The 144,179-nt window shown below is 39.8% G+C and overlaps 2 protein-coding genes and 1 pseudogene across 3 annotated transcripts; 1 reads left to right on the top strand and 2 right to left on the bottom strand.

Moving 5' to 3' along the window:
- Positions 1-26,795: 26,795 nt before the first annotated feature.
- On the bottom strand, positions 26,796-49,192 carry LOC122015150 (RNA-binding KH domain-containing protein RCF3-like). 2 transcript variants are annotated; one of them, XM_042571889.1, is made up of 9 exons: positions 48,212-49,192; positions 47,055-47,519; positions 43,262-43,510; positions 42,873-43,130; positions 28,528-28,607; positions 28,310-28,418; positions 28,094-28,220; positions 27,087-27,174; positions 26,796-27,013 (listed from the first exon to the last, which is right to left on the bottom strand). In XM_042571889.1, exons 1-9 carry the CDS (start codon positions 48,980-48,982, stop codon positions 26,884-26,886), a joined length of 2,277 nt encoding a protein of 758 aa, XP_042427823.1. In that variant the 5' UTR covers positions 48,983-49,192; the 3' UTR covers positions 26,796-26,883. The 2 variants fall into 2 exon arrangements, with proteins under 2 accessions (XP_042427823.1, XP_042427824.1); XM_042571890.1 differs by lacking the exons at positions 26,796-27,013; positions 27,087-27,174 and adding an exon at positions 27,702-28,006 and having other exon boundaries at positions 48,212-49,188.
- Positions 49,193-64,327: 15,135 nt separating this feature from the next.
- Positions 64,328-83,332, bottom strand: LOC122014752 (acyl-coenzyme A oxidase 3, peroxisomal-like). The gene is made up of 13 exons (XM_042571153.1): positions 82,762-83,332; positions 67,059-67,176; positions 66,857-66,964; positions 66,570-66,742; positions 66,398-66,497; positions 66,198-66,272; positions 65,971-66,101; positions 65,717-65,852; positions 65,522-65,641; positions 65,299-65,445; positions 65,120-65,224; positions 64,894-64,995; positions 64,328-64,759 (listed from the first exon to the last, which is right to left on the bottom strand). The coding sequence occupies exons 1-13, from the start codon at positions 83,229-83,231 to the stop codon at positions 64,508-64,510; spliced, it is 2,037 nt and encodes a 678-aa protein (XP_042427087.1). The 5' UTR covers positions 83,232-83,332; the 3' UTR covers positions 64,328-64,507.
- Positions 83,333-94,969: 11,637 nt separating this feature from the next.
- On the top strand, positions 94,970-95,147 carry LOC122018175 (annotated as a pseudogene).
- The last annotated feature ends 49,032 nt before the right edge of the window (positions 95,148-144,179 follow it).

Raw genomic sequence — 144,179 nt, 5'->3', positions numbered from 1 at the left:
TTCTTAGACATGGCTATAAGAGCTAGTTGAAACTAATGGGAAAAACAATGTATGTAAAATACGCATGGGTTCTCCTTTAAAATAAATACTTTTAGACCATTAAATTTACCTTGTATATCAACTTAGACATGCTAGAATTATATTTAGAGAATATCTTATCAATGACAACTTTAAGTGAGAGTGATGTAGTGGTAACATGCTCAATTATGCTAAAACGCTCATTTACATGCCAACTACTATCCACATAACATAAAACAACTTACATTTGCTCCTTTGCTAACACATCATGAGATTAATTAACTAAAATAGAGAACAATCAATCACCAATATCGTTCACAATAATATTAATTGTTTCAGTTACACAAACACTCACTATATCATTTTGAATATCAAGTGATGTTAACTTATAATTTTTAGAAGCATTTTTCAATATCACATCATTAATCTCTTTATTATGAGCACCTAAAAAATCCAATTGAATAAGAAAGTTTCCTAGAGTAAGAGAACCTTCAGTTTCATCATTGTAAATACCCCGATTGAGTTTTGATATGATCAACTGAGTTAAGTTAGGCTCTGCGATTTGATCCCTTCTGTCTAAGTGTGAAAGCACTTAGAAACATAAGAAATCGAACAGAAGACGCAGCTAGTAAGAAGGATGACATAGGAAGTGAGTCGACTTGTTCGATGCATTCAATGGATGAGGAGTTACAGAAGAGTATACCAGCTGACAAGAAGGACGTGTGTGACACTTCTGAGAGACGAGAAGGCAGAAGTTGGTTTCGGGTGAGCTCAACTCTGGACAGTCGGAGTATCTGTTGCTTGCTACTCGGAAAACCTAATGGTTCCACTGTACAAAAATTTTGTACAAAGGTCTGAACCTTTTCCTAGCTACCATGTGTTCTTTTAAAGTAAACTTGGATCGCCTGCGGAACTTAACACGTTTGATCCAAAGTTTAATCTATTTGTTCTTTTAGGTTTAGACTCGGATCTCCTGCGGAACTTAACACGTTCGATCCAAATCACCTTAGGTTATTAATTTCATTAAATATTAGTTTCCAAAATTGACTCCCAGTACTGACGTGGCGAGGCACATGGCCTTCTTGGATATGGGAACAACCACCACCGACTAGACAAAGCCTTTTAAGGAAAGTTAATATTTAATTTCCTTAAATAACTTTAGGTCAACCGAAAAGAACAATCAAATCACAAGGAAAAGAAAAAATAAAAAAAAAGCACAACATCGAAAATAAATTCGAAATACTAGAATCGTATGCCTCTTGTATTTAGTATTATTTCCTAAAATAACTAGTATGATGCGGAAAGGAAAAATACTAGTTATACCTTTTAGAAAGACCTCTTGATCTTCTACCGTATTCCTCTTCTAACCTCGGACGTTGTGTGGGCAACGATCTTCCGAGATGAGAAACCACCAAAGCACCTTCTTCTCCTTTCTTCAAGTTTCGGCCGAGCACAATGCTTCCAAAAGATGAAGATCCTTTTCCACCAACCAAGCTCCAAGGGATGTAAGCTTTCTCTCCTTCTTCTCCAAGCTAAAATCCGGCCACCACTTGATCTCCAAGGAGGAAGGGAGGTTCGGCCACAAGGATGGAGAGAAGAGAAGGGGAAGGGCCGGCCACACCAAGGAAGAAAAGAGGGAGAAAAATAATAGAGTCGTTCACCCATGAAGGCACCTCTACCCTCTCTTTTATAATCCTTGGTCTTGGCAAATAAGGAAATTTAAATAAAAACTTCCTTAATTCTTTTGCCATGAAAAGGAAAAATTTATTTAATTAAAAATAATTTTTCTCTTCTCAATCTACAATGGCCGACCATATACAAATCTCCAAGCAAATAAAATTTTAAACACAAATTAAAACTTCCTTATTTGCTTCCGGAAATTTATAAATTTTTCAATAATTTTTGATAACAAGCACATATATTTGATATTTATTTCTTTAATTTATCAATGGGTGAGATTTAGTTCGATGAATCAATAAGCCCGATAAGTTGGGAAATGATATCACTTATAGTGTGTATTGTTGATTATAGAAAGAAACTGTGTCCTAGTGATCTAGGTTGAGAATGTCCTCAAGAGGAGCTCATAAGGATTGTCATGTTAAACCCTGCAGGTGGACTTAGTCCGACATGACGATAAGGTTGAGTGGTACTACTCTTGGACTAAAATATTAATTAAATGAGTTGTCAGTAACTCGCTTAATTAGTGGACATTTGACATCTTAAACACAGGGAGACTAACACACTCATAATAAGAAGGAGCCCAAAATGTAATTTGGGATTGGTGCGGTAGTTCAATAATAGTTCTTTAGTGGAATGAATTATTATTGATGGAATTAAGTTGTGTGTTCGGGGCGAACACGGGAAGCTTAATTTCATCGGGAGACCAAAACCAATTCTCCTCTCGGTCCCTATCGTAGCCTCTTGTATATAGAGATTTATACCCACCACATACCCACCTTCTTACCCAACCAATAGGGGCCGGCCAAGCTAAGCTTGAAGCTCAAGCTTAGGGCCGGCCAAGCCTAAAGGTTGGCCTTAAGGTGGCCGGCCAATAGCTTGGAGCCCAAGTTTAGGTGGCCGGCCACATCATATTAAAAAGGATTTTTTATTAAAATTATTTCTTATGTGGATATCATAGTTTTAAAAGAGAGTTTAAAAATTAAATCTTTCCTTTTAAAGCTTTCTACAAAAGATTAAGAAAAGATTTGAAATCTTTCCTTATTTGTAGATTGAAAGGAGATTTTATTTTTAAGAAAAACTTTCCTTTTTGACCATGATAATAATTTAAAAGAGAAGTTTAAAAATTAAATATTCTCTTTTATTAGTTTCTACAAAAGATTAAGAAAAGATTTGATATCTTTCCTTATTTGTAGATTGAAAAGAGATTTTAATTTTTAGAGATAACTTTCCTTTTGGAAATTATCCACATGTTTAGAAGAAGAATTTTAATTTATAAAATTTCCTTTTTATTAACCAATCATGAAGGGATAAAAATTATTGGAGAAATTTTTATAAATTTCTAGAAACAAATTAGGAAGTTTTAATTCTTGTGTGAATTAAATTTTCCTTGTTTTGGGGAATTAGAAGTGGCCGGCCATTATTATTAAAAGAAGAAAAAAATTTTTTAATTAAAATAATTTTTCTTTTTTATGACAAAAGAATTAAGGAATTTTTTATTAAAATTTCCTTATTTGTCAAGACCAAGGATTATAAAAGAGGGGGTAGAGGTGCCTTCACGGGTGATCAACTCTATTATTCTTCTCCTCTCTTTTCCTCCTTGGTGGCCGGCCCTAGCTTCTTCCTCTTCTCTTCTTCTTATGGCCGGCGGCAACCTCTCTTGGAGCTCTTGATGGTGGTCGATTCTAGCTAGGAGAAGAAGGAGAGAAAGGTGGTTTTGTTTCTTGCATCCCTTGGAGCTTGGTGGTGGTGGCCGGACCTCTACTTCTCTTGGAGAATTGTGGTGGCCGAAACTTGCAAGGAAGAAGAAGGTGCTTGGTGGTTCTCATCTCGGAAGATCGTTGCCCACACAACGTCCGAGGTTAGAAGAGGAATACGGTAGAAGATCAAGAGGTCTTTTTAGAAAGTATAACTAGTAATTTTTCCTTTCCGCATCATGCTAGTTATTTATGGAAATAATACCAAATACAAGAGGCTTATGATTCTAGTATTTCGAATATGTTTTTCGAAGTTGTGTTCTTTTATTTTTCTTTTCCTTGTGATTTGATTGTTCTTTTTGGTTGACCTAAAGTTATTTTAGGAAATTAAATATTAGCTTTCCATAAAAGGTTTTGTCTAGTCGGTGGTGGTTGTTCCCATATCCAAGAAGGCCATGTGCCTCGCCACGTCAGTACTGGGAACCAATTATAGAAATTAATATTTAATGGAATTAATAACTTAGGTGATTTGGATCAAACGTGTTAAGTTCCGCAGGAGATCCAAGTCTAAACCTTAAACAAAAAATAGATTAAGTTTTGGATCAAACGTGTTAAGTTCCGCAGGCGATCCAAAATTTAATTTAAAAGAACACATGGTAGCTAGGAAAAGGTTCAGACATTTGTACAAAATTTTTGTACAGTGGAACCTCTAGGTTTTCCGAGTAGCAACCAACACTTTGCACAAACCAGAAATCATATCTAAGTCTATCTTGAGGTTATTGAGTCATTCAATTTTTATGACTGCCTCAGAGGCTTGCCATATACTAAACTTCTATGGTAGAGTCCAGAAAAACAGCTATGTTTATCACTCTTCCATAGTTATGACTTTACCTCCTAAAGTAAACACAAAACCCTGAGGTTGACTTAATATTATCCCTATCCGATTGGAAGTCAAAATCCGTGCAACCCACAGGGACCAAATTAACTGCCTTGTAAGCTAGCATATAATCTCTAGTGCCTCTAAGGTACTTCAGTATATGCTTTACTGCAGTCCAATGTACTTGTCCAGGGTTACTTTGATATCTGCTAACTATGCCCTTGGCAAAACAGATTTATGATCTCGTGCATAGCATACATTAGGCTTCCGACAGCCGAAGCATAAAGAACTGCCTTCATTTCCTCTATCTCCTTTGATGTCTTTAGAGACATCTCTTTAGATAAAACTACTCCAAGCCCAAAAGGTAAGAAACATTTCTTGGAGTTCTGCATGCTTAAAACGAGCAAGAATTTTTTTCGATATATGAAGTTTGGGATAAGTAAAATATTCTTTTCTTGCGATCCCTTATTACTTTGATCCAAAGAATATATACATTCTCCCAAGTCCTTCATATCGAATTGTTTGGACAACCATACCCTTACTTCTGACAACACTTTGATATTGTTTCCAACTACCAAAAATGTTATCTACGTATAGTACAAGAAATACCACCACATCTCCATCACACTTTTTGTATACACAAGACTTATCCGGTTACTAAATAAATCCAAAGGTCTGGATTACTTTGATAAACCGGATGTTCCAAGACCTTGAAGCTTTGCTTCAGTCCATAGACTGATTGTGCTTGCACACAAGATGCTCTTTGCCCTTTGCAATGAACCCTTCTGGTTGCTTTATATGGATGCTTTCTTCAAGACTTCCATAAAGGAATGCTGTCTTGATATCTACTTGCCAAATAGATAAAAGAATCCGGATAGACTTAAGCATAGCTACCAGTGAAAAAGTTTCCTTTTTCATCAAGCCTTGCTTTGAAAGTTTCCACCTTCCTGTCTATCCATCTTTTCCTATTGTAGACATATTTTCACCCAATGGCTTTTACACCATCTGGTGGTTCTACAAACTTCCAGATTTGATTAGAATACTTATATTCTAATTCTGTATTCATTGCTCTTTGCCAAGATGCTGCATCTTTATTTTGGAGTGCTTCATCATATTTCCGGGATCAGACTCATGTTCATTTGGGATCAAGTCCAAAAACTTTCCCAAAACATGAATCCTTTGGGTTGTTTGACAACCCTCCCACTACGATGATGTACTATCTATAATTGTGTATCAATTTGTGATATGTGTTGCAGTTTCTTGTGATATTTCATCTTGTACAGTTGGTACTAGATTAGACATGTCCTTTATAATTTCTTTAAGAACAAATTTACTTATGGGCTTGTGGTTTATTACATAGTCCTTTTCTAAAAATCGATCATTGATGCTAACAATGACATTCTGATTTTTAAGACTATAAACCTACTTTCATTTCTCTAGGATAACTTACAAACAAGTGAATTCCTGTCCAACTTATCATTGTCTCTCTTCAGCATATGTGCTGGACTACCCGAATCCGAATATGCTTCAAAATAGGCTTATGCCTATTTAGCAATTCTATATGAGTAGAGAGTTCTGACTTTGGAAGGTACTATGTTCACTTCTGTTTCTAGAGTATATCCTTAAAATGAATTTGGTAATTTTCCAAATAACTCATCATCAATCTACTTATTTCCATAAGAGTCCTATACCTTCCTTTTTCTATACCATTCTGTTGGGGTGTACCAGGTGCAGTTAGTTGGGATTGAATCCCTACTTCTGATAAGTGACTCCTAAATCTTCCCAAGAGGTACTTGCCACTACGATCTCACCGTAGTATCTTGATACTTTTACTTTGACATTTCTCCGCATCAGCCTTGTACTCTTTGAACTAATCAAAGCACTTAGTCTTGCGGCACATTAAGTAAATGTATTTGTATCTTGAATAGTTGTCTATAAAATAGATGAAATATTCGATACTTCCTCTTGTCTGAATAGTCATAGGATCACACAAATCAGAATGAACCAATTCCAACATATCTTTGGCTCCATACCCCTTAGACTTAAAAGCTTCTTGGTTATTTTTCCTTCCAAGTAAGACTCGCAGGTTGGAAAGATTTCCACTACTAATGAACCCAAAAGTTCATCAGCTACCAATGAATCCTACTTAAGTTAATATAACCTAGCTTTAGATGCCAAAGATATAATTGGTTCATTTCCGAAAGTTGCTTTCTCTTAAAGTTAGAAGATGTGTTACTAATTTTCATTTGTTGCATTGTGGGAGTTATTGGATTTATAAATTGCCAACCAACATTCCAGAACAGATAACTTCCCTCTTTTTCTTAATAACAACTTTGTTATTAAAAGAGGTAGAATATCAAGTTCTTTGAATAATTTAGAAACTGAAAACTAGTTCTTTCTAAACTTGGTACGTAAAGACAATTACTCAAAATCCATGTTTTATTCTTATCAAAGGATAAACATCTCCCACTGCAACAGCTGCCACTTTTATAGCAGTGCCCATGTGGACGGTGTTTTTATTTTCATTTAGTTGTCGGGTTTCCTGGAACCCTACAATGAATTGCGGGCATGATTAATGGCATCTGTTTCTACACTCCAGGTTCTGGTAGATAACACCACTAAACATGTTTCAACTAATGAATTAAATACACCTATATTGTTCTTAGTTCTAAGAAGACAGTCAACCTTAATGTCCAAGTCCTATTTCCAATCATTACAATTGGGACTACTAAGTCTTCTCTATAGTATAACAACTAGGGGATTGACAAACATTTTCAATCCTAAGAATCACAAAAATATTTGGTCAAGATCAATTCTTTAAAATCCCCATGAATTTTGTATGCCACGATAGTGTGGACGTATACAAAATCAAAGAGGAGATTTTATCCATTAATTTTATTATCTCGTCAACTTTACTTTATGACGAATAAAATTAATAGTTGATCTGTCTTTGATCAAATATTTGGTCAAAACTTTTTGAATTTAAAATAACATTGATTCCTCAAACAATATTATTTAAATTCACCAACACCTCAAACACCGTGATTTTTGCATGGCACGATAGTGTGGACGTATACAAAATTTAAACATTTATAAGAGGAGGGTTTTACCCATTAATTATCTTGTCAATAAATCTTTATGACAAAATAAAATTACCTCAAACACCGTTGAATTTTGTATGCCACGATAGTATGGACGTATACAAAATCAAACATTTGTAAGAGGAGTTTTTTATTTTATTATCTTGTCAACCTATTTATTTGACAAATTAATAGTTGGTTTTCTTCGGTCACACAAATAATAGCAGTGACTCCGATGGGGAGGATACTATTAGACGTGCCTAAGTGTATACCATTACTTGACACTAAGTCCATTAATAAGATTATGCCCCTTCCGATGGGGTAGATCACACGCTCTTAATTAATTTCCTATAGTCATCCAAAATGGAAGTTTAATCTAGTGATCTGCAAACAAGCTCATCCGATATGGAGGAAGGCACTCAGAGCCAACGGGCAAGCTTGTTGCATCACTTATAAACCAGTAATGGAGACCGTGGAATTTATTTAAAAATAAATCTCTCTCCCACTTAGTTATTTAAAGTGAGGAATTTTGACTATGCTAGTCTACTTAACATGCATACTAACAAGCACACACAGTCTCAGCATAAAAAGCAATAAATAGAAAAACTAATTTTCAACTATTATGGCTTTTATCTATTGTTGTCCTCCGTGTGTCGTCAACCCTAGATGCTGCCATCTTTGGCCACCGCCATCGGGTCTAGTTGTTGCATCTATCTTGCTCCTTGTTCCGCTGCGCCTCTGGTCCTCAAAAGGTTCCACGCCTTGCAAGATTCGATCCGCGACATAAATAGAATTTTACATTTTTCGATCCTATATTCCTCGAAGGAATGTACATGTAAACTAGATCGAACATAAAATAAAATTTACATCCATCGATCTTATATTCCATAAAAGGAATGTACATGTAACTAGATCAAAAATAAAATCCTAATAAAACTAAATACAACTCCTGCTGTATTTTATAATACAATCATGCACACAGAATAAAATGCCCTTGACATGTTCAAGGGTCCAATCACACACATAATAACTATAAGCCATAATAGTTGGATCCTGCATCCACAAAGTTAGCACATCCTACTATTAACCTGCCTAAATTATGTATCACATGTGCATAATTAAACTAATACCAAATACACAGAGGCAAAACTCTAGCTCTAATACCAATTGTTGGTTGCTACTCGGAAAACCTAATGGTTCCACTGTACAAAAATTTTGTACAAAGGTCTGAACCTTTTCCTAGCTACCATGTGTTCTTTTAAATTAAACTTGGATCGCCTGCGGAACTTAACACGTTTGATCCAAAGTTTAATCTATTTGTTCTTTTAGGTTTAGACTCGGATCTCCTGCGGAACTTAACACGTTCGATCCAAATCACCTTAGGTTATTAATTTCATTAAATATTAGTTTCCAAAATTGGCTCCCAGTACTGACGTGGCGAGGCACATGGCCTTCTTGGATATGGGAACAACCACCACCGACTAGACAAAGCTTTTTAAGGAAAGTTAATATTTAATTTCCTTAAATAACTTTAGGTTAACCGAAAAGAACAATCAAATCATAAGGAAAAGAAAAAACAAAAAAAATACAACATCGAAAACAAATTCGAAATACTAGAATCGTATGCCTCTTGTATTTAGTATTATTTCCTAAAATAACTAGTATGATGCGGAAAGGAAAAATACTAGTTATACCTTTTAGAAAGACCTCTTGATCTTCTACCGTATTCCTCTTCTAACCTCGGACGTTGTGTGGGCAACGATCTTTCGAGATGAGAAACCACCAAAGTACCTTCTTCTCCTTTCTTCAAGTTTCGGCCAAGCACAATGCTTCCAAAAGATGAAGATCCTTTTCCACCAACCAAGCTCCAAGGGATGTAAGCTTTCTCTCCTTCTTCTCCAAGCTAAAATCCGGCCACCACTTGATCTCCAAGGAGGAAGGGAGGTTCGGCCACAAGGATGGAGAGAAGAGAAGGGGAAGGGTCGGCCACACCAAGGAAGAAAAGAGGGAGAAAAATAATAGAGTCGTTCACCCATGAAGGCACCTCTACCCTCTCTTTTATAATCCTTGGTCTTGACAAATAAGGAAATTTAAATAAAAACTTCCTTAATTCTTTTGCCATGAAAAGGAAAAATTTATTTAATTAAAAATAATTTTTCTCTTCTCAATTTACAATGGCCGGCCATATACAAATCTCCAAGCAAATAAAATTTTAAACACAAATTAAAACTTCCTTATTTGCTTCCGGAAATTTATAAAAAATTTCAATAATTTTTATCCCTTCATGATTGGTTAATAAAAAGGAAATTTTATAAATTAAAATCTTTCTTTTAAACATGTGGATAATTTCCAAAAAAGAAAGTTATCTCTAAAAATTAAAATTTCTTTTCAATCTACAAAAAAGGAAAGATATCAAATCTTTTCTTAATCTTTTGTAGAAACTAATAAAAGAGAATTTTTAATTTTTAAACTTTCTTTCAAATCATGAACATGATTAAAAAGGAAAGTTTTTACCAAAATTAAAATCAACCTTTTAATCTACAAATAAGGAAAGAAATTTAGCTCTTTTCTTAATCTTTTGTAGAATCTTATAAAAGGAAAGATTTAAATTTTTAAACTCTCTTTTAAATCATGTAATCCACATAAGAAAAAATTTTAAAAATAAAAATCCTTTTATTTTAATTTGGGCCAGCCACACCAAGCTTGAACCCAAGCTAGGGCCGGCCACCTTGAAGCACCCATGAACCAAACTTTGGCCGACCCTAGCTTGGTCGGCCCTATGGGATGGGTAAGAAGGTGGGTATAGGTGGGTATAGTACTCTATAATTAAGAGGCTACGATAGGGACCGAGAGGAGGAATTGATTTTGGTCCCCTGATAAAATTAAGCATCCCGTGTTCGCCCCGAACACACAACTTAATTTTATCAATAATAATTCATTCCACTAGAGAACTATTATTGAACTACCGCACCAATCCCAAATTACATTTTTGGGCTCCTTCTTATTATGAGTGTGTTAGTCTCCCTGTGTTTAAGATGTCGAATGTCCACTAATTAAGTAAGTTACTGACAACTCACTTAATTAATATCTAGCTCCAAGAGTAGTACCACTCAACTTCATCGTCATGTCGGACTAAGTCCACCTGCAGGGTTTAACATGACAATCCTTTGAGCTCCTCTTGGGGACATTCTCAACCTAGATCACTAGGACACAGTTTCCTTCTATAATCAACAACACACACTATAAGTGATATCATTTCCCAACTTATCAGGGTTATTGACTTATCGAACTAAATCTCACCCATTTATAAATTAAAAAAATAAATATCAAATATATGTGCTTGTTATTATATTAGGATTAAGAGTACACACTTCCATAATAACTGAGGTCTTTGTTCCTTTATAAAGTCAGTATAAAAGAAACGATCTCAAATGGTCCTACTCAATACACTCTAAGTGTACTAGTGTAATTATATAGTTAAGATAAACTAATACCTAATTATACTACGACCTTCCAATGGTTTGTTTCTTTCCATCTTGGTCGTGAGCTACTGTTTATAATTTATAAGAAACCGATAACATGATCTTCTGTGTGTGACACCACACACCATGTTATCTACAATATAAATTAATTGAGCAATTACATTTATCATAAATGTAGACATTTGACCAATGTGATTCTTATTTCTAGATAAATTTCTATACCAAAAGCTAGGCTTTTAGTATACATCCTAACAGTATCACCAAGTGACCAAATGAAAAATTAGTCAACCTAGAATTTGACCAAGTCTAAGAGCCCGGACTAGGTCCAAGCACCCAAACCAGGTCCAGGTGCTCGAATTAGTCTTGGCCATATCAGCGAGCCATTGTAGTGAGGATTTGCACTAGAGTCCATGGTAGCAAACTCCAAGCACCAGGATTGGGTCCAGGCGCTGGGAAGTGATAGCCTCTGGAAAATAAGTCATTGTGGAGTGGATTGGATCGACCCAATCTAGGCACTTGGACCTAGTCCAGGAGCCTGGGAAGTACCACGTCAACAAATGACTAACTTTGACCGGTGGACTATAAATAGAGCCCTAGTTCTCAAAGTTTTAAGACACACTATGTACTCGAATTATTTTCTATTTTTAAGTCTACAACGATTGTAAGATACTTCTCCACCTTCATCAGAGGAGATCTTTTAGTGGAGCTTTTCAACTACCTTGGATCAACAACCACCCCAGTTGTAACCAAGTAAACTTCTTATCGCTTACTTTATTTTATGCATTTCTTTTATTTTAATTAACGTGTATTTTATCCTTGCTAAGTTCAAATAGCAAAAGAATTATTCTAATTTTAATTATAGGCTATTCACTCTCCCTCTAGCTGACCTTACTGAGACCTACAATTGGTATCAGAGCCAAGTTCGCTTTAGAAGGACTAACCGCCAACTTAAGCAACAAGATGACCAGAGCGAGCATTCATCCATCGAAGTTTGAGGGAGATTTCACAATATGGAAAAAGAAAATAGAGGTATTTTTTAAAACTGATTTTGAAATTCTGTTAACTATTAAATATGATTTTGTAGCACCCAAAGATTAGCATGGAGAAGAAAAAGAATAACTAACACCTCTATAACAAGAAAGAGCAGAGTGACTCGTGGTCAACAAAAAATAGTACAATTTCACCTGCTAACCATATTACCACCTCAAGAAGTTAATCACATCGAAAACTATAACTCGACCAAAGAATTCTGGGATACATTCCTGGAACTTCACGAAGTAACATCGAAAGTGAAGCTAGCAAGACGGGGCATCCTTTGAAGTCAGTTAACAAACCTCCAAATGGAAAAAGGAGAGACAATGGCTCAACAACCATGAAGATCAAGGAGTTGATGACCAGACTCATCAACCTCGGAGAATCAGTAACTAATTGAGACTCAATCCAATATGAACTCTATTAGGGATCGTTGGTGGTCGACTATCGGAGGGTTGAATGCCCCTGCACAATATAAAAACAAAATACCCTTCTCGGACTTATAACTTAAACAAACACTTGCATAAAGTAAATAAAAAAAGAAACTAAAAAGACGAGGCTCACGGATTTGACTTTGTTACAACTGGGGAGGTTATTAATCCAAGGAAGTTGAAGTGCAATAAAGATCTCCTTCAGGCGGAGAAGCCTCTCACAACATTTAAGCACAGAAAATGAGAAGCTAAACTAAAAAAAGAAGCGTACAAGTGTTGAATATCAAATTGCTTGTTTATTGAAAAGCTTCTGGACCAAGGTTGTATTTATAACCTTGGTCGGGGCGCTTGGAAGGGGATAAAACTTTATTCCCTTCGCAACGGATCACGATCAAACGTGATCTAGTCAAAGAATCGCTCTGGGCGCCCGAACCACTAAAGTCAACATGGTTGACTTTTTCCGGTCCGGGCCCTCTGCTCCAGTGCTGCTCGCCTTGATCCGGGTCTTCCGCTCTGGCTCCGGTCGCTTGGTTGATTTTAGCCAACCGAAATAAGGCTCACCCGAACCCAATTTCGGCCTTCTCGAGCAGGCTTCCACTCCAGCTTCTCGTCCCTCGGAATCGTCGCATGCTTCCTTCTCGTCCACTAGCGTATTCATCCGCAGCTCTTCGTCCCTCGAACGTACTAAGCCTATCAGCTCTCTCCCGTGGTGACCTTCTCACTTGCTGCGTCTCTTGCTCCTCGAGCAATCTTCCACTCTGGCTTCTTACCCCTCGGAAACACTGCACGCTCCCTTCTCATCCGCTGGTGTACTCTTCAGCGACGCCTCATCACTCAGACACACCGAGCCCGTCGGTTCTCTCCTGTGGCATCATTCTCGCTAGCCGCGTCTTCTGCTTGACTTCCTGTGCTCCTAAGCTCTTGCACACTTAGACACAGGGTTAAAACACCACAGGACCTAACTTAACTTTTTTAATCACATCAAAACAACCTGGGGTTCCAACAATCTCTCCCTTTTTGATATGAGAAACCCAAGTTAAGTTAGGGTAAACCAACATAAATTAAAAGTAATAAATTTTGCATGAAAGTGCAAACATTTGATCTACCTCCCACTAGACTTAATATTTTCCTTCTCTCCTTTGATCATATAAAAAATGGGGTATCACAACAAGTCTAAGGGTAATAACTTTGAAAACTTTGAAAAATTTGAAGATTATTTTTTATATCACCAAAAAGAATTTGCAATAATTTTAGAAACTTTAAACTTTGAAAAATTTCTAAGTAAAATTCAAGCAGAAAACAAATTTCTAAGTTAAAAACTTTGCAAAAGAGATTTCTAAGTTTAGAGAACTTTGCAAACAAATTTGAGTAATTTCCAAAAACAATGTTTGAAAAGACTTTTTAAAGCATTATCTAATTTCAATTTAATATTTTATTAGTTAGTCAATTAAATATTTTATTTCAATATTTGGCTTCCAAGCTGTGGTGAGGCACTAGACCTTCTTGGTTATTGGATCATCAACTACTTCTAGACAAAGCACATAAGGAAATTAAACGTTTAATTTTCTCGCTGAAAGTGCTTAGTCTAAATTAACATTCAAGTAAGATAAGACTTAGGAACCTAATATAGTGTTAGAACCCCAAGATTATTTTGATATGATCAACTAAGTTAGGTTAGGTCCTGTGGTGTTTTAACCTTGTGTCTAAGTGTGCAGGAGTTTAGGAACACAAGAAGTCAAGCAAAAGATATAGCTAGCGAGAAAGACGACACGGTAGAGAGCCGACGGGCTCGGTGTGTCTGAGAGACGAGGGGCTGCGGAAGAGTACGCGGGCGAACGAGAAGGAAGCGCGCGGAGTTTTCGAGGGACGAGAAACCGGAGCGGAAGGTTGCTTGAGAAGGCCGATATTGGGTTCGGGTGAGTCTTATTTCCGTTGACCGAAATCACCTAAGCAAGCGGAGCTGGAGTGGAAGACCCAGACCGAGGCGAGCTGAACCGTAGCAGAGGGCCCGAACCGAAAAATTCAACATTGTTGACTTTCTTGGTCCGGGCGCCCAGACCTGGATTTTATCCAAAACACGATCAAACGCATTCTATGTGAAAGGGATAAAGTTTTATCCCCTTCTAGGTGTCTAGAATACTTCCAAGCGCCCCGACTAAGGCTATAAATACAGCCTTGGTTCAGAAGCTTTTGAATTAACAAGCAATTGCATATTCTACACTTGTGCGCTTCTCTTGTCTAGTTTAACTTCTCATTTTTTTGTACGTCATTATTGTAAGAGGCTTCTCCGCCTGAAGGAGATCTCTAGTGTGTGATTCATTCTTTGGATTAACAACCTCCCCAGTTGTAACTAAGTCAAATCCGTGAGTCTCTTCTTTTATTTTCTTTCTTTATTTAATTATATGCAAATGTTCTTTTAAAAGTTTGAGAAGGGTATTTTGTTTTAATCGTTGCAGTTCTAGTCAACCCTCTGATAGCCGACCACCAACGTTCCCCAACAAGTAGTATCAGAGCCAGGACGCTTCAAGAGGACTAACCGCCGATCAAAGCAAAGACGATGATCGGACCAAGCATATACCCACCAAAGTTCGAGAGGAAGTTCACTAGCTGAAAGAAGCGAATGCAGGTATTTTTTAAAACTGATTTTGATTTACTTCTAATAATGAAATTTAGTTTTATAGTACCAGAAGGAAAATAAAAATACCAGTGGACGAAAAAGGAGCAGGCCAATTACGTGACAAACGACAAAGCAGAGTTTCATCTTCTGAGCGTTCTTCCACCACAAGAAGTCAACCAGATCAGCAACTACGACTCAGCAAAGGAGGTTTGGGAGAAGTTCCTTGAGCTATACGAAGGGACGTCTGAAGCCAAGCTCGCGAGACGGTACTTACTTCACAACCAGCTGACTAACCTACGACTTGAAGAAGATGAAACAATTGCACATCTCCACCCAAGGATTAAGGAGCTCATCGCCGGACAATCGAATCTCGGAGAAAAGGTAAGTAATCGAGATTCGTTAAGGTATGCGTTAAATGCATTCACTAGGAATACGAAATGGACTTCACTAGTAGATGTTTTTTATATCTCTAAGGACTTAGAAAATATTACCTTAGAAGAATTATTTTCTATGTTTGAAGTGCATGCCTCTAGATATACAGGTATGAAGGAGTCGAAGCACAACATCACCCTCAAGGCAGCGAGAGACGAACATGAGTCAGAATCTTCTCTCGACGATGAGGAAATGGTGATGATGGTAAAGCACTTTAAAAAGTTATTTAATTCAAGTAAAACTAACCATCCGCAAGGTAGAAAGAAAAGGACGATCAGATGCTACCACTGCAACGAAGAAGGGCACGTCAAAGACAACTGCCCCAAGCTAAGGAACAAGGATAAGGACGAAGGAAAGAAGCCTGCCCAAACAAAGAAGTTCAAGACACTAAAAGCGACGTGGGATGATACGTCGACCGAATCGGAAGTCGAGGCCTTCTCCGGACTTGCATTAATGGCAAGTCATCAAGACGAGGACTATGATTCAAGCTCGTCTGAAATGAGCATTGAGAGCATCGATGAAGGAGGAGCAACGTCGAAAGAAAGCAGCAGTTCAGGGGGAGCCACGGATAACGAGATCGACAAGGTAAGTCAGGTACGATCTCTTCCTCTCGATAAATTATTTAAGTTTATTAAAATATTAACTAAAGATTGCTGTAAATTAGAAAAAGAGATTAAAAATTTTAAATTAATTCTAGCTAAATCTGGCTCGTTAGAAGAGTTTGACAAAGTAAAATTAGAAAATGATAATTTGCAAAAAGAAATATAACTTAAAAAATCTTGCATTCTCATCTAATGCAAGCTTTAGAAAATTCAATAATCTAAATTGATACTTTAGATATCACAAGGGACAAATTAGAAATATTTCAAAGAAATATGTCCCTAAGAAATACCTAATTAATCTAGTTGACTGGAACCTATATTGGGTTTCGAAGTCGTGTTTAACTTGAACCTTAATTTAGATTTAGCACTTTCAGTAAGAAAATTAAACGTTTAATTTCTATACGAGGCTTTGTCTAGAAGTGGTTGATGATCCAATAACCAAGAAGGTCTAGTGCCTCACCACAGCCTAGAAGCCAAAATATTGAAATAAAATGTTTAATTGACTAACTGATGAAGCATTAGATTGGGATTAGTAAATGCTTTAATTTTTTTTATTTTTCTTACTTGGAAATGTCTCAAAAAGATTTTGCAAAAATGTCTAACTTAGATTTTTTTTTTAAAAAAAAAATCGGCTTGATTTTTTTTTAAAATTCTTAGAAATATTTTTTTACTTGCAAAAACTTAGCAAAATTTCTCAAAAAAAAATATTTTTTTTTAAATAGTTAGTCAAAAATATTTTTCTACTTGAAATTTTTTACTTAGAAATTTTTTCAGTATTATCAAAATTTGATAAAGGTATTTCAAAATTTTCTACCCTTAGATTTTTCTTGGTACCCCATTTTTATGTGATCAAATAGGGAAAAGGAAAAGATTAAGTATAGGAGGAGGTTTATTCAATTTTTAAATTTTTTGCATTTTATTATAGAATTTATTATGTTAACTTTATATCTCTTTACCCTATCTTAACTTGGGTTGGTTACATCAAAAAGGGAGAGATTGTTGGAACCCCAAGGTTGTTTTGATGTGATCAACCAAGTTAGGTTAGGTCCTGTGGTGTTTTAACCTTGTGTTTAAGTGTGCAGAGCTTAGGAACACAAGAAGTCGAGCAAAAGACGCAGCTAGTGAGAAGGACGGCACAGGAGAGAGCCGACGGGCTCGGTGCTTCCGAGGGACGAGGTGCTGCTGAAGAGTACGAGGGCAGACGAAAAGAAAGCGCGCAGCGTTTCCGAGAGACGAGAAGCTGGAGTAGAAGGTTGGTTGAGAAGGCCGATATTGGGTTTGGGTGAGCCTTATTTCGGTTGGCCGAAATCACCCAAGCAAGCAGAGCCGGAGTGAAAGACCGAATTTAAACTCAACATTGTTGACTTTCTAGGTCCGGGCGCCCGAACCTGGATTTTATCCAGAACGCGGTCGAACGCGTTCAATTCGAAAGAGATAAAGTTTTATCCCCTTCTAGGTGTCTGGAACGCTTCTAGGCACCCCCCAACCAAGGCTATAAATACAACCTCGGTCCAGAAGTTTTCAAATCAACAAGCAATTGCATATTCTACACTTGTGCGTTTCTCTTGTCTAGTTTAGCTTCTCATTTTTTTGTACGTCATTGCTGTAAGAGGCTTCTTCGCTTGAAGGAGATCTTTAGTGTGTGATTCATTCCTTGGATTAACAACCTACCCGGTTGTAAACCAAGTTAAATTCGTGAGCCTCTTCTTTTAGTTTCTTTCTTTGTTTAATTATATGCAAGTGTTCTTTTAAAAGTTCGAAAAAGGTATTTTGGTTTAATCATTGTAGTGCTAGTCAACCCTCCGATAGTCGACCACCAACGTTCCCCAACATATAGGTTCCAGCCAACTGGATTAATTAGATATTTCTTAGGGGTATATTTCTTTGAAATATTTCTAATTTCCCCTCCGAGCCCGTCGACTCTCTCTCGTGTCGTCCTTCTCGCTAGCCGCGTCTTCTGCTTGACTTCCTGTGCTCCTAAGCTCCTGCACACTTAGACACAGGGTTAAAATACCACAGAAACTAATTTAACTTGTTTGATCACATCAAAACAACCTGGGCTCCAACACACTCACCGTCTTTCCGAGAAACTAGGAGTGGACATCAATATAGATGGCTACTATATTTCAAAATTCCTATAGGTAAGTACTTTAGAAGATTTATTTTTAATATTAGAATTATAAGAGTCTCGATGTACAAGACCAAGAAATGAAAAGGAACTAAGTCAGAATCTAGCATTGAAAGCCAACAAGAAGAATGAACCAGAACCAAATTCAAATTCATCGGCTGACGAAGATGAAAGAGCTTATGTGTAAGAAAATTGAATAAATTTTTTAAAGCTAACAAATTTAATAAGATATAGGCTAAAAAATTAATTCCGAAAAAGAAAAGAAAAGTATGATGTTACAACTGCAATGAAGAAGGGCACATTGAAGATAACTGCCCCATATTGAAAGACAAAGAAGCAAGAAATCCTAAACATAAGAACCTCAAAGCAACATGGGACGAGTCATTCTCAGAAGAGTCCGAGTGTAAGAAGTATCTCAGAATAACACTGATGGTAAGTCATCAAGAAGAGAGCATCAATGAAGGGGGACCCACTTCTGAAGAAAGCAACCATGAAGGAGGATAATCAAACTACGAATCTGACACCACGGTATAAGTGAGGTACGTTTTCTACCTCTTGAACAATTATATGATGTTATTAAACTTATGTTTAGATCATTGTTCAAATTAAGGTTCAAGTATGTTAAATTAAAAAGAATAACATTGATCTAAAAATTAAATTAGCAACAACTTGTCCGTTAGAACATATTGATAAAATTCAAACAAAAAATGGAAAACTGAAAGAAAAAAAATACAATTATTGAAAAAGAATTCTACATATGCAAATTTAAATTTTGCTTATGGGTCAAATTGTAGAAATTATCAAGAACTAAATTGGTATTTGAAAAATCATAAAAGTCAAATTATAAAATTTTAGAAAATTACTGTTTGAATATGTACAAAAATCAGTCATATTTTTAAGACTTCAAAACTATTTTTAATTATTTAGTTTCAAAAATAACTTTATATGTTCAAACTATTTATCATAGTTAAAATAAAAATATTTGTGTATGAAAATTTTTATCATGTTTCAAATGCTTATGATTGTTATTGACAAAAATTTTCATGATTTTTCAAGATATTAAAATAATTTTTAAATTATTTTTTTCCAAAACTATGAATTAATTGATAAATATTATTTCTTTTGAAAATTAATTTCAGTAAAAAGACATATAATTGAAAATTCTGTTTAAAATCCCTAGTAAAAAAATTTAATATTTTTCTAACTTTTTTTTATATTTTTCCTAACATGTTTATGATGTAATCAAAAAGGGGAGAAATTAAGGATTAACTTAAGGAGGTATAAAATTTAAATATTCTTTTCTTGAATTGATTGTAATTTTTTTTTTATAAATACTTGCAAATTTAGTTTGATTAAATTGTTTTATTGTTTTATTTTAACTCTAGTTTAACTTGGGTTGATGTACATTAAAAAAAGGGAGATTATAAGTAATCCAGATGAGTTTTGATGTGATCAATCGAGTTATGTTAGACTTTGTGGTTTGATCCCTTATGTCTAAGTGTGAATGGACTTAGGAACACAAGAAGTCGAGCAAAAGACACAGTTAATGAGAAGGATGGTATGAGAAGCGAGTCGATGGGCTGGTGCATCCGAGAGATAAGGAGCTATACGGAAGAGTACATTAACGAACGAAAAGGATGTGGGCGACACTTCTAAGGGATGAGAAGTCGGGGATGAAATTTGCTCAAGAAGAAGGCCGGAGTTGGATTCGAGGGAGCCCATCTATGGACAACCGAAGTATCACCTAAGCGACCATACTGAAAATCGATCAACCTAGAAGTTGATCGAGTCTAGGTGCCCAGACCAGGTCCAGATGCCCAGATCAATCTTCACCGGATTAGCGAGCTGTTGCTGCAAGAATCAACACTGGAGTCCATGTCAGTAGACTCCAAGCGCCCGTAAAGTGATACCTCTGGAAAAGAAGTCGTCGTGGAGTGGATCAGATCGACCCAGTCCAAGCACCCGGATCGGGTCCAAAGTCCGAGAAGTGTCACGTCAGCTAATGACTAATTTTGACCAGTGGACTATAAATAGAACCCTGATCCTCGAAGTTTAAAACACACTTTGTACTCGAATTCTTTTTCATTTGTATGTCTACAACGATTATAAAAGGCTACTCCGCCTTCGTTAAAGAAGATATTTTAGTGGACTTTTTTAACTGCCTTAGATTAACAACTACCCTGCTTCTAACCAAGTAAACTCTTTGTCTCTTATTTTATTTTATGCATTTCTTTTATTTTAATTAATGTGTGTTTTGTCCTTGATAAATTCAAATAACAAGAAAATTGTTCTAATTTTAATTACAGGTTATTCATCCCTCCTCTAGCAGGCCTTACCGGGACCTACAATTAGTATCAGAGTAAGGTTTGTTTTAGAAGGACTAATCGTCAACTGAAACAACAAGATAGCCGGAGCAAGCATTCATCCACCAAAGTTCGAGGGAGATTTCGTAATATAGAAAAAAAATGGAAGTATTTTTTAAAACTGATTTTGAAATTATGTTAACTATTAAATATGACTTTGTAGCACCCAGAGATCAACACAGAGAGGAAAAAGAAGAACACCTCTATAACAAGAAAAAGTAGAGTAACTTCGTGGCCAATGGAAAAGCAGAATTCCATTTGCTAACTATATTACCACCTCAAGAAGTCAATCAGAAGCTACAACTAGACCAAAGAACTAAAGGAGAAGTTTCTGGAGCTTCACGAAAGAATATCGGAGGTGAAGCTAGAAAGGTAGGGTATCCTTTGAAGTCAGTTAACAAACCTCCGAATGGAAAAAGGAGAGACGGTGGCTCAACTACACACACAGATCAAGGAGTTGATCATCGGATTCATCAACCTCGAAGAATCGGTAACTAATCGGAATTCAATACAATATGCACTCAACGCCTTCCCGAGAACCCAAGAGTGGACATCAATATAGATGTCTACTACATTTCAAAGCATCTGGAGGTAAGTACTTTAGAAGATTTATTTTTCAATATTAGAATTACATGAGTCTCGATGTACAAGACCAAGAAAGAAAAAGGTGCTAAGTCAGAATCTAACACTGAAAGCCAACAAGTAGAATGAACCGGAACTAGATTCAAACTCATCAACTGACGAAGATGAAATAGCTTATGTGGTAATAAAATTGAATAAATTTTTTAAAAATAACAAATTTAATAAGACTTAGGTTAAGAAGTTAATTCTAGGAAAAAGAAAAGTATGATGCTACAACTGTAATAAAGAAGGGCATATCAAAGATAACTATCCCAGATTGAGGGACAAAGGAGTAAGAAATTCTAAACACAAGAACCTCAAAACAACATGAGACAACTCATCCTCAGAAGAGTTCGAGTGTGAGGAGTATGTCAGAAGAACACTGATGACAAGTCATCAAGAAGAGAGCATTGATGAAGGGGGACCCACTCCTGAAGAAAGCAACCATGAAAGAGGAGAATCAAACTACGAATCTGACACCACAGTATAAGTGAGGTACGTTTTCTATCTCCTAAAACATCATATGATGGTATTAAACTTATGTCTAGATCATTGTTCAAATTAAGGTCCAAGTATGTTAAATTAAAAAAGGATATCTTGATCTAAAAATTAAATTAGTAACAGCTTGTTCGTTAGGACATGTTAATAAAATTTAAACGAAAAATCGAAAACTAAAAGAAGAAATAGAATTATTAAAAAAGAATTCTACATGTGAAATAAATTTTTCTTATGGGTCAAATTGTAGAGATTATTAAGGACTAAATTGGTATTTAAAAAATTATAAAGGTCAAATTACAAAAGTAGCTAAAAATTATATTCCTAGAAAATACTTGAGAAATTTATTTAAGGTTTCTAAGTCATATTTAGCCTATTAAATTAATTCCATATGCTTAGATTTAATTTGCTTTATTATTAACATGTTTAGTAAAATTAATTATTTTGTATACCTTCTATTCATGTTTTGTAGTAATTTTTTTTTCTATGAGAAGTGAAGATATTATCTGCTAATAGATTTTTTTTGACTATTATATTATTTTTTAAGTTTTTTTTTAAAAAATAAATTTTAACAATTAAAAATATTTTAAAAAATTATTTTAGAAAATTTTAATTTTTCTGTGATAATGAATTATGTTTTTTGTTAGATTAAAAATTTTTTAGATTTTTTGACAATTATATAATTTTTATGAATTTTTAATAAAAAAGAGAATTTAAAATTTTAAAAAAATTTATAGATTAATTTTGAAGAACTTGATTTTTAAAAAATTACCAATATTTTGAATGTGTAGAAAAATAAGCCAGATTTTTAGGACTTAAAAAATATTTTTAAATATTTAGTTAAAAAATAACTTTATCGGTTAAAAATATTTATTACAGTTAAAATAAAAATATTCTATTCATGATTTTTTTTTTTTCATATTTTGAATTCTTATGATTGCTTTTGATAAAAATTTTGAGGATTTTTTGAAACATTAAAATAATTTTTAAATTATTTTTTCCAATATTGTGAATTAATTGATAAATATTTTGAAAATTAATTTTTGTAAAAATACATATAACTGAAAAGTTTGTTTAAAATCCCTAGTAAAAAATTTAATATTTTCATAACTTTTTTTGTATTTTTCCTAACATGTTTTTGATGTGATAAAAGGGAGAGAAATTAGGGGTTAACTTAAGAAGGAGGTATAAAATTTAAATATTCTTTTCTTGAATTGATTGTAATTTTTTTTTTGTAAATACTTGCTAATGTATTTTGATTAAAGTTATTTTATTTTAACTTTAACTTAACTTGGATTGATGCACATTAAAAAGAGATAGATTGTAAGTACTCCATGTGAGTTTTGATATGATCAACCGAGTTAAATTAGACTCTATGGTTTGATCCCTTGTGTCTAAGTATGAATGAACTTAGGAACATAAGAAGTCAAGCGGAAAACATAGTTAGCAAGAAGGATGACACGAGAAGCAAGTTGATGTGCTCGATGCATCCGAGGGACAAAGAGCTACGGAAGAGTACACAGACGAATGAGAAGGATGTGCGCGACACTTCAGAGGGGCAAGAAGTCGTGAAAGAAGATTGCTCATGGAGAAGGCCGAAGTTGGATTCCGGTGAACTTAACTCTAGACAACCGGAGTATCATCCAAGCGACCAGATGGAAAATCGATCAACCTGGAAGTTAACCGAGTCCAAGCGACTAGACCAGGTCTTGGGGCCCGAATCAGTCTTGGCCAGATCAGCGAGCTATTGTAGTGAGAATCAACAATGGAGTCCACGTCACCAGACTCCAAGCTCCCATATCGAGTCTAGGTGCTCGGAAAGTGATACCTCTGGAAAAGAAGTTGTCACAGAATCGACCGGATTGACCCAGTCCAGGCACCCCGACTAGGTCCAAGCGCCCAGGAAATGGCACGTCAGCCAATGACTAACTTCAACCAGTGGACTATAAATAGAGTCCCGGTCCTCGAAGTTTAAAAACACACTTTGTACTCGAATTCTTTTCCGTTTTTAAGTCTATAATGATTATAAAATGCTACTCTACCTTCATCAAAAGAGATCTTTTAGTGGAGCTTTTCAACTGTCTTAGATTAACAACCACCCTGCTTGTAACCAAGTAAACTCTTTGTCTCTTACACTATTTTATGTATTTATTTTATTTTAGTTAATGTGTATTTTGTCCTTGCTAATTTCAAATATCAAGAGAATTGTTCTAATTTTAATTGCAAGTTATTCACCCTCCTCTAGCCGGCCTTACCGGGAGCTATAGTCATAACCCCGAAGTGAATTCCCTCATAACAATAAAACTTTGATACAATCAATTGAAGCATTGAGACAGATACGATAATCATTCCATATTTGCATTGACTGTTTGTGCAAAATTGATTGATTGGGCTCATCTTGATTTACCAAAACTTCACAATTTCATTCTAACTTTATGATATTCACTATCATGCTGGTCAACATGATTATTTAAATTATCTTTACTCTAACAATTTGTAAAGCCTTTGCTAACAAAAGTTTCTTCTCCTATTTATTTTTCTTTTATTGTCTTGAAGAGATAGCAATACAAATAATACGCAACATCTTTTTCTATATTATATTCCAACCAATCACTAAATTCCTTAAACAAGGAAGGAATAAAACTCTCTAAATTGATTTAATCCAAATTTTTATTTTGAGAATTCATATCTTGAAAGTTGACATGGACTCTTTTGCAAATATGTCTTTCAAACTTAACTCCTAATGTTAGCATTATAATCATAAATTGGAGTTCTTAGTTCAGGATTTGCCACTAGTAGTAAATTAAAAAAAAATGAAATTCTTCAACTCTAACCTCTTTAATATTTTGTTCTTCTAGTTTTGAATATTTTCTTTTAAAAAATCTATGCATTATGGATTAAATGATTTCCTAATGAAAATAAATAAAAAAAAATCATGAAACATAAACTAGATTAATTAAGAACACGATGAGTCAAACATAAGAACTAATGATAATAATATATGTAAATTGTAATTGCAAAAACAAAGAGCAATGGAAGATTGGAAACCTAGAAGCTACGTTGTCGTTGGCAGTCAGCAGTCGCTTCCCCAACAACAATACGGTCGCACAAGGCAACAATTGCTACCCCAACAACAACACATTCGCACAAGGCAATAGTTGCTGCCCCACCAATGACACGGTTGTGCAACTGTGCCGCCTCACTAGCACCAGCGTCATTGCCTAACGAGGTAGCGATCGCTTCGCTAGCATTGAGTGGCGTCACCATTTGAACAAGAAAAAAAAATAAGTTTATGGACTTAGGGTTAACTTTGGCTTTGAGTTTTTGGATTGCTGTAGAGTGCGGAGCGTTTAGCGGAGGGCTTGCTTGCTCTTGTTGTAGTCCTGCAAAGTGTTGTGCGAAGAGTCCTGCGGAGTGACAGTGAGTGCGGAGAGGCCGAGAGGGAGGCAAAAGGTGCATTTTTTTTTCTTTTGACCGTACCATAAACTTAAAAACTATATTAATGAAAATTTTTATTTGGGTCTTGCCCACACTGGGCCCACCCCTATCAGGACTTAGTCAATTGGTTAATATTGTTGAGTGGACTTGGGATCAAATAGAAATATCAAAATATTTTAGTTTGGCCAACAATCAATTGGTTGATTTAATGTTGGAGACTAATTGTCCCTGGAGTTATAGTGCCACGGTAGGATATCTAGGTTGTCACCCAAGTAACAACAGATGCATTGTTTTCTTTTGACCGTACCATAAGCTTAAAAACTATATTAATGAAAATTTTTATTTGGGCCCTGCCCACACTGGGCCTAGACATGCTCCACCCCTATGAGGACTTAGTCAATTGGTTAATATTGTTGAGTGGACTTGGGATCAAATAGAAATATCAAAATATTTTAGTTTGGCCAACAATCAATTGGTTGATTTAATGTTGGAGACTAATTGTCCCTGGGTTATGGTGTCGCGATAGGATATCTAAGTTGTCACCTAAATAACAACGGTTCGATCTCCAGATATGACGTATTTGTAGGAATATTTTCTCCAAATATGACACGTAACTAAAGGATGCTGGACTTCTAGACTGACCGCCGTGCGCGCTTCTCCATTTATCTTGATGCCCGATGGAAAATTTTCATAGGACCGGACCGGTGACAATCGATTAATGATCCCGATGGTAACATTAAGTTTACCATTGATAACTTAATGTTATTACCATAAAATGAAGTCAATAGTCGGCTAATATTGACCATTAGTGTGTTAAGTGAACTTTGGATGACTCAGCAAGTCACTAGTTAAATGCTCCGTGGAAAAGATTAATTTGAATGCACAAGACTATCCTGAACATTTTTGTAATATGTTAAAACCTCGTGTCGTGGTTTGTTTCCTTATCTTCTTTTCTTGTATTTTATTTATGTTTAGTTGTGATTAAATTGTCTTGTAGAGAAAAACACAAAAATGACAGATTATTCACCTTCTAGTTGGACCATCACATTCCTACATTTTTTTATATATATATTTCATATATAAACTCTAGTTATGGGTAAAGTTTCTACCATGTGTCCTGTCCGGACAACCTTTTGTATATACACAAAACTCTAGTTCAACGAGTCTTGTAATAGCTTGGAAACAATGAATGTTAGAAAGGAAGAACAGTGGCAAAGGACCTTCAATTCATGGTCAGTGACAAGCGCAGCACTCGGTTTTGGGAGAATTATTGATGGAAATGGGGCAGAAATCTCGATGAAGTTGACATAGTAAACAGACTAGGTAGATGAAAGAGCTTCTGGAACAAGTCTAATGCACCACATGGAACATGGAGATAAAGATACTTTTGGAAGATAGTTACCAGCTTCGATCCCAATAGATATAGCAAGGCATAATTTAGTGGGTGCAAACCAAGGTAGCATGGTGCCCATCACCTAATGGGGTATACTCAGGTAATGGGACCCCAGAAGCCACATGGTTGCATCAGCTAGAAAATGGATGGTAGTAAGGCACTTTGTCTACTGTGACAACTGAATAAGTAGGGATAGCACTTGGGCTTTTGGCTATCTGGGCCCATTTTAACAAACAAGAAAACTATAAAGAAAAGAAAGAGGGAAAACAAGCAAGTATTTCTGTTAAATATGAGAAAGAATGAAAAGCTATTAGTATTACTGTTAATTATGAGAATGAAAGTAACAAATGAATCATTCAATACTTAAAAACTAGACTTGAGGGTGGCTTTTAATATAATCACCATCAGAATCAATATTCAAACTCACATTCATCCTCACTTTCACTATCTCAGATCTTTTTTTTTAATAAAAAGAGCATATCTTATCATTGAATCCACAATTAGTAAAATACCAGAAAAACACCAATGTAAAGCAGCAGCACGCCATCTATCACCTTAAACACCTCCCAAATCTGGGATGCTTCCGTGCATGTGTGCGCCATCTCCAAGTGCCTTGGGTTCCCCTTGTACCTGTCACCCATGAAAAGCGCATGGGAATTTTGTTGCAGAACAGAACAGTTCAACCAATTCAATGCTGACTTGCCGTGAGCATCTGCACATTTGCGGTGAGCATCCACAAGAAGGCAAAGCAAAGCTGCATAGCCAACGTTGAAGGTACCAGAGAGGCAGTGCTATACAAGGGGATCTCAACAGAGACAATGAAAACAAAAAGGATGACAGCAAGATGAGAATATTTTTTGATACATGAACCAAGGGCAATGTCAAATGCAAAAACTACCATCCTAAAGTGGAGTGAGACAGTTCCTCAAATCATGACCCAAGCTCATATCATGAGAAGGCAAGCCTGGAGATAAGTTGCTGAGAAAGAACACCGAGAAGGTTTTTTTGGACGGGCATCACTTCTTGACTCTGTCACTTCCTGATAGACTTGAGAGTGTGACAGTATAAATTTATCAAAACATTTGATGACCTCTGCTTGTCAAACTTTGCAACTAAAACCTAATCTGAACTTCCAAAAAGTGCTAGGTGTCCATATCAAATTTTTTGTAAAACTTTACAAATATAAGGCTCAAAATTATTCATTGCCCTTGTACTATAAAAAATAAAGAGGTAAAATAGAAATTTCAAGTGGGTACAGGCACCTTTGTATAATTAAAGAGTGAAGTGCACAAAATCAGAATAATCAAAAGATAGAGAATTTTACCAAACCACTATCTTCAATGTAAGTAATAAAGAGCTACAGATATGATACAATCAAATTTGGAAGTTATCTAAACTAGACAACTACCATTTTCCCCCCCCTGAAGTAGGCAACAGATCATCCATACTATACGTATCATAATATTGCTAACAAAGCTTAATCACTTTTATTTGGACACTTAAAATCTTTCTTAATAGATGGTCCTAAGATGGTTAGATATAAATTGGGAGGCAAAATCCAAAATTAAACTGGTGCCTTGCTTCATCATTGCTTAGACTGGTTTGAAGGAATATCATCTTGAGCTGCATTTTAAGTATGGACTTGAAGTCACCATTATTGATCATAACATTGAAAAGGTGTGCCTCAAAAATGAATTCAAGGATACTTACTGCTCAATATAAAGCCCATAAGAAGGCTCTGGGCTTTCTCAGCCTGCTCTGGGCTTCCAGATATTTGAACAATTTTTCCAGACTGCTCTGGTCTGTCTTCAATGACGGTAATAGATGCTCCAGACATCTGTACAATTGAAACATCAAAAAATAACAAAGTTGATCCTTTTTCTAATCTATGACAGCAATGCCAGCTATTTCGTTAATTAAGATCACCTCACTGATTTGAGCAAGCTTGTTTCCAGATCTCATAATTAAACTCGGGACTGCCTGGTCTGGAATGGTAACTTCCAATGTGCTCTTAGTAACCAAGGGAACATTAAATCTGATAAAGGATAGTATAAGTTATCCACAAAAAGTGTGCATAGGCATCCATCACCTATGGATACAGTATATATTTTCAAAGGTCAATAAAAAAAGATAAATCATTCTACCTTCGTACACCACTTTGCCTTCCCTCATCACTGGCATTGCTCTCTTTCAGGTCTGACACACTAGGAAATCCGGTGTCATACTGTCCGCAACATGTTAATATAGATGTCAAAGACCATTAAAAAGATCAAGAAGAGTTATCATATCAGGAAAAAAATACAGAACGAGAATCATGGAGGAAAACCATGTGGATAGATCATCTATATAGATTGACAAGCAACATACAATCGAGAACCAAGAAGCGCAATCAGTGGCAAAAATGGAGGAAAATGTGAAAATGCAAGTGATCCGGCGATAAGAATGGGGGACCCACAGATGGGGTCCCGTCCGAGCGGAACCAGAGATTACCCAACCAAAGGTTTGGGTTTCCGACGCCAAAGCAGGAAAACCAGAGCCGAGTGGCCGAGCGGAGGTGTCCGCTCGGCCGAGGACAGAATGGCCGAGCGGAGGTGTCCGCTCGGCCGGAATCGTGGCGAGGGAACAGTGGTTAGCCGAGCGGCCTATTCGCTCGGCTCGGGATATGGTATGTCAGCAAAGGCATGATGATTAGACTGTAAGCAAGATGGCACTATTAAAGGCCCCACCATCACGTCACGGAAAGGTTGATACAGTAGCAGTATGGTCTTATGGATGCCCTTCTGACATGCCCACACCTAGGCATGGTCGAAAGCAGGTGATCGCTTCGATTGGTGTGCCCAGGTTCCTTCGAGAGGTCTATATAAGGCCTCCACTTCTTCAAGCAGAGGTACGCAAGTCTACATTTTCTAAGCCACTTCCTTATTCCTTCGCCTAACTTGAGCGTCGGAGGGCCGTCGCCGGGACACCCGTTGCAGGTTCGCCGGAGCACTCGAGGATCCAGCAGGGAGCGCCACATCCCCAACGTCCGTTGACTCCTGGTTCGGACAGGATCAATTTGGCGCCGTCTGTGGGAACGCTCCTGCATCCGAACGGGAACAATGGACAAGGCTGGACGACAACACACGGTGACGCTTTCCACGGAGGAACTCGACGCTCTGGTCGAAATTAGGGCCGCCAAGCTTGTGGAGCAAAAACAGAAAGCAACAGCCGAGCGGCCGGAGCAGCAAGCAACGTCTGCGTCCAGTGGCATCGGGCTCTATTCCGCACCCTTGAAGTCGTACCAGCTCATAGAGATAGGGGATCTTCTTCTGATGAAATGCCTAGATGAGATGATAGAAAGGGGAAAGCCCCCCGCGCGGACGCATCACTCGAGAGGATTAATCGCCAGTTTTCAGAGGCTATTCTGCGAGATCCTCTGCCAAAGCACTACGTGCCCTCGACGATCGGCGAGTATAATGGGACAACCGACCCGGATGATCATCTGGGTAAGTTTGATAACACAGCTACACTCCATCAATACACAGATGGAGTAAAATGCCGAGTTTTTCTTACAACTCTCTCAGGATCGGCTCAACGGTGGTTTCGAGGTCGCCACGGATCTATCACCAGCTTCAAAGACTTCCGAACGGCCTTCCACCACTTCGCAAGCAACAGCCGATATCAAAAGACCTGTTCGCCATCACAAGAAGCCCGTGAATCGCTCCAGCTTACATCCGCCGATTCAACAAAGTGGCGGATATTCCAACGCACATCGGAGACCACGACGAATGCCTTCACACAAGGCCTACGGACGGGACTTCTTCGGCCGCCATCCGAAAGCCGCCCGAGATTACGATCACACGCTACACCGCCAACGAATACATCAACGTGAAGAAGCGCAAGCCGGAAAAGGAAACTCCAACCGAGCGGCACCTACTCATGCCGAGAGGAAACAAGACGCCTCATCACCGCCCAGAGGACCGAGGGTCAAGCATCCGATCACCGCACTGCATGATGAGGCAAGCTCCGCCCAAGCCAAAGAAGAGACGGACCTCGATGTTTTGCTCCTTCCACCGGACGGATACGCACAACACAAGGGATTGTCAAGTCTTCCCTTCGTCATCCCGTTCCTCGAATGCCTGGACGACGGTCGCCTCCTCCGACAGCGATGAGAACATACGGCCGACGGACGCGAAACGATAGGGCTACAGAAGAACAGACTCGATCGCGCTGCTCTCCAAGTGTGAGAATCGCCGAAGGCCCAGAGAACGGTCCCGACTGTCCGCCGGAAGAGGAAAATATCGCATGCAGTCCGACTGGCAGAGATTCTAACCAAGCAAGGAAGTCGCATGCTCGGCGGCTCGAGGTCCACGCTGTTGGCTACAGTAAGGAGAAAGCTGAAGGACCCGAAATCAGTTTCGGGCCTAAAGACTTGGAGGAATAGAGATACCTCACGACGATGCATTTATCATTCGAGCAGTAATTTGTAATTATACAATCCATCGAACTTTTGTTGATACAGGGAGCTTGGTGAACATCATATACAAAAGGCATTCGATCAGTTGCAAATTGATAGGAGCGAGTTGCTGTCGACGACGGCCCCACTCTACGATTTGACAGGCAATGAAGTGTTGTCAATCGGTCAGACCAAGCTGACCACTTAACTTAGCGAGGAGCCCCTAAAGAGGACAAGAACCACGAACTTCATTGTGGTAGACGCCCCGTCAGCATACAACGTTATATTAGGTCGATCGACCCTAAACGAGTTCCGAGCGGTGGTGTCCACCTACTGTCAGAAGATTAAGTTCCCGGTGGACGACAATATGGGAGAAGTCAAAGGCAACCAATTGGCTGCTCGACGATGCTACATCGAGATGGTCAGATCAGAAGCAAGGACCGCTCGGAAAAACCCGCGCTTGGAGGTTAACGCCATCATTGAGAAACCCCCAGCGATGGTTTATGAAGCAAAGGAAGAAATCCATATTCACCCGAACTGATCGGATGCGACCACCTTCATTGCTGCCGAGCTGGAGAGAGAGAAAAAGGCGGAGCTGTCCGCCTGCCTCAGGCGAAATCATGACGTGTTAGCTTGGTCGACCCACGACCTCCCCGGAATCTCTCCGAGCGTCGTTAAGCACGAGCTTCATATCCGACCAGACGTCCGACCCATGAAGCAACAGAAAAGGGATTTCAGCGTAATACAAAACTTGATCATCTGGACAGAGATAGAGAAATTACTAGAGGCCGGTCACACATTTAGGTTTTTCCAACACCAAAGCATCCAAAACCCATGAACATTTATCATACTTAATTATATTTACACACACATGCCACTGACCACCACCAAGAGATAATTATTCATCTAGAAGATCAAGAAAAGTAAGCTTACCGACATATCGCTATAATGCGATGCCGCTCGATCAAGAACGCAGGGCCACCTATCAACGCCATGAACAAAGTGTTCGTGAGCAGATCGCGGAATCGAAGTCTACGTGACTACATTCTTATCAAATCCGTCCGAGCGATCTCTTCAAAGACACGAAGAAACCTTCCGAACGCTACGCAAATACGGAGTCAAGCTAAATCCCTGGAAGTCTGCTCGAGCAAAGGAGGGCGTTGGGTACATAGTGACCGAGCGGAATCAAGCAAATCCCAGAAGGTGAAAGCTCTACAAGACATACAACCTCCAAGAAATACAAGGGAGGTACAGCGTTTGACCTGCTTTGTTCAGATTCATCTCCAAAACCGCCGATCAAGCCTACCATTCTTCAAGATCCTGCAAGGCTACTAAGTTCCAATGGGATGAAGAATGCGATCGAGCGCTCGGAGAATCAAGACATATCTTAATTCTTGCCAAGCCGATCGGGGTGAGTCACTTTATATTTATCTGCTTCAACCGAGCACGAGGCTCAAGACTTGTGAGGGCAGCGGCGAGGAACAACCGGTGTATTTTCGAGCCACATTTTAAAAGATGTCAATCTCGCTACACCGGCTCGAGAAGTTGACCTCGCTCGATTCTAGCCGCCGGCGCCCGACCATATTTCTTGGCTCATACCATCATTGGAACTAAGCTAGTTTGATATTCAATACCAACCCTGCTCGCAATCAAGGCACAATCCTTGGATCATTTTATCAGAAGGCGGGCGCACCAAGCCAGAAGCCACGTGGAAGATATTTGCGACGGATCGTCCACCAAAGCGGATTGATTAGCTCTCCCCAAGAAGAGAGACGACTTATCCGTCCTACTGGATTATGTGGCTACAAACAACGAAGGCCCTCATAGCCGGTTTCAGACAGCACGGCATGTGGGAGCCGGCCGGGTGACACTTTATTCGGATTCACACGCCAAAGAACTTTCTCGCACCTTCAAATCAACAATACCGCTCAAACTCTACGCGAGGCCTTTAAAAACTCAGCTAATTTCCGAGAGGTTCTTATTCAAGATTCCCGAATGGAGAACCAGCACCATGAGTCACAAACTAGAAGTTCTATAACGCCGGTCATTATCCCAAGCCAATGAACAAGTATCTTTGATGGCACACGCTAACCGGATGGAAGGCCTCATGTTTCCGACGATCGAGGACACCCATCACGGAGTTTTGCGCCAGCGCCACACCTACCGATCGGACGAAGCTCACCAGAGGAGGGCCGGTTCACACTCATCGGCGATCAGCTCTACAAGAAGGCTTTCTCGCGCCCAGCGTGAGCTCGGAAGACTCGGATTACATCCTCCAAGAGGTACATCAAGGATCGCGCGGACATCCGTGACGATCATTAGCTAAGAAGATCCCGCTCCGGATACTTTTCGCCGACCTTACAAACAGACGCCGCTCTGACAATATCCCTTTCATGCCGAAGTATCACAACTTCTCCCACCGACCTGCAGAGGAGATGAAGGCATCAACCGCTTCACGTCCGCTCGATCAACGGGAATGGATATCAGGGTCCATTTCCGGCGACGGCAGAGAAAATTTCACGGTGGCGGTCGATTATTTTCCAAGTGGGTGGAGGCCGAGCCGCCCGGATCACCGAACAGATGGTCAAAAATTCATCCGCAACACATCTGTCAGTTCGGTATCCTCGCCGATCGTTTCCGACAACGGACGGCAATTCATGTGGAAGGTGCTAGAATGGTGCAAAGCTACGATCGAGCAACACTTCACGTCCGTGGCTTACCCCAAAGCAACGGCCGTCAAGTAGCCAATCGAAATTCTCCAGATTCGCGACGGCTCGACCACTGGGAGGAGTTGGCGGGCGCCAGCGCTTTACGGGCCATCCGAACGACTTAAGGAAGGAACGGCCACACCTTTCATCCGTGTACGGCGGCGGTCATTCCGGTCAAGTCGGCCCGAGTCCGTCCGGTCCAATGTTACGATGAAGGCAACGCCGAGCGGAGGAACACGGAGTCGATTTGGCCGACGAGGAGCGAGCCAAGGCATCCGTCCGGCCCGCAACGGATGAAGCAAAACTACAACCGCACACATTCCCAGATCATTCCGTGTCGGCGATCTTGTCGGAAGAAAGTCGCCGGACGGCGGCAAGCTTCAAGTCTGCAAGGTGTCCTTCAAAATCATCGAAAGCTCACGCCAGATTATTCGAGGACGAGGACGGCCTAGATAGCTGAGCGCAAACCACCTCCACCGCAAGGGTGAAAGGTGTGCCGATATAAATCATCCTGTGTACTTTTTTCGACTGAATACTTGAAATGCAGAAATGAAAAATCAAGAGAACAAATATAAGGCATCGTCAACGAGGAACGAAGGCCCAGAGCCGTTCGGCCGGAGGTAAATTGGTCGAGCCAAGCGCTCGAGGAACGAAGGCCCCGATCCGTTCGGCCGGTGGTAAATTAGTCGAGCCGAACGCTCGAGGGCCGAAGGCCACGTGCAGGAAGCAAAGTGGTGTAATATGGCGCTAATTCTTTGTATATTTTCTGTTAGCCTATATCCTCATAATGCAGGAATCAAAAGTGATAAAAAGGATGGCAAAAAGATTCGCCGAACGGAAGCGTCAAAATTAGCCTTGAAGACCGTCTAGCCCAGACGTTAAACCGTAGAGACGAGCCGGCGTCTATAAACCCTCCGAGCGGAAGACCGTCTAGCCCAGACGTTAAACCGTAGAGACGAGCCGGCGTCTATAAACCCTCCGAGCGGAAGACCGTCTAGCCCAGACGTTAAACCGTAGAGACGAGCCGCCTATAAACCCTCCGAGCGAAGACCGCTCCAGCCCAGACGTTAAACCGCAGAGACGAGCCGGCCTATAAACCCTCCGAGCGAAGACCGTCCCCAGACGTTAAACCGTAGAGACGAGCCGACGCCTATAAACCCTCCGAGCGAAGACCGTCAGCTCCGAGAGACGAGCCGGCGTCTATAAACCCTCCGAGCGGAAGACCGTCTAGCCCAGACGTTAAACCGTAGAGACGAGCCGGCGTCTATAAACCCTCCGAGCGGAAGACCGTCTAGCCCAGACGTTAAACCGTAGAGACGAGCCGGCATCTATAAACCCTCCGAGCGGAAAACCGACGAGCACCATCGTTAAAAATCGAGAGTAGGTCCGGCGACTATAAATACCCCGGGCGGACAAACGAATATCAGAGAATAAGAAACCGCGGAAACCACAAGTATTAAAACATTTAGGCCCGCTCGGGCGTTGGTCCTTCGATACTTGGCGTTTGTTGACTTCACACAGGCTAGATACGTGCAGGGCGAGTAGGTCCTCCCGCTCGGACTTTGTTTAATGGGTTAAGCTGATCGGCCGCGTGACGGAGAACACTTAGAGCATGACTGACTCTAAGCATAAACGTTAAGCAAACAGAAGAATATTATGGATAATGATCAGGAAGACGCAAGCAGAGACATAATTGCATTAAAGGGAGAGCATGCCGAACGGCAAGTACAAAAAGTTGCGCTGGGCGTAAGAAACGCAAAAACAAGATAGAGACGAAGAACACTCTTCACTCGGGGTCTTCGAAGTTGAAGAAACCGTCCGGAATGTCGTCTGTCATGGCCGCCAGATCGGAGGCGGGAATGTGCATTCCCGCAGGAAGGTGGCTGCCCTTCTTCAAGTAGGCCATAGTGACCTTAACAGCCTCGGAGAGAAGGATGAATAGTTCATCCGGCCAAGATATGAAAGATCCGATCCAATATCATCACTAGCTCGGCCATTGACTGAGCTGAGATGCTCAAGACAGGAATAAGCGCCAAGTCTCTGCGAAAGCATGCCGAGCGCCCATCCCGCTCGGCTCTACATCAATCACTAGATCATCAGAGTCATGGCCGAACGAGCCACACGAGGACAACGCTATTACAGCCGAGCGGCTATTCCGTTTGTTCTAGACTTGCAGCAACCATGCAATGGAAGTATCGGCCAAGTGGTTATCCCGCTCGGCAAAGTAGTAGATTCATCAGCCAGACTCCAGCCGAGCGTCCACCTCGCTCGGCCTAGCAACGAACGACACGGGAACAGGGAACTCCCAGCCGAGTGATTATCCCAGTCGACTGAGCAACAGAGGGCAGAGAGCGCCTTCAACAGCCTTTTGGGAGCGGACCCGTCAAGGTGATTTCGTGAACGGGGCTCGATGGCCGATCGGCAGATAATAAATATTCCTCCGAAGGAAATCAGAGGGTTGTCTTGATGGTCGGGTGGTCGGCCGGCACTGTCTCGGCCGCAGTCGCCTGGCCCGAGGACTCCCCTATGGTCGAAGTCTCGCCCAACCGTCGTAAACGACGACGAGTCCATGGAGGAGAGCCAGAGGGTCAGGCAGGGCGAGGCCACGGGGTCCCGATCCGCGACGGCAGGATCCGGAGAAGCGATCTCGACGGCGTCATGGGTTCGCCCTCCGGGTCCGGAAGGTCGGAGTCTCTTCGACATTTCCGCCGAACTTCCCGTGGTGAATCCTCCCAACTCGGCTGGAGCAGAGGAATAGGATCCGCCTCAACCTCCGCTGCTGGTCGGTAACTGCTTGTGGCGGACCGGCCCCCTCTCCTGATCCGCCGGGCGGTCAGATAAGACCCGCCATGAAGTTCTTTCGTAGTCACCACCTACCTTCAATTTCACGATCGAGAGCTCGAGCGCCATACGACTTCACCATGCGAAGAAATTAAAATCGCTAGACAAAAAGGCAAAGGAGTAAAGAGTCCTTACCCACGCGGGAGAGGCCCGAACGGGAGATAATCCAAAATGTATAACACCCCTCGAGAAGCAATCGGTCGATTTCATCACTGACCGACAAGCACTGCACGGGTAGGCCGGATTGCTCGAATTCGCCGAGCTCCTACTGGCTCAAGACAAATGGTCCGCCATTCGTTCTGAACGCCGAAGTCAGATATAAGAAGAACTCCTCCGGTCATTGGAGGTCGGCATGTTCTCAAAAAATTAAGCCTATTCTACTGAAAATAAAAGTACCCAACTGATTGTTCGGGGTAAGAAGTAGTGGAATATTTTGGGGTCAAGGGACACGCAATTTAAAGAGGACGACCACCCCGCCAAGAGTTTAAAGGAATTTAAGACAAGTCACGAGCGGGACGCGGAAATAATTACAAACTTCCAAAATAAATCTAAGGCCGCCTCGAATCGTCCAGAAAAAAACAAATAGTACCGATCGGTGGGTCATTCGGGTCGGCTACAACTATTTCATGGTCGTCGATCCCGAGGTCCTAACAACGCCACGGCCCTCATCAAACCTACTCCATACTCATATACCACTTGACCGCGAACCCTAGAAGTGCGTATGCTCGCCATGACTAAAGAAGGAAGGAAGCCTAGCAATACTCTAAACAAGGGACGAGAGAAGAGAAGAAGCTTTCGACGGAAGATCAAAGGAAAGAATCCTCAGAACTCGAAACCGCTTGAAAGCAAGCACGAGTCGCCGGAGTAAGCTAAGCAGCACAGAGGACGCCACGAAACAGTAGAACGCGCGAAGGCCGTAACGAGGATTTATACAACGAGACCGCCACCGTCCGCGCACGGGCACAAGAGACGAGGTCGCCATCTAGCCGCTCATTTCAAACAAAGGGTGTCCCATCGCACGGAGCGCCATCGCCACTAGAACGAGCCACGCGCGCCTCGTCACCGAGCGCAATTAACGCGCCCATACTGCACATGCTTCGCTTAAAGAAAAGACTCACGATTTTCAAGAGGATTTAGACAAGCAAACATCCACGCTGGGCGCCAAGGCATACAGCGAAGAGCCGAGCGGATAAATTTATGAGGGCCGAACGGCTCAAGGGATATCAAGGCGATGTAAGGCGACGACACACAGCCTGGGCCGGACTCACCGCCTCCTTCGACTAGACTCAAGGGGAGGCAAGTGATCCGGCGATAAGAATGGGGACCCACAGATGGGGTCCCGTCCGAGCGGAACCGTAGATTACCCACCAAAGGTTTGGGTTTCCGCCAAAGAACCGGAGCCGAGTGGCCGAGCGGAGGTGTCCGCCTACGAGATGAACGGCCGAGCGAGGTGTCCGCCTACCGAATCGTGGCGAGGAACATGGTTAGCCGAGCGCCTATTCGCCACCTGGATATGGTATGTCAGCAAAGGCATGATGATTAGACTGTACGCAAGATGACACTATTAAAGGCCCCACCATCACGTAACGGAAAGGTTGATACAGTAGTAGTATGGTCTTATGGATGCCCTTCTGACAGGCCCACACCTAGGCATGGTCGAAAGCAGGTGATCGCTTCGATTGGTGTGCCCAGGCTCCTTCGAGAGGTCTATATAAGGTCTCCACTTCTTCAAGCGGAGGTACGCAAGTCTACATTTTCTAAGCCACTTCCTTATTCCTTCGCCTAACTTGAGCGTCGGAGGGCCGTCGCCGGGACACCCCCCCCGGCTCCGTTTTGTTGCAGGTTCGCTGGAGCACTCGAGGATCCAGCAGGGAGCGCCACATCCCCAGCGTCCGTTGACTCCTGGTTCGGACAGGATCAGCAAGGTTAGATGCTTCTGCAAAATTATACTGCACACTGGGTAGAGGAAGAAAAGTGGGTGCATGAATGCATAATGAAATTCTAAAAGATGCCCATAATTCATAATGTACAAATGCAACTTTTAGCTACCACCGTATTTCACTTTCACTGAATATAATATTTTTATGTAGTTGCATATATTATTTATGTCATACTTATGTAGCTCTTGTTATCTGTGTAAAAAAACAGTAATTACTTGAAATTGGAACTAAATTAGGTTTAATTGGGTTTAACAAGTTGAATTGGGTTCCAACAAAAAGAGGTAAAGCTTCATGGGAGGAATTAGAGATAGCTGTCCAAACTCATTCCACATGCTCTGATGGAGATTGGTGCAACCACAATGTCCACCTCCATCACTTCATTCAGTGCAAGTAATACTAGTTTCAATAGCACTATTAGTAAGGTCATTGATAGAGGGGTCATAGTGGATAAAAAGGTGAAAAAAAGGATATCAATGTTTGAAGATTTAGATGTGCATCGGTAGCCCTATAAAGAGAAGAAAATGAACAAGAAATTTGTTTGATTTCCTTTTTCAAACTAGAAGTTTACATAATTAATTGTAGGATGTTATGGAGAGGAATTACGTGAATTGCTGGATGTTTATGCAACAACTAATCTTGCACCAAAGATGCTGGACTTTGCAAGTTGGGGAGGCATGATGAAAAAAATAGGGAGTCCAGAACAGGGGAGAAAGGAAGGGCAACTAGACAAGGACTTTCTAGAAAGTTAGGGCTGCTGGCTACTGGAAAGCATGGAGGAGGGAAGGAAGGCCTGCTTGAAAAAGGAACTGGAAGGCCATTGGAATAATGGAGAGGTTGGGGGTTTTCTCAATATACATACCATCCAATGGATGCATTCCATACAACAATAAGATCCACATAATTCCTTTAACTTCTACTCTATATGCAATAGGGTTTGCATTATTTCACTAGGAGAGGTTAGAACCAAAAGTTTATATTTGCACATAACTAATTGATGTAAAAATTATTAGGTACTAGGTGTTGTAGCATTAAGTCCGAGATTGGTATTTTAAATTCAGAGTTTTTAAACATACCATGAAATGGATATACTTCCACAACAATAAGATCAGCATAATTTCCCTAACTTCTACTTGATATCAAAGCCTCCTGATTAGGTTTTAGGTTTCTTCTCTTCAGACTGGTTCAAGGGGGTTGTAGCAAAGTTTAAAATTTCGACCCGTGCCAAGGTTTCGGTCTCAGACCGGAACGATACGGTTTCAGTATCGTATCGTGCCGATACAGTTTCGGTATTTTTTATTTATCTATAGTAATTATAAGATAAATATGTTTATTGTGTATATAAAAATAGGTTGTATATTGATTTATTATAAATTCTCAATTATTGAATAATTTAATATTGTTATAAAAAATAATTAAAAATAATTTTATTTAAATAGAATTGATATATCAATAATTCAAATTAAAATGGAAGTATCTATAATAATAATAATAATAATAATAATAATAATAATAAGTATATAAATTAATACAAGATATTACTTTATATTAATAATAATTATATAAATTAACTATTTATTCATTTAATTATTTATTAATTACATAATATATATTTTAAATAGTAAAAAATATCAAGTAAAAAAATAAAAAAAATATCAGAATATAAATATAATTTATTAGAATTTTTTTAAAATTTAAATGAAATTTAAAATAATAAAAAATATATTAGAATATAAATAAGAATTATTATATATTTTTTAAAATTTTTAAATGAAATTTAAAACATTATTTTTTTCAGAATATTAATTAATAAAATTTATTTTAATTTTAAATATATTTTTTATATATTTTATTAGGATAATTTAATTAGGGTTTATAAAAATCTCTTCGAAATATCACACATCCTCTTTAAGAATTGTTTAAATTAATTAAATAAAATAAATAATTATTAAAAAGAAAAAAAATCGCGTACCTGCGTACGCGAGATCACCCGCGATGATAGCGGGCGATCCAGCGGGGGGCGTCCAGCGGCGCTAGAAGCGTCACCGGACGCCTCCGGCGGCACCGGAGGGGTCGCCGGAAGCGTCCGGTGACCCTGCCGGACACTTTCGCCGTCGCAGATGGCGTCGCGCACGACGCCTTCGGTGCTGAAGGCATCACGGGACGCCACCGGAGGCGTCCCGCGTCTCCTCCGGCGCCGACGGAGGCGTCCTGCGTCTCCTCTGGCGCCGCCGAGACGGGGACGCCTCCCGTGCCGATTTCGACCATCCGACGGAATGGTAAAAACTGTCCGTGTCGTGCGGCACAGAACGCCATTTCAAACCCTGGGTTGTAGTCTAGATGGTTGTCTCCCTTTCCTATTTGAAGTCTCGTACTTGCATCATCTCCTTAATCTCTCGGCAATTAACAATCTTCTCTTTGCATGTCCTTGCTCATGAGCGAATTCTGTCCCTTCTACCTTCTCTACCTTCAGTGCAACTCTTGACAACCCAGAGGTACATCCTGTCAACAAGATTGGCACTTGATCAAAACAAGAGTTATCCTGATTGAGTAGGCATTTGGCTCTTCCCCTTATCATCACCTGTGTTCCAAATCCCATCTGCATCTTCTTCTTCCCAATCTTCATATTGTCTCCCTGGTTGTGCTTTAGTCTCCAATTGGACCTCCTCAATGCCATCTTCCAGCAGTCCTGCCCGAGTCTTCAACTATCGCACTGCTCCAAATCCTACAACACCTAGAGTTCCAACAATGTGTCACTGTCATCCTCCAGCACCTCTTCGTCAGCATATTTCGCTCTGCAGATTGCTTCACTTCGTAGGTTCTTCGGCAATTGGCGATTGAGTCTAACCACTCTCCCATAACGGTCTCTGGCTCTATGTAATCCGACCAAGCAGCTCAAATCCAGCCTCATCTCTTTCAATTTGTCAATGCTTTCCTCTTTTATACATGCAAGCACATCTGGTGGACTATCTTTTCCTCCATAGACTCAGTTGGCCTTCTCTAGCAATGTAATTCATCCTTTGTTAGTGTCTTCTTCCCTTGGTATCTAGCACCAATTGACATTTCTTCTCAGATCAATTGTCTACCTCTTCACTCAGATCTGGTATCTAGATAGCAAATCTGCACTCTCTTGCATCTCTCCTCTCCACGAGCTGCCCTCCACAGCAACTTCTTTTCCCATGCAGCAACTTAACATCTTTCCTTTTCAAAAATAAACTTTACTTTTTGCATTTGCGCTTCTTAAACTAGTAAGGCCTAAATGGTGTGTTATCTTCCTGTTCTCTTTAGGAGAAAATGTTATGTCCTCAGTTTGGTACTTCCAACAGAAGGTCAAAGTATGCAATCTATGTTTCCTTCAAGACCCTAGAGTGCTTTCCTTTTCCTTTTTTCTTTAGTCTATTACATGCTGTTGTATGTGTAGCTTCATGAAGAAGACTGATCAAGAGATTTGTTCTTTCTCACTTAATCTTCTCTCCCTTTATCCTATCTCTTTATCTATGTGCTAATCCAAGACCAAAAGAAGTGATGTGTGTGTACTCCCTTTATACTTCTTGTTCCATTATTTTCATGCCTATTTTGTGTTTTGATTACAGGAGATTTTCTATTTGATGTAAATCTGGACCTTGGACCTAGATAGTATCTACTGTTTAGCTTAAAAATAGTGTTAAAAGTATTAGAGTTATTAGATACTAGATGGTGAGAGTTTAGTCCAACATTGGTAGTAATGCAAGCAGGCAATACCATGTTGCACTTCCAAAATCCATTAGCATGACAAGTCATAAGTTGATTCATCAATAAAGGATAAACTATATAGTCAACTAGCATGGGTTCAATTCGGCTATCGATTAACAGGCTAGATCTAAACTGTTAAAAGTAAATTATGAACAAATATCATAGAATTAAAATTATATTGTGGAATAAACTAAAAGATGTGACAGTTAATCCTCATTGAATAGCATTCAACTTTCAAGCTTATTAAAAATAAGAGCAAAAGAGTAGAGAAAATGAAATGAAATACTTTTACTTTTTTCCAAGTGTTTTTGTCTCAAACTTCCCAAAGGTTATACATTATCTTCCCCATATATGTAATATTTTACCCTAACTTTCCTATTTAGATTGTATTGTAATGATTGCCTACTTATTTTCTTCCTACAATATGGGCACATTATGGAGAGCTCCGGAAATCTACAACCTAGCATTGGAACACAAGCCTTTGCAGTTTTAAGACATTGCCAAAAACTCATGAGAATGAAGATCTCCTGAAACAAGTAAAAAATTGCAAGCCCATTGTTCAAACCGTGTAGCCCAAAAGTACTTTCTTGTATAAAACTAATTTGAGGATATAGACAGGTTGATCTTTCTAATGGCATCACATTTTATTGTTCTTCAGGTATTGTCCTTGAATGGTTCCTAAATCACTAGAAATTTTAGCAACAAGTGCACGTGCACAAGCTTTTTAAAGATGCTTAAAAATGCCACTTAAATCATCAGAGATGGTAAATGTTTTAAAACTATACAAGAGAGGAGAATGTACACGCTAAACCATAGAGATCTAAATGAACTGCTACCTTTGAATGTCGTGTGCCAATTACTACATGCATATTTTGAATTTCTGTCTGTGGATCACTTCCTTGATAAGATTCATGTGGTGATGCTTTAGCAGGAGAGTTACATTCCTTTCCAGCAATAATACCAGCATGGCTCGGGGCAGCAAAGGACAGTGGAAGTGTACTTTTCGGAGCAGAATTATCCTGGTAAAGGTAATCACGTAGCTTTGCAGTCACCTGAATAAGAGCATTTCTAGCTTCTCTAATCTCCCCTACAATCTGAGATCAATTGGAAATTTTCAGGTAGCACATGATCATCATAACATAAAAGGTAACAAACCTTAAGCAAAATCTGCATGATGAGATTAATCATATAAGTAGCAATATCTTAAGTGCTTAAGGGAACCCACCTGAACAAGCTCATCAGCCTCCATTGCACAAGTAGGAAGGTCTTCTTTAGGTAATATCTGTATGTTTGCACTGGTCAATCTTTGAATATCTGACAATAATCCATCGAATCCCTCCAGCGAAATAATTTCACAGGTTGGAACAAGAAGCCTTGTTGTAATGACATTATCCTTATCAGGACCAAGGTCTACTATTTTAGTCTGTATATGCAACAAAGCCTCCTGAGCTGGAAAAAGATCCGCATCTGATCCCTGATGCAAAATCATATACATGTTCCTTAATATTCAATAAATTAATTGGGTTGGCAAAGAATCTAAAAAAGAAATTACCTAATTTTGATCAAATCACTATAACAACCAAGTCTTCCCACTAAGTAGGTCGGATATTTTGATCAAATCAATATGCAACAAAAAAGAAACCAATTTAGATTATTAATAAAGAAAAGTTCATGGCCTTATTTTTGTTGAATCAATCACTATTTTACATGTAAGATTTTGTCATTGATCCATGGACTTCTAGTTTTAGTGTTAATTTGTGGACAATTACTAGGGTTACTTTTCCTTGGCAGTCCCCTCTACCTGTGTGTATATTATGTTATTATAACTTTTCATCTACTACCTTTTGTATTTGCATTATATAAAAGGAAGTCCCTGACTATTTACAAGTACTTGAAACTCACAAAAAATGGTTCAAAAATATTATAAAACCTTAGTTTGTGTGACAATGAATATATTAAATTTTGAGACCTTTTAAAGATTTAATCAGCAAATATGTTAATTGAACACTAGAACCAATAAATGAAATGGTGACAAGGGAGCAATTAAGCTCTACATGTTGTATCCTCTCATAAATACTACACTGGAGGCAAATCCTTCATGTTGAAAATTGAGCTAACATTTAATTTTGCTGGCAGATTAAATTATAAAACCTTAGTGCTTTGCTCAATAAGAAAGGACTTGTGGCGTGGTCATGAAGTTTCTTAACAGAGATTTTCGGAAAATGTTTTGGGCATATGAATACAAGAACATAATCTCCCTATATTATGCATCCAGTGCAGTTTTCCTCCTAACATAAAGATGAATCTCAGGTGCGCTCAGTACAAACTTAGATTCATTGGAGAAATGAGAAGCTAAATTAGGTCAATAGGCTAAAACTAACAATATCTTGAAAGAATAATTTGACTATTTGTGATGCATCATTAGTAGGGTTGTAAACAGGCTGAGCCGAGCCGAGGCGAGCTTTGGGGTGTTCAAGCTTATTTGATAAGGTAATTGAGCCAAACCAAGCCAAGCTTAAAATGAACCAAGTCTTTGAAATGATTGTTCAAGTTTGGCTTAGTTTATTTTTTTATGAACTTGAGCTTGTTTGAAGCTTGGCTTAAGCTTGGTTCGCTTAGATGATATCGAGCTCTCATTTCAAGCTTGGCTTGAGCTTGATTCGAACTTGGTTTGTTTAGATATTATCGAGCTATCAATTCAAGCTCGTTTGATTGTTCGAAACTTTTACTTTGTTTAATTAGTTATTGAACTTGATAATTCAAACTTATTTATTTATTTTATTCTATTTTTATTTATTTAGCATATTGATAAGAGTTTTATTAATGAACATGGTTTGTAAATATTGTTCACAAACGTTGTTCACGGACATTAACGAGTTGAACACATATGCGTTCAAGTTTGTTTGTTTAGTTTAATAAATTGTTCAAACTTGTTTATTTAATTGATCTTATGTATATTGAACGAACATAAATAAGCATCATTTACAACCCTAATCATTGGATTTTTTTCCAAATGGAATAAAGTGTGACATGTTAAAAATTTATCCACAATTATCTTAATAGAATTGGAAAGGTTTGAGCATCCTGAAACAAATTCCTTATGAAGGTCATTCGAAGGCCTGCGGATCGCAGAAAATGTAACTGTTTGTAAACAACATTGTTTTGTTTGATTGTTTTAGTTATCTAACATAATATTGACAATTTTTGCAAAATTACTCCAGAAGGATAGATAAAATGAACTACCAACTAATAGAGTTATTGTCTTGTCATTCCAAAAGTAGCCTACAAGGTCACCTACGTAAAGTTCCACATCAAGAAATCTCCTAAGCATGCCCAGAGAATATACAAACATCCTAACAAAAATAACTATCATTGTTGATGTAATATTCGTGGCAGGTCCTTGTGTCTCACTGAAGATCATACCAATGTAAAGACAAGGTAGTCATTATTCAGATGTTCAACTCTTGTGATTGTGTGTTCCCTATGTAGCAACAATCCTAGAACTAACATCAGTGGATTTATTGTCCTATCGATGGTGATACTTCAACAAAAAAAGTTCATTCTTGGATTGACTTTACCCACCTAGCATGTTTTGAAGAAAAACTTTTACCTTTTTTGTCATTCAATAAATCTTAACACATCGTAATCAGAGTGTGAGATGAACTCATTTAGTAGTAAGCAAAGTTCAAAATCTCAAACTATGCCAAAGTTTCGAATTTTAATTGAAATGATATTGTTTTTTGATGTTAGTATAGCTATAGGTAGAGAATTGGCTGGGAAAGGAAGAAGGAGATGAAAAAGAAGAAGAAGACACGACTATATAAATAATTTTGGATTTTGTCCCATCCAAAATGGTACAATTTTGACAATATATTATCCAAGAAAAAGCTACAAAAATGAATAATGAACATTTTTTAAATTCATCTTGACACAATTTATAACATGTCATTGTCGAGGGGTGTCAAATCTTAATATGACACAATACTCATTGACATGATTAACAGAATAATACATTTTCCTTTGCCAAGTAGTATCGAATTTTGGTAATGTGTCAGAACCATACATTTCAACAGTACCACCTAATATGGTGTGAGATTTTAAATCATGGTAGTAAGTAAAATAGTTTAAATGGTAGCGGAAAACTCATTATCATAAGTTGATAGCATTTATTAGTCTCATTGAGTAAGTCGCTAAGGAATGCAACGACCCTAATTTAAGGTGCCCTATATCCCCATTCCCAATGCATCACAATTAAGCTCAAATGGTATGGAGAGATTAGAATGCATAAGGTCATGTGTTTAGACCTGCTTTTCTTGGTCTTCTAGAAGGTTGCAAAGCATTTGATCATTTAATTAATTGGACAAAACATTTTCTAAGAGATATTCTCTTGTGAGATCATCAATTGAATGAAATCCATGAAATCTTCAATTGAGGTAGACAAACTTATCCAAATAACAAGTTGAGTCCCTTTAGATTGTTGGTGAAAACATGCTAATACTTGTTCATGCTATCTCTTGATCATATATGAGAAATTAAGAATCATTGATCTAGGAAGGAAACACAAATTGTATACTTCTATATCCTGATATAATTAGTTTGCATATGCATGAATAAATCAATGATCCAATGATGATAAACTCCTTAGTAAAACATCATACTAAAAAGTTTCATACAATAAAATATTTTACCTTGGTGCTGATAAATTCACATGTAAGCAAAAGGTATTAAGCATAAGACATGCAACATGACTGCAAAACATGGCTAATTTGGCATACTTCAGCGTGGCTATCTCTAGCGATTATGTATAATCATTGAACACATGAACTTCTTAAAATGGCATGTCACATGTGAATTAAAAAGATACAACTCTCAAGCAGCATAATTTGTGCATGAATATCATAAACAGTTCTTTTACTCTAAAATCAATTTACACTCATAAATGAGGCTAGTTTCCACTAAGAAAAAAAAAAGGAGATATTGGAATTTGTGCATGAATAGCATAAACAGTTCATTTCTACCTCATCAGAAGTAATAGTTATAATGCATTCATCTGAACCTGGCACAGGATCAGAAACTTGCACATTCACACCCACATCAGCTTGCAACATTTCAATAATTCCACTTGAAAGTCCAATGATCCTTTCAACTTTATCATTGGGACAAAGAATACGGAATACAAGCTCCTCAAAGGATAATGTTTGTGATTGGTCATTCACATGATTAGCATCTGAATCAAATGAGTATCCATGATGGTCCAAAGCATATGAGTTATTTCTTGATCGATCTAATCCAGCTGAGGATCGTGAAGCCAAAAGAGATTCTTCAGCGCCTGATAGATGTGGTGTATTACTTACAAATTCATCATAGCGCTCTGGTGAATATGTTCGTCCACGGGAAGGACCACGATCACGATGTAAGCTCTCCTTTAAACGAGATAATACGATGGCTACAGCTTTTTTCACACAATTTCCCTCTCCAACAATCTGCAAAAGAAAAGGAGATGATAAAAATTAAAAATACTGTTAAACTATGAATTTCAACTAAAGAAGAAATAAGAATTGGTTTGCCGCAAATAGAAAAGCAGGATAAGACATCTTGGATCATCCATATAATGGAGGCTTGCCACTGTTTTCTTACAATGAAATATTGAAAAATAGTACAGAACAAAAATAAAAAATGAATGCAAATGGCAATGCAACATCATAAAATAAGTAAAAAATCAGTCGCTCAAACTAAATCACAATATAAATTATTTAGTTGAGTATTACATCTCACGCAAAAGGGATATAGAAACATTTATTAGTTTTCAAAATCTCCAATAAGAACACCAACTAGAAATAGTGCGAACTGTCTTGTATATTACGTACAAAGGCATTAAACAGGAAAGCTTTTTAAAAAACAGTTCAGAACCTCATTTCAACTTCAACCATTTCATCCCAAGCATGTCACTACATATACTCAACTCAGGAACTTAAACCATTATTGTTCAATGAAAGCTCATGAGAGTAGCGCAGTCAAGGTATCTGGCTATGTTTTCCAAGTACATTTTGGAGAAAAGTTATATTATATGGACATATCACATTTAGGAACATTGTTGACTCAAGAATAGGTATCAAAACTCTGCAGCCACAGATCAGCATGATAAAAACATGAGTATCAACGTTGGTAATGTTACCTGAACTACCTCCTCTGCAACTGTGACACATCGAGGAGTGTACTGATCCCTTGGCAAAATTCGGATGTGGGTATTGGTTTCCATCCTCATCTGCTCAATTATCTTCCCTCCCCTCCCCAACAAGCAACCCACATGAGTTCTCGGCACAACCAGCCTCGTTGTAATCCTTCCTCGATCCCTATCCCCACCTCCCCACCCTGCCCCACCGCTGCCATATGCTTCATCCTCATTGCCATCTCCGAATTCAAACTCGGCGTCCACGATCCGCTCATGGATCATCCGCAGAGCGTCCTCCGCTGGTGAGTACTGGGGTGGGCGACCATCCAGCTCCTTCCTCCGATCGTCCAATGTCTCAATTATCCTCTCGTCGTCACCAGGGACCAGCTGGTGGACGTTGATCCACGCGCCGGTCTCCTGCCGGAAGGCCTTGATAATGCTGCCGTACTTGCCGATGACGCCGCCGGCCTTGGTATCAGGGCACAGGATGCGGAAGAAGGTGGTGACAGTGGCCGCGCTGTGGGGGCCGTCCTGGAGCTTGGGGGAGGGGGAGAGGGTGGAAGAGGAGGGGAGTGCTGGCGGGGGCGGCGGCGGCGGTGGTAGAGGCGGAGGTGGGGGCGGGCCGCGGCGATCACCGCTCCGCCGGTAGTGGTTTCCGCGCCGGTGGTGTCCTCCGCTGCCGCCGTCGTAGCGGGACTTGGATCGAGGGGGAGGGCTCGGGGAGTGGGCGTCGAGGTCGTGGTGGTAGCTCCGCTTGGAGCGCGATCGCTCCATCGCTTCCCCAAGTAGAATCTGTGGAGATTTGAGCTTCTCGATTCGATCGATATGGAAATCGTTGGTTAGGGTTTTCCTTTGGCTGGTCTTCCACTACCACTCGAGCTTCCAGAAATCGACGAGCAGCGCAGTCGCATAATAAAACTGGTTACGCTGATGGAGAACAGCCATTACAAAATTTTGTAACGCCGTTACAATAATTCACTAATTCTTATGCTAAATTATCAATAAACATCATCTCTTGCTTCCTCTGTTATTAGACTAAGTAATTATTCCTAACGAAGGAGGAAATTATGATTGCTGGGCTGTCAACCGTTTTTTTACATAAAATTATTATAGGCAACAATTAAAACCGTATTTTTTTATAAGAAAATATTATCAAAGAAATATTCTTTTTTTTTATTGGCAATAAACGGAAGTTACATGGGATATTTTTATAATATTTACCTTTTAAATTCATATAACTTTTAATTTAAAACGATTATAAATAAATAAATATATATAGAGAGAGAGAGAGAATTTTTGTGCTGCGGTGCTTATGCTGCGGCGTCGTGCGGTGCCGTCCACATCAGCTGCGGTGAAATGAAAATGAACGAAAGAAAGCAGCGTGTGAGAAAAAAAAAAACAGCGCAGGATGAAAAAAACAAAAAAATGCGAGTCACCTCCTCAACCCTAGCGCATCTCTCTCTCGTCCCTGAGATCTGCTCTCTCCCTCGCCGATCGCTGCTCTCGCCGCTCTCTCCCTTGCCGACATCTGAGATCTGCTGCTCTCTCCCTCACCCTCGCCGAGATATGAGATCTGCTGGTCTCTCCCTCGCCAGCTTAGCTCTCGCCCTCGCCGAGATCTGAGATATGATGCTCTCTCCCTCGTCAAGATCTGAGATCTGCTGCTCTCTCCCTCACGAAGCTCAGCTCTCTCCATCGCCGAGCTTTGCTCTCTCCATCGCCGAGCGCTGCTCTCTCCCCTCTCATGCCTAAGCGAGTAGTGGTTCTTCTTCTTTTTATTATTTTCAGTTGTACTTCGTATCATTTATCCTTGGTTAAAGTTAGATTGCTTTTGAATACAACCATGCTTTTGAAGATGGAACTGTCGGTGTGACGTGGCTAGAATGTTGACCGCATCCCCATGACTTGGATGTTGAACTGTCTTCAGTGTTGATCAAGTCATCAGAGGCCTTCCGGTTAACAATACCTGCAACCAACGATCGGGTTGCCCCGGTCCCCGGTACCTCGATGCTCGAGGCGGATCCCATGAATATGGGAGCAGCCGAATAATAGTAGAACAACGAAATAAACACAGGATGAGTACAGTGGCGTACCCTAGTCCCGGGGCGCCCTCGATGGATCGATGAGCTGGTCGCGATGTTGATCGAGTCGTCGCGACCCTGAAGAGTAGATGAATGTGAGTGCGCTGAGGAGCCGGATCTGGGGGCGACGACATGGAATCCGGTGCAGCATGGATCCAAGAGGCAGCATGTCGGCCAAAATATGACGACGACTCCTGAGCCGGAATACTATAGCGGCTCGCAGGCCAGGACACGACACGTAGGTCGGATAATATCAATAACTCACAATCATAATAGAGATACAAAACACAACGGCAATGTGGTCGGAACACAGCACACAGGGCAAAACACAGATCACACAGGTAGAGTGCAATAGCAGTAACCCGAAGGTTGGATCAACGGTGGCTCGAGAGCCAGATCATCTCTGAAATCGTACGCTGGCATAGATCAAATATCGAATCGGCGTCCAAAGTGTATGAAAGCGCAGCTCGAGAGCTGGACAAGCGCCGCGAACGTGGCAGCGGCGCTGGATGGTCGGATTTGGCGATAAGAGTGCCAACAACGACGATGGCACTGTGCCACTGACGATGTCCATGGGTCGGCCAGTGGTTGTCGCTGGAGGTGGCGTCGGAGGGCGGCAGCAACCACTAGAGGTGCCTGCGGTGACTGCTGGACTCTGCGGCAACTGCTGGAGGCGGCGCCGACGGTCGCGGGAGGAGGCGGCAGCAACGATCCTCTTCAGTGGTGTCAGCGTCGGTGAGGGGAGGAGCGGCGACGACTGTGACGTGAAGAGGAGGTAGTGTCATTGGCGTAAGATAATGGCAGCGGCGGTGTCGTCCAAGAGCGACCTGGAGGGATATGAACTGCTAGTGTATCGGTGATCTCTGGTGGAGGCGGCGAGGTGACCCCAGCCTTCGTTGTTGCGAGGGTGGCGGCAGAAAACCCCACCTCCTCTTCCTGTGACAGCGCGGGCGTGAAGAGGCCGGAGGAAAGGAGGTAGACGAGAGGAGGAGGGGAGCGGCCGGCGGCTGGTGTCGGCGTCGTCGGCGACGAGGCGCGTGAGAGGAAGAAAGCTCCTCCTTGGCAGCGGAACCCTGCACGAACCAAATCCTCTCCCTTTTCCTCATGAACAATGCCCTCTTTCATACAAAAACCCTCAAAAGGTGCAATGACTAAAATGTCCCCACTCCTTATTTCTCCTATGCCCTTATGCTATATCTGTATCACAAGTCTCCCCCCAAATCTAGTCGGAGGAGGTGCGAGTCCGACTGACTGGACCGTCTATCGCAAAGACTGAATCACTCTCAATAACTGAGTCAAATCGCTGAACCCGTCGTATAATATCACGCGAGCGGCCGCTATCGTAATGGTGTTGCATGAGAGATGGTAGCGATGCCAAGCGATCGACGAAGCAATGAGCGAGGCAAGTGTTGACAGAACGACGCGTGCTTGGCAGAGTGGCGAGAAAAACATGTCGACTGAGCGGCAAAAAATAGTGTCGAGCGGATGCCATGCAAGCTATCGGGCGAATGCCAAGTGAGCGCCCGGGCTAATACCAAACGAGCAATGAGGCAGTGTCGAGCAGAAGTGGAGCCCGAAAACTGAACGGGAGTATAACCCATGAATCGAAAGCGCACGAAAACAAAGTCGTTAGTTGAGCGAGTGCATCGCCCATGAGCTGAACGGAAGTGTACCCCGGGAATCGAAGACGCATGGAAGCGAAAGTCGTGAGCTGAGCGAGCGCAGAACCTATGAGATATTCTAGCCCGCAACTAGTGGAGATATTCTTGTTCGCGACCATTGGAGATAGCTCGACCTTGAACGGGGGAGATAAGCTACTCTAATATACTCCGTAACTAATGAAGACCGCTCGACCCCGAATGGGGGAGATACGGGATCCGATAAGCTGGCCCGCAACCAGTGATTTATAGTCGTCGCTCCACTTCTAGGGTAGTTGGTGCAACCTTAGGTCAAGGTTGACTTGGTTGACCTGACTCGAGTTGACCTGACTCGAGTTGTGTTTTGATGTTTGACGATGTTTGACGAGAAGAGAGTTGTATTCTTGATGTTTGACAAGAATAGGTGTTTGGGAGATTGTAGGTGCAACCTTAGGTCAAGGTTGACCTGGTTGACCTGATTCGGGAAAAGTCCAAGCAGGTAGCTTGGCACGCGGAAAGTCCAAGTATGGAGACTTGGCACGGGGAAAGACCAAACAGGGAGTTTGGCACGGGGAAAAGTCCTGGTGAGTGAAGCCAGGCAGTCGGAGAAGTCCTGGTGAGTGAAGCCAGGCAGTCGGGAAATCCTGGTGTGTGAAGCCAGGTGAAAATCCTAGTGAGTGAAGTTAGGTGAAGGTGAAAGCCCTGGTGAGTGAAGCCAGGCATTCGAGAAAGTCCTGGTGAGTGAAGCCAGACAAGGGAAAGTCCTGGTGAGTGAAGACAGGCAGTTTGGAAGTCCTGGTGAGTGAAGCCAGGCAGTGGAAAAGTCCTGGTGAGTGAAGTCAGGCAGTTGTGAAAGTCCTGGTGAGTGAAGCCGGACAAGGGAAAATCCAGATGGATCAAGGGTGATCGGACATCTGGTGTTGAGAAGGTCAAGTAGGTCAAGGGAGTGACCAGATACGTGACACGAAAAGGAAGTCCAAGTGAGTCAAAGGGATTGACCGGACACTTAGTGAAGAGTCTTAGCAGGTCAAGGGAGTGACCGGATGCTAAGCATGATGTACCAACTGGTCAAGGTTGACTGGAGGTTGGTGTGGGAGACTTGGGACTTGGTTTGGGCAAAAACCAAGCTCTGGATCGATCAGTGGATCGATCCAGCGATACGCTGGGTATCTGATCGGTCCGGTGACCGATCGATAACGATCGATGGCTTATCAGGCTCTTCCGATCGGTCCGGAGACCGATCGAGACGCAGCCAACTCTCACAGAGTTATTGATCGTCCGGGACCGATCAGCCCGATCGGTCCACACCGATCGTAGCACGATCGATGGCTCGTGAAGATATGGCTGATCGGTCCGGGACCGATCAGACTAGAGCCCGATCGGTCCCATGACCGATCGGACTCTGACCGATCAGGGTGGAGCCTGATCGGTCCAGGTCCTAGCCGTTGCGACACAACGGCTAGTTTCTGTGTCTTCTTCTTCGCAGGTTATAAAAGGAGATCGAGCCTCTGCTTCTACTTCTTCTTCTTCTTCCTCTTCTTCCGACTGAGCTGCTGCTGTGCTCTTGAGCTTTGTTGAGTTCCGAAGCTTCGTGTGAGCTTCTTCGACTGGGTTCCTGCTGTTGTAGGCGTCTCGTGAAGTTGCTGCTTCAACCAGTCGACAAGAAGGCAAGCTTGTATTGTTACATTCATTGTATTTACTTCTTGTATTCTCTTGTACTCTTAGCTTGCTGTTGCAAGTGATTGTGGCGAGGTTTCTCCACCCACAAGGAGTTGATATTAGCCGGTTCTCCGGGGACTCATCCACCGACGGATTGATAGGGCTCGTCCACCTTACGGACACGCCGAGGAGTAGGAGTATCATCTCCGAACCTCGTACATCGCTGTGTTAAGGTTTGATATTCTTCCTTTCGTTTCTAGTTTAGTTTTCCGCTGCGCTAACGAATTGTAGGAAGAAACGAGCGATTTGGGGCGGCTATTCACACCCCCCCTCTCTAGCCGAGTACGTAGGATCCTAACAAGTGGTATCAGAGCAAGGCCGCTCTTCATTGGATCAACACCCGGGGGAGCACAAGCGCTAGAGAATGGATCGGTTCGGAGAAGATGTCACAATTCCACCTTTCTACGATCGCGACGACTTCGCGTTTTGGAAGGTAAGAATGAAATATTTTCTTATGACTAATCTTGAAAATTGGAGTTGTGTTCAATTAGGGTTCAAGCCTCCGATGGACAAGAAAGGAGAAACCCTAGAGAAGAAGAAGTGGACCAAGGAACATGTCTACCAATCCCTAGTCAACGATGAGGTATTGAAAATTTTTGAATTTTCATTACCTACTGATATATTGTGTAAGATAGGTGGTTACAACAATGCCAAGGAATTGTGGAACAATTTGGCCAAGCTCCATGAAGAAAGCTCCATTTCAAGTCATGAAGAGGAGTCAAGTGAGCTAAGTAGCTCACACCATGGGGATGTGGATTTAGAAGTTGAGGGCCACTCAACATCTAAAGAAGAAGAGGAGGAGATTTCTTCTTCAAGTTCGGAGCAAGAAGAAGAAGTTTCTACCTCCGGAAGGGATGAAGGAGAGATCGTTCATCCATCCTCAAACCTAGGTAACTCAAGCCATTTAATTTCTAGCAAATTACACATAATGTGCTTTGAGTGTAGGGAGTATGGACATTACAAGAGTAAGTGTCCAAGGAGGATTAGGAAGACTCCACCGGCACCAAAAGTCAAGGAAGTCGGAATCCCGATACGCAAATGCAAGGAGCACGTGGTGTGCTTTCAATGCAAGCGAAGGGGACATTATCGGAGCCAATGTCCAAGGGGGAGGCAACCTCACAAGGATAAGAGATCGAGCACATGTATAGGGGGAGCTAGGGCAAACCCTAAGGTAATCTCTAAGGCACATTCTTGCAATTCTAGTAGGATGCATGCTAGTAGCCTTATTGCTATTGTCAAGAATGATAAGCATGTTAATTCTAGGAACCAATATATGTGCTTAGGTGCCAAAGATGTTAGTCTAGATAAGGATAACACTAGGAAAGCCAACCCTAGGATTAACTCATCTAAGATTAAGGGAAACCTAGATAGAAATCCCAAATCATCTAGACATATGCCTAGGAATACCTCAAAGAAAAATGAAAAATTAAAAATTGAGGTATTAGAGAAGGAGAATCAAGTCTTGAGGTCAAGACTTGATACTTTGGAAAAGACTCTTAAGAACTTGGAGAAGTCATCTCTAGGGTTTAAGGGTCAAAAACCAATGTCCAAGGACAAGAAAGGTTTGGGTCACAAACCTAAGTCCCAAGTGGTCAAGCCCACTTATCACAATGTTCCATTCGATTATGGAACAAAATCTAGGGCTAGGAAGACCATCACCAAGGTCACAAGGGGAGTCACCCCTAGAGTTGATCTTGATGAGTCCCAAATGACCAAGGCTTTAAAGCCTAAGAGGGTCATTAGGAGGATTGCTAGGGAAGTCATCCCTAGTGAATATTTAGTGAACCCAATGAGCTCCAATAGGTATTGGGTTCCTAGGAGCGTGATTTCATCACACTAGATGAGTTAGGGTGTGCCAACCTTACTTGAATAGGTAGTTAACCTAATCATGGCAAAAGGTGGCACTTTAGGATTTTTCAAGGTATAATTAAGCCTTGAAAATGAAATTAAGAATTATTCCTAAGGTGATTAGGACGTGCCAATCTCATTTGAGGAGTTTTCTAGGATCAATCTAATTGGCACATGGTGATCTTTAGTATATGATTTTAGGTCTATTACACTTAGGAATATAGAACCTATGGCAAAATGATCAAAATTATCAAAAATGGCAACTAAGGCTAGAATTAGGTATTTTCTATACCTTTATGTGCTATTTGTCATATATTGTTTGCCATATGCCATGTCATGACATCATATTTAGTTTATGATCATTTAAAATGTCATGATAATGCTTAGGTTATCTATATGTCATGCTTTATTTAAGTTTCATACTTTATGCCATGACATCATGATATTGGCACATGTTTTCATTTATGATATCTTTTTATGTCATGTCATCATTTCTTGCATTTATAATCAATGAAATTGATCTAAGGATAAACAACACAATTTGATATGGAGATCAAGTTGTTGTTTTAGAAAATGCATGAAAACTTAGCCTAAGATAACCTAAACTCATATCTCACATCAAAATTGACTTGGATGTGTTTTATACACCTTAGATGTGTGTGAGATATTAGGATCATGAGTTAGGATCAAGGTGCATAGTCCTTGTACTTAGATGAGCCTAATTCGAAATTGGGGATCATAGGGAAAGCTTATGTACAAGTCATGTACATATAGCCCTAAGATTGTGGTCCTAAATTAAAAGGTTTAAAATCATTTTGAAATTGGTTTGAAAAACCTTGATGAAGCTTTTCTAGTGATAGTACTCATCATTGAGCAAATTGATACAAAGATGAGTTAACTTTGAACTATTTCAAAAACTTTTGAACTTTGTATCAAGATTTGAAAATGGAAGTTATTTTCATAGAAAACTATTTTTCCTTGATAGTATATGGTATGAGGAATGTATCCTCAAAATTTCACAATTTTTCGAATTTTCTGGAATTTGTTGTGAGTTTCTGAATTTCGGGAGAGAAGAAATCGAAACCGCCGATCGAACTTGATCGATCATCGACCGATCCAGGAAGGCCGGATCGGTCCGGGACTGATCCAGGGGTCTGATCGGTCCGGTGACCGATCAGGTGCGCTGAATTTGCTGAATTTCGACTGTGGTCTGAAATTTCAGCTGTGGGAGTTGAGTTTCGGGTTTCTAAAGGTTTGAAACTCTCCAAGACATTGTTGGTGCAATGGTCAAGGGGGGAGTTGACCTTTAGGGGGAGTCTTAACTAATTGTCAAGGGGGAGTTGACTTTTAGGGGGAGTTTTTACTCCTTAAGACTTTTGAGGATTAGTGATATGGGATTGTCACTAAGTGTTGAGTTTAGTATCAAGGCGGAAATTAAGGGTTTCAATGAAAGGTATGGGACTTTCATTAGGAAGAAACTCTTGACCTTGATTCCCTCTTTTTGATGTGTGTCAAAAAGGGGGAGAGATGTCCAAAGGGGGAAAGTGTAGGTTTTGGAAGAATGTTCAAGGAAGAACATTGGAAAACCTAAGTTAGGTTATCGGGTTAACCTAACTTGTTCATGGACATCAAAAAGGGGGAGATTGTTGGTGCAACCTTAGGTCAAGGTTGACTTGGTTGACCTGACTCGAGTTGACCTGACTCGAGTTGTGTTTTGATGTTTGACGATGTTTGACGAGAAGAGAGTTGTATTCTTGATGTTTGACAAGAATAGGTGTTTGGAAGATTGTAGGTGCAACCTTAGGTCAAGGTTGACCTGGTTGACCTGATTCGGGAAAAGTCCAAGGTGGAGCATGCGGAAAGTCCAAGTATGGAGACTTGGCACGGGAAAGACCAAGCGGAGTTTGGCACGGGAAAGTCCCGTGAGTGAAGCCAGGCGGTCAGGAAAGTCCCGTGAGTGAAGCCAGGCAGTCGTGAATGAAGTGTAGGCTGTGAAAATCCTAGTGAGTGAAGCTAGGTGAAGGTGAAAGCCACAGTGAGTGAAGCCGCATTCGAGAAAGTCCTGGTGTGAGTGAAGCCAGGCAGGTGAAAGTCCCGTGAGTGAAGCCGAGCAGTTGATGAAGTGAGGCAGCTGTGAAACCCTAGTGAGTGAAGCTAGGTGAAAGTCCCGGTGAGTTAGGCAAGGGAAAATCTAGATGGATCAAGGGTGATTGGACATCCGGTGTTGAGAAGGTCAAGTAGGTCAAGGGAGGACCGGATACGTGACACGAAAAGGAAGTCCAAGTGAGTCAAAGGGATTGACCGGACACTTAGTGAAGAGTCTTAGCAGTCAAGGGAGTGACCGGATGCTAAGCATGATGTACCAACCGTCAAGGTTGACCGGAGGTTGGTGTGGAGACTTGGGACTTGGTTTGGGCAAAACCAAGCTCGATCGATCGCTGGATCGATCCAGATGGGGTATCGATCGGTCCGGTGACCGATCGGGCATCGCTGAATTTGCTGATTTCGACGGCCGGAGACCGATCGGGCGAAGCCAACTCTCACAGAGTTGGCTGATCGGCCTGGGGACCGATCAGCCTAGAGCCCGATCGGTCCCATGGCACGATCAGTGGCTCTGTGAAGATATGGCTGATCGGTCTGGGGACCGATCAGACTAGAGCCTGATCGGTCCCATGACCGATCAGAGAGGCTCTGGACCGATCAGGGTGGAGCCTGATCGGTCCAGGTCCTAGCCGTTGCGACACAACGGCTAGTTTCTGTGTCTTCTTCTTCGCAGGTTATAAAAGGAGATCGAGCCTCTGCTTCTACTTCTTCTTCCTCTTCTTCCGACTGAGCTGCTGCTGTGCTCTTGAGCTTTGTTGAGTTCCGAAGCTTCGTGTGAGCTTCTTCGACTGGGTTCCTGCTGTTGTAGGCGTCTCGTGAAGTTGCTGCTTCAACCAGTCGACAAGAAGGCAAGCTTGTATTGTTACATTCATTGTATTTACTTCTTGTATTCTCTTGTACTCTTAGCTTGCTGTTGCAAGTGATTGTGGCGAGGTTTCTCCACCCACAAGGAGTTGATATTAGCCGGTTCTCCGGGAACTCATCCACCGACGGATTGATAGGGCTCGTCCACCTTACGGACACGCCGAGGAGTAGGAGTATCATCTCCGAACCTCGTACATCGCTGTGTTAAGGTTTGATATTCTTCCTTTCGTTTCTAGTTTAGTTTTCCGCTGCGCTAACGAATTGTAGGAAGAAACGAGTGATTTGGGGCGGCTATTCACACCCCCCCTCTCTAGCCGAGTACGTAGGATCCTAACATAATATACTCCGTAACTAATGAAGACCGCTCGACCCCGAATGGGGGAGATACGGGATCCGATAAGCTGGCCCGCAACCAGTGATTTATAGTCGTCGCTCCACTTCTAGGGTTTATAGTCGTCGCTCGACTTCTAGAGTTTATAGTCGCCGCTCAACTTCTAGGGTGTATAGTCATCGCTCGACTTCTAGAGGTCGTAGCTCTAATATAACTCAAACCCGAACGATCAGCTCGGGAGTCTCTGACTCAAGGGTTTATAGTCGCCGCTCGACTTTTAGAGTTTATAGTCGTCGCTCGACTTCTAAAGCTCATGGCTCTAATATAACTCAAACTCGGCCGATCGACTCAGGAGTCTTCGAAATTGAGCTTGTGACTCTAATATAATATAAACCGGTCGATCGGCACAGGAGTCTTCGACATAAAGCCTGTGGCTCAAATATAAACACCTGACCGATTGGCACGGGAGTCTTCGACGTTGAGCCTGTGGCTCAAATATAATATAAACCCTGCCGATCGGTACAGGAGTCTTCGACGTTGAGCCTGTGACTCAAATATAATATACACCCAGCCGATCGGCACGGGGAGCCTTTGGCATTGAGCCTGTGACTCTAATATAATATAGACTCGGCCGATCGGCCTGGGAGTCTTCGACGTTGAGCCTGTGGCTCAAGTATAGCATAGACCCCGCCGATCGGCATGAGAGTCTTCGACATAAAGCCTGTGGCTCAAATATAATATACATCCGGGCGATTGACACGGGAGTCTTTGACGTTGAGCCTGTGGCTCAAATATAATATACACCCGGTCGATCGACACGGGAGTCTTCAACGTTGAGCCTATAGCTCAAATATAATATACACCCGCACGGTAGTCTTCGACGTTGAGTCTGTGGCTTAAATATAATATACACCTGGCTGATCAACACAGGAGTTTTCGACGTTGAGCCTGTGGCTTAAATATAATATACACCTGGCTGATCAACACAGGAGTTTTCGACGTTGAGCCTGTGGCTCAAATATAATATCACCCCGTCGATCGACACGGGAGTTTTCGACGTTGAGCCTGTGGCTCAAATATAATATACACCCGGCCGCTTGGCACGGGGAGCCTTCGACATTAAGCATGTGGCTCAAATATAATATACATCCGGTCGATATGCTCGGAAGTCTTCGACGTTGAGTCTGTGGCTCAAGTATAGCATAGACCCGACCGATCGGCACGGGAGTCTTCGACATAGAGCCTGTGGCTTAAATATAATATACACCCGACCGATCGGCACGGGAGTCTTCTACGTTGAGTCTATGGCTCAAATATAATATACACCCAGCTGATCGGCACGGGAGTTTTCTACATTGAGCCTGCGACTCAAATATAATATACACCTGACCGATCAGGCCAGGAGTCTTCGATGTTGAGCCTGTGGCTCAAGTATAGCATAGACCCGGTCAATCGACACAGGAGTCTTTGATATAGAGTCAGTGACTCGAATATAATATAAACCCGGCTGATTGGTACGGGAGTCTTCGACATAGAGTCTGTGGCTCGAATGTAATATACACCCGGTTGATCGACACGGAAGTCTTCGACATAGAGCCTGTAGCTCGAATATAATATAAACTCGGTCAATCGGCACGGGAGTCTTCGACATAGAGCCTGTGGCTTGAATATAATATACACCCGGCTGATCGACACGGGAGTCTTCGACGTTGAGTATGTGGCTCAAATATAATATACACCCAGTCGCTCGACACGGGGATGCTTTGACATTAAGCATGTGACTCAAATATAATATACACCCGGCCGATCGGCCCGGGAGTCTTCGACTTGAGCCTATGGCTCAAGTATAGCATAGACTCGACCGATCGGAACAGGAGTCTTCGGCATAGAGCATGCGGCTCAAATATAATATACACTTGGGCGATCGACACGAGAGTTTTCGACGTTGAGCTTGTGGCTCAAATAAAATATACACCCGCCCGATCAGCACGGGAGTCTTCGACATTGAGACTGCGGCTCAAATATAATATACACCCGACCAATCGACACATGAGTCTTCGACGTTGAGCCTGTGGCTCAAATATAGCATAGACCCGGTCGATCGGCACGGGAGTCTTCAATCGAGAAACTATGGCAGATCATATGACTGAAAGAGAAAATATAACGAAAAAACTGACCTACCGACCAGCAGAGGATCTGACTCAATTCCTCGACTCCCGAATACCCATGGAATGAGGAGAATATGATATGCTCGTCGAAACCCACCAAGGTCATGAGTATGACAGAATTTTTCAACGTCGTCCATGTTCACGTTCCAGATCAGGCGAAGTTCCCACAGACGACGTCAAAATGATCCTGTCTGGAATCTAAGAAGACGAAACTGCCGGTGTGATGTGGCTGGAATGTTGACCGCATCCCCATGACCTGGATGGTGAGCTGTCTTCTGTGTTGACCAAGTCGTCAGAGACCCTCTGGTCAACAGTACCTGCAACCAGCGACCAGGTTGCCCCGGTCCCTGGTACCTTGATGCTCGAGGCGGGTCCCATGAATATGTAAACATCCAAATAATAGTAGAACAATAAAATAAATACAAGATAAGTACAGTGGCGTACACTGACCCGGGGGGCATCCTTGGATGGATCGGTGAGCTGGTGGCGATACTGATCGAGTCGTCGTGCCCCTGAAGAGTAGACGAATGTGAGGCAGCTGTGGAGTCGGATTTGGGGGCAACGACATGGAATCCAATGCAGCATGGATCCAAGAGGCGGCATGTCGGCCGAAATATGACGACGGCTCCAGAGCCGGAATACTACAGTGGCTCGTAGGCCGGGACACGACACACAAGCCGGATAATACCAGTAACTCACAATCGTAATAGAGATACGAAACACAGCGGCTCGATGGCTTGAACACAGCACACAAGGCAGAACACAGATCACACAGGTAGAGTGCAATAGCAATAACCCGAAGGCCGGATCAGCGGTGGCTCGAGAGCCGAATTATTGCCGAAATCGTACGCCGACATAGATCGAATATCAAATCGCCGTCCAATGTGTATGAAAGCGTAGCTCGAGGGCTGGACAAGTGCCGCGAACGTGACAACGACGCTAGATGGTCGGATTTGGCGATAGGAGTGCCAACAGCGACGATGGCGCTGTGCTACCGACAATGGCCATGGGTCGGGCGGTGGCTGTCACTGGAGGTGGCATTGGAGGGCGACAGCGGCCACTAGAGGTGCCCGCGGTGACTGCTGGACTCAGCGGCAGCTGCTGGAGGCGGTGGCAACAGTCGCGGGAGGAGGCGACGGCGCCCGCTGGAGGCAGCAACGATCCTCCTCACTGGCGTCAACGTTGGCGAGGGGAGGAGCGGTGACGACTGTGACGTGAAGAGGAGGTAGTGTCGCTGGTGTAAGATGATGGCAGCGGTAGTGTCGTCCAGGAGCGACTTGGAGGGATATGAACTGCCGGTGTGTTGGCGATCTCTGGCGGAGGCGGCGAGGTGGCCCCAACCTTCGTTGTTGCGAGGGCGGCGGTAGAAAACCCCACCTCCTCTTCCTGGTGACGGTGCTGGCGTGAAGAGGCCGGAGGAAAGGAGGTAGAGGAGAGGAGGGGAGCGGTCGATGGTTGGCGTTGACATCGGCATCGGCGCATGAGAGGAAGAAAGCCCCTCCTTGACGGCGGAACCCTGCACGAACCAAATCCTCTCGCTTTTCCTCATGAACAGTGCCCCCCTTTCATACAAAAACCCTCAAAAGGTGCAATGACTAAAATGCCCCCACTCCTCCTCCTTATTTCTCCTATGCCCTTATGCTATATATATATATATATATATATTAGTCAGAAAAATAAGTGATATAAATTTCAATCATAAAATTTTAAAAATTATTATATAAAGTTTTAATTTTTAAATTTTACAACTAGCTAAAAGTTATTATTATTATATCGGGACTTTACACGGTTAACATTCGGTAACTCTTAACCTACCAAGACTTCTCCTATTCTACACATTCGGTCTTGCTTGATCTTTTTATCCTTCATAATTTATTAGGACTTTCTATACTAGCCTAATATCCAATTCTCCCCGATCGATTAGAGCTTTCATCCACATGTCAAGGGTATTATCATTTATGATCTATTTGGACCATCCATCCTATGTCAGATGTCCGATCAACTTTGACCGACTTAAACTTCGTTTCTCATGTCAAGTGCCTGATCATTTATAACTCACTTGACTTCACTTCTCATGTCAAGTGTCTAATCCTTCATGATCTATTAGGACTTTCCTTCACATGTTAAGTGTTTGATCAATCATGATCTACTAGGAATTCTCATTCCATGTTAGTGTTCAATCAACCATAAACCACTTGGACTTTTCATCTCAAGTCAATTCCTTGGCATGCCAAGTATCTGGTCAATCATAACTTATTTGGACTTATCATTACATGTCAAGTATCTGATCAACTATACCACACTTGGACATCTCATCTAATGTCAACTCCTTATTATATTTAGGACCTCCAAATATCTAACCAACAGACGAAGTATCTAGTTGAATTTATCCACCATTAAGTATCTAGTCACTATTGACCTACTTGACATCTTACTTAATCCCATATTGCTCACCATATCGCTCAAACATCGAAACTCATACTAAGTTAGCTTGAGGTTGGTCAATCAAGTTTAATCCACTTAGTCAGCTTTAACCAGAGATCAATTGCACAGAGTTTTGACCAGAGATCAATTGTACCAATAATCTTTTTTTTTTTATATATATTAGACTATATTTAAATTTAAGACTAACTCATTAATCCACCATCCTACTTCATCCTTATTCTCGTAACAAAGGCCTTTCATTCTTCCCACCTACATCAAAAAGATCTCTTTTCAAATCACTTTTCCATTCTGAACTTCCAAAATCACAAGAAGGTTCTCTACTTCACAAAACCATATCTCCTTTTTGAATTCCTTCACTCTCTTCCTTTTATATCGGAATTATGCGATGGACCTCCCATTCACTTCAATCAATTGCACCAATAGATTTTCACACAATTTCAGGTAAACATACAAAAGTCCAATTTTATCATTTCACTTTGAGAAATTGCACGCTTTAGTAAATACCAAAATATGATGCACATTTTGAGTAATACCAACTTTGAGTATGCAAAATGGTAAAATGTCATATTTTTTTTCACAAGATAATTGTAAAGTAGATATTAGAATTCGTTGTTCTGGCTTTTATTTTTCAAATATCTTCGTCTTTCTTATTTCCTTGCTCATATTCTGCATTTACCGAGTAGACTTTCAATGATTGTATACTAATCAAGTCAATTTGTTTTAAAAAAATAATTTATTAACAATCGTTTTAATTAGTTAATCTAACTTGGGTATTTGCTCCATTTATGCATAATTATTTGATGCTACTTAGAATCTATAATGTTTAGTTACCCTAAGATATTCTATAATGTCCGATTCAGTAGGACCCAGGGTCACTTGTTCACTTTAAAATTAAATCATTCCCTTCACTTCAGAAAATAATGTTTAAAAAATATACTAAATAAAAATTACGAAAATCTTTATTACATTAGATTTCGGGCATGCCCTAAAATAGTCCATAATTTAATTATTATAAAACATCATAAGACACTTGCCGCATTATTCTTTATTTTTTTGGAGGGTCCATTGACCGTCTTATGATTGGTTTCAGCCCCCTTGTGAATCTATTCGTTGCTAAGGGTAGACCATGAATTGGCTTTAACCCAATCAAAAGCAATTGGACCGAGGAAAGCATCGGGGATACCAAAGGAACTCACCACGTAAAGGGCGTGAGGCCTTAATTCACTGCACAGTTTGACAGCTTCTTTCCGTGCAGCAGCAGCATTGTCAAGTGATAGGTAGCCATGGCGGAGGAAGGCTGCATCTTCTTCCACACTGATCAAGGCATACATGGACCTGAGTAGCCCCACTACATCCTGCAAAAGAAATTTTTTATAGAATACCAGCCAGCCACTGACTAAAGAGTTTATGAAACATAATTACTGTCGTTTTTATTGCTTTGATCATGATTAAATCAGAAATTTTGCTAATAAATCTATGACAAATATACCTTTAGCGGGCCGTCAGATTGAGCCATCTCGTCATCCACAAATATTTGCAATATAGTGCGTTCAACAAAGGCCTTTGCCAATTCGCCAGCAAGTTGATAGCTCTGGTGCATTCAGGAAAAGCTCAGTATGGTTAGAATGACGCATGAACATGAGAGAGCCAACTAGCCCATTTTTTTTTTTAAAAAAAAAAAAGATTAGAGAAAAAAACTAGTGCTGAAAACGCACCAGGAGCATTGCATTCTCTGTACTTTCACCCTGAGCTTGATGTTGTGAAATTTCACTAGCATAACGACTCAACAAGTCTCTCTCTCTCAGGCGGAACAGGTCCAGCTGAAAATTTGAAATGGGCATTGAGATCATCTTGATTTAACAGAGAAGGATAGAAAAAGTGGCTAACTTGTTACCTGGAACTTGATGGATCTAAGCGTGCAACTAGTTAGATTAGCTGGAATGACTGGGTGAGGGTCATTCATGTGTTCCAACCCCAAACCTTTAAATGGACTCTTCCTCTTGTGAGCTGCAATGTATTCTGAAAGAAGTGCTTTGCTAACCTGGTTCAATATCCCAATCTTACTAGAATGCACTTGCCCAAAATTAGATGGTGTCAATAATATAAATGCATGGTACCTGTTGCATCAGTACATAGTTATCTCCCTCAAAGGTAGATTGCACATCAAATTCACCTTTTAAAATACCAATACGATTCTCTGTTTTCAGTCCTTGCCCACCACAGGCTTCGCGGCACTCCTGACACGAGCAATAACATCTAAATTAGCAAAGTGCATGACAGAAGAAATGGAACTGCAGATCAGGATCATTAACCTGAAGCACTCTCATATTGTGCCATGTAAGTGTAGCTTTGAGGGCACTGGAGTATATATGGATACTTTTGTTTTTCTCTGGCGTTCTTTTAATGTATAATAATTTCAAATAATTGGCTGCAGAGCTCATGGCACAACTGAAAGTAGAGGAAAACACACGACCAAGTATTCAATCTGTTTAACTCAATTTCCACAATAATTATATATGGCTGATCTTTTCAAAATTTTGACAACCAAAATAGTTAAAGCAATTACGTCTTTGCAATTAAAGGTAGGAGACGCCATTGATGAGTAGGATAGTCCAGCAACAGAACTTCAGGGCCAGTCGCAGTGATAGAAAAAGCTCTCCTTGTCAAAGCATATCTTATGGCAATTGCTAAACCAACCTAGTAACATTGAAAGGCAAAAATTGCTCAGCCTTTTATCGAGGAAAAATAATAATACTTAGAAGATGATAAACGTCAATAGCATCTCAAAGACACCTTTGATATGTAAACTGAATTAACTGCAATATTCACACGTCCAAAAGTCAACGGAGATAGAAAAGCTGCAAATCTCTGCAATATCAATGTCAACTATTTTATACCAATATCATCATCTATTCAAGAAATAAACTAAAGAAAGGTACTTCACAACGTTCAAAATATGAAGAAAATATGATTGTCAAAGCTGTTTTTCTAACCTGATCCGGGTCCTCTATAGAGCTTACATATTGCCCATCAGGCAATACATCACCCACAGAGTTTAACAAGTTTTCCCGAGGTACTCTAAGATTATCAAACCTTCAAGAAAAAGACATTAACTAGCAATTCTAAAGCTGATCAACACACTATCAATTAAATTTCTGTCCTCACCAGATCCTGCCATTATCAACACCATTCAAGCCTATCTTGTGTCCACAATCAGCTATACGAACATTGGGGCAAACATTCCCATCTGCATCTCGAATTTCTGCTACAAAAGCATGAACCCCTTGGTTGATTCCATTTATAAGGAGCTGAGAGAATATTATTGTGTGTGTTGCATGCTGTGCATGAATGGTTAAAATGTCAACACGGTGATGAAACTATGTATAATTTTTTTCAAGCAAAAAAAAGAGTTATTATCCACCATAAAAAAATGTCACTTATTCTTTTCTTACATTAGCAGCTCCTCCAATCCAATATTTCTGAGCTGACTCGCATGGAGTGTTGATTATAAATTCACAAGTATTTGTGTCATAAGTAGCAATTGTCTCAATCCCTCTAACCTTGAAAGTTAAATAACTCAGGTTTAACAGACAACAAACTATTATGAGCATATACTATTTTTAACAAACTGACTGAATTTTAGATATCTCATACATTACTTCCATGCCCCAACTCAGTCATTGCAAAACAACCCTTAACTTCATATTTCTCAGTAGCCTTGAGCCATTTGTCATGATGGCGCTTAGTGCCCAAAAATTTGATTGCCCCTCCCCTGCAATATATGGAAAATGGGTAACAAGGAAAATAAACTACTTCAAAAGTGCAGATGAGGTGAGAGCAACAAAATTAGCCATACGTCCCATCAAAAAAACAACTGTCCCAAATACCATATCTAAAGGTAGCAGGATGACAACTAATACAACATGCACAGAAGCCAAAAGAGAGTAAGTGTGATAAACATCCATTTAATTGGTAATTAAAGAAAGTGACTTGTTTTGAGTGAGAGTAAATGGTCATCAGGTGGCGCAGCATCTTTTTGTATCTCTTCTTCAAAGTTAGAATAAATGTAACTTTCATCTAGGGTGTAATCAAGCCAAGTCGAGCCGAACTCTTAAATGTTTGAGTTTGGCTCGTTTATAATCGAGCCGCGCTCGAGCTTTACTTAATGAATATATTCATGACTCACGAGCTTATTCGAGCTTTGATCGAGCCTAAACAAGCTTAATAAATATAAAGTATAAATTTAAATATTCATTAAAAATGAATATATTCGTTCGTTTTCCCGAGCGGCCAGACTTCCCGACCGACTGACAGATGAAAGTGATGAAGCAACCGTCGCTCGGCAAATACCGAAGCCGATCGGATTATCTCCAAGTAGCCTCAGGCTTGGCCGGTCAGAATTATCACATTCACTGGCTGCTATTGGAGGGTGTCCTTTACGTGTTCGGCTTAAGCCCGATCCGAACGCGGCTTCCGTTCAACCTAGGTATGCTCTTTCTTCTCTTCATCTTTGAATCTAACTAATTTTGCTTTCTTTTTTACAGCCCGCATCATGTTGAGGGCGCGTTTTGCTGGCAAGAGCAGACTTGCGGATGCCAAGATCAACGCCGCAGGGGTGGCCGAACTAGAGAGTCGTGACCTGCAACCTGTCAGCGATAGCGGAGCAAGTGAGACTCCTGCGTCGGTTAGCGAGGGTGGAGCGAGTCAGACGGCGACTAGTGGGGCAGCAGCCACTACAACTGACCTTCCTCCAGAAAGGCCTTCAATGCTACCAATCGCGGTGGCTTCGGAGTCGGCCACTTCCAGTAAACCCCTGCAACAACACAAGAGGCGTTGTGGGGAAGCTTCCTCTCGCTCCGCCATATCTGCCCAGCAAACACTCGCCCGAGCCGGCTCACGCCCTGCTTCCGAGCGGGGTGAGACATCAACATCCGCTCTTCTCGAGCAAGGAGCCGCAGTGCTTCATACTTCCCTGTCATTCGACCGGACGTCGTCGCTATTCGAGCTGCCTTCGGGGAACATCTGTGCGCCACCGATCGCCTACATGCCACCTCCATCCTCGCCGGCCGCACAGGCGTCCACCATCTGACCATCCCCAATGCCCAAGTCCACGGGCAAGGCGACTTCGGAGCCCTCTGGCCCGAACAGTCAGAGACAAATAACAGCCATCATCCACCTCTGCCTACCGATGATTGACGCAGTTCGGGCGACATCGCGCCCCCACACCCCGGCACCAAATTCAAATTCAAGTGCCACTAGCACAAGTATGGGACGATGCCCGAGCTCGCGCAGCGGTCATCTCACCGGAGGAGCTCACGAACAGCCATACCCAGATGGCCACTAAGGTGCGTATGTTACCTTTATATTTACTTGCTTTCATCCGTTCGATACTTGCAATATTATTGTTGCTGTAGTATTGGGTCGAGAGCCTGGTCATGTGCCAAAAGCTAGTCTTTCTGGAGCATGAAATCCAACAGTTACGCACTTCGAGCGACCGATCAGAGGTCGCTCAGGCATTCATTGAGAAGCTGACTACTGAGACGACCCAATTGAAGGCCGAACTGAATAAAAGCTCCGAGCTGATGCAAGCGGAGAGGAGCAAGAGCGTCGAGCAGGCTTCGCAACTAGCAAGGCTCAATAAGAAGGCCAGCTCCTTTAAGGCGAAGGTCAATTCGGCCAACGCCCGAAAGCTCTGAGCCATTGAGGACTTGGAGATCAAAAACAAAAAGACTCGGATCCTTGCTCAGAACCTGAAGGAGGTGGAGGCAACTCTGAATGTCGAGTGGGATACCCGATCGGCTGAGCAAGCAGCGGTGTAAGAGCAGTTGGCCGCTAAGGATGCCGAGCTGGCTTCTATGAAGGCCGAGCTAGAGGCCTCCCAAACGGCCTTGAAAGTTTATCAAGGTACAGAGTCTAGCCGGTTCGAGATTCTAAAGCGGGATTACCTCCGATCGACCCCCTTCAATGACCGGCTCACCGACCGGGCGCTCCGCCTCTTTAACCTCGCTATTAATGGGACACTCGACCAGCAGAAGGGCGGCGGCTATATCCCAAAGTCAGTGACCAATAAGGTCATCAATCGAGACAAGCTAACGGAGTCGTTGCCCGATGACGTGCTGGATTACCTTGAGTGATCCCCGCCCACTGCAAAGCTTGCCTCTTTTTGTACCGTCTCTTTGTACCGTATAGAACATTTTCAAAGTGTTAATGCATGATCGTCCGTTCGGCGAATCTTTGTTTAGTTGCTTTCTACAGTGTTCACTCATGCATCGTCGTTCGATGTTTCTTCCATTTGTTGTGTTTTGCACTTTTTAATGAATGCATTGCCGCTTGGCTCGAGTAGGACATGAATCATTTATCGTTTTTCGAAAAGTTTCAAAGTATGGTTCCCTGCCCTCCCGATCGTTGATGTACTGGCCGCTATATTGTCGGAGTAATCACTCCAGTCTTGCCGAACGACCTCATTTTCGAGGAGAATTGTTGCTTCTAGGAGCAACATGTTTCCTTGTCAGGCTTATTCTCAGCTTATATACTCGTCGATTGGATTTATTTGTCGTAGACTTAGTTTTAGAGCTACCGTTTAGCCGATATTCATCATAGACGCGGGTTTATAGTCGCCGCTCGGCTGTTAACGTAGACTAGGGTTTAAAGTCGCCACTCAACTATTGACGTAGACTAGGATTTATAGTCGTAGCTCGACTGTTGACGTAGACTAGGGTTTATAGTCGTCACTCAACTGTTGACGAAAATAAGAGTTTATAGTCGCCGCTCGACTGTTGACGTAGACTGGGATTTATAGTCGTCGCTCGACTGTTGACGAAGACAAGAGTTAACAGTCGCCGCTCGACTGTTGGTGAGGACTAAGGTTTATAGTCGCCGCTCGACTGTCGGTGAAGATTAGGGTTTATAGTCACTGCTCGACTTTTAACTTGGCCGAACGGCACAAGAATCTTGGATACTTGTGAATTTTATTCATCGTTCACCTGTGTTTACAAGACATACTTTGATATAATATTATTTAGATTTAACCACAAACCTTTCACGTGGTCCTATATTGCTGGAGATGGTTCGCACTCCAAGGCCGCTCGAGCTTTCTCCCATCCTCATCTTGCAGGTAGTAGACTCTCGAGCGGAACTTCTGAATCACTTTAAAAGGTCCTCCCATGGAGCCTCCAATTTGGTGGCGTCGTCGACCGACTTCACTCTTTTCCAAACCACATCGCTGACCTGAAATGACCTTGGGAATTGGGATCACCCTCCGATTGTAGTTCTGCTTCATGTGTTGTCTGTATGCCATCAGCCGGACGGCGACCTTGTCCCACGCTTCATCCATCGAGTCGAGCTCCATGAGTCTCTGCTCGGCGTTTCCATCGTCGTAGAGCTGTATCCGATCGGATTCTACTCTACCTTCCACTGGAACCACCGCCTCACCGCTGCACACCAGGTGGAATGGTGTGACGCCGGTCGCTTCTCTTGGTGTAGTACGATGAGCCCACAAGATGCTCGGGAGCTCATCGACCCAGCTTCCTCCAGTGTGGTCGAGCCGACCCCGTAACCCTCTAAGGATCTTCCGATTGGTGAATTCCGCCATGCCGTTGCTCTGAGGGTAGGCCACTGAGGTGAAAGCCTGCACAATGTCATAGCCCTCGCACCACTCCCTGAGTCTCCGTCCGGCGAACTACCTCCCGTTATCCGAGATGAGCTGGCGAGGGATGCCGAACCAACATAGGATATTCTGTCATATGAATTTGATGACAATGTGTTCGGTTATCATGGTTATCGGCTCGACCTCCAACTACTTTAAACAGTACTCTACTACGACGAGCAGAAATCTTCGCTGACCGGTCGTCATTGGAAATGGTCCAATGATATCCATGCACATTGGTCGAACGGACGAGACACAGTGGATGCCTTCATCTCCTCGGTTGGTCGGTGTTGGATGTTGTGATATTTTTGACACGACAGACAGGTGGCCACCGTTCGAGCGGCATCCTCTTGCAGTGTGGGCCAAAATTATCCTACCAATAGGATCTTTGGGGCAACGATCTGTCGTCCGAGTGACTTTCGCAGGAGCCTTGATGTACTTCTTGAAGGATGTACTTGACGTCCTTCGATACGACACAGTTGAGCAACGGCCTTGAGAAAACTCTTTTATACAATCGGTCTTCGATCAGAGTGAACCATCCGACCCTCTTTTTCAACATGCGAGCTTCTTCCTGATCGGCTGGAAAGATACCCGATCGGAGAAACTCTATCAACAAGCTTCTCCAGTCGCTCAAGAAGTTTATTCCATCCATCCTATCGATGTGCGCCACCAGTGAGACTTGCTCGATCAGCTGCTCTATCACGATCAGTGACCATGAACTAGCTAACTTAGCCAACTCATCGATCTGGTTGTCCCAGCGGGCGATCTTCTGTATAACAACTTCTTAGAAGTTTGCCTTTAACTTCTTAAAAACTTCTACATATAGTTTGAGTTGGGAGCTGCATCTTTCAAATGTCCCCAATAGTTGTTGAGCAGCTAGCTAAGAATTCGAGTGGATGATGACTTTTGTAGCTCCGACGTGCTGAGCTGCTTGCAAGCTGGCTATTAAGGCCTCGTAGTCGGCTTCATTGTTTGTAGCTCGATAGTCTAGCCGCACGGACAGTTGCATCCTGTCCTCTCGAGGCGAAATCAAGAAAATGTCAATCCCACTACCTTGCCAAGTGGATGATCCGTCTACGTATATTTTCCAAGTCGCGTCTGGCTCGACGTTCTGGATCTCAGTGACAAAATCTACTAAGGCCTGGGCCTTAATCGCCGTCCTGGGCTAATATTGTATGTCGAACTCACTCAGCTCAGTTATCCATTTGATCAGCTATCCGGATGCCTCTGGGTTAAGAAGAACTTTTCCCAAGGCAGTGTTGGTCATCACGACGATCGGATGTGATAGGAAGTACGGACGAAGTCCCCGAGCGGCGAGTATTAACGCGTAGGCCAATTTTTCGAGACAAGTGTAGCGGGACTTTGCATCTTTTGATAGATGACTTAGAAAATATAGAGGTTGTTGCTCAAAATCATTCTGGCGCACCAACGCCAAGCCAACCGCATACTTGGTGGATGACAAGTAAATCATTAGTGGCTCGCTAGCAATGGGCTTGGCTATACAGGCAAGGAGGTAAGGTACTTCTTGAGCTCTTCTAGCGCCTTGTCGCATTTCGCGTCCCACTGGAACTTAGTTGCTCGGCGCAAGATCTTGAAGAACGGATGACTCCTGTCGGACGATTTGGAGATGAACCTTGATAGCGCAGTGATCCGTCCGGTCAGTCGTTGGGCCTCCTTCAAGTTGCGGGGCGGGGGCATGTTCTACAACGCCTTCACTTTGCTTGGATTCACCTCAATTCACCGTTCGGTGATGATGTATCTGAGGAAGCGGCCACTCTTGCTCCAAACAGGCACATATTCAGGTTCAGCTTTATTCCATACGCCCTCAAAGTATGACAAGTTTCTTCGATATTTGCACAAAGGTCAGCAGCTCGGAGAGATTTTATTAATATGTCATCGACATATACCTTCATGTTGTGGCCGATCTAGCGTCGAAACACCTTGTTCATCAGTCTCCGGTAGGTGGCGCCGACATTCTTTAGTCCGAACGGTATGACATTGTAACAATAAGTTCCGTCAACAGTGATGAAGCTGACATTTTCTTGATCCTCCCGGGCGAGCGACACTTGGTGGTAATCTTGATATGCGTCGAGCATGCAAATCAGCTCGTAACCCTCCGTGGAGTCGACCATCTGGTCAGGTAGGGGATAGAAGTCCTTCAGCCAAGCCTTGTTCAGATCACAAAAGTCGATGCAAACTTGTCATTTGTTGTCTGGCTTGGAGACTGGCACGACATTGGAGAGCCAACTGGGAAACTGAACCTCGCGGATGTGACCGACTTCAAGCAGTTTTTCTATCTCCGCCCAGATGATCTGGTTCTGCTCTGCACTGAAGTCCCTCTTCTTCTATTTCACAGGTCGAGCGTCCGGTCGGACATTAAGCTCGTGCTGAGCTACACTTGGCGAAATGCCCGGGAGCTCGTGGGTCGACCAGACGAACACATTGTGATTTCGCCTAAGGCAGGTGACCAACTCTCTCTTCTTCTCTTCTGTCAGGTCGGCAGCGATAAAGGTGGTGTCCTCCGATCGGCTGAGATGAATCTGGACTTCCTCCTTTTCCTCGTAGACCAATGTGGAAAGTTCTTCCCTGATGGTGTTCACTTCCAAGCGAAGGGCCTTCCGTGCGGCTCTTGCTTCGGACTTGATAATCTCAACGTAGCATCGCCGAGCGACCAGCTGATCGCCTTTTACTTCGCCCACCTTGTTGCCCACAGGAAACTTGATCTTCTGGCAGAAGCAGACACCACCACTCGGACCTCATTAAGGGCAGGTTGGCCCACTACATTGTAGGTGGATGACGCATCCACCACAATGAAGTTTGTGATCCTTGTCTTCTTGAGCGACTCCTCTCCAAGCGAAATGGCTAACCAAATTTGGTCGATCAGCAATACTTCATTGCCTGTGAACCCATAGAGTGGGGTCGTCATTAGCTGCAATTTACTTCGGTCCATCTGTAACTGGTCGAACGCTTTCTTGAATATATATAATATTCACCGAGCTTCCTGTATCAACAAATGTTTAATGAATAGTATAATTAACTATTACCACTCGGATGATTAGGGCATCGTCGTGAGAGATCTCCACTCCCTCTAGGTCTCGAGGGCTAAAATTTATCTCAGGCCCGTCGACTTTTTCTTTGCTACCGACAATATGTATTTCTAGGCGCCGAGAGTGCAACTTTCTTACTCGATTTGAGTCACGCTAGTCGGTCCACCAGTGATCATTCCAATCTCTTCCCAAGCGGCGTTGTTTCGGTTCTCCTCCTCCCAAGCCAAGATCCTAGTCCACTCAACAGAAGCTTGAGAGGGACTAGGGTCTCCTCCTTTTACCCACACTTAGTGGGCCTCCTTTATCACCGCATCAATGTTGATATTAGACATTGAGGAAACATGTTGTATGCTTTGGCAACATGGGCTAATGCTTAATCCTAGTAAGTGTTTATTCGGGATCACGAGTGGAAATTTTCTTGGTACATCGTGATCGAGCGAGGAATGAGGTAAACCCTGAGATAGTACAAGCCCTTCAGAATATGTCGCCTCCACATAATCTCAAAGAAACACATCGATTAGTTAGACGTATTACAACACTCTCTCAGTTTATCTCTCGTTCAGCAGATCGAAGTTTACCTTTCTTAAGATATTAAGGAAAGCCTCCAAGTTCAAATGGAACTCCAAGTGTGATGAAACTTTTGCTGAATTAAAAAAAAAATTATCTCGACTACCTTTACTCTCCAAACCAGTGATAGGAGAAAGTTGTGGATATATTTAGCGGCATCAAAAAGAGTCGTAGCAGTGGTCTTATTTCGTGAAGAAGATGGGATACAACACCCTATCTATTTCTTAGGACATTTATTGAAGGATGCCGAGAGCAGGTATACTAACCTTGAAAAATTAGCTTTTGGACTAGCTCTCGCAGCCCGACGATTAAGACCTTAATTCTACTAATAGTAACTTGGGTCGGGTATTAACTAACCCTGAGACTTCAGGCAGATTAATCAAGTGGCCTGCTGAATTAAGTGAATACGATATTCACTATCAGCCACGAACAACTATTAAAATGCAAGCCTTGGCAGATTTTTTGACAGAAATTGCCGACTAGGGAACAGAAGTTTGGAAAACTTTTGTGGATGGTTCCTCTACCAAGCAGGGTAGTGGAGTCGATATCTTATTAATCTCTCCTAGAGAAGAGGTGCTCCAGCTTTCCGTCTGATTAGATATCCAGGCATCTAATAATGAAGCTAAGTATAAAACTTTACTCACAGGATTTCAGGCAGCTAAAGAGGTCGGGCTTCCTAAGTGGTTATATATTCAGACTCTCAATTAATAGCTTAGCAACTAGAGGGAAGTTTTGAAATTAAAAATGTTCAATTACAAAAATACGCGGGTATTTTTTAGAAATTAAAAGTGACATCCACGAAGTTACCTTGCAAAAGATCCCTCGAGAAGATAATCAAAAGGCATATGAGTTAGCAAAATTGGCAAGTACCTTGATAGGATGGAAAACAAATAAATGTATGTCTCAAACTCTACTAGTTTCCCATATTGAACAAGACTTAAGCCAAAATGAACCTGGTGACGGGAGAACACTTATTATCAACTACCTCAAGCAAGGAGTCCTTCCTGGTGACCCTGAACAAGCTCGATTGTTCAAAAGAAGAATTCCTCGTTTTACTCTAGTAGAGGACATGTTGTATCAGAGATTTTTCTTAAGTCGTCTCCTTAAGTGCCTTGGTCTTGAAGACGTAGAATATGTGATGAAGGAAGTTCATGAGGACATCTACGGAAATCATGTAGGAGAAAGGACACTCACTTGAAAGATATTATTAGTTGGATATTTTTAGCCATTAATACAAAGCCAACACTGCTTGATTTGAAACAGCCTGTATTCCTTGTCAAAATCATCATAACCTTTCTCACCACGCAATGAGAGAGCATAAAAAACATAACGAATTGCCATTTTGTGGGCTTATTGGACCACGCAATGAGAGAGCACGGGAATGACCCCTTTTCATCTTGTTTATAGAGGAGAAGCAATTGTCCTATAGAAATTGAAGAAGAATCCATCTGAAGAAGCACTTATGAGTCAGATAATTGTGAACAACGACTTCTTGATCTTGATTTAATCACCAAGGCTCGAGAACGAGTAGCCACTCATCTTAAAGCGCATCGATAACGTATGTGCACCAGATATAACAGAAGGGTTATCCCTCGTACATTCCAAGTAGGTGATCTAATCTGGAGAAAAATCAAGCTGGTAGAAGATGTGAGTAAACTGGAGCCATAATGGGGAGAACCTTTTTAAGTAATTAGCAAGTTAAACTTAGGATCCCATTATCTAGAAGAAACGAATGGTAAAAATCTCGATCGACTATGGAGCACTAATTTTCTTAATCCTTATTATACCTAAGCTTTTTTATGACTTTAAAAATGTCTCAAAGGTATATCAATGTCAAGTATTTATTATTGTTAATAAAATAGCCTATTCCTTCTTTTAAAATAGGTTTACCGTGGTAGCGGACTGCCCTTCGTGCGAGGGTCGAACGAGAACTGTATCATCGTGTCCTTTTCGGGCCCAAAATCTCGTGACTTGGACGTAGTCGGGGTCGAGATTCTCCCACCTACGGTAGCGGACTCCCCTTTGTACAGTGGTCGAGCGAGTACCGTACTGTTGTGTCCTTTTCAGGCCAAAATTCCCCTAAACTTAGACGTAGTCGGGGTCGAGATTCTCCCTGCTGCAGTAGCGAACTCCCCTTTGTACAAGAGTCAAGCAAGTACCCCCCATCTTGGACGTAGCTAGGGTCAAGATCCTCTCGGCTTCGATAGCGGACTCCTCTTCATACAAGGGTCGAGCGAGTTTTGTACCATCATGTCCTTTTCAAGCCCAAATTCCCCAGACTTGAATGTAATCAGGGTTGAGATCCTCCTGGCTGTGGTAGTAGACTCCCCTTGGTACAAGGGTCGAGCGAGTACCATATCGTCGTGTCCTTTTCAGGCCCAAACTCTCCTAAACTTGGACGTGGTCGGGGTCGAGATCTTCCCAACTGCGGTAGCAGACTCCCCTTCGTACAAGGGTTAAGTGAGTACCGTATCGATGTATCATAATCAGGGCCCAAACTCCCCCAGAATTGGGCGTAGTCATGGTTGGGATCCTCCCGGCTATGGTAGTGGACTCCCCTTCGTACAAGGGTCGAGCGAGTACCGTATCGTCGTGTCCTTTTCAAGACCCAAATTCTCTCGAACTGGGATGTAGTCGGGGTCAAGATCTTCCCGGTTGCAGTAGCGGACTCCTCTTCGTACAAGGGTCGAGCGAATATCATATCATCATGTCCTTTTCAGGGCCTAAATTCTCCCGGACTTGGACGTAGTCGAGATCGAGATCTTCTCGATTGCGGCAGTGGACTCCACTTTGTGCAAGGGGCCCAAATTTTCCTGAACTTGAGCGTATTCATAGTCGAGATCCTCCCAGCTAGATCGAGATCATTGGTGCCATTATAACAAAACAAGGATCAACATAGTAAACTAAGAATTTTCATTGATATCATCAGAAGATTTACAAAATATATATTTAGAGGTTAGTGGTGTATCTTTTTCGGGATACTCTCATTAATTTTCAGGAGGTCAATGATTGAAAGGAGGGAGTTTGTTATAAGTTTTCCACTCTTTACCAATTGTTTTAAGGTGTCGTCGATCCCATGACGCACCAATCGGACAAAATGAGTGTTGACCATATCATAAAATTCCTCTGATGGAAGGAATTCCTTCTTTTTTTTTATGGCCCAACACTCATCCTCTCTTGCTTAGTGCTCTTGCAAGTGGGATACTTAGCTCTACAATTGGTTCTTCTGCATGTCTAGCCCCTACACAATGCAGTTCCATTAAAGAGACCTCCTGATTTCGCACCTCAGCTCCGGCATCCTCAACAGCAATATAGGTGGCCTCTAAATTGCCATGAAGAATTTCCACAAATGCCTTATTTGATGTCGCTTCCTCTTGAGTGGCTCTCAGCTCCACCCTTAAGCTTCCTAGCTCTTGCCAACTAGCGTCCAACTCGGCATTAATAACAACTTTGTTAGCTGCCATAGCCTCTAATTTAGCTCTCAACTACACCTGCAACTAACTGACGCTATGTGCCAAGCCAATCCTCTCGGCAATTAACTTATATATCCCTCTCCTCAATCAAGAAATGGTCACCTGGTCAGCAGTAGGGTTCGACTGTAAGCACTTCAAGCAATCAATCTCTGATTAGGCATTGACTACCTCTTAGTGAGTTGCAGCCAAGACATCTGGGGAGGGAGCCGCAACCTGCCTTCCAATTCAGCAATATGAGCCCTTAAATCTCGATGATCCTGGTTGATCTCAGGATACACATCAGTCGGATGAGTGAGTCTGCCAAATCCCGCATGGACATGCTCAGAGTTTCTACTTCCTCATCCCTCTAGGCCAGGGTTGTTGGGCCATAAAGGGTGACATTAACACCAAGCTCACCTGAGGCTAAATCTTGAGCAAGCTCCAATGGAAGATCAACATCTGGCAAATTTTCGAAAGCCTGAGATGGGCTAGCTCTCATGGAAGGAGTTCTTGCTTCGAGAGGGGAATGGGAGGTTAGAGTTCCGGGTGAGCGGGAAGGGAGCGCCAAGGGGAGGATGGAGGCCATTGGAAGGCCCCTTGAACTAACGGTTCAAAGGATCAGCTGTAATAGATGTTGGAGTGGAAGTACCTACCTGATCAATAGAAGGCCAGACGGGCAATGCTTTTTTTTTAGAAATTGGAGGGGAACCTCCGACCACAAAGTCAATAGGGGAACAATAGGACACGTAGAAGGGCCCGATTCCCCAATCGGGCTAAGAGCCTTTTCTACTGGTTGAGCGCTATCTATTGAGGTTATGGCTGGGGTTGATACTGCTTCCCTTGCGAAGTCACCTCCGTGATATCCACAATCTCCACTTGGCGCGCTTCCAACTCGGCGGCTATGAGCTTTCATCACCTTGTTCAAGGATGCCTTCATCATCGTGTCAACTGAAAAGAATAACAAACATTCAGTTAGACATAAAAATTTAAAAAAAATAAGAAATCTTACCGAATGGAGCTATGAGGGGAACTGGTCAAAGAGATGAGACCAAACATGTACAAGAGTCCCTCTTCAAGCAAAACACTACTGTTAAATTGCAAACTAAGCCACTTTTGAGAGACGCTAAAGTAATCTTGCTCCAGATGATAATCTTTAGAGTTGGAGAAGCCAATTCCCATTGCCAACGAGTGGGCCAAGAGATAGGATTTGGGTGTTTGACAAAGAAGAATTGGGGCTTCCACCCCTTATGGGAAGAGGGGAGTTCCTTAACCAAACTAAGCTCGGAGCGAGAACAGAAAAAGAAAACTCCATCCTCTATCTTTTTGGGATAAAAAAAGGAATGGAAAAAGCAGGGAGAAAGTGGAATGCGATACCAACGTAAGAATGCGGAAGGAGTTGGGACCAAGCTAGGATAAGGGGATGCGAAAATATTGGGACACTTCTATGAAGAAGCCAGAGGAAAATGCAAACTACTTAATATATGACTGCAAAAAAAAAAGGTTGCAAAGCCTTGAGGAGGGCGGCCAGAGCTGTCGTTGTCATTCGGAAGTTTTAACAGGTGATCGATTGAGATTTCGTAAGACATCCTCAGATGATCCAGAGAGGTCTCAGTAAAATTAGAGGTGGCGGACCTATACTAGGAAGCGGGGGAAGATTCGCTAGTCATCGAGAATACTACTAACAGAGCGAAGGAAAAGGGATTGTAAGAAGAGGCTGAAGTCACTTACTGGATGTAGGAAACTCAAAGGAGGAAGATGAAGAAACTGAAGAGGCAACGGTGAAGAAAAGCGATAAGAATACAAAATATTCTTATTCACCCTAATATAACCTGGTTTGTTAAAAAGGAGCGTTGGATCTTTGCTATCAAAAAGGCGGGTCAAATTTGTGACCATGTGATCTCGCAAGCAAGAGGAAAAATTCCAAGATAGTCATTACTTACTAAAAAAGGCATGCGGACTTCTTTGATATCAGTCTCATCACATTAATGTGATGTAACCTCGGAGGATTACTGACGCATTATAGTCTCTTGAATCAAGGTAGATGAAGCAGGCGGCGTGCTTAAAAGAAGTGATGGCATTTAAGAGAATGATGACATAGTCACGTTGCCGTTTAATCCACAATCCCCTTGGAAACATGCAAGGGATCTACTACGTGGCTAAAGTAAAGTTGGTGGGAATTATTCTGATTACTAAAATTGTCCAATCAGTCGGACTATCACCTCCTTCGACTAAACTTGAAGAGGAAACTTGTAATCCGAATAAGGATCAATAGGATGCTATATAGATTTCATGGAAGGATAAGGTGTTTGAGCAATCTAGGTGCCCTAGGTTTTGATGTTTAGGCAAAGGTTTAAGTTAGGTTTATTGTTGTATTTGATATGCATTGTGAGTGTGCAGGATACAAGTACAACAAAGAAAGTCTAAGTGTAATCTTGGCAAAGGAGGAAAGTCCAAGGATGAATCTTGACGCATGTAGTCTTTGCAACGTAAGTCCAAGTGTGACTTGGCAATGGATGAAGTCACGGAGGTGAGGAGCCTCTTGCCAAAGGAAGATCCGACAACAAGGATAAGGCCGAAGGAAGCTCTAGAAGGCAAGACGTGAAGGATGAAGAGACATCCGAGGGACGTGAGGCTGATGGAAGAGGTTATAAGGCTAGGTTTAGGTTGGTTGGATAAGGACGAGTGCTGAGTGAATGTACTCAGAGGTCAAATCCTAGGGTTAGGATTTGACCAGTTGATTGGGGTAAAGCTCAAAGTGTTTCTGTGCCCGACGACTGAGAAAATAGTCGTTCGGCGCTGTAGCAGCCAAAAGGTACTATAGCAATCAAACGATACTGTAGCAGTCTACCGGCATTGTAGCAGTTACTGTAGCAGTCAACTGGTGCACTGTAGCAGTTGACTAGTAGTCGACCGTTGACTTGTAACGGTTGAATTTCACTTAGGACCAGTCGACTGGTGGTTGTACCAGTCGATTGGTGGCGGGAAAACACTTGTGTTTTCCTCCCGAGCTCTATTTAATAGAGCTCGGGGTGTTTGGGCAAAGTTGACAAAATAGGCTTGGTTAAAGCCTATTAGAGTCTCCCAAGCCCTTGTGTGATTGGTATACTTGTATTCAAGTGTTTGTGGCGAAGTTTCTCCACCGACAAGGAGTTTGAGCTAGCCGGAGGTTTTCCGGGGAGTCATCCACCGACGGATAGGGATCGTCCACCTTTCGGACAACCGTGAAGTAGGAGATTTATCTCCAGACCATGTTAAATCTACGTGTTAAGCTTGCTTTCTCTTGTTAGTATTTATTTTTGTATTCCGCTGTGTGTACTAACCATTGTAGGAAGCGATGTTTTAGGTGAGACGCTATTCACCCCCCTCTAGCGGACGTCAAGGTCCCAACATAAGGAAGCTGTCAAAGTGGTTCCAAAGGCATTCCCAGGGCCTAACTCCTGGCTCTTGGGCACTTGGGACTACTGGCTCTTGACTGCCTCAAGATCTCTGGCTCCTGATCCACTCAGGACTCCTAGCTCTTGACCTTCTTGGGATCCTTGGCTCCCAATCCACTCGAGACTCATAGCTCCTGACCCTCTCAGGAACCCTGGCTCCCGACCCACTCGGGACCCCAGCTCCTTACCCTATCAGGATTCCTGGGTCCCGGCCCACTTGGGATTTCTGGCTACCAACCCACTCGAGGCTCCTAGCTCCCGACCCTCTCGGGACTCCTGGCTCCTAACTCTCTCGGGACCCTGATTCCCGACACACTCGGGACTCCCAACTCCTTATCTTCTTGGAATCTCTAGCTCCTGACCCACTCGAGACCCTTGGTTCCTGACCCTCTTGGGACCCCTTGCTCCCGACCCACTCGAGACTCCCGACTCCTTACCTTCTTTAGATCCCTGGCTCCCGACTTACTCGGGACTCCTGTCTCCTGACCCTCTCAGGATCCCTAGCTCCCGACCCACTCGGAACTGCTGGCTCCTGACCCTCTCGGGACCCTTGGCTCCCAACCCTCTCGGGACCCTTGGCTCCCGACCCACTAGGAACTCCCAGCTCATGAACTTCTCGAACTCTTGGCTCTCAACTCTCTCGAGACTCTTTGCTCACTAGCCTCTCGAACTTCTTGTTTTCTTAGTAATATGGGATGAAAAATCAAAACGGGAAGAAAGTCTACTGATCTTGTTATTTTAGGAAAAAGACGATGGCGTGACTAATTCTTTACTGTTTAAGGAATAACTAGCATAAAAATCAAAACAAAGGAAAGAACATGTTAATCTAATTGACGGCTGGACTAAATCTTATATTATTTAGGGAATTAAATAAGAAACACGCGAAAAGAAAAAGAGAAAAAGGTACGTGATTTCTCTATAAAAGAGTATCCTTCACAACTTTCCAGGTATGAATATGCATACATGGCTCTACATATCAAACTCTAATCTTCATCTTCCTCCTCTAACTTGAGAGAACTCCCTAGCCATCACCCTAACTTTTTTTTTGGTTGTCTTTTTTCTCCTGTGTAGGTTTTAGATCATATCGATGTCCTCCTTGTCACTCAGCTATTGGCAATTAAGTTGGCCATCTAACCAGCTCACCAGTGATTCATCGGTCGGACATGATGAATAATAATAGGAAAGAAAGAAGAGAAAAAGTAAGAAGCTAACCAGAGGAAGAAATGGACCCCTAATTTGATGACGAGTGAGTGATCGTAGATTCCAATGCACTCGAGGAAGGCAAACTTCCTCATCTCCGTCTCCGGGTCGCTCCCTGTGAGCCACCCGTCGAAGACGCCGCGGCGAAGCAAGTACTCGATCCGCCGCATGGTGACGAGGCGCTGCTGCTCTTTGCTCTGGTTGTAATCCGGCGCGACGAAGGTCCTGCCGCCGCGAGGCCGGGGGCAGAAGAGAGGGCTCTTCTCCATGATCTGGAAAAGCCAGTCCCGTGAAGCGAGGTCGTGGCCATCGAGGAGAAGGCGGAGCGCGGAGGTGCTGAAGGCCGGCGGTTTCTCCGAGAGCTCGGGAGGGGTGTAGTGGAGACAAGCAGAGGGCTCGAGAACGGAAGAGGAGGAGAAGGGGGCGGAGAAGTGGCCGGCGATAACTGCGGTGCGTCGTAGGGCGGACGAATCGTGATCCATCGGATCGGGAATGACGAGGGACGGAGGGAGGATTTGGAAGAGTCAAATAAGAGGGGCGTGCGTTGTGGGTGGGCGGCTTATTGTGGGAAGAAAGAGCAACGGCCGCGCATTTGACCAGAGGAAGGAAAAAATCAAATATTGACAAAAAAATATCTCCACGGTCCATTTTCATTTTCCAAATTCGTATTTAAACAAATTGAATACTTACTGCAAATATGAAATTAAAATGTACGACATAAATAGTAGACATAAATAGAATGAAGACGAAAAACATTTACATGCATACAATAAATGTGCATTACTTATTTCCAATTTTTCTTAAATATATTTTTTATTAAAAAATAATATAATAGTTTAAAACGAATAATAGTTATAAAGGGAGGAAATGAAGATACGAAATATAAAGAAGTAAACTAAATTAAGCATTTGAAAATAATCATAAATATAAGTGGCAGAAAATTAGCATAAGATTTGAAAGGTGGTGGCTTTAGTAATCATTGCAATGGGTATGATATATCTCATGGTGCATTTGGTTCAGGATTATCTTTGATAACCTTAATTATCTATCCAAGGTTATCAACCAAAACCTTGTTTGGTTTTGATAATTGATGATTCCTAAGTTATGATAGAATCCTGACACATCAGCAATTTGGACATATAGCCGGAATCAGAAAACCCCATAAACCTGGGGTTTTCCTTGATTCCCTGGTTAACCAAAAATTTAAGACAATATTACCCTTCACTATTTACCCTTTGTGACAAAAATAATCTTATAGATTTATCAAATTTCAATCTACCCTCGAGTATAATCAAACCCTCCCGATTCTCCTCTCGCGAACACACACGGAAACCCTAGCCTTTCGCCGCTCCTCCTCTCGCGAACAGCACCAAAACCCTAGCCTTTCGCCGCTCCTCCTCTCGCGAACAACACCAAAACCCTAGCCTTTCGTCGCTCCTCCTCTCGCAAACACACACGAGCTTTTCCCTCTCGCAGCGACCTAGCGCCGGTTCTCCGCGACGATCCTCCCCCTCGCGCACACGAAGCTCAGGCCTTCTAGCGACGTTTCTCTACGACGATCCCGACTCGGCTTCTTGGAAAAGGTATGATCTTATACACTGTTAGCAATTGTTGCATCATGATTTGGTCAATTTGAACTGATCTTATAGATTGCTAGAACTGATCAACTTTGATTTGGTCAAATTGTCGTCCCATAGTTTGTCATCAATGGGTTGCCCTATTGTTTTAGGTTCTGTTTAGTTTTTGGTTTGTTCTTGATATTTAGTTGTTGTTTAGTTTTTATTTAGCTCTTGTTTAGATCTTGTCAGTTAGGTCTTGTCGGTTAGGTCTTGGTTAGGTATTGTAGTAAGCACATTTCTTCACAAAAAGAGTCATCCAAAGCCGTAGCACTCTTGGTTGCTGCTTCTGTGACAGCAATTGCATCTTCCTTTAGGCAATCAAGTTCATTGTTTGCACCCTGCTTCAACATAAGTTTTCATAGGTTCATTCCAGTTAACATCAATTATCCTACTGATGTTGTTTGAAGTCTATTCTGGTTATATGTAACCCCCACTTGTCAGCTGCAGACTATCTTGAGACTTCTCTGATTTTTAAACAACAACTAAAATTTCTTGTTTAGTTGTTGTTTAGTACTTGTTTTGTGTTGTTTAGTTCTTGTTTAGTTTTTGTTTGGTTCTTGCAACTTGTAAGTTGAACCTACAAACTCTCTTTCAACTATTTAGTTTTTGTTGTAACTTGCTGTTTACAATTTGAAATTTTCTATCATGCTAATTTATTATTTGGTGCATTGCCCTAATTACATGATAGGTTGATATGGCTCAGTTAGCAGTACGACAGTAGATGAAAATGATTTCTATACTTATTATGCGCATGAAGATGATGGAAAGCAAGTTATTTATGCTCTTATCGTTGGCAATGGTCTTAGCTATTAAGAGGAGGAGTGCTAGATTGAGGAGGAGCATATCATATGCTTATCATGCATTGTCTAGATATAATATTAGGTCTATAAACATAAATGAGATGTCTTTTGATAGTGATCGACAATGTGTTGATAACTGTAGGATGGATAGAAGGTCTTTAAGCAAACTTTGTTATTTGCTAACAACGCGTGGAAAATTGAAAGGAAATAGAAATATGTCAATTAATGAACTTGTAATATCTTTTCTTCACATTATTGCACATAATGTGAAGAATAGGGTCCTAAAACGACAAACAGCTAGATCCGGCGAGACAATTAGTAGGCAATTTCATTTAGTTTTGAACTCTATTATGCGGTTACACAACATTTTACTTAAGAAGTCAGAACCAATCCTAGAAAATTGCACTGATGACAGGTGGAAATGGTTCAAGGTACAAGTATATGATTTCTATACATTTTTTTATTAATCAATTTAATCTACATAATAAAATAAATTGATTTTATAATACTTCTTTGAGTGTAGGGTTGTTTGGGAGCATTAGATGAGACTTATATTAATGTCAATGTGCCAGCAAATGATAAACCTAGGTATCGAACCAGAAAAGGTGAAATTGCAACCAATGTTTTGGGTGTATGCACACCGAACATGCAATTTAGCTATGTCCTACCGGGTTGGGAAGGATCTGCGGCAGATGGTAGAGTCTTAAGGGATGCTATTAGTAGGAGGAATGGCTTGAAGATTCCTCAAGGTAATTAAGTTGTAATTATTGTAAAATAATAGTCACTTGTAATATATTTAACAAATATATATATATATATATATATATATATATATATATATATATATATACTTGTTCACTCGTAATATATATATAGGTTGTTATTATTTGTGTGATGTTGGATACACAAATGGGGAAGGTTTTTTGGCACCATATAGAGGTCAAAGGTACCACTTCACTGAATGGAGGCAAGGTTACCAACCAGCGATAGCCAAAGAATACTTTAACATGAAGCATTCCCAAGCAAGAAATTGCATTGAGAGGTGTTTTGGCATTTTGAAAGCTAGATGGGCTATATTGAGAGATAAGCCATTTTATTCTGTTAAGACTCAATGTAGGATTATTTCTGCTTGTTGTATTCTCCATAATTTCATAAGATATGAAATGACAATTGATCTGATAGAAATTGAGCTTGATGTCCTTGATTCAAATGAAAGTGGTGGTGGTGGTGGTGGTGGTGGTGGTGATGATGATGATGATGATGATGATGATGATTTGATTAGGCATTGTGAGACCAGTTCTGCTTGGACTAAATGAAGAGACAAGCTTGCAGATGATATGTTCACGAGCTGGCAGTCATCAATTAATTAAATTTAATGTTCTTTCTTGAAATTTAGGTTTCATTTCCATGTACTGAACTTTTTAATTATGTTGTATTTGGGTTTATTATCCATTTGAATCATTTGAACAATATGATTGTTTATGCATTTTGTGTATTATTCATTTGAACAATTTGATTATGATTTGTGCAAGAACAATTTGTTATTTGAATGGTTTAATTTCAGTTTTCAATGGAAGGAAAGAGTCAAAAGATGTCAAATGTAGTTGAAAACGTAGAAAGTTCAATGCCACCGAAGATCAAAAGAAAAACTCAAAGTACCAAACACTTATGGACAAAACAAGAGGATGCTGCATTGGTTGATTGCCTTGTTGAGTTGAGTAAAGATTCAGCTTGGAAGAGCGAGAATGGTTTTCGAACTGGGTACTTGGTGCATTTGGAGAAACTCATGGCTGCTAAATTGCCATCAAGTAGTTTGAAAGCTAATCCTCATATTGAGTCAAGATACAAGCTACTAAAGAGACAGTTTTATGCTATCACCGAGATGTTGAATCATAATAGTGGATTTGGGTGGAACGATGTTGAGAAGTGTATTACTACAACAAAAGATGTCTTTGATGATTGAGTTAAGATAACTTTTTCTACTTTGTGTATTTCCATTTATTTGATAACTGTGGATTTTTCTTTTTGCTAATGATATGTTTTTAATTTAGAGTCATCCAGCTGCTATTGGGTTAAGGAACAAAGAGTTCCCCCACCTTGATGACTTGATGTTTGTGTGGGGGAAAGATCATGCCACAGGAGCTAATGCAGAAACCCCTGCTGATGCAGTAGAAGAGATAAATTTATGCGATGAAGAGGTCGACACGTCTAATGCAGAAATATTTGCTGAATGTTACAAAGGTGAAGAATCTAATGATGCCAACTAAGCAATAAGGAAATCTGAGACTCTGGATTAATCAATTTGTCCATCAAACAAGAAGCCAACCACTAAAAAGAGAAAAGGAAAGGCTGATGATGCTTTAGATGACTTGGTGGGAGAGATTCACAAGTATGCTATTGCTGTTACTGAGGCTAATGAGGAGATGAAGGGAATTTCCACCTACTTCAAGAAACAAACCGACAGTGGTGATAGGAAAATGAAGATATATGATGAGCTAATAGAACTTTCTGAATTCTCTGAGCAAGAAATTATGGATGTCGGAGAGCATATTCTCAAGGATGAACACAAGATTGACAATTTCTTTGCATTGCCAAAGGCATTTAGGAGAAATTATGTGATAAAGCAGCTCAATGAGATCCATCCAAAATAAATTAAATATTTGAATTAGGTTCTTGGTACTTATGTTTTGATATACTTTGGATTGAACTTAAATGTATCTTTTTGTTTGGATTGAACTTGGATGTATCTTGTTGTTTGGATTGAACTTGGATGAATTATGTTCTTGTTCTTGTTTGGATTTATTTGTACCTCCCGGGGCAATTCTGTGGAAATTGTTTGTTTACGAGGTAATTTTTTTCTACAAAAAGATAGGAGGAGAAATCAATAAGATTGTGCTTATACATTATAATCTGGTCTTCTTGCAAAACATTTGTTTCTGTTATCCAATTCATTTTTTTATCTTGTATGAATAATCTTCTTGGGCATCATTTTAAAGTTTGTATCCTGCAAATATGGTATTTATTGCAGTAGGTGCTATGACATTCGAATGATTTAACTTGTTACTTTGAACCAATAAGTTTATGGTTCTCTATTAACCTCAATAGTTCCTAATAGTTACTCATTTATATCATATGCTAATCAGTTCTATGCTGCACTGCCCTTTCTAGATACAGTGAAAATATTCTGGAAACAAGCAAGAATCCCAATTGGATTGTTACAATGCATACTCAGCAGTTAGTGTTGGAGGATCGGTGGCCGGCTTGAAGGGGGTTGGATAGCTAGGTCACCCCCAAATCGATTTCTTCTCTACAATACGTTAGTTTGCGCAAGCGGAAATATAGAAACTAAAAACAAAGAAACACAAACGAGAATACAAACGCTAACACGCTCGATGTAACGTGGTTCGGAGATTGCTTGCTCCTACTCCACGACGTGTCCTTGAGGTGGACGAGCCCTTGATCCTTTGGTGGATCAGTCCCCGGCAATCTCCGGCTAAAGCTTCTCCTTCTCGGTGGAGCAAACCTCTCACAAAGTTCTCTTCCTCTTTACAAGATGAAACTTATGATTAGAAGGAAGAGAGTTGGCTTGGAAGCTTTGGGCAAGATTTAGAAGGTTTACAATGAGTATCAGTAACCCCTTCAATGCCCCAAAGCTCCCCTTAAATAAGAGGAAAGAGTTGATCACCAATCAACTCAAACCCTGACACCAGTCGACTGGTCCATGCACCAGTCGACTGGTGCTAGCCGTTAGGCAACACCAACGGCTCTCTTGTCATGTACCAGTCGACTGGTCTTAGGACCAGTCGACTGGTCCCTTTAGTCGACAAGCACAGAATGCTTCTGTGCATTCTGTGAAGCTGGATCAGTCGACTAGTCCCATGACCAGTCGACTGGTCCCAGTACATTCACTCCTCTCATCCTTTCCGGAGTCGCCTTTGAAGTCCTCTTCGTCGGCCTTCGTCCCTCAGATGCACCCGAGCCCGCGGCTCCTCTCCGTGCCATCCTTCACGCTGCCTTGAAGTCCACTTCCTTCGGCTCCACTCCATTGCTCATCGTCCGCGCGGTCCCTCGGATGTCTTCCACACCATCCTTCACCGACTCAACGATCCGAGCCCTTGGATGAGCTTCCCGAACTTAGTCACACCAAGTCCTTATGTGTTCCACCAAGTCCTGCATGACTCAAACACATATCAAATACATATGAAAGCCTAACTTAAACTCTTTGACACACACATCAAAACCTAGGTCGATTGCACCAACAATCTCCCCCTTTTTGATGTGTGGCAATATGTTTAAGTTAGGCACTAATAACAACTTTGAAAAGTACAAGCAATATGTAAATATGAAGCATAAAACCTAAGCTCCCCCTTAACACATGCTCTTAATCTTAATTTTCAAAGATTTGCACCCAAGTAGATTTCTAACTTAAACCTACCCATTTCTCCCCCTTTGACACCATCAAAAATATTGTACCAGACACGTACACATACTATGGTATCAGTTCCAACCAAATTTGAACCGAAAATTTGATTTTAAAGACCAACAGAATGCTGAAAGGCTGGTACCAGTCGACTGGCACAAACTGAACATCAATTTCAGCCTACGGCAGCCAACTTCAGAAATCCATAAAAAATTCTAAAAAATTCGAAAAATCATGAAATTTTGAACACATATTTCTTATAATGTTCTTTAACTAAGAAAAATATGTTTTCATGAAAAGTCAACCTATTTTCAAAATTTTGACCAAGTTTCAAAAATATCGAAAACATGCAAGTTTGTATCAATTTCAAGCTCAGTTTTGCAATCATATGTTTTAAAATAGCTAGACCACAGTAAATAAAACATAGAATTATTTTCAAAATATTTGAAATGTCCAACTATGATCTATGGGCAAGATGTCCATTAATTAAACATTTGCTTTCCCCATAGTTGGCCTATGATCACTAAACATTTATACACTTCATAACTCATCAAAATGCCATAAGCATGAGTGAATTACTTGTATCATCCTAATATCTCACATTCATGGTTAGAAAAAAATACAAATCATTGTGAGATAAAGGTAACCTCTACTTAGCCCTCTTGATCATAAATCTCTATCAAGGCTAAGTCCTCCCCCTTAAGGTCTCAAGTCAACCATATAGGAAAAATTTGAATTATTGACTTCCATGGTTGACTTGCCATAAAATCCTCTAACCCTTGAGGATTGATTTTGGTACCCAATAGAAATTCTTTCTAATTGGGTTGACCAAGTACTCTTTGGGGATCCATTTCCTATATATGGTCTTTGTCTTGGATTGCCCCCTAGCAAGTAGACAATGATAGGTCTTTTCATTATTTTGTTCATTGTATCCTATCACATTTTTCTTAAAACTTGTCCTTTGGCTCCCAATGATCATATTTAGGGTTTTTGAGCCAATTTCAAATTTTCTAAGGGCTATGGTGAGGTATTCTACTTTTTCCCTTAATTTCCTATTTTCCTCTTCTAAACATGAATCATTTGAACTTGTATAGGAAGCATGCAAATCATCATCCCTAATAGGCAAGGATTCTAATTTTTCTTTAAGCATGCAAATGTCATTTTTCAAAGATTTGTTCTTTCTTTTTGCCTTAAACAAATCATCATTTGTGCTTGAAATAATTTTAATTAAAATATGGGGAGGAAGATTATGTACCTCACTTACCGAGAAGTCCGAATCCGAAGTTTGACCTCCCCCTTCACTTGAGCTCCCCTCTTCATCTTCACTTGAGCTCCTTCCTTCTTCTTGCTCGGATGAGGTGGAGGCTACATCATCAATCCCCATGAGAGCAAAATTGACTATGTGATGCTCTTCTTCCTCCGATGAAGATGAAGGATCATCCCATGTTGCTTTTAGGTTTTGAGCCTTCTTCCCCTTTTCTTTTGTCTTCTCCTTCTTCTTCTTCCCTTCCTTCTTTTTCAAGAGAGGACAATCATCTCTTATGTGTCCTTCTCCTTGGCAATTGTAGCAAATTATCTTCCTTGTCCTACTTTTGCTTCTTGAGTTTTTCCTATCATGAGATTTGTTAGATGAAAATTTTCTAAAAGCTCTTCTCATTTTCCTTACCATATACGCCTCTTGATCACTATCCATTGAGGCGCTCGATTCTTCGGAGTCGGAGGATGGTGGGGATGAACACTTCGTCTTCTTACCCTTTCCCTTGTTTGCCACAAGGGCTACTCCTCTTGATCTATTTGCTTCTCCCTCTAATCCCTCAACTCTTGTTTCATGAAGCTCCATTGTTGAGAAGAGTTCATCTAGAGAGGATTTCTCTAGGTCCTTTGATATGTAGTATGTATCTACAATGGAACTCCAAGTTGTGGATCTTGGAAAAGCATTTAGGGCTTTCGTAATCACGTCTCGATTTGAAAGTGTCTCACCTACACTTGTTAGTCCATTAATAATCTTCTTGATTTTACAATGTAAAATTGATACCTTTTCTCCTTTCTCAAGCTTGATATTATTGAGTTGAGTTCGAAGGAGGTCTCTTCTTGCTAATTTCGCTTCCGATGTTCCTTCATGAAGCTCCACTAGCTTTTCCCATAACTCCTTAGCGCTTGAGTAGGTTCCAACCCTTGTTATTTCTTGTTGAGGAAGGACACTTTGTAGATGATGTATGGCTTTAGCATTTGCTAAATGTTCTTCCCTTTGCTTCTTGGTCCACCTTGTTTTCTCAAGTAGCTTATTGTCTTGATCCCTAGGCACTTCGAAACCATTTTCCATGATTAGCATTATGTCAAAATCGGTTTCGAAGAATACCTCCATTCTCCTCTTCCACCAAGAGAAGTCTCCTTCGAATTTGGGTGGATGAATGTTTGAGCCGGCCATTTGATGATGTTGTTCTTCTTGGCGATTAGTCCGTTGAAGAGCGTCCTTGCTCTGATACCAATTGTTGGAGGATCGGTGGCCGGCTTGAAGGGGGGTTGGATAGCTAGGCCACCCCCAAATCGATTTCTTCTTTACAATACGTTAGTTTGTGCAAGCGGAAATATAGAAACTAAAAACAAAGAAACACAAACGAGAATGCAAACGCTAACACGCTCGATGTAACGTGGTTTGGAGATTGCTTGCTCCTACTCCACGACGTGTCCTTGAGGTGGACGAGCCCTTGATCCTTTGGTGGATCAGTCCCCGGCAATCTCCGGCTAAAGCTTCTCCTTCTCGGTGGAGCAAACCTCTCACAAAGTTCTCTTCCTCTTTACAAGATGAAACTTATGATTAGAAGGAAAAGAGTTGGCTTGGAAGCTTTGGGCAAGATTTAGAAGGTTTACAATGAGTATCAGTAACTCCTTCAATGCCCCAAAGCTCCCATTAAATAAGAGGAAAGAGTTGATCACCAATCAACTCAAACCCTGACACCAGTCGACTGGTGCTAGCCGTTAGGCAACACCAACGGCTCTCTTTAGAGCCCGTTTTCTGCCAACGGTCATGTACCAGTCGACTGGTCCCTTTAGTCGACAAGCACAGAATGCTTCTGTGCATTCTGTGAAGCTGGATCAGTCGACTAGTCCCATGACCAGTCGACTGGTCCCAGTACATTCACTCCTCTCATCCTTTCCGGAGTCGCCTTTGAAGTCCTCTTCGTCGGCCTTCGTCCCTCAGATGCACCCGAGCCCGCGGCTCCTCTCCGTGCCATCCTTCACGCTGCCTTGAAGTCCACTTCCTTCGGCTCCACTCCATTGCTCATCGTCCGCGCGGTCCCTCGGATGTCTTCCACACCATCCTTCACCGACTCAACGATCCGAGCCCTTGGATGAGCTTCCCGAACTTAGTCACACCAAGTCCTTATGTGTTCCACCAAGTCCTGCATGACTCAAACACATATCAAATACATATGAAAGCCTAACTTAAACTCTTTGACACACACATCAAAACCTAGGTCGATTGCACCAACAGTTAGTTCTGGTTCTTCGTAATCTACTTGATAATGACATGAAGGAAGCCTTCAAGGAGAAGCTGATGGTTGTTGGTGATCTCATACTTCATATGTAAGTTTGTATATGCTCTTACTTCTATGCATATTTTACAAATTAGGATTCTGCTATTGCTGCTTCAATGGAACCCATCACCTTCTCCACTAGATTGAGCATTTTACTAAAATATACAAGTCATGTGGCATTTTACTAAACCTCAAGTGACTTAGTTATAGCTATGTTTTTAGTATTTCAATAGCTTTGTGCCTCCCGATTTTCTACATTATTTGCTTATTGTTTTTGTATGGAAGGAGCTAAACTCTCATATTCCAATGTAAAAATAATGATAATGATGAATTCTTGCAATCACAAGCATCATGCTGATCCTCCAGTCAATTCAGATGAAAATTATTGCATTTGTCATCTTTTCCGAAGCCTATGTGTTTATTTATTTCCTTTAAGTAACTGATGAAAGAATTGTACTGATGTCAGGAATACTTTTCTATTGAAGCTGGGGTAATTAGCTCAGATGAGCACAGTACAAAGAATGCTGCGGCTAAGAAGGCAAATAAATCGCTTGAAGATGTAAATCCTGCCATTGACATCATTGCGAGCAGATTAAGAAAGCGGAACATTGGATGAAACATGTTTTCAAACTGTTTCAGTATCTTGTAGACGTTATTGCACAACTAGGAAATCAGATATTTGAGACAGATGTTTTGATGATTGGCTAATTTTGTGGCTTTTGAAGTTACACTTGCAGTGCCAATTCTGGAAGCATTTCCAGTTTCCTATTTAAATAGAATCGTCTATCAAAGTTTAGGCAGAGAGTGAATTGTACTGTTGTCATATTTGCCGTCATTGCACATTTTGGTATCATCATGAATTTGTAATAGTTCTTAATACAGCTCAACTACTTGGGTGTAAATTATTTTCTTTCTATTCTTCTTTAACCAAATAGAGTAAAGCAATTATAATTAAAATCAAAAGATATTTTCAATTATTAAAATTATTTTAAAAATACCTTTTATTTTTTAAAAAAATAAAAAACAATTCAGTATTTATTTATTAATTAAATTAAAATGAATTAAATTATTTTAAAACTATTGCTGCAATAACAATTTCACAATTTTAATTTTTTAACATGATATTGATGAAATTTAAATAACATTTGACCCAGTTATTAAGTAATTTTTTATATATAATATTTTTATCAAATTGATTAAAAAAATAATGTATTTTATAATAAGGTGCATTTTTTTTTTGTTATTTTTTAAAGTAAGAGATATTTAAAATTCTGATAGTTTTTATATTTTAAAAATGGGGCCACTTATTAGGACAGCACATCAAAAGGAATATATATATATATATATATCACTATTAATAATATAATATTATCATTATTAAATCATGGGATAATATGATAATATATCACATTAAGTTAGGTACTAGAACCTCTAAACAAATGATATTTTACTAGATTATCTAAATTGAACCAAACAACCAATGATTATATTTTATTCCCTATAACTCATCCTCAGGATCATGCCTGAATCTCTAACCCAAACTATGGGAACTGGGAACATCCCGGTTAGAGGTAATATTTAACTTATTTTTAAAATAATAAAATTTTACTATTTAATTAAAAATCTAAATCCTTTAATAATTATTTTTAGTAAACTTAAAATTAAATTATTTAATATTTTTTCGCATTGAAAATAAATTTAAAACTTATTAGTAATTTTCTCTAATAATTTTTATATTAAAAATTTGTAATATCATGATTTTCTTTAATCTCGAATATTAGAATTGACATCTATAGGTGAAAAAGTTTGTATAAATATATTGGACCGGTAACCTTAAAAAGAATATCTTTCTCGATCCTTTGGTTAAAATCAAGTGTAGTATATGTGTTTATTAGTTTAATATTTGATATAAAAATTAAATTAATTTTTAATAGATGAAAGTCTGTTATAGTATCTTATTATTGAGGTTCTCGAGCGTTACCCATCCGTTACACTATTGTATCAGCCTAACGTACTAATATCAAGTCCAATTATAAGTTTAAGATACTAATTTACTCATATTTCTACATTATATTATACATATAATGTGTGTCTACAATGACTAATATGTCTAATAAATCATATTTACCCTTCATAGTATAAACCAAGCATATTTGGCCACAGTCATTTGTTTGCATTGTATTTAGTCAGAGTAGGATATTATTTTTAGGATATTATAATTTAATGTGATTAGTTTTTTTAATAGGTAAATAGAAGAGAGTTTATGCCGTCGAACAAAAAAAAATCAAATCCGTATATTGATTATTTTTTTAATAGGTAAATAGAAGAGAGTTTATGCCGTCGAACAAAAAAAAAAAAAACAAATCCGTATATTGATTAGTTTTTTTAATAGGTAAATAGAAGAGAGTTTATGCCGTCGAACAAAAAAAATCAAATCCGTATATTGATTAGTTTTTTTTAATAGGTAAATAGAAGAGAGTTTATGGCGTCGAACAAAAAAAAAATCAAATCCGTATATTGATTAGTTTTTTTAATAGGTAAATAGAAGAGAGTTTATGGCGTCGAACAAAAAAAAAAAAATCAAATCCGTATATTGATTAGTTTTTTTAATAGGTAAATAGAAGAGAGTGTCGTGCAATGCATCCTTTCTGCGCTTTGATTAACAAACAAAATAGTCAACTGGACCACGTTCTCTGCATGGTTCCCATCTCCCCTCGGAAACGAAACCATGACCCAATCTGCAATTAGTTTTTTTTTTCTTTTTTTTTTTTTTAAATTTTCTAATTGGTAAGTGGATTAATCTGAAATAATCCATTTAATTTATAAAAATTTCTCATCTACCATTATAAGTAGAAGACTTCTATAATAATCTAATATTTTGATATCTATCATTAATTAAAAAATTCAACTTTTAATTAGGGGTGAGTATTTAGTTAATTCAATTTATAAATTAATCTAATTAATCAAAAATTGATTTAGTATTGATTAATTAAATCAAATTAAAATTTTACTAAAACTAAATTAACCGAACAGTTAATACCAAATTAATTAAATTTGTTTAAAATAACAATAAAAAGAATTTATACAAAATTAATATCAAATTAACCGAATTAACTGAATGTTCACCCTTATTTTTTGATTATACTTAGATCAAGTAGAAGTAAACTCATTAAGAGAAAAATTTGAAGTACAAAAATTGTAACGAATATATGTCTTCTTATCATATATTCATAATAAGCCGAGTTGGTATGTGGTGGGATGCTTGTCACATGAGGTTGTGGGGTCGAAACTCAGAGTAGTCGGAGTACAAATCCTTGGTCCCTGTGCAACTCACCCCATCTGTCACATACTCGCTCAGGATCCTATGATTTACCTCTCTCATGATGACCTTGAGTTGGATGCGACGGGGGCACTGAAGGCAAATGGTTACGCCATTTATCACATAATAAGCCTTTGTATTCATAAGCATGGGCGGAGCCAGCACGGCCCCGACAACGACAAAAAAAAAAATGCTACTGGTCAATAAATCATTTCATAGAAAATTTTATTAAGAGTCTCCATAGGTTCCCTATTCACTGAACTAATTTTCAATCTTGGTATGACCACATTTCTTATTTGTTCAAATCAATATTGAAAAAGAAATCAATAAACGAGCATAGAAAAAGGATACTTAATAACTTCAATACCTTCCCTAACTTTTTCTGTCGGGTCTTTGAGAATATCAATTTGTCTTGAAGCATTGTTTATTTGTGTTGGCTCGGGACATTGAATAGACTCGGCCTTATACTGTGAAGATTGATTTTGAAATCACTGAGAACAATTTAATAAAGTGATGAAACAACTGATTAGAATAAACTTGTTAAAACAATAATTCAATTGTTTGTTTTACTACAAACTCCATGGCATATGTCCATGTCTTCATTTTACAACTAATGTCAACCTACTATAGGGCATAAAAAAATTATATATCGTTAAGAAATAGTAGTTATATCAGTATCACGAATGGGGAAGATGCGGATGTACCACAGGGCATTAGGGAAATTATAGGGATGAAGAGGGGTATTTTCGTCATTCGATATATTAGGGTTTTAAGTGAGGAGAAGTACCGTTCACTAGAGGGGGACTTGGGTCTCCCGTCGCCGCGAGGGAGAGGGGGAGAGGGAGGGCTGCCTCCTTTTGCTACCGTTCATTGAACCGGCCGTGCCGCATGAGCCCCATTTCTTCTCCTTCGCTGCTACCTCTCACCTGTTAGGATGTATACTAAAACCCTAGGTTTTGGTATAAACATTTATCTAGAAATAAGAATCACATTGATCAAATGTCTACATTTATGATAAATATAGTTGTTCAATTAATTTATATTGTAGATAACATGGTGTGTGGTGTCACACATAGAGGATCATATTATCAGCACCTTATAAATTATAAACAGTAGCTCACAACCAAGATGAAAAGGAACAAACCATTGAAAGGTCGTAGTGTAATTAGGTATTAGTTTATCTTAACTATATAATTACACTAGTACACTTAGAGTGTATTGAGTAGGACCATTAGAGGTCGTGTCTTTTTATACTGACTTTATAAAGGAAAAAAGACCTTAGTTATTATGGAAGTGTGTACTCTTAATCCTAATATAATAACAAGCACATATATTTGATATTTATTTCTTTAACTTATCAATGGGTGAGATTTAGTTCGATAAATCAATAAGCCCGATAAGTTGGGAAATGATATCACTTATAGTGTGTGTTGTTGATTATGGAAGGAAACTGTGTCCTAGTGATCTAGGTTGGTAATGTCCCCAAGAGGAGCTCATAAGAATTGTCATGTTAAACCTTGCAGGTGGACTTAGTCCGACATGACAATAAGGTTGAGTGGTACTACTCTTGGAACTAGATATTAATTAAGTGAGTTGTCAGTAACTCATTTAATTAATGGACATTTGATATCTTAAACACAGGGAGACTAACACACTCATAATAAGAAGGAGCCCAACATGTAATTTGGGATTGGTGCGGTAGTTCAATAATAGTTCTTTAGTGGAATGAATTATTATTGATGAAATTAAGTTGTGTTCGGGGCGAACACGGGATGCTTAATTTCATCGGAAGACCAAAACTAATTCCTCCTCTCGGTCCCTATCGTAGCCTCTTAATTATAGAGTACTATACCCACCTTCTTACCCATTCTATAGGGGTCGACCAAGCTAGCTTGGAGTCCAAGCTAGGGCCGGCCAAAGGCATGGTTCATGGGTTCATGAGGTGGCCGGCCTTAGCTTGAACCCAAGCTTAGGTGGCCGGCCCTATTAAAATAAAAAGGAATTTTATTTTTTAAAATTTTTCTGATGCGGAAGCCATGTTTTAAAAGAGAGTTTAAAAATTAAAAATTCCTTTTTATAGCATTCTACAAAAGATTAAGAGAAGAGATTAATCTCTTTTCTTATTTGTAGATTAAAAGGATGGTTTTAATTTTTGGTAAAATTTTTCCTTTTTTAACCATGTTCATGATTTAAAAGAGAGTTTAAAAATTAAATATTTCTTTTATAAGTTTCTACAAAAATTAAGAAAAGATTTGATATCTTTCCTTATTTGTAGATTGAAAGGAGATTTTAATTTTTAGAGATAACTTTCTTTTTATCCACATATTTAAAAAAGATTTTAATTTATAAAATTTCTTTTTTACAAACCACCATGAAGGGAAAAATTATTGGAGAAATTTTTATAAATTTCCGGAAGCAAATTAGGAAGTTTTAATTCTTGTGTGAATTAAAATTTCCTTGATTAGAGATTAAAGGTGGCCGACCATTAATATGATGAACAGAAAATTATTTTTTAATTAAATAAATTTTCCTTTTCATGGCAAAAGAATTAAGGAAGTTTTTAATTAAATTTCCTTATTTGCCAAGACCAAGGAATATAAAAGAGGAGGTAGAGGTGCCTTCATGGCGAATGACTCTATTCTATTTTTCTCCTTGGGTGTGGCCGACCCCTCTTCTTTCTCTCTTCTCCTTATTGTGGCCGAAACTTCTTCATTGGTGGAGTTCTCTTGGCGGCCGGATCAAGCAAGGAGAAGAAGGAGAGAAATGAAGCCTAGTCTCTAGCATCCCTTAGAGCATTGGTGGTGACCGAACCTCTCCATCAAGGACTCTTGATGGCCGAATCCTAGAAGGAAGAAGAAGGTGTTTGGTGGTTTTCATCTTGGAAGATCATTGCCCACACAACATCCGAGGTTAGAAGAGGAATACGGTAGAAGATCAAGAGGTCATTAAAGTTTACAAAGAAAGGTATTACTAGTATTTATTTTTCGCATCATGCTAGTTTATTGTATTTGTAAGAATTCCAAATACAAGAGGCAATTAGATCTAGTTTTCGAATTTATTTTCGAGTTTGTGTTTTCTTCTTTTTCGAATTTGTGATTCGATTGTTCTTTTTGGTTAACCTAGAGTTATTTAAGGAAATTAAATATTAACTTTCCTTAAAAGGCTTTGTCGAGGCAGTGGTGGATGATCCCATACCCAAGAAGGCCGAGTGCCTCGCCATGTTTGTCCTGGGAGTCGATTTTGGAAACTAATATTTAATGGAATTAATAACATAGGTGGATTTGAATCAATAGTGTTAAGTTTCGCTTGCGATTCAAATCTAAACCATTAAGAACAGATAAGTTAAATTTGGAATCAATGATTTTAAGTTCCGTCTGCGATTCCTAATTTAACTTCTAAAGAACACAATAGGTTATTTAAGGAAAAGTTTAACACTTGTACAAAAAATTTTGTACAGTGGAATCGGTACGTTTTCCTAGGACTAACCAACAATTGGTATCAGAGCTAGGGTTTGCCTCTGTGTGTTTAGAATTCAAATAGGTTATGCACATGTCATACATAATTTAGGCAGGATAATGGTAGGATATGCTAACTCTTTGGTTGCAGGAATTCAACTATTATGGCATATAGATATTATGTGTGATTGGACCCTTGGACATGTCAAGGGCAATATTTTGTGTGTGCATGATTGTATGTAACTAATATAGCAGGAGCTATATTAGCCCTAGGTGTTTGTAGAATTTTATTTTCGATCTAGATCACATGTACATTCCCCTCGTGGAATATAGAATCGATATATGTAAAATTCTATTTTTGTCGCGGATCAGATTCTTGTGAGGCGTGATACTTTTGAAGCACGAGAGGCGCAGTGGAATAAGAAGCAAGATGGATGCGACGACTCAACCCAATGGCGATGGCTAAAGATGGCAGCAGCTAGGGTTGGAGCACATGGAGGACAATAACAGAAAAGGCCATAATAGTTGGAAAATAAATTTCCATATTTATTGTTTTTATTTAATGTGATGTGTATGTATGCATGTGATGTATGCTAGGATAGTTTAAAATTCCTCACTTTAAATAACTAAGTGGGAGAGATATTTATTTTAAATAAATTCCACGGTCTCCGTTACTGGTTTGTAAGTGATGCAAACAAACTTGCGCGTTGACTCTGAGTGCCTTCCTCCATATCGGATGAGTTTGTTTGCGGATCACTAGATCAAACTTCCATTTTGGATGACTATAGGAAATTAATTAAGAGCGTGTGATCTTCCCCATCGGAAGGGGCACAATCTTATTAATGGACTTAGTATCAAGTAATGGTATACACTTAGGCATGTCTAATAGTATCCTCCCCATCGGAGTCACTGCTATTATTTGTGTGACCGAAGAAAACCAACTATTAATTTGTCATAAAGATAGGTTGACAAGATAATAAAATTAAAACCCCCTCTTACAAATGTTGAGATTTTGTATACGTCCACACTATCGTGGCATGTAAAATTTACGGTGTTTGAGGTAATTTTATTTGTCATAAAGATTTATTGACAAGATGATTAATGGGTAAAACCCTCCTCTTACAAATGTTTGAATTTGTATACGGCCACAGTATCGTGACATACAAAATTCACGGTGTTTGAGGTGTTGGTGAATTTAAATGATATTGTTTTGAGGAATCAATATTATTTTAAATTCAAAAGTTTTGACCGAATATTTGATCAAAGACAGATCAACTATTAATTTTATTAGTCATAAAGTAAGGTTGACGAGATAATAAAATTAATGGATAAAATCTCCTCTTTGATTTTGTATACGTCCACACTATCGTAGCATACAAAAATTCACGGGGTTTTTAAGGAGTTGGTCTTGACCAAATATTTTTGTGATTCTTAGGATTTAATATGTTGGTCAATCCCCTAACTGTTATACTATAGGATAGACTTAGTAGTCTCAATTATAATGATTGAAAATAGCACTTGGACATTAAGGTAGACTGCCCTCTTAGAACTGAGAACTATAAAGTTTGTTTTCATTAGTTGTTACATGTTTAGTGGTGTTATCTACCGGTACCTGGTGTGTAGATACGGGAACCACTGATCGTGTCTGCAATTCATTGCAGGGGCTCCAGGAAACCTGACAACTGTATGAAAGGAACATCACAGTCTATATGGGCACTACTGCAAAAGTAGTAGTTGTTGTAGTGGGAGATGTTTATCCTAAAATAGGAATAAAACATGGATTTTTGGGAAATTATCTTTACCAACCAAGTTTAGAAAGAACTTGTTTTCAGTTTCTAAACTATTCAAAGAACTTGATATTCTGTCTCTTTTGATAACAAAGTTGTTATCAAGAAAAAGAGGGAAGTTATCTGTTCTGGTATGTTGGTTGACAATTTATAAATCAAATAACTCCCACAATGCAATAAATGAAAATTAATAACACATCTTCTAACTATTAAGAGAAAGTAGCCTTCGGAAATGAACCAATTATATCTTTGGTATCAAAGGCTAGGTTATATTAACTTGAGTAGGATTCAAAGGATAAAAACCAATGAACTCTTGGGTTCATTGGTAGTGGAAATTTTTCCAATCCTGTGGGTCTTACTTGGAAGGAAAAATAACCAAGAAGTTTTTAAGTCTAAGGGTATAGAGTCAAAGATGTGTTGGAATTGGTTTATTCTGATTTGTGTGGTCCTATGACTATCCAGACAAGAGGTAGGTTCGAATATTTCATCTATTTTATAGACAACTATTCGAGATATAGATACGTTTACTTGATGCGCCGCAAGACTAAGTACTTTGATTAGTTCAAAGAGTACAAGGCTGATGCGGAGAAACGTCAAAGTAAAAGGATCAAGTCACTATGGTAAGATCGTAGTGACGAGTACCTCTTGGGAGAATTTAGAAGTTACTTATCAGAAGTAGGGATTCAATCCCAACTAACTGCACTTGGTACACCCCAACAAAATGGTGTAGTAGAAAGAAGGTATGAGGCTCTTAGATCGATGATGAGTTATTCAGAAAATTACCAAATTAGTTTTAAGGATATACACTGGAAATGGAAGTGAACATAGTACCTTCTAAGTCAGAACTCTCTACTCCTATAGAATTGTAGAATGTGCGTAAGCCTAGTTTGAAGCATATTCGGATTTGGGTGGTCTAGCACATGAGAGACTCTGATAAGTTGGACAGGAGTTCACTTGTTTGTGAGTTATCCTAGAGAAATAAAAGTAGGTTTATAGTCCTAAAATCAGAAGGTCATTGTTAGCACCAATGACCGATTTTTAGAAGAGGACTATGTAATGAACCACAAGCCCATAAGTAAATTTGTTCTTAAAGAAAGGACACGTCTAATCTAGTACCAACTGTACAAGATGAAATATCACAAGAAACTGCAACACGTATCACAAATGATACACAATTACAGAAAGTGTCTCGTCGTAATGGGAGGGTTGTTAGGCAACCTAAAAGATTCATGTTCTGGGAGAGTCTTTGGACTTGATCCCTGGTAAACATGAATCTGATCCCCGGACATATGACGAAGCACTCCAAAATTAAGATGCAGTATCTTGGCAAATAGCAATGAATACAGAATTAGAATATATGTATTCTAATAAAATCTGGGAGCTTCAAAAATCACCAAATGGTGTAAAAGCCATTAGGTCTACAATAGAAAAGGAAGGACAGACGGAAAGGTGTAAACTTTCAAAGCAAGGCTTGTTGAAAAAGGGAAACCTTTTACCGGTAGACATGCTTAAAGTATATTCGGATTCCTTTATCTATTGTTGCTCATATGGATTATGAGATTTGGCAAGTGGATATTAAGATAGTTTTCTTTAACGGAAGTCTTGAAGAAAATATTCATATAAAGCAACTAGAAGGGTTTATTGTAAAGGGCAAAAAGCATCTTGTGTGCAAGCTCAATCAGTCTATGGACTGAAGTAAGGCTTCAAGGTCTTGCACATCTGGTCTAATGAAGTAATCCAGACGTATGAATTTATTCAGTAACCTGATGAGTTTTGTGTATACAAGTAGTGTGATGGAAACGTGGTGGTATTTCTTGTACTATACGTAGATGACATTTTTGGTAGTTGGAAACAATATCAAAGTGTTGTCGGAAGTAAGGGTATGGTTGTCCAAACAATTCGATATGAAGAACTTAGGAGAATGCGCACACATTCTTGGGATCAAAGTCATAAGGGATTGCAAGAAAAGAATGCTGTGCTTATCCCGAGCTTCATACAATCCTTGCTTATTTTAGAATGCAGAACTCCAAGAAAGGTTTCTTACCTTTTAGGCTTGGAGTAGCTTTATCTAAAGAGATGTCTCCGAAGACATCAAAGGAGATAGAGGACATGAAGGTAGTTCCTTATGCTTCGGCTGTGGGAAGCCTAATGTATGCTATATTGTGCACGAGACTGGATATCTGTTTTGCCCAGGGCATAGTTAGCAGATATCGAAGTAACCCAGTACCGGGACACTAAACTGCCATAAAGCATATATTAAAGTACCTTAGAGGCACTAGAGATTATATGCTAGCTTATAAGGCAGATAATTTGCTCCCTGTGGGTTACACGGATTTTAACTTCCAATCGGATAGGGACAATAGTAAGTCAACCTCGGGGTTTTATGTTTACTTTAGGAGGCGAAGTCATAACTATGGAAGAGTGATATGCATAGGTGCTTTTTCAGACTCTGCCATAGAAGCTGAGTATATGGCAGCCTCTGAGGCAGCCATAGAAGCTGAAATAACTCAGTAACTTCAAGATGGACTTAGATAATGATTTCTGGTTTGTCCAAAAATTATTACAATTTTTGTAATAATGGTGGTGCAGTAGCAAACTCGAAGAAATCATAAGTCCATAAGGCAAGTAAACACAATAGAATGCAAGTACTACCCAATACGAGATTTCGTATAACGAGGAAAAGTTATTGCCGCCTAGATTGCATTAGATGATAACCTAAGGCCCTTAAGGCAAGAGCTTTTGATAGGGTTGGGAATCAGATGTATGACAGCAGATATGGCAGCTTAGTCTTTTAGTATAAGTGGGAGATTATTAGGATGTATACTAAAAGCCTACCTTTTGGTATAAATATTTATCTAGAAATAAGAATCACATTGGTCAAATGTCTACATTTATGATAAATGTAGTTGCTCAATTAATTTATATTGTAGATAACATGGTGTGTGGTGTCACACACAGAGGATCATGTTATCAGCACCTTATAAATTATAAACAGTAGCTCACGACCAAGATGGAAAGGAACAAACCATTGGAAGGTCGTAGTGTAATTAGGTATTAGTTTATCTTAACTATATAATTACACTAGTAAACTTAGAGTGTATTGAGTAGGACCATTAGAGGTCGTGTCTTTTTATACTGACTTTATAAAAGAATAAAGAGCTAAGTTATTATGAAAGTGTGTGCTCTTAATCCTAATATAATAACAAGCACATATATTTGATGGGTCCAAGTTAGGGCCGACCAAAGGCATGGTTCATGGGTTCATGAGGTGGCCGATCTTAGCTTGAACCCAAGCTTAGGTGGCCAACCCTATTAAAATAAAAAGGAATTTTATTTTTTAAAATTTTTCTGATGTGGAAGCCATGTTTTAAAAGAGAGTTTAAAAATAAAAAATTTCTTTTTATAGCATTCTACAAAAGATTAAGAGAAGAGATTAATCTCTTTCCTTATTTGTAGATTAAAAGAATGGTTTTAATTTTTGGTAAAAACTTTCCTTTTTTAACCATGTTCATGATTTAAAAAAGAGTTTAAAAATTAAATATTTCTTTTATAAGTTTCTATAAAAGATTAAGAAAAGATTTGATATCTTTCCTTATTTGTAGATTGAAAGGAGATTTTAATTTTTAGAGATAAATTTCTTTTTATCCACATGTTTAAAAAAAAGATTTTAATTTATAAAATTTCCTTTTTACAAACCACCATGAAGGGAAAAATTATTGGAGAAATTTTTATAAATTTCCGGAAGCAAATTAGGAAGTTTTAATTCTTGTGTGAATTAAAATTTCCTTGATTAGAGATTAAAGGTGGCCGGCCATTAATATGATGAAAAGAAAATTATTTTTTAATTAAATAAATTTTCCTTTTCATGGCAAAAGAATTAAGGAAGTTTTTAATTAAATTTCCTTATTTTCCAAGACCAAGGAATATAAAAGAGGAGGTAGAGGTGCCTTCATGGCGAACGACTCTATTCTATTTTTCTCCTTGGGTGTGGCCGACCCCTCTTCTTTCTCTCCTCTCCTTATTGTGGCTGAAACTTCTTCATTGGTGGAGTTCTCTTGGTGGCCGGATCAAGCAAGGAGAAGAAGGAGAGAAAGGAAGCCTAGTCTCTAGCATCCCTTGGAGCATTGGTGGTGGCCGAACCTCTCCATCAAGAAGGACTCTTGATGGCCGAATCCTAGAAGGAAGAAGAAGGTGTTTGGTGGTTTTCATCTCGGAAGATCATTGCCCACACAACGTCTGAGGTTAGAAGAGGAATACGGTAGAAGATCAACATGTCATTAAAGTTTACAAAGAAAGGTATTACTAGTATTTATTTTTCGCATCATGCTAGTTTATTTCTTTGTAAGAATTCCAAACACAAGAGACAATTAGATCTAGTTTTTGAATTTGTTTTCGAGTTTATGTTTTCTTCTTTTTTGAATTTGTGATTCGATTGTTCTTTTTGGTTAACCTAGAGTTATTTAAGGAAATTAAATATTAACAATATTAACTTTCCATAAAAGGCTTTGTCGAGGCAGTGGTGGATGATCCCATACCCAAGAAGGCCGAGTGCCTCGCTATGTTTGTCCTGGGAGCCGATTTTGGAAACTAATATTTAATGGAATTAATAACATATGTGGATTTGAATCAATAGTGTTAAGTTCCGTTTGTGATTCAAATCTAAATCATTAAGAACAGATAAGTTAAATTTGGAATCAATGATTTTAAGTTTCGTCTGCAATTCCTAATTTAACATCTAAAGAACACAATAGGTTATTTAAGGAAAGGTTTGACACTTGTACAAAAAATTTTGTACAGTGGAACCGATACGTTTTCCTATGACTAACCAACATCACCCTCCTCTTCTTGGCTTTTTCTCCACCGCCGCGAACGGAGCATGCACGCCGCCGCTCCTCTGTCTCCTTTCCTCCTACCTTCTCGCCGTGGTCATCTCCAAGCGACACCATCACCGTTTCACGCTGTAGACACCACTCAGACTCATGAGGAGGGCATCGCTGCCCCTTCCTCCTCCCTTCCTCTTCTCCATGCAGACATCGCCGAGGAGCAGCGTCTAGCAGCACTTCCCGCTGCTAGCACCGTCTCCAGTGGCTGTGGATGCTGCCTCCAGCCACCGACGCCACTCCCGGTGAGCCACTTCGCTGCCTTCGTCATTCACCGATGGCTGCCGACACCAGGCGACGCTGGCACACCCTTTTTTCCTATTTGCCGCATCGTCTTCCTCCTTTCCAGCGTCGCCGCAGGATCCCGTAGCCACCACATGCCGTCGTCACCCTCCAGGTAGTCGCCGCTCCAGTGTTATGCTTCGTACTATTTATTTGACTCGGCCTGCGAGCCGATAGGGTGTTCGGCCTTCGTGCCGCTATTGTATTCCGGCCTATGAGCCGATAGAGTGTTCAGCCTTCAGGCCACTATGGTTTTCCGGCCTTTGTGCCCCTAATCCGGCCTATGATCCGGTACTGTAGTAAGACCGCACACCATCTTGTGAATCCATATCGCGTCCGACTTCGGGCCACCAGAGCCAACTACTCCTCTGGTAGACGTTTATCTACTCTTCAGAATCGTGACGACTCAATCCGCAGCGTGACCGGCTCACCGATCCATCCGAGGGTGCCCCTCGGGGCCAGGATACATTACCGCACTCATCCTATATTTCTTTCATTGTTCTGCTATTATTCGATTGCTTATATATTCGTGGGATCCATCTCGAGCATCGGGGTACCAGGGACCGGGACAAACCGGTCGCTGGCTACAGGTACTGTTGACCAGAGGACATCGGACGACTTGGTCAACACAGAAGACAACTCATCATCCGGGTCATAGAGATGCGGTCAACATTCCAAACACGTCACACCGGCTATTCCGTCTTCTCAGATTCCTGACAGGATCATATTGGCGCCGTTTGTGGGAACTTCACCTGATCTGGAACGTGAAGATGAACGACGCCAAAAAATTCTGTTATACTGATGACCTTGGTGGGTTTTGACGAACATATCATATTCTCCTCACTCCATGGGTATTCGGGAGTCGAGGAATTGAGTCAAATCCTCTGCTGGTTGGCAGGTCAGTTTTTTCGTTATATTTTCTCTTTTGGTCATATAATCTGCCACAGTTCCTCGATCGACCGAGATTATATTATGTTAGAGCCATGGGCTCAATGTCGAAGACTCCCGTGCTGATCAGTCGGGAGTATATTATATTAGAGTCGCAGGCTCAATGTCGAAAACTCCCATGCCAATCGGTCGGGAGTATATTATATTAGAGTCGCGAGCTCAATGTCGAAGACTCCCGTACTGATCGGTTACAAATATATTATATTAGAGCCGTGAGCTAAATGTTGAAGACTCTCGTGCCGATCGCTCAGGATTATATTATATTAGAGCCACGAGCTCAAAGTCAGATACTCTCGCGTCGATCGGCCGGGTTTGAGTTATATTAGAGCCATAGGCTCTAGAAGTCGAGCGGCGACTATAAACTCATGTGAAGACCGTCGAGCGGCGACGTTAAACCCAGATCTCCACCAACGGTCGAGCGGCGACCTTAAACCCGACTCTTCATCAAATCGTCGAGCGGCGACGTTAAACCCAGGTCTCTACCAACTATCGAGCGGCGACCTTAAACCTGAGTCTTCATCAAATCGTCGAGCGACGACGTTAAATCCATGTCTCCATCAACAGTCGAGTGGCGACCTTAAACCCAGGTCTCCACCATCGGATCTCCTATCTCCCTCGTTCAGGGTCGAGCGATCGTCACATATCGGATCTCCTATCTCCCCCGTTCGAGGTCGAGCGATCGTCACATATCGGATCTCCTATCTCCCCCATCCGGGGTCGAGCGGTCTTCACTGGTCGCGAACCAATATATCAGATATTCTATCTCCTTCGTTTGGGGTCGAGCGGTCTTCATTGGTCATAGATCAACATATCATAGCTCCTATCTCCCCTGTTCAGGGTTAAGCGATCGTTACATATCGGATCTCCTATCTCCCTCGTTCGGGGTCGAGCGGTTTTCACTGGTCGCGGACCAGCATATCAAATATTCTATCTCCCCCATTCAGGGTCAAGTGGTCTTCATTGGTCACAGATCAGCATATCATAGCTCCTATCTCCCCCGTTCGGGGTCGAGCGATCGTCACATATGGGATCTCATATCTTTCCCGTTCGGGGTTGAGCGGTCTTCATTGGTCGCAGACTAGCTTAGTAGATTCTCTTATCTCCCTCGTTCGGGGTTGAGCGATTTTCATTGATCACAGTCCAACTTATCAGAGCATTCAGCTCTCCCGTTCGAGGTCGAGCTATCTCCAATGATCTCAGACAGGAGTATCTCCACTGATCTCGGACCATCGCATCACCACTGGTCTAGGGTTGAAGTATCTTCATTGGTCTCACACCAAGGCATCCTACGGGTTCCATGCCCTTCGGCCGCATGAGACTCGCACCCACTCGAGACACCAACATCGTCCTTTTCGCTCTCCTATTCGGCATCATCCCACTCAGTACTTGATTGTCAGGTTAGCATTTTACGATCGCCCGGTCGACATTCTCTAGGCCACTCGTTTAGTACTCTTGTAGTCGTCCGATCGGTATCGCTCAGCTATCCGTTCGACCACAAACTTGAACTAGGTCGAACACTTGACATTCTCTAGATGGTCTGGTCAATAATTTACGATTGATGGGTTGACACTTTCTCGGTCGCCCACTCGGCATCGCCCGCTTGTTCGCCCGATCAGCATTTCACGGTCACCTAATTGACATTGTTGGGTTGCCCGATCACATTTTATGGCCATTCGACCGGTATTTTTTGGTGGCCCGGTCGACATTCTCTTGATCCCTCAGTTAGCATTTTCCCGGTCGCATGCTTTGCCTCGCTTACCCAGCGTCTCTCCGCCTAATTGACATTCTTCTGACTACCCCGGTCGACACTTTTTCGCTCGGTCTGCTCGGCAACCCAAGTATCACTCGGTCGATTATCATTTTACTCGTCGCTCACTTGACGTTTTTCCGTTCGCTCTACATTGGTCCGGTTGTTGACTCGGTATTATTTCTCGTGGTTCACTCGACATCGCTACCATGTCTTGTATGACACTATTACTATAGCGACCGCTTGCGAGGCATTATACGAGGGGTTTAGCAATTTGACCCTGATATCGAGAGTGATTCAGCTTTCGCGACAGACTATCTAGTCAGTCATACTTGCGCCTCCTTCGACTAGACTTGAAGCGGAGGCTTGTGATGCGGATGTATCACAGGGCATTAGGGAAATTACAAGGATGAAGAGGGGCATTTTCATCATTCGGCATGTTAGGGCTTTAAGTGAGGAGAAGCACTGTTCACCAGAGGGGGCTTGGGTCTCCCGCCGCCGCGAGGGAGAGGGGGAGAGGGAGGGCTGCCTCCTTCTACCACCGTTCATTGAACCAGCCGGCGCCGCATGAGCCCCTCTTTTTCTCCTTTGCCGCTACCTCTCACCCTCCTCTTCTTGACTTTTTCTCCACCGTCGCGAATGGAGCATGCACGCCACCTCTCCTCTGTCTCCTTTCCTCTTGCCTTCTCGGCATGGTCGTCTCCAAGTGGCACCACCGCCGTTTCACGCCGTGGACACCACTCAGATTCATGAGGAGGGCGTCACTGCCCCTTCTTCCTCCCTTCTGCTTCTCCATGCCGACATCGCCGAGGAGCAGTGTCTAGCAGTGCTTCCCGTCACCAGCACCGCCTCTAGCGACTATGGATGCCGCCTCCAGCGGTTGTGGATGCTGCCTCCAGCCACCGACGCCACTCCCGGTGAGCCACTTCGCTGCCTTCGTCATTCACCGATGGCTGTCGATACCGGTCGAAGCCGGCACACCCTTTTTGCCTAGCTGCCGCATCGTCTTCCCCCTTTCCAGTGTCGCCGCATGATCCCGTAGCCACCATACACCGTCGTCACCCTCCAGGTAGTCGTCGCCCGAGTGTTTATGCTTCGTACTATTTATTTGACTCGGCCTGCGAGCTGATAGGGTGTCCAGCCTTCGTGCCGCTATTGTATTCCGGCCTGCGAGCCGATAGAGTGTTCGACCTTCAGGCCACTATGGTATTCCGGCCTTCATGCCCCTAATCCGGCCTGCGAGCCGGTGCTGTAGTCAGACTGCGTGCCGTCTTGCGGATCCATAACATGTCCGACTTCGGGCCACCGGAGCCAACTACTCTTCTGGTATACGTTTATCTACTCTTTAGGGTCATGACAACTCAATCCGCAACGCGACCGACTGTCCGATCCATCCGAGGGTGTTCCCCGAGGCCAGGTACGTTACCCCACTCATCCTATATTTCTTTCATTGTTCTGTTATTATTCGACTGTTTATATATTTGTGGGATTCTTCTTGAGCATCGGGGTACTAGGGGCCGGGACAACCCGGTCACTGGCTACATGTACTGTTGACCAGAGGACATCGGACGACTTGGTCAACACAGAAGACAGCTCACCATCCGGGTCATGGAGATGCAGTCAACATTCTAGACACGTCACACCGGCGGTTCCGTCTTCTCAGATTCCCGATAGGATCAGGGGATAATGGACCTTATTACAACTCAAGAAGGATCATGATTTGGGATAATTTCTAAGGATTATTTATCTATTGTTTATACTCATCTCACCCTAGAGGCATTCCTTGTTGCTTGCGAGTACGACTCATGAGCTGCAGAGGCCTCGAGCTATCTTGACACTACTATCAGGTTTGTCGTTGAAACTAGACCAAGGGAGGCACCCTCTGTAATGTGTCTGTCGACAGTAACTGCAATTTGCATACATTGAACTAATATCATAGCTCCACCCCTATTCATAAGTATGAGAATATCATTGACTGAGACAAAAATATAGCCTTACCTAACAAAAGATGATCAAAATGAATATAAGCATACTTAATTTGACATGATTAATCATGTTGAAAATTTTATTCTCATTAGGTTATAATGTACATAAACAAGGCTTGGATGTATAATAGGTTAGACAATGAATTTATTAGTCAAGAATTTTTTATTAGGGTTGAAGAGTTTGTGAACTTTGTTGTCTCATCCAGAATGCTTGAATTGTGCGGAGTTAAAGTGTTCATGTAATCAGTTTAGATGTAGAAATATAGCTCTCCGTGATGAGGATATAGTGAATATATATATATATATATATATATATATATATATATATATATATATATATATATATATATATATATATATATATATATATATAGATTCACTGAGTTTATTTCAAATTATTACAACTAGTATTGTCATAGAGAGTTGTATGTATTTGACTAAATTGAACTTTCTGTTGCTTCATCATCTTGCCCGATTGCTCTAGAGGAATTATCAAGGCCTGCAAATGCAATGCAATCATGGTTTACGACATAATGAAAGCATATGATCAATCGAATATAGAGGAAACACTTACACCCGAAGTTCCGAAAATGTACATTACAACAAAACGACTAAAAGACAACATCACAAAGACAATGATTTTAGAAAATTTTAAATTTGGCAAAAGACAACAATGTTTACAAAACTATTGTCTTTGATGCAACAATTATTGTTTGCAATTCGAGCCGCAAAAATCACTTTTTGCGTTGCGGAAACCCCGAAGCTAGCCATGGATCCGTGCGAAGATAGATAAATAAAATTCATGTACATGTTTGTCTACACTAGATCTACCTTAGATCTACATGAAGAAAGCGTTACCCTTGTAGCGAAGCCCTTCGCTTATCCCGCTCGTCCAAATGGTTGTCGGATCTCATAGAGTGTCAAGTGTACACTCCTCTACACGTATCCATACGGACAAAAGGTGGAGAGAACCACTTAGAGTGTGCTAGCACCCTTGAGTGGTTTCAGCAATGGAGGAGAGGGAGAATAGAGAAGAGAGGAAGAAGAAGAAGGGAGAATCAATGAGCACACACTTGCACTTACACCTTCATCAAATGTGGTCGGCCACTTATTGGCATTTTAAACTTCCATGTAATACCAAGAGTCATGACTCTTGGTCTTCCTCATTAGGTGACACTCAATGATGTAGCCTTGATGATGTGGAACATCATCATTGACCGGCCCATGCCAAGTCACAATGAGGTGACATTTGGTCAAGTCAAACTTGACCCTTCATCTTCCCTCTCAAGTCAAGTCAAACTTGACCTCTCATCTCCTATGGTTGATCAAATCTAACCTTTGATTCAAATCAATTTAATTTAATGAATCTCTATTCATTGGTTTAAATTGACTCAATGAATCATAGTCTAAATTAGATTCATTCGACACATGAATCAAATTGAGTCCAACTCAATTAGTCTAATTTGAATTACTCTTAATCCAATTTGGTTCATCATATGAACCCAATCCTCTTGGTCCATCATATGAGCATAATCTCCATCTAATTGCCCTTTGTGTGTGACCCTATAGGTTCTTGTAACGTTGGCAATGCTCCTAAACCCATTTTGAAACATAAGTAATGAGCGGTTTCTAGCAACACATCATTACTACCCAAGTTACAAGAATGTTGAGATCCAACATCACCTTTGTGACTACTAATTGCGACTCTCATAATATGTGACAATGTCCTTCTATCCTTGACATCTAAATTGATCAATTGAGGCATAGACCGTGTCATCATCTAATCAATTTATATCTTGAACTCCAAGTAGACTCACTCCAATCAAATAAGCTCAATATCTCATATTGACTTGTTTGGGCATGACCATGTACTTAGTGGTCTCACTCTATCAAGAATCATGATGTCACTCCCGTCATATAGAAGGGATAGATCCCATCTACATCACTCACATCCCTTCGCATAATTTGTTACATACCCAGTAGTCGCCTTTATAGTTCACCCATTTACGGGTGACGTTTGACGAAGCCAAAGTATGTAACTCCTTATGTAGGGAACCATGGTGACTTCAGGTCCAAGGATTGATAGTCATACTAATAGTCACATGAGAAAGTATATGATACTCATATAACGATCCATGATACTTTCTCATGGCAGGTCATTCAGTATACATTCTCCAATGCATACCCATGTGTTAACTTGATATCTCATATCCATGACTTGTGAGATCAAGTCATCGAGTTGACCTACATGCTAGTCTCATCGCATTAACATTGTCCCTGAATGTTAATACTTGACTATAAATGATTAAGAGTAGTGTTCTCTATATCATTTCACTATCAATTCAACCAATCGATTGATATAGATAAGAACCTTCTACTCAAGGACGCTATTATACTTAGTTATTTGGCACTAATATAAGTAAGTATAATAACCATAAAGAAATGCCTTTATAAATATATATAGAAATATAATACATTGAGTCCATACAATAATCATCACATGATTGGCTCTAGGGCTCTCACTAACAATCTCCCACTGGCACTAATGTCAATCAGTGTAGGCTCTAACACCCAATGACCTAGTTTGACCATTATGCTTTCTCTATGCCAAAGCCTTGGTCAAGGGATCAGCGATGTTAGCCTCTGTGGATACTCTCACAGCACCATCATTCAAGCAAAACACGAACCTAGATTATGATCTATAATCATCTTGGTCAGTTTGGAAGCTGACATCACTGTAACCCTTTACAGCTAGCTCGCCATCGCCTTCAAATATCAAGAAATAGTCTTTAGTCCTTCTCAAGTACTTAAGAATATTCTTGACCGTTATCCAGTGACTCTCACCTGGATCTGACTGGTATCTGCTCGTCATGCTCAAAGCATACGAAACATCAGGACGAGTACATAGCATGACGTACATGATAGATCCTATGGCTGAAGCATAAGGGATCTTATCCATGCGGTCTCTCTCCTCTCTAGAAGAGGGACTTTGAGTCTTCGAAAGACTCACACCATGTGACATCAGCAGAAATCCTTTCTTGAAATTCTACATGGAAAACCGTAGTAATATCGTGTCAATATATGTACTTTGACTTAGGCCAAGCAATCTCTTAGATCTATCTCTATAGATCTTTATGCCTAGAATACAGGCGGCTTCACCTAAGTCCTTCATTGAGAAACAATTCCCCAGCCAAGTCTTTACAGACTGCAGCAAAGGGATGTCATTTCCAATGAGTAGTATGTCATCCACATACAATACACGGAAGACAACTTTGTTTCCAACAACCTTCTTGTAGACACAGGGTTCATCTTCATTCTTGATGAAACCAAACTGTTTGATTGCATCATCAAATCGAAGATTCCAGCTCCGAGAAGCTTGCTTTAGTCCATAAATGGACTTATGTAGCTTGCATACTCTGCCAGTATGCAGTGGATCTACAAAACCCTTAGGTTGTATCATGTACATATCCTCGAGCAAGTTTCCATTCAGAAACGCGGTTTTGACATCCATCTGCCAGATTTCATAATCATGGTATGCTGCAATAGCAAGCATGATCGGAATGGACTTAAACATCGCTGCTGGAGAAAATATTTCATCATAGTCAATACCATGAATTTGCTTGAAACCTTTAGCTACCAAACGACCCTTATAGGTATGTATACCATCCATGTCAGTCTTTCTCTTAAAGACCCACTTACACTCAATGAGTTTAACGCCTTCAGGTGGATCAACTAAAGTCCATACTTGGTTGGTGTGCATGGATTTCATCTCGAATCTCATGGCCTCTAGCCATTTCTCAGAATCTGGGCTCATCACAGCTTCCTGATAGGAGGTAGGCTCATTCTCAACGAGCATAACGTCGTCATGGTCAGACAAGAGAAATGAGTTTCTCTCAAGCTGACGACATACCCTCTCAGACCTGCGAAGAGGTAGATCTATTTGAACTGGTTGTTATTTCTCTACTCATTGAGCAACAATCTCATCATCCACAACATTTTGTGGTTCCAGTTCAACTTCTATCAAGGCTTCAGTGCTATGGTCCATATCTTGAACTTCTTCAAGATTGAATATACTCCCACTAGTTTTTCTAGAAACAAAGTCCTTTTCTAGAAATACCCCAATCTTAGCCACAAACACTTTGTGCTGACTGGGAATGTAAAAGTAATATCCCTTCGTTTCCTTGGGATATCCTATAAAATAGCTCTTATCAGATTTGGGTCCTAGTTTGTCCGAGACTTGATGTCGAATGTAAACCTCAAAATATCAAATCCTCATAAAAGATATCTGGGCATCTCTCCCAGTCCATATCCTATATGGTGTCTTTATCACAGCTTTGGATGGAACATGGTTAAGTGTGAAGGCTGCTGTGTCTAGAGCATATCCCCAAAAAGATATAGGAAGATCTGTGTGACTCATCATAGATCGTACCATATCTAATAGAGTACGATTCTTCCTTTCGGATATACCATTCCACTGTGATGTTCCAGGAGGAGTGAGTTGGGATAGAATCCCACACTCAGCTAAATAGTCACGAAACTCATGGCTAAGGTATTCACCACCTCGATCTCATCGAAGTATCTTAATACTCTTGCCTAGCTAGTTTTGTACTTCATTCTTGAATTCTTTGAACTTTTCAAAGGATTGTGACTTATGTGCCATCAGATACACATAACCATATGTATTGAAGTCATCAGTAAATGTAATGAAGTACCTATAACCACCTCTGGCAGTGACATTGAAAGTGCCACATACATCACTATGTATAAGTCCTAACAAGTCAGTTGCATTTTCATTGTGTCCACTAAAGGGAGTCTTGGTCATCTTGCCCAGTAGGCATAACTCGCATGTCTCATATGATTTAAAATCAAATGAGTCCAGCAAACCATCTTTATGGAGCTGGGATAAGCGATTCTCATTTATATGACCTAAGCGACAATGCCAGAGATAGGTTTGGTTCATTTCATTTGACTTGAACTTTTGGTACTTATGTTATAGATGAGGTTCTCCAAGTCTAGAATGTAGAGTCTGTTCATCAGAAGTGTACTACAATAGAATATATCATTTAAATAAACGGAATAACATTTGTTCTTTATTATAAATGAAAAGCCTTTCTTGTCTAAACAAGAAACTGAAATGATGTTCTTTGTGAGAGAAGGCACATAACAACATTCATCTAATTCTAGTACAAGCCCAGAGGGGAGAGATAGAAAGTAAGTTCCTACAGCAACAACAACAACCTGTGCTCCATTGCTTACTCGTAGGTCCACTTCCCCCTTCGTCAATTCCCTGCTATTTCTCAGCGCCTGTACATTAGTACAAATGTGAGAAGCATATCCGGTATCTAATACCCATGATGAAGAAATAGAGAGATTGACTTCTATAACATATATACCTGAACTAGAAATCTCATTTCTCTTCTTCTTAAGATCTTCCAGGTATCCTTTGCAGTTCCTCTTCTAGTGCCCGGTCTGACCGCAGTGGAAGCAGGTAGCATCCTTGGCAACCCCTCCTTTAGGTTTCATTATCTTGCCTTTGCCATTGGCTTGGGACTTTCCCTTACTTTTAGGCTTGCCCTTGCCTTTATGCTTTTGCACCATCAAAATGGAGTTGGGCTTTACCTTCTTAAGGTTGAGCTAAGTAGTTCGCAACATGCTTAGCAGCTCAGGCAGTGACTTATCAATTTTGTTCATATTGTAATTCATGACAAATTGACTGTAACTTTCTGGCAAGGATTGTAAGATCAAGTCAGTGGCCAGTTCTTGGCCAAGTGGAAATCCCAACCTCTGTAGGTTCTCTATGTACCCAATCATCTTGAGTACATATGGACCTACGGGAGTCCCATCTTACATCTTGCACTGAAATAGTGCCTTAGAGATCTCAAATCTCTCGTGCCTTGCTTGTCCTTGATATAGTTGACGAAGATGTTCAACCATATCATAAGCAGTCATCAACTCATGTTGCTTTTGAAGCTCAGAGTTCATGGTTCTGAGCATGAGGCATGACACATCTAATGCATCATCTTGATGCTTCTTATAAGCATCTCGGTCAGCTCGCGTGGCAGTGGCAGGAGGTGCCTCCGGAATGGGCTGCTCCAGGACGTACAGTTTTCTTTCTTGTGTGAGAACGATTCTCAGATTCCTGTACCAGTCTAGGAAATTAGCTCCATTGAGCTTGTCCTTGTCAAGGATAGAACACAGGGAGAAAGTGTTTGTATTTGTCGACATGACAATCTACAATATAAAGAAAGCAGAGAGTAAATATCATATTCCATTTATTATTTAATTAGGCCTTTAGCTAAATGATGCTCACACTGAATTATAGAGCTTTTTAGAATCAAGTCATGGATGTGGCCAAACCACACTACTAGTACTAGATTCATACCAAATAGTTATAATTCTCGCGGGACAAGATCCACATCATACTAGGCCTTGAGTTAGCTTTGGCTAAATTGGCCAAGACTTAGTATGATCGATAGGTAACTAATTATCAATTACATCTTTATGTAACTCTTGTTCTTCCCAACCGTTGGAAAAATGCCTATAGTTTTACCCGATCCAATTGAGTTAACTAGTTATACTCAATCTAATTGAGTTTGTTCTCACCCAAACTTTGATAGGCAAGACCAAGATTGTCCCTCCGCACCCTACCAAGATAATATGCGTTGCACTGCTTTGGCAGATTCAACAACAACAAATGATCGAGGTAGTGATGGGTATCAAAACTTGGTAGGCATTTCGAGTTGACTTGATTAAGATCTAATCTAATCGTGAATGTGTATCATATACGCATTAAGACACTAATTACCCTACATTAGCATGCATCACATACACACAAGTAATGATATATATAAATATATATATACACACACATATATGTACTGATTACCTAATTTGTGATGAGGTCATAGCCCTACTATGATCTTCTCAAGCCAATGAAAAGATCGGACTGTCACCCTAGGGTCAACGACTTCTTCAAGCGCCTCATTTTGACCGCCATGTGTTGACAGCACCCTCCTCGCAACTCCTTCTTGAGTGGACCTTCCACCGTTTTATTTTGTACATTACAAATATGAAACTTGAGTTACATTCAAGTCTAAAATCTATTTACAACAGGAACATAAATAAAGGAGGCACGACGTGCAGGTCGCATATCATATACAACACGCACAACACAAAAAATGATGCGCAGGCCATATTATGAATTACAACACAATTTTATCCAATCACACTGGGATTTTTGGGCCATGACCATTACAATATCATACATAATTCTAAATTGCCCTTTGTGTGTGACCCTATAGGTTCTTGTAACGTTGGAAATGCTCCTAAACCCATTTAGAAACATAAGTAATGAGCGGTATCTAGCAACACATCATTACTACCCAAGTTACAAGAATGTTGAGATCCAACATCACCTTTGTGACTCTCATAATATGTGACAATGTCCTTCTATCGTTGACATTTAAATTGATCAATTGAGGCATAGACCGTGTCATCCTCTAATCAATTTATATCTTGAACTCCAAGTAGACTCACTCCAATCAAATAAGCTCAATATCTCATATTGACTTATTTGGGCATGACCATGTACTTAGTGGTCTCACTCTATCAAGAATCATGATGTCATTGCCATCATATAGAAGGGATAGATCCCATCTACATCACTCACATCTCTTCGCATAATTTGTTACATACCTAGTAGTCGCCTTTATAGTCCACCCATTTACGGGTGACGTTTGACGAAGCTAAAGTATGCAACTCCTTATGTAGGGAACCATGGTGACTTCAGGTCCAAGGACTGATAGTCATACTAATAGTCACATGAGAAAGTATATGATACTCATATAACGATCCATGATACTTTCTCATGGTAGGTCATTCAGTATACATTCTCCAATGCATATCCATGTGTTAACTTGATATCTCATATCCATGACTTGTGAGATCAAGTCATCGAGTTGACCTACATGCTAGTCTCATCGCATTAACATTGTCCCTGAATGTTAATACCTGACTAGGAATGATTAAGAGTAGTGTTTTCTATATCATTTTACTATCAATTCAACCAATCGATTGATATAGATAAGAACCTTCTACTCAATGACGCTATTATACTTAGTTATTTGGCACTAATACAAGTATAATAACCATAAAGAAATGCCTTTATAAATATATATAGGAATATGATATATCGAGTCCATACAACAATCATCACATGATTGACTCTGGGGCTCTCACTAACAATTATCCCAAAAGATAATCTTAACAACAGTTGAGACAACGGTGTAATGAACCATTGTCAATGAGAATATTTTTACAACGCTTGGAACAACGGTGAATAACCATTATCATTGTGATAATACGATAATGATTTTAAACCGTTGTCAATGAGATTTTAAATGTTGTATTTTTCTTCCACAAAACTAGTGCTACAAATTAGGACACGTGTCCAACTTTCATTAGTAATCACAAAAAAAAAAAATGAAAAATCTTAACCCTATATTTAATACATCTAAAAGCAAACACATGAAACCACAAGTCGCCACGCTTCTTCATTCCTCTTTGAGGCCCCTCAACGTTTCCCTTCCGGTTGTCGTCGAAGGCGAAGGCGAAGACGAGAAACACCAACACGTAACTCCTCCTCTTGCTCCTTTCGGATCTTCATCTGTTATTCATCCGCCGACTGTTTATGTTTTCTCTTTATCCTTCACCTTCTTTAAATACCTCATGATTCGGAGGGCAAAAAATGCGTAATCGATCTACTTCTTGTTCAATCGATTTACTCATTGCTAATCGTAAAGCTACAATGTCATCACCAGCGAGAGGAGCAAGAGGCTTTGGAGCGGGAGGGGAGTAGACGGCGATGCATGTGCTGTAAGTGGACGACAGCTCAGTCGACTGAGAGGTACATCACGACGCTTCTCTGAAGTTCCAAGTACCAAGGTAGGAGACGACCAATCCTTCATGAACTCATCACCTTTTCTTCTTTCTTCTCGGCTAATTGGGCTTTCCCTCCTTTTCTTTGGCTACTTGATCGCAGTCACAGGTGTGGACAATGGGAAGAAAGAGCTGGAGCTATTGAGAATGGTGAGTCAATATTTTTCCATGTCCTTTTCCCTTAGATATATCGATTGATAGATGAGATTCTGATTGGAAAAATTAGAGATTTTTCTCTCTTCCATTGTTATAGCAGGAGACAAACATGAACATGATCATTACTGATTATTGGATGCTAGAAATGATAGGATACGAACTGCTCAAGAGAATCAAGGTGAGAACAAACTTTTTCTTGCGATTTCGAATGTGGAACCCTAAAAAAGCTTAATACTTTGATAGGAATCCTCCAAGCTGAAGGAAAATCCCATGATCATAATGTCATCTAAAAATGTTCCTAATCGAATCTACATTATCTAAAAAAATCTATTATTTCAATAAAAATGATCATCTTTTCCTTATTCGATGATGTTCTTGTAGATGTTTGGAAGTAGGAGCGGAAGATTTCTTGCTGAAGCTTGTGAGGCCATCTAATGTATCTCATTTATCTAATTAACTGGATCAGATAGCAGCTGGAGAAGGCAGAGGAGGACGAAAGATGAGTCTCCCATCCACACAATTTTCTTCAACTTTGCTCTCATCTAGAAATGAATTAATTTCATGAGCAAGGAATTGTGATCGTGGAGATCCTCATCATCTTCCATGGATTTCACCTTGTGCTTTTAGATTTATATTCTAATTTGAGCGTGCTTCTTTACCTGTGAAAGTATAGGTTAATTTGTGGATTTTTCGGTAGGATTTTATTTGATTGATTGTTTGTTTTACTAAAAGCGTTAATTTGATTTAGTTTCTGGATTTTACAGCTCACTCCCTTGCGATGATGTGTAATTAAAGTAAAGCCAAGTTGTATTGCAATGACTCTCATTATCTGCATTCATATTTATAAACAATCAATTGTTTGTTTTTGATGTTCCATAGATTTTTGTCTCGTTTCTTGTTTTCACTATTTTTTGGCTAGATTTAGATTACCATTAGGTATTATTGTGAAGCAAGATTTTAGAATGTTACCATCTTATTACTTCCAATATCTTCTAGTTTTCATCCTCCTTTATGTTCTTGCTGTAGAAATTTTTTGATTTCCTTGATGGATTAGAATGATTCATTAGAACCTAGGCACGAACTTCTAAGAGATTGAGTTGAAGCGGAAGGATTGTAATCGTTATGAAGTTGTTTCAATTCAATTGTGGTAAAAGATAAATATGCTTGCCTTCAGCCCCTGTCAATCCGTCCCAAGGCTAACATGGAGGATGTAAATCACAGGTGACTACTAGTCTTTGGAATAGTGACTAGCACATAAGGGAGGTATTTACCTCGACTTTTCTGAGATTCGAACCCCAGACCTCATTATGACAATACCTCATGCGCTAGCCACTAGATCCATCCTAGGGGACATAAGTTATTCCAATTCAAGGTTCGCTGGATGCATGCCAATTATTGGCGCAAAGCAACCATGGATTTATTTTTGTTGGAATGGTTGGACCTTAACATCGTCAATATCTTTGTGTTGGCGCTTGGACGCTTATGAATGGACTACCATACAACATCAACAGCACTAATCTTGTAATCATTCATCTTCTACTAAATAGTGACCTACTCAGCTCTTATTTTTGTATTCAAAGTAAGTTATTATGATTCTAGGGTCGTGGTTTAAGAGAATTGTCACTTGAGGAAGTGAAATCAAATATATATACAATGGTGGATGTCCTCCATCAAATTTAGATCGAGCTGCAACATTGACTTCTTGCTCAGATTGCTCCTCTTTTAGAAACATATATACAATCATATCATCTGTTTATATCTATATATATATATATATATATATATATATATATATATAGTGCATGATTGTTTGTTTGGATATATGTGATGTGTTGGTTGCTATTCGAATTATCGTCCTAATTCCTCTGTACAAAAATTAGTATAAGCATAGAACTATCCTAGCTACCCATGTGCTCTACTAAAGTTAAATTTGGATTGTAAACGATGCTTAACATTATTAATCCAAATTGTCCTTCAGAAGTTAAACTTGAATTGAGAACGAAACTTAACATTCTTACTTTAAGTTTAACTGATGTGATATTCCTAAGTTAAACCATATTACAGAAGTTGATCAAATATCTATTTCAAGGATTGGCTTCTAGGTCAAACGTGGCGAGACATTAGACCTTCTTGGGTATGAGATCATCCACCATTGCCTAGACAAAACCTTTCAAAGAAATCAGATATTTAATCTTCTCACAATAAACTAGGTTTAATTACAGAGACCTCAATAGAAACACAATATCAAAACATGAAATCAAAAAATAAAATCGATAACAAAACGATAAACTAAAACCGATATCCTCTTGTATTTGATTTTTCAAGATCTAAACAAAGAACATGAACTAGCTATGATGTGGAAACAAATAACCAGTTATACCTTTCTTTGTAGCTAAAGATCTCTTGATCTTCTGTTGTATTCCTCTTCTCCTCTTGGACGTTGTGTGGGCAACGATCTACCAAGATGGAATCCACTCGAACCGTTTCTTCTCCTCTAAGACTCTCGAGCCACCAAGGGATGCCAAAATAGGAAATTTCTTTCTTCTTCTTCTCCTCCAAGTAACCGGCCACCAAGTGCTTCTCCTCTTCTTCTTCTTCCCCTCCAAGCAACCGGCCATAAGGATTTTCCAATCCTTGATGCCGCCGACCCTAAGGAAGCAAAAGAGGAGACTAGATGAAGAGGTGCCGCCGGCCTAAGAGAAAGGGAGAAGGGGAGGGGCCGACCACACCAAGGATAGAGAGAGGAATAGAATAGGGTTGTATCTCATGAGGCACCCTCTACCTCTCTTTTATAATCCTTGGTCTTGGCAAAAAAAGGAAAGTTTTAAACATAATTAAAACTTCCTTATTTGTGACCTCCCATTTAAAAAAAGAAATTTTAACAATAATTAAAATCTCTCTTTTCTAAATTTCCTATTGTACATGGCAATAAAGGAAAGTTTTAAAATTAATCTCTCTCTTTTAAAACATGTAGATAACTACAAAAAGGAAAGATTAATTAAAACTTCTCCTTTTAAATCATGGTTAGAAAATTTTATCAAAAATTAAAATCTAATTATATATAACTACAAATAAGGAAAGATTTTAACAAAATTAAAATCTCTCTTTAATCTTTTGTAGATAGCTATAAAAGGAAAGATTTTAAAATTTTAAAATTCTCTTTTAAAACCATGAGGATGGCTATAAAAGAAAATTGAAATCTTTCTTTTATCCATTGTAGATAACTACAAAAAGGAAAGATTTTAATAAAATAAAATCTCTCTTTTAATCATTGTAGATAACTATAAATAAGGAAAGATTTTAACAAAATAAAATCTCTCTTTTAACCATTGTAGATAACTACAAATAAAGAAAGATTTTAAACAAAATTTTATCTTAAACAAAACTTCCTTTTTCTTTTATTCTTCATGTGGCCGGCCCTTAGCTTGGGCACCAAGCTTTGGCCGACCACCTCTTGGCTTCCAAGCTCATGCTTGGCCAACCCCTTGCTCTAAGCAAGGATGTGGCCGACCCATTACTTGGGTGAGAAGTGGACTTTGTGGATACAAGGTTTTATAGAGGCTACAACAGGGACCGAGAGGAGAAATTGGTTTTGGTCTCCCGATGAGCTTGAGCTTCCTATGTTCGCCCTGAACACCCAACTCAAGTTCATTAATAATAACTTATACCACTAAAGAGTTATTATTGAACTACCGCACCAATCCCAAATTATATTATGAGCTCGTTATTATGAGTGCATTAATCTCCCTGTGTTTAAGATATAGAATGTCCACTAATTAAATAAGTTACTGACAACTCACTTAATTAATATCTAGTTCCAAGAGTAGTACCACTCAACTTTATTGTCATGCCGGACTTGGTTCACCTGTAGGGTTTACATGACAATGCTTATTAGCTTATCAAGGGGACATCACCAACCTAGATTACTAGGACACAATTTCATTCTATAATCAACAACACACTATATAAATAATATCATTTCCCAACTTATCGGGCCTATTGATTTAACGAGCTAAATCACACCCTTTGATAAATTAAAGAAATAAATATTAAATATATGTGCTTGTTATTATATCATGATTAAGAGTACACACTTCCATAATAATAGAGGTTTTGTTCTTTTATATAGTCAGTATAAAAAGAAACTACCTCAAATGATCCTGCTCAATACACTCATAGTGTACTAGTGTAATTTTATAGTCTAGATAAACTAATACCAAATTACACTACAACCACTCCAATGGTTTGTCCATTCTATCTTGGTTGTAAGCTACTATTTATAATTTATAAGGATCTGATAACATGATCTTTTGTGTGTCTCCTCACACCATGTTATCTACAATATAAATTAAATGGACAACTACATTTAGCATAAATGTAGACATTTGACCAATGTGATTCTTATTTCTAAAAAAAATGTTTATGCAAAGCTAGACTTTTAGTCTACATTCCAACAATCTCCCACTTATACTAATAGATTATGCTGCCATATACCCTGCCATACGTCTGATTCCCAACCCCCTCAATATGCCCATCAAAAGCTCTTTCCTTAAGGGCCTTAGTGAAAGGATCTTCCAGGTTATCATCTAATGCAATCTAGGCGACAACAACTTTTCCTCGTTTATACGATGTCTCATATTAGGTGGTACTTGCCCTCAATGTGTTTACTTGCCTTATGGACTCATAGTTTCTACGAGTTTGCTACTGCACCACTATTATAAAAATAAATTATAATAATTTTTTTGGACAAACCAGGAATCATATCTAAGTCCATCATGAGATTTCTGAGCCATATAGCTTCTATGGTTGCCTAAGAGGCTGCCATATACTCAGCTTTCATAGTGGAGTCCGAAAAAACACCTATGCTTAACACTCCTCCATAGTTATGACTTCACCTCCTAAAGTAAACACAAAACCCCGAGGTTTACTTACTATTGTCCCTATTAAATTGGAAGTCTGAATCTGTATAACCCACAGGGAGCAAATCATCTACCTTGTAAGCTAGCATATAATCTCTAGTCCCTCTCAGGTACTTTAATATATGCTTTACGGCAGTCCAGTGTCCCAGTCCTGGATTACTTTGATATCTACTAACCTTGCCCACGATAAAATAGATATCCGGTCTCATGCATAACATAGCATACATTAGGCTCCCTACAGCTGAAGCATAAGGAACTGCCTTCATTTCTTCTATCTCTTTTGATGTCTTCAGAGGCATCTCTTTAGATAAAGGTACTCCATGCCCAAAAGGTAGAAAAACCTTTCATAGAGTCTTGCATGCTAAAATGAGCTAGTATAGTATCGATATATGAAGCTTGGGATATACACAACATTTTTCTTGTGATCCCTTATTACTTTGCCAAGAATATGTGCACATTCTCCCAAGTCCTTCATATCGAATTGCTTAGACAACTATACCCTTACTTCCGATAGCACTTTGATATTGTTTCCAACTAACAAAATGTCATCTACATATAGTACAAGAAATGCCATCACGTTTCCATCACACTTCTTATATATACAAGACTCATCCGGACACTGAATAAATCCATAAGACTGGATTACTTCATTAAATCGGACATTCCGAGATCTTGAAGCTTGCTTTAGTCCATAAATAGATCAATTGAGCTTACATACAAGATGCTCTTTGCCTTTTGCAATGAACTCCTCTGGTTGCTTCATATGAATGCTTTCTTCAAGACTTCCATTAAGAAAAGCTGTCTTGACATCTATTTGCAAAATCTCATAATCCATATAAGCAGCAATAGATAAAAGAATCCGGATAGACTTAAGCATAGCTACTGGTAAAAAGGTTTCCTCATAATCGATTCCCTCTTTCTGAGTATACCCCTTCGCAACAAGCCTTGCTTTGAAGGTTTTCATCTTCCCGTCTGTCCCTCTTTTTCTTTTGTAGATCTATTCACACCCAATGGCTTTTACACCATTTGGTGACTCTACAAGCTCCCAGACTTGATTAAAATACATAGATTCTATTTCTGTATTCATTGATCTTTGCCAAGATGTTGCATCTTTATCTTGGAGTGCTTTATCATATGTTCGGGGATCAGGTTCATGTTAACCAGTGATCAAGTCCAAAGACTCTCCCGAAATATAAATCTTTTAGGTTGCCTAACAACCCTCCCACTACGACGAGGTACTGTCTGTAATTGTGCATCATTTGTGACACGTGTTACAGTTTCTTGTGATATCTTATCTTGTACTGTTGGTACTAGATTAGACGTATCCTTTATTATTTCCTTAAGAATAATTTTACTCATGGTCTTGTGGTTCATAACATAGTCCTCTTCTAAAAATCGAGCATTGGTTCCAACAATGACCTTCTGATCTTTAGGACTATACAATAAACCACCTTTCGTTTCTCTAGGATAACCCATAAATAAGTGAACCCCTGTTCATAATTCCAACTTATCAGTGTCTCCCTTCACTCCAAATCTAAATATACTTCAGACTAGGCTTACGCCCATTCTACATTTCTATGGGAGTAGAGGGTTCTGACTTAGAAGGTACTATGTTCATTATCGTTTTCAGAGTATATCCCTTCAACAAATTTGGTAATTCTTAATAACTCATCATTGATCTAATCATTTCCATAAGAGTCTTATACCTTCATTCTGCCACACTATTCTATTGGGGTGTACCAGGTGCAGTCAGTTGGGATTGAATCTCGACTTCTGATAAGTGACTCCTAAACTCTCCTAAGAGATACTCGCCATTATGATCTCACTGTAGTGTCTTGATACTTTTACCATGACGTTTCTACACATTAACCTTGTACTCTTTGAAGCACTCAGACTTGCGGTGCATCAAGTAAATGTACCCGTATCTCAAATAGTCGTCTATAAAAAATATGAAATATTCGAAACTACTTCTTGCCTGGATAGTCATAGGTCCACACAAATCAGAATGAACCAATTCCAACACATCTTTGGCTCTATACCCCTTAGACTTAAAAGGTCTCTCAGTCATTTTTCCTTCCAAATAAGACTCGCAGGTTGGAAAGTTTTCCACCACCAATGAATCCAAAAGTCCATCGGTTATTAACCTTTGAATCCTACTCAAGTTAATATGACCTAGCCTTAGATGCCAAAGATATGTTTGGTTCATTTTCGAAGATTGCTTTCTCTTATTAAAATTAGAAGATGTGTTATTAGTTTCCATTTGTTGCATCGTGGGAGTATTGCGTACCAGAACAGATAACTTCCCTATTTTTCTTGATAACAACATTATCATCAAAAGAGATAGAATATCCATCCTTAAATAGTTTTAGAAACTGAAATCAAGTTCTTTCTAAAACTTGGCACGTAAAGATAATCAATATTTTATTCCTATCAAAGGATAAACATCTCCCACTGCAACAACTGCTACTTTTGCAGCACTGCCCATGTAGATGGTGTTTTCCCCTTCATATAGTTATCGGGTTTCCTGGAACCCTTGCAATGAATTGCAGACATGATCAGTAGCTCCCGTATCTACACACCGGGTATCGGTAGATAACACCACTAAACATGTTTCAACAACTAATGAATAAAATACACATTTATTGTTCTCATTTTTGAGAGGACAGTTCACATTAGTGTCCAAGTTTTATTTCCAATCATTATAATTAGGACTAGTAAGTGTATTCTCTAACATCTAAGGGATTGAAAAAATATTTGAAATCCTAAGAATCACTAAAATATTTGGTCAAGACCAACATCTCAAAATCCCCGTGAATTTTGTATGCCACGTTAGTGTGGACGTATACAAATTCAAACATTTGTAAGAAGAGATTTTATCCATTAATTTTATTATCTTGTCAACCTATCTTTATGACAAATAAAATTAATAGTTGGTCTGTCTTCGATCAAATATTTGGTCAAAACTTTAGAATTTAAAATAATATTGATTCCTCAAAACAATATCATTTAAATTCACCAACACCTCAAACACCGTGAATTTTGTATTCCACGTTAGTGTGGACGTATACAAATTCAAACATTTGTAAGAGGAGGGCCTTACCCATTAATTATCTTGTCAACCTTAAATTACCTCAAACACCATGAATTTTGTATGCCACGATAGCGTGGACATATACAAATTCAATTATTTGTAAGAGGAGGTTTTACCCATTAATTTTATTTTGTCAACCTAACTTTATGACAAATAAAATTACCTTAAACACCATGAATTTTGTATGCCACGATAGTGTATACGTATACAAATTCAAACATTTGTAAGAGGGGGTTTTACATAGCTTTATGACAAATTAATAGTTAGTTTTTCTTCGGTCACACAAATAATAGCAGTGACTCTGATGGGGAGGATACTATTAAATGTGCCTAAGTGTATACCATTACTTGATACTAAGTCCACTAAATAGAATTGTGCCCTTTCAGTTGGAGAAGATCACACACATCCTAAATAATTTCCTATAATCATCCATTAAGGAAGTTTGATCTAGTGATCCGCAAACAAACTCATCTGATGTGGAGGAAGATACTCAGAGCCAACGCGCAAGTTTGAATGCATCACTTACAAATTAGTAATGGAGACCATGGAATTTAATTAAATTCCTCTCCAACTTAGTTATTTAGAACGAGGAATTTTAACATGCATACAAGCACACAAACACAAGCACACACAACATAAAAGGCAATAAATAAGAAAAATAATTTTCCAACTATTATGACCTTTATCCATAGCTGTCCTCCGTGTGCCATTAACCCTAGCTGCTGCCATCTTTAGCCACCGCCATCGGGTCTAGTTGTCGCATCTATCTTGCTTCTTTTTTCGTTGCGCCTCTGGTCCTTAAATAGTCTAACGCCTCGCAAAGATACAATCCGCGACAAGAATAAAATTTTACATTTATCGATCTTATATTCAATGAAGGAATGTACATATAATCTAGATCGAACAAAATGTAAAATACTAATAACTAATACAGCTTCTGCTGTATTTAATATTACAATCATGCACACACATAAAATGCTCTCGACATGTCCGAGGGTCCAATCACACATAAACACAACATGACCATAATAGTTAGAACTAGGATGCCTGCAACCACAGAGTTAATCTATTTGCACATCCTACTATTATCATGCCTAAATTATGTATGACATGTGCATAATTAAATTAAAACCAAACACACAGAGGCTAAAACCTAGCTCTGATACCAATTGTTGGTTGCTACTCGGATTACCGTCCTAGTTTCCCTGTACAAAAATGTGTACAAGCATAGAACTATCCTAGCTACCCATATGCTCTACTGAAGTTAAATTTGGATTACAAACGCTGCTTAACATTATTAATCCAAATTGTCCTTCAGAAGTTAAACTTGAATTGGGAATGAAACTTAACATTCTTACTTCAAGTTTAATCGATGTGATCTTCCTAAGTTAAACCATATTACAGAAGTTGATCAAATATCTATTTCAAGGATCGACTTCTAGGTTAAACGTGGCGAGGCACTAGGCCTTCTTGGGTATGAGATCATCCACCACTGCCTAGACAAAGTCTTTCAAAGAAATCAGATATTTAATCTTCTCACAGTAAACTAGGTTTAACTACAGGGACCTCAATAGAAACACAATATCGAAACATGAAATCGAAAAATAAAATCGATAACAAAATGATAAACTAAAACCGATAGTCTCTTGTGTTTGGTTTTTCAAGATCTAAACAAAGAACATGAACTAGTTATGATGTGGAAACAAATAACTAGTTATATCTTTCTTTGTAGCTAAAGACCTTTTGATCTTCTATTGTGTTCCTCTCCTCCTCTTGGACATTGTGTGGGCAACGATCTACCAAGATAGAATCCACTCGAACCGCTTCTTCTCCTCCAAGACTCTCGAGCCACCAAGGGATGCCAAAATAGGAAATTTCCTTCTTCTTCTCCTCCAAGTAACCAGCCACTAAGTGCTTCTCCTCTTCTTCTTCTTCCTCTCCAAGCAACCGGCTATAAGGATTTTCCAATCCTTGATGCCGCCGGCCCTAAGGAAGCAAAAGAGGAGACTAAATGAAGAGGTGCCGTCGGCCTAAGAGAAAGGGAGAAGGGGAGGGGCCGGCCACACCAAGGATAGAGAGAGGAATAGAATAGGGTTGTATCTCATGAGGCACCCTCTACCTCTCTTTTATAATCCTTGGTCTTGGCAAAAAAAGGAAAGTTTTAAACATAATTAAAACTTCCTTATTTGTGGCCTCCCATTTAAAAAAGGAAATTTTAACAATAATTAAAATATCTCTTTTCTAAATTTCCTATTGTACATGGCAATAAAGGAAATTTTTAAAATTAATCTCTCTCTTTTAAAACATGTAGACAACTACAAAAAGGAAAGATTAATTAAAACTTCTTTTTTTAAATCATGGTTAGAAAGTTTTATCAAAAATTAAAATCTCATTATAGATAACTACAAATAAGGAAAAATTTTAATAAAATTAAAATCTCTCTTTAATCTTTTGTAGATAGCTATAAAAGGAAGATTTAAAAATTTTAAAACTCTCTTTTAAAACCATGAGGATGACTATAAAAGGAAATTGAAATCTTTCTTTTATCCATTATAGATAACTACAAAAAGGAAAGATTTTAACAAAATAAAATCTCTCTTTTAACCATTGTAGATAACTATAAATAAGGAAATATTTTAACAAAATAAAATCTCTCTTTTAACTATTGTAGATAATTACAAATAAGGAAATATTTTAAACAAAATTTTGTCTCAAACAAAACTTCCTTTTTCTTTTATTCTTCATGTGGCCGACCCTTAGCTTGGGCACCAACCTTTGGCCGACCACCTCTTGGCTTCCAAGCTCATGCTTGGCCAACCCCTTGCTCCAAGCAAGGATGTGGCCGACCCATTACTTGGGTGAGAAGTGGACTTTGTGGATACAAGGTTTTATAGAGGCTACAACAGGGACCGAGAGGAGAAATTGGTTTTGGTCTCCCGATGAGCTTGAGCTTCCTATGTTCGCCCTGAACACCCAACTCAAGTTCATCAATAAATAACTCATACCACTAAAGAGTTATTATTGAACTACCGCACCAATCCCAAATTACATTATGAGCTCCTTCTTATTATGAGTGCATTAATCTTCCTGTGTTTAAGATATAGAATGTCCACTAATTAAATGAGTTACTGACAACTCACTTAATTAATATCTAGCTCCAAGAGTAGTACCACTCAACTTTATTATCATGCCGGACTAGGTCCACCTGTAGGGTTTACATGACAATCCTTATGAGCTCCTCAATGGGACATCATCAACCTAGATTATTAGGACACAATTTCATTCTATAATCAACAACACACTATATAAATAATATCATTTCTCAACTTATCGGGTCTATTGATTTAACGAGCTAAATCGCAGCCTTTGATAAATTAAAGAAATAAATATTAAATATATGTGCTTATTATTATATCATGATTAAGAGTACATACTTCCATAATAACACTGGTTTTGTTCTTTTATATAGTCAGTATAAAAAGAAACTACCTCAAATGGTCCTTCTCAATACACTCATAGTGTACTAGTGTAATTTTATAGTCTAGATAAACTAATACCAAATTACACTATAACCACTCCAATGGTTTGTCCATTCCATCTTGGTTGTGAGCTACTATTTATAATTTATAAGGATCTGATAACATGATCTTCTGTGTGTCTCCTCACATCATGTTATCTACAATATAAATTAAATGGACAACTACACTTAGCATAAATGTAGACATTTGACCAATGTGATTCTTATTTCTAAAAAAAATGTTTATACAAAAAGCTAAGCTTTTAGTATATATTCCAACATAATGTAGGATCTATTATCAAAAGCAATTGCAAATTTTTCCTTTTTCATTTGGACGCTTGAGCCACTTCCATTGGATATTATAGTTCTTGCACTTATTTATTGGGATGATAACCCTTATGCCCTGCACATTGTGGTATGCTTTATGGAACACTTTATTGTTATTTTTTGTTGGAGTATGCTTCTAATACATACTAATGAAGAAAATTCATAATAAGCTAGTTAAGTACGAGAGTGTGACATCTTTAGTTTATCTCATATTAATGATATTCGACTCCTTGGAGTAACATGGTTCTTTATGTTTTTAATTTTGTCATTGCTCGCTATTTTTTTATATTTGCATTTAATTCATGTTAGGCCTTAGCAAGGCTAATTTCAATCAGCACTCATATTCCTGTTAAAACATAATGTAAAACATGATATTTAACTTTTATGTGAAAGATAGAAATGGTGAGTCTTAAGTTATCGTGAGATTAACAAACAAGTTGTTCCATTTGATCATGTTTGTGTTCTTAACATCTTTTTTGGCACAAAGTTCAAAATTGGTCTTTAATTGAATCAAATTAATACCCAAACATAAGAAACAGGTTGCAAAGGTAGTCAATGTTGATCATTTGTCATATAAAAGAGAAAATAAAACAAACAACTTGTGCTAAAACTAAAAAAATGTCTTTGCTAAACATGCTTTATATGATTCCCCCTCAAAAGTGGCACCAAAACATTCTATTGAGAAATTATACATTTTCAAGATAAAAGGAAACAATTATTGCTCAAAGTGATTATCCTAAAACTTAACTTCACAATAAATAAAGCACACTCTGAGGTGACATGAAAAAACATCCAACCAAATATTAAAATATTATAGATTCACTAATTACTTCAGCTAATAAATTATCAAGCATATACTCATAATTCTCATAAATTATTAGTATTATAGGAATTAAAATCTGTCAACATTTTTTTTGTTATATTGAACATTATCAATTATATTTTCTTGATTTTTTTTAATGTGTGATGAATTTTTAATCTCAGTTAAGTTTTCTCGACAAACCTGAACTTCAACAATGGATTAGAATGTACTGCACCAGTCGTTCTCCTGAACATTGGGCCCACAATCAACTTTTAAAAAGAGTTGAACTACAGAAAACTCTTGGCAACCATCTCTCATGGAAGCTCTATTACTTCATTATTTAGTCATGTATTTATACTTATGAAGGAAATCTAAACATTCTTTGTAGTATCAAATATCATTTTATTGGTGACCTTGTAGTCCTTGATATATTTGTAAAAATAGTTGGACAAAATGAGTCTGGATGTGAAAAAATTCCATTTGCTATGAGAAAAGGTCTATTATGTGCTATTAACATTTTCAAAATTTTATTATACTTATCTTATGCTTAATTAAGCTTTTCTGTTTTGTTGTCTAACATAGCTTATCATTTATTCTCTAGGATTCTATTTGGATATAGAAGGAAGTCATAATCTTCTTGCTGAGTTTCTTGATTCAATAATAGGGATTCAACAAAGCTAGATGAAAACATTTCAACTTCAATTTCCAGAAACATGGGATCAGGACAATCTTAGAGGTGTCCATGCTCAATTTACTGTGAGTTTGTTGGGTTTTTCGGGCCGCGAAAATCACTTTTTTGCGTCGCGGAAACCTCGAATCACCCTAGCCAACGGATCTCGTGCGAAGAAAAAAATTTGAAAACATATGAGTACGAGTTACAAAACTTCTAGATCTACATGATGAAGATCTTTACCCTTGTTGCGTGCCCTTTTGCGTATCCCGCTCGTCCTTGGTACGCCGGATCTCGAAGTTGTCAATGTAGACAACTCTCTACACGTATCCACACGAACACACTAGGTGGACGTGACCAAAAACCAAGGTGTGCTAGCACCTATGTGGTTCGGCCAAGGAAGGAGGAGAGGGAGAGGTTGAGAGGAAGAAGATGCAAAATTCCACACTTGAATGAATAATGAAAATCAATTCACACCTCATTCAAAATGTGGCCGGCCACCTTTCTCATGTGTAACTCCCCTCATTAATGCATTAAGTTGTCATCAAGGAGAGAATGTAACCTCCATGAGGTGGCACTCACTAGTAACTCCCATGAGGTGGCAACCATGATGATGTGGAGTAACATCATTAGTCCACATCAATGCCAACTCACCAATGAGGTGGCATAAAATCAAGTCAAACTAGACTTTTAATCTTCCTCTCAAGTCAAGTCAAACTTGACCAAATCTCTTCCATGGTTGATCTAATCTAACCATTTGATTCAAACCAATTTAATATATAATGAATCTAATTCATTAAATTAAATTGATTCAATGAGTCATAATCTAAATTAGACTCATTGAACACATGAATCAACTTGAGTCCAACTCAAGTTAGCCCAATTAGGATTACTCTTAATCCAATTTGATTCATCAAATGAATCTAATCCTCTTGGTTCATCATATGAACCTAATCTCCATCTAATTGTCCTTAGTGTGTGATCCTATAGGTTCTTGTAACGTTGACAATGCCCTAAACCCATTTAGGAGCATAAGTAATGAGCGGTATCTAGCAACACATCATTACTACCCAAGTTACAAGAATGTCGAGATCCGACATCACCTTGTGACTACTAATTATGACTCCTCACAAAATATGACAAGTGTCATTCTATCCTAGACATCTAGATTGATCAATGTGAGGCATAGACCGTGTCATCCTCTGACCAATCTAAATCTTGAACTCCAAGTAGACTCACTAAATCAAATGAGCTCAATATCCTATATTGACTCATTTGGGCATGACCATGCACTTCGTGGTCTCACTCTATCAAGAATACCGATGTCTCTCCCGTCATATAGAAGGGATAGATCCCATCTACATCACTCACATCCCTCTGCATAATTTGATATATACCCAGTAATCGCCTTTATAGTCCACCCAGTTACGGGTGACGTTTGACGAAACCAAAGTACATAACTCCTTATGTAGGGATCTATGGTGACTTCAGGTCTAAACACTAGTAGTCATACTAATAGCCATATGAGAAAGTATATGACACTCATATAACGATCCATGATACTTTCTCATGGCGGGTCATTCAGTATACATTCTCTAATGTATACCCATGTGTCAACTTGATATCTCTATATCCATGACTTGTGAGATCAAGTCATCGAGTTGACCTACATGCTAGTCTTATTGCATTAACATTGTTCCTGAATGTTAATACTCGACTAGGAATGATTAAGAGTAGTGTTCCCTATATCATCTCACTATCGGTTCAACTAACCGATTGATATAGGTGAGAACCGTCTACTCAGGGACATTATTATACTTAGTTTATTTAGCACCAATACAAGTAAGTATAATAACCAAAATCCAAATACCTTTATTTATATAGAATATGATACAATAAGTCTAATATACAATCATCAAATGATTGACTCTAGGGCTCTAACTAACAGAGTTCATGATATTAAAGCATAAAAAATAACATAATTTTATAATTCAAACATCAGTCTATCTGTTTTCTAATTGGCCTCAGTCCATAAAAATATTTTGAGGCCTATAGACAAAAGAAATAAATGATCTGTTCTGTTACTATGTCTCTTCTCTTTCCTAATTTAGTCCATGTTCTACCAATTTCAGGAAACTCCATTTCAAATGAAGGTTCCCTAACCAACTTTTCATACCTTGGTTTTCCGTAAAAAAAATGAAAAAATCATTTAGTTTGATTTAAGTTATCCAATTATGCATCTATTTTTAGGATCCAAATCTAAGTAACTTATTGTTTAGTCTAAAAGGGTTGCTGCTTTCTTTTTACTAAGAATATTTGTATATATTATTCATGATGTCAGTGCATGCAATTAAAAAAATAAAACAAGGGATACAAATGAAAAATATTTATGTAATTAGCTGTCTCTCTTCAAACTTTTATATATACTACTGATATTCAGCTGTATATTCAAACTTCTGTAAAATTCTACTTCATCAACTGTAATAATTATACCTATAAATTAAAACTATTTAATTTTTAGGTTGAATGCAAAGAGCTCTTCTATATAATTTTGCCCGAACTTGATGACTCTCTTGCTGAAAAGCTTCTCCCTGGATGTAGTTCTTTGAACCAAGTTCCTCTATTTACTTTACTTCTATCTAAAGAATAATATGAGTAGTTTTGTTCATGTGAATTTATTGGTTGTAGAACTTTTTACGGGTATCTCTTTGTATATGATGCAACTTTAACATTGTGGAATATCCGACTTTTCATTCTTTTATGTGTTTATTTGCCTCATAGGTTCGGGAAACAATATTGCAGAGATGCAAAGAAGTGGAGCAAACTGCAATAGAACAAGTAATAGATAATGCAATTCTGAATCAACTAAGCAAGATCATCTGTTTGAGATACATTGGTGTATTCCTTAATATATGTAATCCACTATATTGGGAGTGGATTACACACATACTTTTTTATGCTGCTGTATGATGTATATTGCTACAACACTTGTAATATGAGCTTGTACAACATGGTGTATTCCTTCATTGATGTATATTGCTGATGTGATGGTTCCACATTTTTTTTTTACTTCATATTGCTGCAACACTTTTGCTATATGTTGTATGTATGTTGTTGTATGATCTATAATATAATTCTTTTTTCTACAAGTGATGTATACATATTTTTGATACTATTGTATTCAAATTTTAAATGATTTATTATTTTCTAGTATTTTGTGAAATGACAACAGTTAAAAATACAATGGTTAAAACGATAATTGTTTATTTTTCTTCTCAATACAAATGACTACGGTTAAAATTAGTGTCAAAGATCTAAAAAACTGTGATAAATCGATGCGTTAAGAGGGCACACAAAGACAATAGTGAAAACTTATTATTATTTTAAGAAAAAGAGAACGGTTAAAAATCGTTGTGAAAGACCCAAAAAAAATATGTGATAAATTGATGCGTTGAGAAAGGTAGGGCCGTCTTTGACAACTATTTTTCACCATTGTGTTTCAAGTAAAAGGACAATAATTTTTAACTATTATCTTTGAGTGCTCCTATCTTTCTCAACAAGTCAATTTACAATAGATTGTTTGGGTCTTTCACAACATTTTTTCACCATTGTCTTTTAGTAGATTTGTTGTAGTGGTATAACATATTAAAAGCTAGTGAAAGAGAATTATGGAAAGATATTCCTTCTAGTAATTCTCAACTATCAACTACTACAAGATTACTAAACATGAAAGTAGAAGATCATTTCTTTGAATGATGTTACGATGGCATGTGTTAATTGATGTTAAAGTTTCTCCCTGCTAATAACTGAATGACTGATAGCTTCTATAATATAAAAAAATTGATAAGAAATTTGAGTTTACCAGTAGAGAAGATTCATTGTTGTATCAATAATTGCTTGGTATTTTAGAATGAAGATAGTGAATTGATGAAATGTAGAATATGTAATCACTCTTGTTATAAGTAGAGTAGTCACATGCTTGGGAAGAAGAAAAAAATTTTCCCTTGAAAGTTATATATTACTTTTCATTAACTGCTAGGCTCCAACACTTCTATGCATCTATCGCAAGAACAAGCCATATGAGGTGGCATCAAAATCATGTATACGAAGGAGATACAATTTGTTATTCCTTGGAATCAGACTCGCACTTAGACTCATGCTCGAACTCATGCTCAGACTCGGACTCGGGTTGGTCTATTTGTTCTTTTATCGTTAGTGCATGCCATGAAACTTCTTTGCTTTGGTTCCTCCATGTTTGTCTCTTCCAAATACGATTTGTTGTCCTTCACTTTGTTGTTAGATAATTTTGAACTATCATTGCTTTTCGTTACCTTTGAAGCGTGGGTTTGCTTATGAATTTTGACCAATTCAGCCTAAAGCTCCTTTTCGTCGAGATAAAGAATATGAAAAAAAATAATGTAAAGAAAAGATAAAAAAACTAGAAAGATTGTTAAGTCTAATTTTCAGAGCAACCTTACTCTGATACCAATTATTGGATCATGAAAGACGAGAGGGGGGGGGGTGAATCTCGTTCGATTAAAATATTTTCTTTTCCATATTAGTCAAAATGAATTAGAGTATAGCTTACAATGAAATAAAAAGAAAACAAAAACTCAAAAACACAATCATTTTTTACTTGGTCAGTCTAGTGGCTACTATTCCAAGGCCAGTGATCCTAATTGATTGCTTTCGTCGGGTAATTTTAATATAGTTCTTCTAAAGAAGATAAATCATACAAATATGATATGATAATAGTAACAATCCTACTATCTCTAAAGAATAAGTGCAAGTATAAAATAGTTACCAACAACACTAATAGAAGATTGAGCATAGTTGTTGGAGAGTTTCTCAGAGCAGAAGTGTTGATGCTTGCACGAACAGTCATAGTAGAAATGAATCAGAGGTGAAGGTTCTGGTTGGCTTGAAGCTCAAGACCTTCTTTTATAAACATGGTTCGGTCGACTAAAAAATTGTTTAGTTGATTGATCCGTTTGGTCGACCAATCTCTCCTTTCCTTGTTTGTTGTGTTCCGAATCGACCGACCTATCTTTCCTTATTTTTATTGGTCGACTAATCCTGCTGATTAGTCAACGGAACCTGATTTCCTTTCTTGTCTTATGTAGTTACCAAATATGGTTCGGTCAACAAATAAAATATATTAGTCGACGGATAACACCTATATTTCCAACTTTTGCATAACTTTGATTAGTATTGTGTCACGCTTGTTAGATCGGTCGCTCGATCCCATTTATCAGTTGACTGAACCCACAACCAACTTGATTTTCGCTTATCTGGAACACATAGTTAGTACATGCAATAATAATAAACTTGCAAGACAAGATTGGTATAAATATATAGTATGCATGATTAAGATAGTAAGTATAGTGTTGATCTCAACTTAGAAACTTCTGTTGGTTTCTTCAATTGGATTAGTGCCTAGGAGTTGCCCTGACCAGGACACCACCTCTATGCACTCCCTTCAGGAGCTTACCTCAACTTACCTGTCAAATATCGAGTCTTCAGACCTATTTGGACTTTAATTGCTTAGCATCGGATCAGTTTGCTACGACTTCCACTTGATTCGATATCGGGCCCTCTAGACTTATCAAATTCACCTACTAGATATCAGGCCCACTTGATCCATCTGGACTTCATACTTGGTTTTTACGATTTACTGAGACTCTTCTTGCCTAGTATTAGGTCTAGTTGACCTATTAGGACTTTCCAAGTTGATCATTCTGCATACTTGATCAATTCATCAAATAACAATAAGACTTAACTTGAATCTTTGATAACATCAAAACACAAGTTCGATTATGATTCTCCCTACACCAACACAGTTTAAGCTCGACTTGGCTTGACTCAATTACTTTATCAAACAAGTTTGAATTCCCCAAATCTCGGCTCGACTTGTTTACAACCCTAATGTTGTCAGGATAGAGCACGATTGATAAATTAGCATGTCCACATTGTTTGAGGGAGTCTGATGCATTTTCATTACCTTACAATGGAAAGATTTCTAGTTTTGATAATCATCATAAACTTTTAATAGTTGATCACCCATTCAAGAGAAATAATAAAAATTTCAAAAGGAATAAAATGGTCAGGAAACTTCCCCCATTATGGAAGTCAGGTAAAGGAGTTCTTGATGAAATTGATAGCTATGGATTTCTACCAGTATATCAGGATGGTTTTGATGATATAAATAAGTATATTATTAAAGTGAACAAGTGTGGTTGGAGGAAAAGAAACATATTTTGGGAACTGCTATATTAGAAGTATTTACTCATTCAACATAATTTAGATGTGATACATGTTGAGAAAAATTTCTTTAATAACATCTTCAATACTGTGATGAATATTCATGAAAAAACTATTGATAGAACAAAATCACGTAAGGAATTAAAAGAATTAGTAAGTAGACCTGAGTTGTATCAGAATGAAACAACAGGTAAATATCCAAAGGCTTGTTATACATTGAACAAAAAAGGTTAGCAAGCATTATGTACTTAGTTGAAATTAATCAATGGATATGCCTTGAATATATCTCATTGTGTGGATATGAATAGATTAAAAATGTTTGGAATGAAGAGTCACGATTGTCACATGTTCATACAAAGACTAATTTCAATTGTTTTTCATGATCTACTTCCTAACTATGTTTAGAAAACACTTACATAATTGAGTCTATTTTTCATAGATTTGAAGTCAAGGGTTATTATGACATTCTATATGTTTCGGCTATAGATAGACATTCCAATGATACTTTATAAGCTTGAGCACATATTTCTACCTAGTTTTTTTTTATTCAGTGGAACATCTACCTGTTTATTTTGTTGGTCCCTTGGCGGCCGCCTAGAGGGGAGGGTGACTAGCCCTACAATTACAATTCAAATATCTTTCTCTTTCTTTTGATGTTAAGTTATAAAAACACTTTAAAAAATAGAATTAAACAACATAAAAGAAAGTATTGTTGGTGCGGTTAGCACTAACGATTTAACCCAGGTTTTGATAAATGACAAATAGGTTAAGTTAGTTTTGTTGTTGTCTGACACTTTGATCGAGTGTGCAGGAGAAGTCCAGACAGGTCGACGGGCTAACCGGATGTCTGGCACGAAGTCCAGCTAGGTCGACGGGCTGACCGGATAGCTGGCGAGAAGTCCAAGCGGGTCGACAGGCTGACCGGACGCTTGGCGAGAAGTCCAAGCGGGTCGACGGGCTGACCGGACGCTTGGCGAGAAGTCCAGGCGGGTCGACGGGCTGACCGGACGTCTGGCAGGTAAGTGAGGTAAGTCACTGGAGGGGAGTGACTGCGAGGACGCGTTCCCGGGAAGGGAACATTAGGCGTCGATCCGGCTTAGATCCATTTCGGATATCTAAGTCGAGATCGAGACTAGATTCCGGTCTCGGAAAGACGGAATCTAAGTCATATTAACTTGTGCTAATTCATACTATTATAAAATGTGCTAACAATCTATGTTGCAGGTTATATATTACCTCGGATTAACTTTGTTTTGCAGGAAAAGGGAGTTTTCTGGAACAAGGTGGTCTGGGCGCCCGGAAAGCAAATTATATCCAGCCAAGTCGTCGCCACATGGAGCATCACGGTTTGAGCAGCTACGTCACATTCCAGGCGCCCGGAGCAACATATAAAAGAAGCCCCAAGCAGAAGCTTCAGAAAATCAATCATCAATCTGAGAACTCTTCTACTGCTGGTCCTGCTGCTCTACGTTCCTGCGACGCCGACAAAGCTCCGACAAAGTGCTCCTTCGGTTTTTAGTTTATTTCTTTGTCGGTATTACTTATTACTTTGTTTCATTAGCATTTCCTGTATTCATCTTGTAACTATATTCGAATTGCTAGTGATTGCCCAACGAAAGTGGTCAAGGACCACGGGCCTTCGAGTAGGAGTCGTCACAGGCTCCGAACAAAGTAAAAACAACTGTGTTCATTTACTTTTCCGCTGCGTATTTTTACTCAACTTTTCTAATCGATATTCACCCCCCCTCTATCGAATCTAACGGTCCTACAAGTGGTATCAGAGCAGGTACCGCTCTGATTTGGTGCAACCACCAATCAGACTGGGGGTGAAATTTTTTTATTTTTTTTGTTTTCAGTTCGACGCTTAATTCTAAAACTGGTGTATCATTACTTTAATATTTTTTTTAATTAATTTAAATTGGTGCAACACGAATCTAGATTTTTTTCTACTACTTATCTCTCTCTTCCCGCACTACTAATCCAAGACCAAGTCTTGGGATTTTTTTGTTTCTTTCGTCTGTGCGCAGGACTAAAATGTCTCAGACAGAAGGATTCAGCACAGTACGACCTCCACTCTTCAACGGGGACGATTTTTCGTACTGGAAAAAGCGGATGGAGGTCTACCTCAAAACAGACTTCGACCAGTGGATGAGCATTACGAGACCCTACAAAATTCCAGTGGACAACTCCAGGAATCTACTGGATCCTGAAGACTGGACAGTAGACTTGAAGAAAAAGGCATCAACAGAAAATAAAGCGATCAACACTCTACAATGCGGATTGACAAGAGAAGAACTGAACAGAGTCGGTCCACACAAAAATGCTAAAGAGCTGTGGGACATATTGATCGAGCTGCACGAGGGAACGAGCGACGCCAAGGTAACCAAACGAGACTTGCTCTTAAATAAAATTTTTAATATAAAAATGCAGGAAGGTGAAACGGCGAATCAGCTCCACGCGAGGATCAAGGACATCCTCAACGGGCTTCATGCGATAGGCCACCAGATGGAAAATAGAGACTTAATAAGATACGCATTAAATGCTTTTCCACGTAATAGTTTGTGGGCATCAATAGTGGATGCCTACAAAATCTCTAAAAATCTTTCTAAGTTAAAGTTAGATGAGCTTTTTTGTGAATTAGAATTACATGAACAAACTAATGCTGGAGCCGAGAAAGGTATAGCTTTATTTGCAGGTTCCACCAAAGAAAAGAAAAGCAAGCCTGAATTTGAAGAAGATTCCGACCAAGATTCTGAAGACGAAGAACACCTGGTGAACTTGGTAAGAAAAATGTTCACCAGGAGAAAAAGGAGCTTCAGCAAAAAGGACCTTCAAAAGATCAGTTCTCCCTCAGAACAAAAGAACGTGACTTGCTACGGCTGCAATAAAAAGGGACACTACAAGAACGAATGCCCAAAACTGAAGTTCGACAAACCAAAGCCAACCAAAAAGAAGACACTCAAAGCAACGTGGGACGACTCCTCGGACGAATCGGAGGAAGAAGAGCAGAAACATCAGAGCCACCTCGCACTGATGGCCCGCGAAGATGAAACAGAAGACGAGTCGGAAGATGAAGACGGGTCTGAACCCAAAACAAGCCACGAGTCCGTACTCGTTTCCGAAGGCTCGAATGAGGTATATTTTAATTTAAACAAAATTTTTTTAAAATTATTTTCTGTTTAAATAGTAAATTAATTAAAATAGAAAATGAAAACAAGGCACTTATTGAGGAAAATAAAAACCTCAAAGAACAAATCAAAAATTCAAATCCAACTCAAGATCTAACACTTGAGGAGGAGAATTTATCACTAAAAAATGAGATTAACAATTTAAAAGAAATGTTAGAAAAATTCACAACAAGATCAAAAAATCTTGACTTAATCCTGAACAATCAAAAAGCATGTTATAATAAAACCGGACTCGGATACAAGTCAAACTCAAATAAAACTTTTAAGTCATTAATAACTCAATACAAATCAACTAATCAAGCTTGGGTTCCAAAAGCGTGTCTGACCACGCAAGTAGGACTTAATCAATATTATATACCTAAAGAAAAAATACATTATATAAAATCGAATAAACCAAATCAAAATCCAAAATACAAACCTAAATCAAATTCAAAATCTAAACACTTTAAAAATCAACAAAATTATCACCAAGTTAACCATAACTATAAAAAGAATTGACACAAACCTAAAACCAAAATTTAAATTAATGGCCAATAATTCAGGGGGAGGCTCCAGAATAGCTGGCACCTCCAAAACTAACTTACCCGACAGGGTAACCCAAAACAAACTAACCCGGCAGGGTAATTAGGATTAGAGACCAAGTTTAACTTGAATCATGGTACTGGTGAAATTTTTGGATGATAGTACGTTAGGGAAGCTTGGGCATCGCATGTCTAGAAAGATATGGCTTCGATCTGGTGCATTTGGCCAAGTGGAACTGACCGAAGCTACCCTTAAATGG

The sequence above is a fragment of the Zingiber officinale genome, chromosome 8B (assembly GCF_018446385.1).
Source record: "Zingiber officinale cultivar Zhangliang chromosome 8B, Zo_v1.1, whole genome shotgun sequence".
NCBI classification, from domain to species: Eukaryota; Viridiplantae; Streptophyta; class Magnoliopsida; order Zingiberales; family Zingiberaceae; genus Zingiber; species Zingiber officinale.
This window is presented reverse-complemented; position numbering and strand designations above follow the sequence as displayed.

What these genes read in the sequence shown, in the direction of transcription:
- LOC122015150 (XM_042571889.1), bottom strand. Translation starts at nt 48,982, where the DNA reads ATGGAGCGATCGCGCTCCAAGCGGAGCTACCACCACGACCTCGACGCC. An exon ending in TATGGGCTTTATATTGAGCA is followed by an intron (nt 27,175 to 28,093) that starts GTAAGTATCCTT and finishes CCCCTTGTATAG; the next exon opens with CACTGCCTCTCTGGTACCTT. An exon ending in CAAATGTGCAGATGCTCACG is followed by an intron (nt 27,014 to 27,086) that starts GCAAGTCAGCAT and finishes CATGGGTGACAG; the next exon opens with GTACAAGGGGAACCCAAGGC.
- LOC122014752 (XM_042571153.1), bottom strand. Translation starts at nt 83,231, where the DNA reads ATGGATCACGATTCGTCCGCCCTACGACGCACCGCAGTTATCGCCGGC. An exon ending in ACAATATGAGAGTGCTTCAG is followed by an intron (nt 65,642 to 65,716) that starts GTTAATGATCCT and finishes TGCTCGTGTCAG; the next exon opens with GAGTGCCGCGAAGCCTGTGG. An exon ending in CAGAGAATGCAATGCTCCTG is followed by an intron (nt 64,996 to 65,119) that starts GTGCGTTTTCAG and finishes TGAATGCACCAG; the next exon opens with AGCTATCAACTTGCTGGCGA.